Genomic DNA, 144,179 nt, shown 5'->3' on the forward strand with positions numbered 1-144,179 from the left:
TAAGAGTGAAAAAAATCTAAAAGTAGTCATTAGAGGTCTGGCAGAAACCACATCATCTGAAGAAATAGCTACTGACCTCACATCACAAGGCCTAGAGCCAATTAAGATCTCGCGCATGTACCGAGCAGACAAGCACCCCATGCCTCTGGTCTTAGCCGAGATCAGTAAAGACCATAGAGATATTTACGACCTTAAGATAGTCTGCAGCTTGGTCATCAAGACCGAACCGCTCAGAAGATGGCATCTGCCAGCCAATGCCTCGCTGCCAAAAATATGGGCATGCACAAAAATTATGTAAAGCAGATTACAAGTGCGGTGACAACCATCCCTCGCACACTTGCGTCAAGCCACGGACCACACCTACTAAGTGTGCAAACTGTGGCAACCCACATCCAGCCAACTACAAGGGATGTTTACTCCACCCATCAAAACTACAGAATACTAGAGAGGCACTACCCCCGCCCACTCAGAAGCGAGCCACACAACCTGCACCAGAAATCAAAGCGCGGGCTGTTATTCCCGAGAACTCATACGCTTCTGCGGTCTCTACACGTAGCAAACTGGCATCTTGCAACCAAAACTCCGCAGAATCCTAGCTGCCTCTAGGAGAGATGTTAACGGCCTTTAGCAAAACAACTCCCAGTCAGGCCGATACCAACAAATTCCTCAAGAACACACGTCATCTTCTCCATGATTAATGGATAACTCGGTTACAACAACTGACTCTATAGAGATCGCATTCTGGAATGCTAACGGCCTAAATAATCTTCTAGATTTAGAAGAATTTGCTGTACGATATAGAATAGACATCCTTTTAATCAACGAGACGCACCTTCGTCCTTGCGATAACCACAAACTAAGGGTACACACCACTTAGGAACAACAGGCTCACCGCCAGAAAGGGCGGCACGGCTATCTTTGTCAAAAAAGACATAAGATACAATGAGATCAAGAAAAGAACAACTACAAACCTAGAAGAAACTGGAATTGAGAAACACACCAACAATGCAGATATTCAAACTATATTCAGTCTACAACCTTCCAGGCAAACCACTCCTAGCATCGAACATCTCCCAGCTCCTCGACACCGAAGCAACAATAGTGGCAGGAGACCTAAACGCAAAACATCCCGCGTGGAAGAGTAGAAACTCCAACAATAATGGGAAGAGCCTGCACAAATTCGCTATGACAAGAAACATCACCATAACATGTCCTGCCGAACCAACACACTACTGTCCGCTGGGCAAACCTGATCTGCTGGACATAGCCATCTTCAGGAACACCTCGCACCGATTCCAGTTACAGGTTGTTAATGATCTTAGCTCCGACCACAACCAGGTTTTGCTAAGCCTAGGCGGGGAAACAGAAATCATCTCCAGGCAGTCCTACACAAATTTCAAAAAGCTCAACGCAACTCTCTACAATCTCACCCAAAGAAGTAGACATGGCAATCAATAAATTGGAAAGCACAATCCAAGCTGGCCTAGCAACAGCCTCCACAGTTACCGCTCCCGCTGTAGGCAACATGCTCCCAGAAGATATCCTAAAGCTTATCCGCAACAAAAACAGGATCAGACGTCGTTACCATGCAACCATGCAACACTATCACCCCCCACGATAAACATGAGCTAAACAGGGAAACAAACCTTGTCCGATATGCGATCAAAACCATAAGCATCAGCTATGGGAGAGGAAACTAAGCACCTTAAACACCAAAGACAACTCATTATGGAAAACGTCTAAAGTCATTCGCAGCGACCGTCCAACATACAATCAATCCATGGAGAAAGAGGCATAGTCTACGAGACGATGAGAAAGCAGAAGTCTTTGCAGCTCCCTGGAGTTGCAATTTCGTCCAAACTACATTTTCGTCCAAACTCATGCGGACTTGCACTTCATCGAAAAAATCCACAGGTAAGTACGCTGTGAACTTCATCATCCTGCCAGCCGTGGCAATGCAAGCTATACTATGCCAAAGGAAATATATCAAATCATCAAGAACCTTAACTACAGAATAGCACCAGGTCCTTATCAGATTTCAAACAAAATCATAAAAGCACTCCCGCACATAACAATAATGCATCTAGTGGCTATCATCAACGCGATGCTAAGACTCAACAATTTCCCCACTCGCTGGAAGCAGACGGGTAGACAATCTCTATCCACAAGCCAAGGAAAACACCTTAGGTCCCCCAGAATTACAGACCTATTAGCCTCTTCTCAGGCCTGGGGAAAATTGCAGAAAAAGTAATATTAAAACGACTACAAGACGAAACGGACAAACTAGACCTAATCCCAAAAGAACAATTTGGATTTCGCACAGGTCACTGCACAACTCAGCAGGTTCACAGACTTATAGAATACATAACTACCAGATTCAATTGGAAACAACATATAAGTGCAATCTTCCTGGAGGTGGCGAAAGCCTTCGATAAAGTGTGGCACAAAGGCCTCATCCACAAACTAATAACTGCAAAATACTCACTAAACCTCATCAAAATCATAGAATCTTATCTGAAAGACCGAAAGTTTCAAGTTAAAATGTATGGCCTCAGATCCTCTGCAAGAAGGATCACAGCAGGTCTTCTGCAAGGCTCCCTTCTATCACCATTACTCCTCAATATTTTCATCTCAGACGTTCATACACTCCATCAACTTTCATGGCTTACTATGCAGATGACATGGCGATACTAGCCAGATCACTCAGGCCACACCTAGCCAAACGACTACAAAATGCAGCAACAAATCTCGAAAAATGGTTTCAAAAATGGAGGATAGACGTCAACGCAGACTAGAGCACGGCCATACTCTTTACAAAAAAAGAAAGCAACCCACTACGGAGCAGTCACTGTGTTCACCACTGATATCCCATGGCAAAAAGTAAAATACCTGGGAATCAAACTAGATAATCGGCTCAGCTTCAACCCCCACATCTTATATACCTGCAACAAAGCCAACTCAGCAATAGCCCAAATTTACACTCTACTTAACCAAAGAAGCAAAGTCAGTACAGAAAACAAACTAAGAATATACAAAGCAATCATCAGACCATACTAACGTACGGATCACCGGCATGGAGCCACATCTCCCCCAGCAACATCAAAAGGCTACAGTTAATCCAAAATATAAATGCCTCAGAATGATCTTCGACACCCCATGGTTTGTAAGGAACACTCTCCTACACCAAGACGGAAACTTGCCAGGCATACCTACGTTTCTCATCCAGACAACTACCAAGTACTTTACTCACTCATCACTCCATCCCAACCAACTCATTCAAGAATCATCAAATTATGATGAAAACGACAGATGGAAACACAAACGCCCGAAGGCAGTTCTGATCATCGATTCAAACAATTCTACATAGCCCTAATTCGGGCGAGCTAGGCGCTCAAAAATTTCTCTCTATAAATAATCAAAATCTAGCGAAAAAGGGATAAAAGTCCTAGGGATTGACGTCCATCTTGCCATAGAAGTCAACAGTCATAGTAGAGTTAAAACAGATTAGTCAGGGGACGCTGGAATTACAGAGAGTCGAGAATCGTTTAAAGGATCGCAGGAAGGAGAAGAAAATTAAGTAGCAAAAACAACCAAGCACAGGGTAAGGTAAGTCACTATGTAACGAATATCAGTCAGATAAAGTTGTTCGTAAAAAGAAGGATATTATTTGGGACGAAAAGGATCATAAAAATGGCATTGATGGCCGGGTAATAGTTTCAAGTTTTCCTAGGGCAAAAGTTAAATATATAGGATCAAAAAAAAAAAATCAGCTGTCTTTTATTCCCTTAGAGGGAGTAGGCGAAGCCTTTATATCCTATCTAGCTTTTGGAGACTGAGTGGGCAGTTCAATCTCCACCGGTAGCCAATCAGAGATGACTGGCCCATGTCTTTCACTATTCATAGCAGCCACCGATGAAGAGGATGGCAAACAAGTGCTGCCATCTCTTAGTACCTAACCCTAACATGATATGTCACTGTCTGAAATAATGTGGGTACTACGGTCGATTTTCTTGTGTTTACGGGATGAAAAACCCGCTTGCCCTTGCCAGAGATCGACTCACTTGGGAACCGGTCGAAGAAAGGCTTAGAAAAAGTTCCTCCAGTCGGCGACTAGACTTGAACTTAAGTCAAACTTCGAACGACCTAGCACAGAGGACGCAAGCGCCACTTCCAGTGAGCTACACAGGCAAAATAGATTGTAATTCTAGCAGGTACGAATGATTTAATTAGCGATAAGTTCAATGTCAGACTGGATATGAAAGGAATGTTGGAAGAAGCAAGAGTGAGAAAGTGAAAATATAAAAATTAAGAAGAGCTATGATGGCAAACGATTTGACAAATAGGCTGTGTAGAAGGAATGAATGCGAGTTTTTCGATGTGTGGAGTGAGTTTGAGGGGGGGAATGGATTTGTATGAGTGGGTGGACCTATACTTAAATGCGTTTGGCGTCAGGAGCATTGACAAATTATTAACTAGAGGAACGTTTTCTAAGCCGATTCCAAAAATTCAGTCAGTAAACACAGTGTTAGGATTAATGACCACGAGGTGGCGGCACATGTCACCCTTCTCTTTTCACTGGATGCCGTGTATCATTAGTGATAGTCTTGGGTCATCTAGCTCTGATTGTTTACTGTTGGAGATTGACCTGCCCACTCAGTCACCAAAAGTTACATAGGAGTAAAATGGCCTCACCTCCCTATCATGGAATAAACAGCATTTGATTTTTTTATCCACCTAAACTGCAAGATTGCTAGCCTAGTCAATTTCTTGTAACATCATCCTTTTGAGATAACATGTTGTTGGCAATCTCATCCCTCCAAAGTACACTTACTTACATTAACTTTACACTTACTCACATTAAACTGATATCCATTATAATTTTCCCAAATTTTCAGCCTATTCGAATCATTTTGTAAATGCTGGGTAATAGCATCCCTGATTGCCCAACTATCTTTACCTCATCAATAAACAATTGAACTAGTTAAGGACTTATCCCTAGGACATGCCATTGATCATCTTAAATCTGGCAGATTCACAACCACTTTTTGATAGCTATATCAACAGTCTCTCATCTCGTATCCTATCAGATGCCTTAGCAAAATCCAACAGAATCAGTGTATCCAGTCCCTTCATCCAACCCAACCATAACAGTTATAAAGCATGAACAAAACTCATTTAGTAAAGCCATCCTATTCCTTGCAGAATAGAGGTTGCCAGTCAACCCATTTGTGTATGAATTCCTACCTATTTCTCTGACATCTTCACCATTCCAGATACTGATAGGTCGGTTGGTAGACAAATCGGCTTTTGCATTACTTGTACAACTGAAATATACATTATCATTCTAAGACTTCATAGCGTCACAATTATCTAGAAGGTTGCTTTGTTATACACACATCTCATCATACAATTTCTTAAATATATTCAAATTCTCTGCAGACAATGTATTCCCATCATTTACAAACACTCTCAGGCAATGTATTCCAATCATTTATATGTCTCTATGGAAGAAACCTGCTTCTCACTCCATTCTTCACTCTCCTTATACAGCTTTCAGGGATGACACCTTGTTATATCCCAATCTCCCACCATTTTATGAAAATCCTATGACACCCCCCCCCCCCCTTACCAACTTGTCTCTCTTTCATATCATCCCTTTTCCTCATATCCACTAGAATGCAAATAATCGCATCATCTCAACGTTTCTTGATATTCAACATTCCCAAGATCAGAAACTATTTTGATCAATCACCTCTTGAAAACCAGGTGACCAAATCTGTACAGTAGTCCATATGTAGCTTAATTAGAACTAGAATCTCCTCATTCCTAAATCGGTGTCCTCCACATCATTCCCAGAATTCATAATGTTGTCCTCACAATTTTAGTAATAATATATCCTCTAAATTTCAGATCTTATCCATCATCCCAAGATCTATTTCCTCCACAATATCCGAACCAAGAGTCGTCTGTATATCCCAGTTTTGATTTCCAAATTTTAAAATCTTAAATAACTGACATCTCCATTCCCAATCACTGTCTATCCAAGTATTATTGTAAGGCCACATCTGCACTACTCCTCATACTTCATCTTGACTTTCTTTGCATCGTTCAATGCTAGTCACTTTATATTGTAATAAGTATTACTAAAATATGGCTTTCATTTAGCAAATCCCTGCTACCCATCACAGATGGACTTTCTAAATGGAGTCATGTTTTGGATTCTGATTCTAACCAACTTTTCCAACACTTTAACCACAACACACAGATTGGCTTATAATTTGATGCTTGAATTCTCTTGCCTTCTTTATGAAGCAGTACAATCTTGCTTTCCTTCCACTCCGGAACTTAACCCAATGTAAGACATTAAATTAAATAAATGTCAAGGCAGATGTCAACTCCCTGGCACATTCCTTCAAACGTGTGATATGTCAAGCCCCACAGCCTTATTAATTTCAAGTTTGCTATATACGTGGGCTGCTCAATAAGTAATAAGACTAATTTTACTGTGGCGAAACCACTCATCACAATATTAATTTCTGTGGAATAAAGAAATGTTGCTGTATGTATTAACAAAAGAAGTTGATAGATGGCGTATACGGGCTGATGTGCCAGCGTCACGTGATTAAACGCAAGTGCTCATCGGCATGCCTACGAGGTGCGACCAGTCTTCGAAATGGAAGCATCCTTGGAACAGCGTTATGTGATTAAATTTTGTGTGCGTTTGCAAAAATCGGCATCGGACACTTTTAACATGATACGCAAAGCTTTCCATGATGAAGCAATGTCGAGGGCAAGTGTTTTTCGCTGGCATAAAACTTTTAAGAAAGAAAGGCAAAATAGGGAAGATCTTGAACGTGAGGGAAGACCTTCAACGTCCATCACAGAGACAATGATCAACACAGCAGCGATTATCATCAAGCACGTCAAAAGGAAGCGTCCATTGCTGAAGAATGGTTTCTTATTGCACCACGATAATGCAAGGCCACATATTGCTGGTTGTGTAGTGGACGTTTGGCAGAAGAACAACACAGATATCCTACCATTCTCCATACCGTCCTGATCTCGCACCGTGAGATTTCTGGCTGTTTCCTCAGCTCAAGAAACCACTAAGAGGCCGCCATTTTGAAAGCAACAAAGCATGTGTAAAAGCTGCGGAGGCGGTTTTGAAAAAACTCTCAAAAACGGACTCTCACATGTGTTTAAGAAGTGGACGCAACGTTTGGGACAAATGCATCGCGTCTCACGGTAATTACTTCGAAAAAGACCATGTAAATGATGACGACTAAAGGTAATCTGTTTTCTGTATAAATATAGTCTTATTACTTATTGAACAGCCTACGTATATATATATACAGGGTGTTCGGGATAAATTTGACAGTTTCGTAAGGAAAAAGAAAATCTTCTTTGTATCTATTAAATTTAATGAATTGACAAAAAAACATTACAGGCAGAGTTAATTACAATACTATCAACAAGATTTACTCAAAATAACCACCATTAGCATCGATCACAGCTTCAATTCTGCTTCGGAACCTCGAACAAGCTGATGCTACAGTCTCCCTGGGAAGGGCCGCAAAAACTGTTTTAATTTTATCCATTAACTGGGCTTTTGTATTACTGGAAGTGCGATTGGTGTCTTTTTCAACTGCGCCCCATACAAAATAATCCATGGGGTTAAGGTCTGGGGAGTTTGGAGGCCAAACATTTGGACTGGTGAAGTCGTAGAAATTTTCAGACAACCATTTTTGACTTTTCCCAGAGGTGTGGCAAGGGGCCGAATCCTGCTGCCATACATACGGCCTACCATTGGCTACCCTTGTTATCCAGGGCTTGACTACAGTTAGCAACTCCACGAACAAAGCCCGAATTCCAATGCCAGGCACCTGTTCCTGCAGATTTGCGAGGAATTCTGCTGTACGAACGCAATCAGATCGTCTGCTAGGGATCTTTCTTCTTGCTACATCCTCGTAGTCACCATTGCAAGTCTCTAGTTCATGCCTGATTGTTTTTACTGTATTCAGGGAGCATTGGGCAGCAGTCGTAATATCCTTATTTTGATGGCGGGCACGAATCATCATGATACAAGTTATTCTCTTCCATGATTCAGGTGGGTTCCAGCTATCCGAGAGAACGAGGGGTCATCCCTGGAGATTGTGTAAGAGTGTGGTTAACAAGGGTGTTAGGACTAGATTTTTTACTTGGAGGGTTGTGAATGGGTGGAATGCTTTGCCAGAACTGGTTGTGAATGCTTCAACTGTGAATGAATTTAAGGAGAGGTATGACAGGTATTGTGTAAATAATGGTTAGTGTGTCAATGTCGGGTCTCCCGCGATGAGTCTTTTGACTCCATGGAGACACCGTTAAAATAATAATAATAATAATAATAATAATCCATCCTTTCTGACATCTTGTATATGAATGAAGAAGGGTCCAAACTTTTAAATGAAGAGAAGTGTGTGTTAATACATGTAACTTACGGAAAAATATAATTAATTATAAATATGTCAAATTTATCCCGAACACCCTGTATATTCCCCATATAGCTCTTCCTCGCTCATCTTCACTTCTTCATCCACTGCTCTCAAACTCTCTGTCACATTCACAAGGATGAAAAACCCTTATGAACTGCTTATTAAATATGTTCTTATAACATTTTTTATAATGGTATCATACCATAATCATTCTTTTTTCCCCCTCTGGCTACATATCGAGCAAAGTCCCTAGGAATATTTTGGCTTCATTAGATAATTGCTACTCATACTGAACTTTTACTACAATTATTAATACTCTGATTTCCTGTTATTGGTATTCCTCGTGGAATTGATTATCACCACTCTTATCTTGCCTCCAATACTGACATTTTTCTCTGTGTTGCGTGATTAATGTCTTCATTCATTCATTTCGTACCTAACGTCATCTAACCTTCGGATTACATTTAGACGTAGCTTCCAATAGGTCGTCCTTGAATATCACCCATCACCCAAGCAGCATTAATTTCCTTTCCACCTAACTCGTCATTCCATGTTACAGCTGTCTCCTCAGTTTCTCATAATCAACAGCCTTGTAGTTCCACCATACCCTTTCCTCACATGGCTGACAACCATGCAGGTAATTGCTTCCTGGTCACTCTCACGAACTTGTAGAGAGATCCAACACCATAACATCCTCTGAGATGATCAACTCCCAGACCCTCACGTACTCTGTTACATACTGCATGAGGTAGTTGTCCCTCAAAACTCAAACCCAGTTTATTTATTTCCAGTTGCTATCTCATCATCTCAATCTATATTGTCATAATTAAAATAATAATGATCAACCCTTTCCTATTTGCTTATATATTTCATGGTCACTACTTTCCCCATTACTGGGTGTATAGCAACATCCCACGAAGTATTTCATTCGATTCACATCTGTCTCATACCATACTGCCTCAAAACACTAGCACTATTTCCCCCTTGTATCTCTACCTTGAATGGACATAATTCCTCTTGTATCAATAGCAATCTGCCTCTCATTTTACTCTATCTTCACGAAATACATCATACTCTTCCATCTCTATTTTTGTCAGAATGCTATCCTCATCCATGTCTCACTTATTCCAAAAACTTCTGAGTGATTGAACTCAATGAACCATTTCATTTCCCTTGTTTTTGATATTTCTAGCATTCCTATACAAACGTTAACAGATCATTCCTGAATCTATAACATTTACAGATACCACATTAGGTGTAACTTCTCCAGTTTTCTTGCGCCATTTCTTTCCCTCCTTACTCATCCCAGAACCTTCTTCAAATCCAACTGTTTTTCCCTACATCCCATCACTTCCCTTTATGTTTGCATATGCATTCCCATCCTCTTGGAGCATCAACTATTCTCATGCTGTTCCCATCCACCCCAAGCCTCCCCATTTGTTTTGCACTTGCTCTCATTCTCCACTCATGCTACCTACTTCTTTATTCATAAGCACAGCTTCAATAACTACCTTACTCTTCCACATCTTTCCTGTGCTTCCATAACTGCTCCTACTCTTATTCTGAAGACTTTCCTTCCATATCATTTCCTTATGGATTTCTTGCTTATTAAGGTTGTGTATTTATTTCACTCTCAATCTGTTATTTGCTCTTCAAAGTCTCAGATACTTCCTGATTTAAGCACTTTTTCAACGATTTCCATGCACTCCTGATACATTCCCATCCAGTAACTGATACCATGGAACAAATGAAAGTATTCCCCTGAGTTGGTCATAATAGCCACGTTTGTAGTTCAGCCTGTTCCTAATTGGATCATCTATATAATTAGATACTTCCCAAGAAAGTTTGGTAGGATCCCCACCACCAATTGATGGTAAAATATTCACATTACTGAGACCACCTTTCTGATGCTATGATCAAATCTAACACTTTTTACCACATTCCGAGGTATCCAGAAAGTTCACCGAAAACAATTAATCGAAAGGAAGTTCCTTAAAAAAGCAATTCATCAAAAACGCAATTTACCGAAAGGCAATTCGTCGAAAACCAACAGTTCGCCGAAAAATGAATCATAAGGCATATTAAGCGAAGTGTATTTATCAAAAAGAACTGCAGTTTTATTGGATTAACTTGTGATGCTGTTGAAGCTTAGCTTGTTATTCCCTTGATACGCTGCATGGAAATAGGTTAACAGAGACCATAGCATGAGGAATATACAGCACATATGGGCAACCCTCGGCCCTCTACTTCTTTTGATCTAGCCCTAATCTATTTCAGCAAAGTTTGTCTGATTCATGGTGGGAGACGTGTTCTTCATCACCGCCAATCTAAGGAGTATTTGGCAGACCTATTTTCGGATTATGAAGTTAGGTAGTTGAGTAAAGGTAAAATGTTAAAACGATTTTATGATCTGAGACAAGACATTGCAGATTTTATGGACATAAAAGGAAACACAATTAACCAAGTAAAAGATGAGTGGGTGTGTGATTTAGCATTCCTTGTAGATGTCACCGGATACCTAAACGAACTGAATCTTAAATTGCAAAAACAATGACAATTGGTTCATGAACTGCATGGACATGTCAAAGCATTTTTTTTAAAATAAGATTGTTGGAAAGTCAGATAAGAGCTAAAAATTGTCATCATTTTCCTACTCTAGCAACTCATAAAAATATCCCTTAATTGTTATGGAGATGAAGGCACTAATAGAGCAATTTGATACAAGGTTTGCCAACTTCAAAAACAAAGCCTCCACATTCGCTATATTTGCTTGTCCGATGGATGCTGACGTAAATAACGTGCCAGAAAACTTACAGATGGAACTTATTGAGCTTCAGGCGGAATTAGTGCTAAAATCACAATTTAACAACATTGCTTTGACGGATTTTTATAAATTTTATTTGGTGGAAGAAAAATATACAAATTTACGCGCCTTTTCAAGAAAAATACTTTGTTTTCGGCAGCACATATGTGTGAACAGTTTTTTTCGAGGATGAAATACAATAAATCAAAAATTCGGACGAAAATCTCGAAAATTCTATGCAATTATCCTTAAGTAATATTAACGTTAATATTGATAGTCTGGTAGTTGAAGTACAAGGCCAATCTTCACATTAAATTATGCCGTTCATTATATTATAAAATTTATGTAGAGCTTTATACCAAAGCATTACAGAAATAAATGAAATATGAAGTAGCAACTTGTTTTAATTCATTTAACATTAATTAATTTATTTATTTTTTAAATTAAGGGGATATTAATTCCCACATAGTTTTAAAACCGAATAAGAAACTCAAAGATAGGAATCAGAGTTTCTTGCCGAATATAGTATTGTGGGAATTAATATCCCCTTAATTTAAGTAATGTTTTCATTGCCGAAATGAAGCTTATTAGCTCTTTATACTTAAGTTAATTTATTTTATTTAATAATTTGGTCCTGCCCTTGATGCGGAGACAGAATGATAATTTGGCGCCCCCGAACTAGGAAAGGTTGTCCATGCCTGATATACAGCCACGAAGCTGATATACAGCCTATTTGCTCCCGTGCCTACTCCCTATACGGGAGCAAATAGGCGTTAGCTGTTTTTTTTTTTTTTTTTGATTCCTTTTGCTACAACGACTGCAGCAATCATAAGGGACACTTTTCACAAGTGTACGATAGCAATACAGGTATTTTAGACCATTCATCCTATAGGCATGATGCACACTGACATCATCAGTTGAAAAGAACTATGAAGAGTACAATGGATGGTGTAGCCTTGAAAGTGTACCTGTACCTGAATAGACTCTCTGACTGGGGTCAGTTCAACATAGCAAAGTGTAAGGCTTTTTTTTTTTGGAAGAACAGATAGAATGCAGAGAATAAGATTTGGGGGCAATATCTTAGATCTTAGAGATGGTGGAGTTGCAGAACCTGGGATGTTGGTTGATATGACCTGAAATTTTGGAGACATTCTTCTAAAATTGTAAGGACAACACTGTTACGATTTCTTTATATAAAGGGTCTGATTAGACTATGTGCACAGATTTGGTCACTGGGTTTTCAAAAGAATCAACAGGTGTTGGAAATGGTTCAGAGGCAATGGACTAAAGTGGTTTTTGGTCTCTGGAATGCAGAGTATCAAGAGGGTTAAGAGAATGCAAATTGAAGTCAATTGAATAGAAGGATGAGTGTGTGTGTGGGGGGGAGGGGGCACATGATTGAGACATAAGTTAGTAAGGGGTTATTACCAGATTAGTGTGGATCAAATTTTTCATAGATGGGGTGGCAACCAGGAGGGTGAGGGGACAAGAAGCCATTCCTGGAAGCTGTATAAAAATGGCATGAGCAAATGGGTGAGGAGTAGAGTTTTGCATGGAGATTTGTGGGTGGTCAGAACAAGTTGCCCAGAAGTGTAGAGACAGTGAATACACTGAAGTTATATTATGATGAACTGTGTGTGTGTGGACACCCCATGATGAGTGGACTCCAGTGATGTATAATAATTCATATGTGCGTGTAAAGCATTAATTTACGTGTTACACAAAAGAATGGCATTAACCTAAAACATGTTTCTGTTTCTCCATTTCGTCATGAGATTGTCACGTTTATGGATAACTGTAGTATTTACTATTTATCACTTTACCTTTGTTATTAACAACTATAACAACACTGAAGTGAAGTAAGTTTAGCCTGGGCCTCTCACTGTTTAATGTGTCTTCGTCACTAAATTTAATAATTTCAATCTTAGTATGTGATGTAACAGATTTATGCATCTTCTTTTTACTGGAAGCAAATTTTGAATTCTATCAGCCATTATTAACAATAAAATAAAACAACAGTTATAAACAATATAAAAATTTATTGTTTATAGCACTAAAACACAAATAGATGTAGCAAGCAATGAGCAGCATAAACAGTCACAAAAACTGCACATCAGTTGACATGGGAATGTCTTGTTGCTAAGGATGTTTGTGTGAGTAAATGCAGTACTGTATATACAGACAACGGTCATAACTGAAAAGTTGTATAAGCAGATTGTCATACATGAAGCGTCGTAGGCAGGTATTACTGGATAGGAAGAAGAATATAATAATAACTTGAAGGAACTCTCCGTACATTGCTGAGAAGATCTAGATCTAGTCTTGGGCCAATATCACTAAATCTTTTTTGGTTACATCAATTTAAAAAAAAAAGCAGTAAATAACATTTTTGGCATAATGGCTTTCTCACAAACAAACAGAAGTTAGCTGTTAGAAGAAATGCACTTCCTTTCAACCAAATGGAGAATACCAACTACTCTCCTATCCAAAATAAAAACGTCTATTTTGTAGTTTCCAAAATAATAATTATTAATACTTTTTTTTTTTCAAAATGCATTTCAAATTTCAGTGCAACTCAAAATGGCCATAATTAAAAAAAAATTAGTAAGCAGATAACCTGCCCACTGTATGAAAATTTTACGTAACTCCTTTGTTAGCTTCTAAAGAGTTAGAGGAGAAAGTAATAAAAGATTGCCAATAATTTTACAGGTATCTAATGATAAATGATGGACAATGAATCGCAGGACTACTGGCAATTACTGTTACAGCTGTGCAGCTTCTTGTTCACTTTATGTATCAAGCAATTAGTTGTGGTTTTTTTTCTTTTCGCTCTCCTCCCAGTAACAGTAATCGCAGGACTACTGGCAATTACTGTTACAGCTGTGCAGCTTCTTGTTCACTTTATGTATCAAGCAATTAGTTGTGGTTTTTTTTCTTTTCGCTCTCCTCCCCAAGCTCTCAGTTTAACCAAAGTTTTTTTGTTTTTTTTTGAGAATTCTACTTTTATAAGATCACCGTGTCACTTCATAATATCTGATAATGTTGGAATCTTGACACGATTCATTTGGAGGAAAATTGCTGATAGGAAGTTAGTAATGATGTAAGTTTTTCATGTAGTACTATCATAATATCCTGTATTTCCCCCCCTACCTTGAGGGTACATATCAGGAATTTGACGATGATGATGATGATGATGGAAATGGAGTAAGAGCCTATCATTCATCTGGTTAATGAAAAATAATCATACCATTTGTGTATAATAAGATAATGGATGAAAACTGAGTTCATAGGATAAACAATGAACTCAGTTCATAGTTTATCCTAAACCTGCTACCTCTATTTGAGACTGCTTAGATGACCACCAGTTTGAAAGTTCTTATAAAGGTTGTTCGAGCACCAAATGGAATTCGATCTAGATATTTCCAATGAAAGGGCATTTTCTATGATACACACACACACTATTTTCACAAAAGTACTTGAACACCATACATGCCATGGAAATTTTGGATCCTATCATATGCAAATATTCATAGCATGTATGGTGTCCAAACATTTTTGTCAACATATGCATTATTTCCTTCTCATATTAGCAATACTGAAAATAACATCTGTTTTAAATTCATTCAAGTATGCAATTATATAAATGTTTAATGGAGTACATTTGCTTGGAACTCAAGTAATATATGTGTGTGTGTGTGTGGAGAGAGAGAGAGATTAGAAAATGGTTATTCACATGAACCAATGCTATACTATGGAGTACTTTCCTTTGCACATACAAACAATAAGACTCACCTACCAAACAAAATTGAAAGTCTCTGATTTTATTGGTTTGAAGCCCACTAAATAAATATCAAGGTGGATTTGTTGTGTGCTATTCCACTTATTGACCTTTGAACTTGCTCTTTGTATTAAAGATTAAAATGAAATATTGCCATATTAATGAATACCCAACTTTCGTATAATTTCCCCAAATTTAACCTGACTTCAGTTGTGTATGAATATTGCAGCTGTTTCTAATAGTCACAGAATGCTATCAAATATTAGGCACGATATCTTTCTAAAGTTTTAACTGATTGAGAATTCTCTGATTTCTTAGAGCTGTCTCCAGGGCAAATCACATACTGATTTTTGTTGTCATTTCACTATGATCATTATGTACTGTTTCGCTACTCTCCACTCTTATGCAGTACTAAACTATAGCTTCAGAGTTATTAGGACAACTTGGATGTTGTGTATTTGTTTCCAATTTAAAAACTCGTAGGGAGAAAATGCCACTGTTGGTAATTGAAAAGACAAAACATGCTACACTGTACAGAAGTTTACAAGGTTTCGTATTTCTAATTTTTCAAAATATATTCTCATTCAAAGATTACACTAAGTACTTGCATAATATTTAAGATGAATTTATCAAGTCATGATGAAGAATAACTATCCATATGGTCAGGCAATAAAACAGTGAATTTTAAGTACACCATAATTTTTTAAGTGATGAATTTGCTACTTTTGGTAAGATCTTTTCAATATGTTCTCTTAATTTTTCATACAGTTCGTCTGCTTGACTGTTTGCATTAATGATCTGGAAAAGAGAGAAAAAAGCATATTAAAATAAACATGACACTTATTCTGGATTATTTGTGAAGTATTCATTAAGTTATACTGTAGTCTTGGAACTGATCACTTGAGTGATCTGAATTGGGTAAAATGACCTGTACAAGCTATTGTTTAAAACAGAAGCTTAAGAGTAACTTCATCATCCCCCCCCCCCAATCTTTTTTTAGCATGGATTATTTTGACATTAATGGTGGATTACATATGAAGTCAGCATGTGTTACTATTTTTTTAAGAATCTCATAAATAATATTATTATCTACACACATTTGAACCATAACTTGTCATATGATTTGGAAATATAAAATCAGAGTGAAATGAGAAAAGAAGTGTTTTATGTATTTACAGCATTTAGTTTAAAAAAACAGATTTTAGCAATGGTACTTTCAATCATTCTTGTCAACAGTTAAAGAGACATGACTGTATGAATTATGCAAAGAGATGCCATATACTTGTTAGGTAGAGATATAAATAACATATTAATATTATTATGATCAAGCAGCACCATTAAGGATTCTTCAAGGGAGGGCACTGTATTCCATGCAACCCACCACATACACTACTCAATCCTCCATCTACACACAATGCCACCATCTACTGCATAATAGTACCTTTTTTGCTTATAAATTGCATGTGTTCCTTGGCTGAAGTGACTGTATGCCAGGAGGAACCCTGCTACTTCCATATGAGATCAGCTAACTCATGTTCAAATGAAAAAGATTACTCTCCTCATAACAAAAACTGAACTCAGGTGCCTTTTCCCCCACCCCCTCTTCCCACTCCATTTGAAAAGTGCAATGTCCTGTCATTCTTCCGATTGTGCTATGAAAGTGCTAGATAACATTTAAATCACATGATTAAGAATGTGGAATATATCTAGTTACTGTTACAGTGAGATTGCAAAAGTTTGAAAACCATTTTCATGGATACTTAACAAAAAAGAACGATTTCAAGGTAAAGCTGAAGTCCATTCCCAACTATATCTCAAACTCCATAAAGTTGAAATAATTATCAATTACTATAGTAAAATATTCATTATTATATTCACACACAAAATCAATTTTGTCATTAAGTATCATAAGTATCCAGAGACGAGTGACTAAGATGATAGCAGGTCTATGGAATGAACCATATGAGAACAGGTTGAAGATTTGTGGGTTGCAGAAACTAGTTGATAGGCGGAAAAGGGGAGATATGATTGAGACATTCAAATTGCTAAAAGGATTCTATAGGATTAATTCAGATGATATTTTTGAGATCAGGACTGGTGGTGGGAGAACTAGGGGACACCCATGGAAGCTGGGCAAGAGCGTGGTTAGCAGGGGTGTTAGAGCTGGGTTCTTTACTTTTAGAGTGGTAAATGAGTGGAATAAGCTGCCAGAGTCTGTTGTGGGTGCTATGACAGTGAGCGAGTTCAAGGCAAGGTATGATAGATACTGTGAGAATGTTGAACAGCTGTGTGAACATGATGTTTAGGGCCTCCCTCGATGAGTCTAAGGACTCCTGGAGTAGCCCGTGGTAATAATAATAATAATAAGTAACAGGACTTTTTTTTTTTTTTTTTTTTTTTTTTTACACTATTTACATAAATGTTAATGATTGTTTGCTTTCCTCTGACAGAATTTCTATTCATGCTAATATTAACAGACTTGATCTCAGGATGATGACATCATAATCGCTTTTTCTGTTCTAAAATTAAGCATGTTATATGCTTGCTAAAAGAAAGTCAGACTTAATTTCGGCAATGTAAAATTACATAGGCAAAGTAAATATTAGATACAACATTATTTCAAAGCCGAATATTTGCAGAAACTATGAAAGTTTCGCAAGTTGACCAGCAAGATTACAAGAATACAATCCTCAGCACCCATGAGTTGCCTTAGCTTGCACTATTTTAGACAAATAACAAACTCTACAAGTGTTATAAATAACTATTTTAATTTCCCAAAGTTTCGACCTTCATATTAGGGTCATCATCTGGAGTATACACACAGTATGCTAAAGAGACAATGATATGATTAACAGTTATTCTACTGGCATGACCTCTAGTGAAAACAGAATATTAAAAAAAACTACATCAAAGCTATATTCTATTTAAGATAACATCAGAGAAACATTCTTTCATATAGAAGGTTTTCTTACAGTAAAAATGATTTACTAATTTGGCATGACAATTGTTATATTAGATTTAAGATTCTGGATTACCTATGGTCCTATTTACAGTTAACTCTTAGGGAGAAAGGATAAGTGGATAAAATATGCGCCTTCCATATGCTTAGGATTTTTAGAAAATCATTATTGTTAAGATTAGGTTGGTTGATAAGAATCTCACAAGCTTCCTTAAATTTAAGATCATACCATGTTTTAATGTGATGTAAAAAGCTGGTGGTTTTCCCGTCAATTTTATGTGAAGTGGTCAGGGCATGATCAGAAGGGCCAGCTTCACATAGTTATTATATTTAATGTGTCGTTTATGTTCCTTTTATCTGAGAGGAATTGTACGACCTGTTTCCCCTATATAGGGTAGATTACAGGTGCAATAAATAGTGTAATCCAGGGTGGGCCAGCAGAGAGAGTGGGTCTTTAGATGGGATGAGTAAGCTCTTTAAAAATACTTGTAGATAGGCTTATACGTTGGTAACACATGACTATCCAATTATTTAAGGAATTTACAATGTATACTGGAATATTAATTAAAAGAAACTTTAATAAATACCTCCTATATTTCAGCATTGCCACATTGCCATCTTAATGGGAAGATAACTGATACCTGCACGTAGGCACTACAAAAAGCAAATGAGGCAGAAGAGAGTAAACTACTATTGTTCCTAGAGCTAAAGGTGCCCCCTAGCAGGATATATTGGGTTGTCTTGGCTGTTGGGCTGAAATTCTCAAGATGCAGGCTTCCCAAATTAGGAGCAGTCTCATGCACCCAAATTTGTTGAGATTTGGAAAGTTTTTAGAGCTGAGGCTGATTTCATGAACAGTCTTTCATATTTAAATTTGCTGCGTCTTTTTTCCAACGAATTCTGTGGCGGGTATCCAGAGTATGGTCTGCAAGCCCAGAATGGCTGTACCGGTGAAACTGGATGTGTTCCAAAATCCTGACATTTGCTGTCCTGCCTGTTTGGCCAAAGTAGGATAGTTTACAGCTGCAAGGGACCTGATATACCCCAGTTAGGTCTAAGGGAAGTGATTGGTCTTTGGTGGAGCAGATAAGGGATGCTAATTTTTTATATGGTTTGTAACAAGAAGTCAGGTCATATATTTTTAAGATTTTGGTTAACTTTTCAGAGGTGCCCCAGATATAGGGAATGGTAATGAATTTAGTGTAATCTTTATTATGAAGGGTGGAGGGGGGGGTTGTGGTTAACTGGTTTTGATATGTTATATGTTTTGGATTTTTTTGGGGGGTTGTAGCCAATGGCTAAGAAAGTGTTAAGGATGTGGTTTAGTTCAGGGGTTAGGGTACTGTCATCTGAACAGATTAATTTTGCCCTGTTATATAGTTTTTATAACCACATATTGTTGTGAAGGGGGGGGGGTGCTGGGTGCTGGTGAATGTATCTACCTTTATGGGTGGGTTTTCTGTAAACAGAGAAAACCAAGGATCCATCACGCTGGAGAGTGATTAGAGTGTCTAGGAAAAGGAGACTGTTGTTTTCCTCTTTTTCCAAGGTGAACTGGATTCTGGGGTGTTGGTTGTTTTAAAGGAGTGGAGTGTATCTGAGCCATGTAGCAAAATAGCAAACACATCATCAACGTATCAAAGCCAAATTGTGGGGCTGAGTTCAAGGCTTTCTCTTCTAAAGTCTCCATAAAGAAGTTGGCCAGGGGTGGAAGAGTAGTGAACCCATGGCTGTCCCCTCTATCTGTCTGTAGAATTTTCCTTGCCAAACAAAATAGCCTGAGTTCATTGTGAACTGAAATAGGGCTGAGATATCAGGAGGAAATTTGGCTTGGATGAGATCTAAGGTTTCCTTGAGTGGGACATTTGTGAAGAGGGAGTAGACATCAAAACTGACCATTAAGTCAGTATGTTGGAATGAGATGTTTTCTATACTGGCTTTGAATGGGCTGAGTTTTTTTTTTTTTATATGTGATGGTGTGTTGCCAGTGTAGAGTATGAGCACTTCGTCTAAATGTTTGGGTAATTTGTATGTGGGGGAAATCAGTACCATTCACTATGGGATGTAATGGCATGTTTTTTTATGTATTTTTGGAAGTACATATATTCAGGGGGGGGGAGTTAATTAAAAGGTTTTAGTTTGTAACTTCCACAGGCCAAGAAGTGACCTTCTTAAGGAACCTTTGGAGCATTCTGATTTGGGAGCTGGTGGGATTATACTCAATAGGGAGGTAGCACGATCTAAGAAAGCATTAAGCTTACCTGTGTAGTCGGTTTGGTTGAGAACCACCATTTCCTTTATCTGCTTTGGTGATTACTATTTCTTTGTTTTTCTTCATTTCTTGTAGAGCTTTATATTCTCCTTTGGATAGGTTGCTTTTTGTTGGTCTTGCTTTGGTAAGAACACCGGCTACATCCAGTCTGATGTTGTTGGCGATATGGTTTGGAAGGTTGCAGATACCACTTTCTATCTGAATCATTATTTCTTTGGAGCTATGGTGAAATTGTGGCCACGTGCCAGTGGTTGAGTGTCTCAGGCTTCAAAGTAATGGAAGAAAGGTTAATTACAGTATCGAGTGGTTGTTGAGGTTCGGAAGTAGAGTCCTTTTTCAAGTTTTCAAATTTCTCGATGTGCTGAATTTGTATCGTTTCAAATTCTTTTGCTGCTGAAGTGCACGAGATGTCGTAGAGAATCATCCAAAGGTCATCGTTCAATGTGCTGGAAAGCTCCTCCTCTAGCGGTCACAATTTCACCATAACTCCTAAGAAGACTCCGACTAAAGAAATAATGATTCAGATAGAACGTGGTATCCGCAACCTTCCAAACCATATCGCCAACAACATCAGACTGGATATAGCCAGTGTTCTCACCAAAGCGAGACCACCAAAAATCAACCTTTTCAAAGGAGAATATAAATCTCTGCAAGAAATGAAGAAAAAACAAAGAAATAGTAATCACCAAAGCAGATAAAGGAAATGCCACTGTTGTTTTCAACCAAACCGACTACACAGGTAAGCTTAATGCTTTATTGTTAGATCAGGCTACCTACCTCCCTATTGAGTATAATCCCACCAGTTCCCAAATTAGAACACTCCAAAAGCTCCTTAAGAAGGTCACTTCTTGAACCGTGGAAGTTACAAACAAACTAAAACCTTTTAACACCCCCCACCCCCCGAATATATGGACTTCCAAAAATACATAAATAAAATATGCCATTACGTCCCATAGTGGATGATACTGATTCCTCGACATACAAATTATCCAAACATTTAGACAAATTGCTCATACACTATACTGGCAACACACCATCACACATAAAAAAAACTCAGCCCATTCAAAGACATATAGAAAACCTCTCATTCCAACATACTGACTTAATGGTCAGTTTTAATGTCTCCTCCCTATTCCCAAATGTCCCAATCAAGGAAACCTTAGAGCTCATCCAAGCCAAATTTCCTCCTGATATCTCAGCCCTATTTCAGTTCACAATGAACTCAGGCTATTTTGTTTAGCAAGGAAAATTCTACAAACAGATAGAGGGGACAGCCATGGGTTCACCACTCTCCCCAACTTCTTTATGGAGACTTTTGAAGAGAAAGCCTTGAACTCAGCCCCACAAAACCTCACAATTTGGCTTTGATACGTTGATGATGTGTTTGCTATTTGGCTACATGGCTCAGATACACTCCACTCCTTAACACACTTAAACAACCAACACCCCAGAATCCAGGTTCACCTTGGAAAAAGAGGAAAACAACAGTCTCCCTTTCCTAGACACTCTAATCACTCACCAGCCTGATGGATCCTTGGTTTTTTCTGTATACAGAAAACCCACCCATACAAGCAGATACATTCACCAGCAATCCCAGCAACCTCCCCCCCTCTTCACAACAACATGGGATTATAAAATCTATATAATATGGCAAAATTAATCTGTTCAGATGACAGTGCCCTAACCACTGAACTAAATCATATCCTTAACACTTTCTTAGCCAATGCTACAACCCCCAAAAAATCCAAAAAATATTAGAACCAGTTAACCCCCCCACCTCATAACAAAGATTACACTAAATTCATCACCATTCCCTATATCTTGGGGGCACCTCTGAAAAGTTAACCAAAATCTTAAAAAAATATGACCAGACTTCTTGTTACAAACCATATAAAAAATTGGCATCCCTTATCTGCTCCACCAAAGAACAACCACTTCCCTTAGACCTACCTGGGGTATACCAGGTCCCTTGCAACTGTAAACTATTTTACTTTGGCCAAACAGGCAGGACAGAAAAATGTCAGGGTTTCGGAACAGAAAGACTACATCCAGTTTCACCAGTACAGCCACTCTGGGCTTGCAGACCATGCTCTGGATAACTGCCACAGAATACGTTGGAAAAAAGTCAAGTTAATACACCGCAGCAATAACTACCCAACTGGCTAGGACGTATATATACGTCCACGTTACCATGGATGCAAAGTGCATATTAAAACTGTAATACCATTGATATTACATTGAAATATGTGATGGATACTTAAGTGTGTGTGTGGGGGGGGATGTATTTTATCCATATTGACAGCGACGTGGTTAAATATGAAAGACTGTTCATGGAATCAGCCTTAGTTCTAAAAAAACTATTCAAACTTCAACAAATTTGGGAAGCCTGCATCTTCAGAACTTCAGCCCAACAGCCAAGACAACCCAATATAGCCTGATGGGGGGGCACCTTTAGGACTCTAGGAACAACAGTAGTTTTCTCTCTTCTGTCTCATTTGCTTTTTTGTAGTGCTTGTGTGCATGTCATAGTTATCTTCCCATGAAGATGGCAATGTGACTGCTGAAATACAGGAGGTATTTATTAAAGTTTATTTTAATTAATATTCCAATATACATTGTAAATTCCTTAAATAATTTAATAGTCAATATTGACTATTATAATATTGACACCTCCACAGAGTCCAAAGACTTATCGAGGGAGAGTGTGTGAACAGTATCGAACGATTGGTTCCCTTTCAACTACTAACCACACTCAGACTTGCTTAACTTTTTTGCATGAACCATTAGTAGCAGAGGCTCTACCAATCGACCAACCTTTGCTAGTATTCTGTTTATTTTATCTAATGTCCCTTTAATGTATGGAATGGAAAGGATTAGCTTGCACTACTTAAAAGACACGAGCATTGCCAAAGTGTCCAAATATTCACCTTTTATTAGTGCATTCATAATGGTTTCACTGGCCTGACAGTTGTTTCGAACTGGTTGGTTGGTTCTCTTCAGACTAGGCAGAAACCTTAAAGAGAGCAAAAACTCTTGTTCAGTACTAAGGAAATTGAAATGTCAGAGAAATGTATTTTCGTAAGTGAACTCTTGGTTGGTTACTTTCATAGTTTCTACAAACTCTACATACATTCATATTTGAAATAATGTTGGATCTAATATTCACTTTGCCTATGTAATTTTACATTGTTGAAGTGAAGTCTTATGGCTCTTTCTTTTAGTAATTACGCACCAACCAAGAGTTCACTTATGAAAAATACATTTCTCTGACATTTCAAGTTCCTTAGTATTGAATGAGAGTTTTTGCTTTAAGGTTTCTTTTGTCTGGTCTCTAAATCAGTTCAAAACAGATGTCAGACCAGTGAAACCCTTATCAATGCACTAATAAAAGGCGAATATCTGGATGCTTAGGCAGTGCTCATGTCTTTTAAGTAGCAAGCTAAGGCAACTCAAGGATGCTGAGGATTGTATTCTCATAAGCTCTCAGGTCAAAATATGAAGCTTTCATAGTTTCTACAATGCCATATGCTTCATTTTTCATTTCAGTACATAAACTGTCTGTAATAGTTCTGTTAAATTCAGAAAGAATACTGAAAAATTTTAGAGCAGAATCTGAAAGGGAATTAAATATTTAAGTCCATAAGGTGTACTGTAAGCGGTTATTAAATGAATGAAAACGTGTGTGTGTGTGTGTGTGTGTGTGTGAATGAGTGAGTGATAAGAGGAGGCACAGTAATTAAAACAAGAGAGAAATATAGAGAAAGATAATAAAAGCATATTTCTGTGCTTTATGGCCTGTGTAGCTCAGTGAAAGGGATGCTAGGCCACCTGAAGATAGACTTAAGTTCAAGTCTAGTCACTGACTGGAGAAACTTTTTCTAAGCCTGTCTTTAACCGGTTTCCGAGTTAATTGATCTCTGAGATAGGCATGGGTTTTTTTTTCTCCCGGAAACTTGAATTTCTCATCCCGTAAACAAGAAAATCGACCATAGGATCCACATTATTTCAGACAAGAATATATCTTGTTAGAGTTAGATACCAAAAGATGGCAGCACTTTTTGCTAGTTTCTTCATTGGTTGTCGCTTATGATAGTCCTGAGCCAACTATCTCTGATTGGTTAACAGCAAAGATTAAACTGCCGACTCAGTCTCCAAAAGTTATGGAAGTGTTCAAACTACAAAGTATCAAGAGAAGGGACAAATTTGCTGCTATAGGTGTAATAAATGTCAGAAATTGTGAATTAAATAATGGTTAGTGCATGCAGAAAATTATAATTTACAAACTCCTCTATATTTCTTCCATGTTACAAGGACATTATCAGGGGGGAGAGAGAGATAGAGAAGAAAAGACTGATAACATTTAAAACTGACACAAGTCATGTAGTATGTTTACTTATTTGTGTTACAGTTGAGTAAGTGGGTTACATAAATTATTAAAGCCATGAATAGTTAATTGTGATTACTTCTGAAAACTTTGAGATAGCTATGCAGTCAGAATAGTTGAGATTTGGATAATGGCATTGTATTTCACAAGTTTCAAGGTACAGGTAGTGAAATTTAAATCTGAATGCAGAATCTTGGTTCGATTCCAAAGAACTGTGTCGATGGCATGATAAGTAAATGCAGACTTATCAAATTCCAGGAATTTGATGTAGTTCTGCTATTCCTGGATTCTGATCTCATCAGAATAGCTCAAATGCAAGAAAAAACAAACTTGGCAAGAACAGGATATGTGGTTTACCGCAAACCGACACATACTAGCCAATATATACATGCTAACTCATATCACCACCCATCGCAAAAATATGGAATCATTAACACCCTTAAAAACAGAGCTATAACAATTTGTTCTAATCAACAAGCTCTTAAACCAGAATTAAAAATTATTAGTAACACATTTATAAATAATGGCTATAACAAAAATACTATTAATAGAGTTCTTCATAAAACTTCATCAAAAAATAATATAGATGACAGTAAAACCACAGTCATCCCATACATTAGAGTTATCAAAAAAAATCAATAGAATCCTACACCATTATAATCTCAATGCCACTTTTAAACCATCTATAAAATTAAAAAACATATTCAACTCCTGTAAAGATCCTCTCCTCCCATTGGCACATCCTGGAGTTTATTGCATCTACTGCACCTGTAACTTACCTTATACTGGTGAAACTGGACGTACAATCCCTATACGTAAAAAAAGAACACATAAGACACATTAAACATAACAATTTTGGTGAAGCAGGCCTCTCAGATCATGCTCTCAACACCATACACCAAATTGATTGGAAAAGTACCTGCTCTTTACATCATACAAAAACCTGGTATGAAAGAAGTTGTTGTTGTAATAGTTGGTCAGTAACTTTAGTAAACCATGTAGATTGTAGTGCAGCTTGTTTCTGTGTGTGCGCACTCCAGAAGATGATCTTGATATGAAGGTCGAAACGTCGAGTGTTCATTTTGGTTTAAATTAAACTAAAGTTTTGCTCAACACGGTAGTTGTCTCCATAATTTTCCAAAATGTAACAGGATATGTTGTGAGCACCGGCCAAAGAAAGATGTAATTTTTTTTGGAAATTGTCCTCTTTCCTACTATTCACCAAGGATAAATTACCACCTCTATCTTTGCCTGGTATTTACTAAGTATCTGTTCTTGTTGACATGTTATTTCAGACAAGCTGTGCTGCTGAGAACAATCCACAAACATCAGGACTACATAAAATTCTTGGAATCTTATAAATCTGGCCTTTAACATACTACCTCACACTAAAGACATGGTTCTTTTGAATCAAACAGATTTAAATGTGATCACCTCTTCCTTAAAAACTTGAAACCTGATGCCACCCAAATCTCAACCATTATAATTATCTTTATCTCAAAATTTTTGGATTTTTTTATTTTTTGAATGACTTATGTAACTCTAGTGTTTGAATTATAAAACACTAACTACTGTTTCCTTTGAGGTTTAATACCGTGTTCTGTTAATGACTCATATCAGTTTTGAATGTTGTCAATCAATTTTTGTCTTTGACAACGTCCTTGTAACAGGGAAGATTTCTTCCTTGTAGAAGAATTATAGAATTTATTAACTCCTATACATATAAATAGGAGTTAATAAATATAATTTTTTACATGTGCTAACTATTGTTTAATTAATAGTGATTTCTACTATACATGTTCCTTAAAATATCTGAATGTCACAAATTAATCACTTTTAATTACAGAAATTTTCATTTTAATCTCTATCTGAAGAGCAAAATTATTCTTAATGTCTAAAAAGAACTGATGATTTAACAGATGGGAGCTGGTACCATGAATGATGAGAAAGTTGTATAGTGAAACTACTCCAACTGGACAGCTATGCATATTCTCTCAGCTGCCAGAAAAAAACAGTTAAAAAAAAAATCTTTTCATTTAATAATCTGTTAAACATGCCTCCATCAAACATTCTAATTTGGTATAGATTAAAAATCTTATTAAGATGAAGAACCTAAATGAAATTATAATTATAAATTATACACAATAAGAAATTGTGTTCTGTTTTTACAGTTGATACTCACATTCGCAACCTCACAGGAATCACAGAAATAGTTTGTGATAACAGATAGTTTGCTATTGTGAATTTCCTTGAATTTCTTTGCTTAGAAAGGCACTGTGCAAGTGCAGAAAGCCACCACTGTGATGAACCACATGTTTCCATGGCTAAATCATCGGCTTGTACATAGCACAGAAACCAGCTCTACTCTTGGGATAAGCACTTTCAAAAACTTTTTAAAAAAGTGTGGAATCGGTGAAATTTAGACCCAGGAGATGTTACGCATTAAACTTTCTCTTTTCACCAATGAGACCTTAATAAAGGTCAAAACTTGTCTGGGTTGGGACCCTTCTCATATTGCATGGCAGTACAGATGTTCAAAAAGAAAGTGATGTGAAGTCTGTCTTCATATATAAGTAGTCTAGATATGAAGTTATTTCACATACAAACTTTCCTTTTTCCCCACAGGTAAAGGATAAAAACAAGAATTTGTCACTTTTAATTTAGCTGCATTACCAAGATAAGAGTTTGTATAATAATTTCATTAAGGTACAGGAGCCTCCAAAGGTTAGTCGGTATCAACAATGCACTTTGGTTGGAAAGATCTGGCTTTGAAGCCAGTGACATATGGAGGGTGGGGGATTCTCTCTCGCCATTTATTCGGTCCCAAGCCCGGATAAATGGAGAGGGTTGACATCAGGAAGGGCATCTGGTTGTAAAACTTCATTGCGAGCTCTATCTATGATCATATGAGTCAAAAAAAGTGATACAAGAGCTAGGGCTTACTCCTTAAGCAACATGCAGCCACACTGCCCTACAGCTTCGAGAAGTGGACGAGGGCTACTGCATCAAGGGTAGGAGCAGTTAAAGAAGTGAGCCCAGCAAGTGGAGAGAATGTTGCGAGTGGGAACATTGAATGTTGGAAGCATGACTTGAATGGGAAGAGAGGTGGCAGACATGATGAGGAAGTTGGAAATTTTATGCATGCAGAAGACAAGGTGGAAGGGGGGAAAAGGCGAAAGAACTAGGAGATGGGTATAAATTGTTCTACTCTGGAGCATATAAAAAGGGAAGAAATGGTGTCAGAATTGTGGTATGTGGCAGAATGAGGGGCAAAGTACTGGAAGTGGGTAGGAGGAATGACAGGATCATGTGAATGAATCTGGGTCATGGAGAAGAGCAACTGGTCATCTTATGTGTATATGCCCCACAAGTTGATGTACAGCAGAAGAGAAAGATGAATTCTGGAATGTGCTAGATGAAGAAATGAGGGAATTGGAAGAAAATGAGATGGTGATTGTCGGAGGAGACTTGAACGGACACATAGGGAGACAGAATAAGGATTGTGAAAAGGTGCATGGTGGCCATAGAGTGGGAATAATGAACCAAGAAGGAGAGAGGATTTTGGATTTTGCAGTGCCGTTTGATCTGCACTGCAAAATTGATAACATTTAGAAGTAGCAACAACAGTTCACAGATTGACTACATTTTGACTAGAAGAAAACATCCTAAGGCAGTAACAAATTGTAAGGTAATCACAACAGATCAAATGGTGCAGCAACACCGGCTGATGTGCTCAGACTTTAAAATAAGGTCGAAGATAAGAACCATGGGAGAAACAATCAAGTGGTTTCGCTTAAAAGAAGAGAGTGTGAGGAACCATTTTAGGGAGAAGGTTTAGAGAGGATTTCGGATAGACTAGAAAGTGTACAAGATTGGTGGAGACATAATGTAAAAGCAATTCTAAGCTGTGCAATTGAGGTGCTTAGTGAAACATCCAGAAAGATTAGAGAGCAGGAGGGTTGATGATGGAATAATGATGTACAAGAAGCAATGAAGGCTAAGAGGAAGGCAAAGCAGAAGAGGAAAGCAAGTCAAGATTGGAAGAAGACAGACAGGAGTACAGAGAGAAAAAGTGAGAAGCCAAGAAAGTTGTTGCACAGGCAATGGCCATGACATATCAAGACCTTTATGATCAATTAGAAACAAAGGAAGGACAGAGAAAAATTTACCAACTAGCGAAATGTAGAAATAAGGCATCAAAGGACATCGTACATGTGAGGCAGATCAAAGACTCTGGAGGAGGGGTATTAAAGAGGGATGTGGATATAAGAAACAGATGGAGAATATACTTAAGGGCTTTTGAATGAAGAAAATGCAAGGACTCACAGAGAAGATGGGGAGTCTTATGAGGGGGTGGTGCAGAACATTAGTAGAGTGAAAGTGAAGGAGACCATAGACAGAATGAAGAATGGAAAATCGGTGGGCCAGTGGAGGCATGGAAGAGGGAATTGACCTGCTGTGGGACCTGTTAATAAAAGTTTGTCAACAGGAAAATATACCCGAGAATGGAGGGAAAGTACTCTTGTCCCAATCTACAAGAGTAAAGGAGATGCACAAGAGTAAGAATTACAGAGGAATAAAGTTGATGTACCACACAACGAAAATCCTAGAGAAGGTTCTTGATTCAAAGGAGCAATTCGGCTTTATGCCTGGTCGATCGACGACAGATGCTATCTTTGGGTTACGGCAGATGATGGAAAAGTTTCGAAAGAAGCAATGGAAGCTACATCTGGTCTTTATTCATCTGGAGAAAGCGTATGATAGAGTGTCAAGGCAAGAAGTCTGGAGGTGTCTGAGGGAGAAGAAGATACTGGAAAAATATGTCAGGGTGGTGCAGGAGATGTACAGAAATGTGAAGACAAGAGTTCAGACCTTCCTGGGAGAGAAAAGTTTCCAGTGACAGTTGGCTTGCATCAAGGGTCAGCATTAAGTCCATTCCTGTTTATTATTGTCATAGAGGTGGTGAGAGGAGACACACCTTGGACTATGTTGTATGCAGAATCAAGAGAAGAAGTGGCAGCTAAACTGGAAAGATGGAGGAAAGTACTGGAAGAGAGAGAGGTATGAGACTGAGCAGAAGTAAGACAGAGTATATGTGTTGCAAAGTGGATGGCAGCCAGGAGACAGATCAGGAGCTGGAAGGAAATGTCATCAGGAAGGTCAGTGACTTTAGATACTTAGGTTCAACAATGAAAGAGGATGGTGAAGCTGAGAAGGAAATGGATGCAGGATACAAGCAGGATGGAGAAACTGGAGAAAGAGATGGCTGGAGTGCTATGCGATAAGAGGGTGCCCATCAATCTAAAAGGCAAAATCTACAGGATGCTATGGAAACTGTGGCCCTGAGGAAAAATAACATCAGCAGGATGGAGGTAGCAGAGATGAGAATGCTTAGGTGGATGTGTGGTGTGACCAGAAAGGATCCGAGAAATGACTATGTAAAGGGGAACGGTGAACGTTACGAACTTAGGAGCAAAGATACAGGAGGCAAGGTTGAGATGGTTTGGTCATGTGATGAGGAGGGGGAAAGAATATGTGGGAAGAAAGGTCATGCAGATGGATGTGCAGGGGAGGATGAAGTGCAGGTGGCCAAAGAAGAGATGGTGGAGGAGGACTCGAGAATGAAGACCTTGGATGTGGCTACAGCCCAAGACAGGAGGTGGTGGAGAAGGCTCATTAAAAACAGTGACCCTACTTAAGTGGAACAAGCTGCAGAAGAAGAACTGCCTTGTCATAAGCCATAATAAGGCCTCCAGGAATCCAAGTTACTTGGCCATGAACGGTCCTCAGGCTTAACACAAATTATTGAAGTTTGTTTAGGCATCATTATAGCAGTTTTAATGCTAAATGAAAAGAAAGAGAAAAAAAAAAAAAATGCATAACTACTTTAATTTGTTATAAGTTAGAATTCAAAGAAAGGGATAATCTGATTTGTCAAATGCATTTAAATTATAACACAAACCTCCCAATTATCCTCTTGAAGAAGGAAAAAGTTCCTTCTCACTTTTTCCTGAAATAATTCATTTTCATATCTTTCATTTCCAAATCCATTTCTTTTTGTTACAACATCAATGGGAAGATCCAAATAAAGAACTAAATCTGGTCGTGGTAAACCAACATCTGGCTGTTTGCACCAAGATATTTCCAGTTCCTAAATATATTGGAAATCATAATTAACAATGAATAAAATGCAAACATATTAAGTTATTTTTATATGCAGTTAACACTAACATGGGTTGATATATATATACCACACGAAGCAAAAAAAAAAGGTAACAAACAGCAACTGGGCATGTTCTTATGAACATTCCTGGATAACTTATAAGATCATAATGCTAATTACGGATATAGGCCATATTGGTTTGTTCCAATCTCATTAACCATCTAATATCCTCTTTTGAGGTCTACTCGACCTTCTCTTTCCAACTGGTTTATATTTTATTAATTGTTCAGAATTTTGCTTGTGATTTAGCTTTTTTTTTATTTTATTTTTAGTTCCTTCAAAATATCTTTGTTCCTTTTTTTGGTCCAATAATGTGTATTTTGCAGTTCATCACATGAATCTCGTTTCACTTGTTTTTATTCTCTTTATCTTGTTTATTGTCCAAATTTTGCTGCCATATAATAATGTAGGCACTGCTAAAGTACTGTATATTTTCAATCATATTTATTTTTGTACATATTTGGATTGAGTGTTCTATTTATCAGGCCTATAATCTGTAAAAATTCATGACTTATTTTTCACGGTATTAACAACACCACAAACACTTTTTTTCAACAAAGATGTTTTATTAACGCTTATATTTAGCTGATTTTCAACTCAGCATCATCAGAGCACAACACACAAGTAAACGCAACAGTGAGTGAGTGAAACAATATAATTGCAAAAGACAAAAGATCTAAAGTCCTACTTTTGGCACCCTCTAATGGGGAAAAAAAAAAAAAAAAAAAAAAAAAAACAGCAGTTATCCAGGAGTTTTTTTTTTTTTTAGGATAACAGTCTCCCAAATTTTTGGCAAATTAATGCAACCATATTTGTTAAGGTTGGGAGAATTCTTCAAAGCCATTGCTGACTCAAAAAATAATCTTTCAGATCTATAACGACTCCTAAATAGCACATTCGTTTTCCTCCATCTAATCCTGTGTGAAGGAGTGTCCAAAGCGTGGTCTGCCAGTCCCGACTTGCCATAGTAATAGTAGCGAATGTATCTTTCATGTTCTTCCAGGCGGATGTTCACTGATCTTCCTGTTTGCCCATAATAGGCCAAGTCACAGTCACATGGAACTTCATACACTCCTGGGTGTGCTAAAGGGTGAAGTTTATCCTTAGGCGAGCGGATCAGAGTTGCCAGCTTGACATGAGGTTTGAAGGTGGAGCGAAGGCCATGTTTCAACAATACTTTGGCTATCTTTTCCGATGTACCTCTGATATAGGGAATAGAAATGGTCATGTTGTATTCTTGTGTATTAGGGGAGGGCAGAGTAATGGGCCTATGTAGTATTTTATCTATTTTGTAGGGATTGTAGCCGTTGGCTAAGAACGTATGGTGCAGGTACTGGAGTTCAGTGGCCAGAGCTGTATCATTAGAACAAATGGCTCTGGCTCTGTGTGTCAGTGTTTTTAAAATGCTGTACTGTTGGACTGGATGATGATGTGATTGTTTATGTAGGTATCTTCCTGTGTGTGTGTAGGCTTTCTTTAAATAGAAAAAGATAGTGATCCATTTAAATGGCGGGTGACTAATGTGTCAAGAAATGGTAAACAGTTATTTGATTCTTTTACTACTGTGAAGTGAATTTTGGGGTGTTGGCTGTTTAGGTAGGTGACAAAAGCATCCAAAGTGTCTTGTCCATGGGGCCAGATGGCAAACACATCATCTACATAGCGCAACCACACTTGTGGCTTGTATGTAGATGTGGTAAGTACTTTGTTTTCAAAATGTTCCATGTAAAAATTTGCTAACGGGGTAGAGAGGGGGGGAACCCACAGCAGTGCCATTAATCTGTTTGTAGAATTCCCTCCCCCCCCTTGTAAAGTAACCTGCATTCATGGTAAACTGAAATAATTCAAAAATATCTGGGGGAAATTTAGACTTGATTAAATCAAGAGTGTCTATAAGTGGTACATTGGTAAATAAGGAGGTGACATCGAAACTAACCATTATGTCTAAATCTTTTAGGATTAGATTTTTAACCAGTGTTTTGAAATGGATTGAATTTTTTTTTACAAAAGTAGAGGAGTTGCCAGTAAGAGGTGCAAGCGACTTAGCTAAATGCCGGGCCAGTTTATATGTGGGACTATCTATGCTATCAACTATGGGGTGTAGGGGAATATTAGTTTTGTGGATTTTTGGTAATCCATAAATACGGGGTGTTTTAACATGAGTTGGTTTTATTTTCCTGATGATTTCTTTGGGCCATGATGTCACTTTTTTCAGTAATTTTCGGACTTTTTTCTTTTGCGACATCGTAGGGTCTCAATGTATAATTTGATATGTGGAACTGTCACATATGAGATCTTGCATTTTTCTGTTATACTCTTCTTTATTCATGATGACTGTTGCATTTCCTTTATCGGCTTTTGTAATAATAATATTTTTATTATTATATAACTTTTTTAGGGCAGTTATTTGCTTACGTGGTATATTTCGTTTTTGGAGGCTTAGCCTTGTTTATAATACTTGCTATATCTAGTCGCACGTTATTGGCCATTGCTGGTGGAAGATCGTGGATACCCCGTTCTACTTTCATCATAATTTCTAGCTTAGGAATTTGTCCGAAAAAAGTCCGAAAATTACTGAAAAAAGTGACATCATGGCCCAAAGCAATAGTCAGGAAAATAAAACCAATTCATGTTAAAACACTCCGTATTTATGGATTACCAAAAATCCACAAAACTAATATTCCCCTACGCCCCATCGTTGATAGCATAGATAGTCCCACATATAAACTGGCCCAGTATTTAGCTAAGTCGCTTGCCCCTCTCACTGGCAACTCCTCTACTTTTGTAAAAAATTCAATCCATTTCAAAACACTGGTTAAAAATCTAATCCTAAAAGATTCAGACATAATGGTTAGTTTCGATGTCACCTCCTTATTTACCAATGTGCCACTTATAGACACTCTTGATTTAATCAAGTCTAAATTTCCCCCAGATATTTTTGAATTATTTCAATTTACCATGAATGCAGGTTACTTTACATGGGGAGGGGAATTCTACAAACAGATTAATGGCACTGCTGTGGGTTCCCCCCTCTCTCCCCCGTTAGCAAATTTTTACATGGAACATTTTGAAAACAAAGTACTTACCACAGCTACATACAAGCCACGAGTGTGGTTGCGCTATGTAGATGATGTGTTTGCCATCTGGCCCCATGGACAAGACACTTTGGATGCTTTTGTCACCTACCTAAACAGCCAACACCCCAAAATTCACTTCACAGTAGAAAAAGAATCAAATAACTGTTTACCATTTCTTGACACATTAGTCACCCGCCTTTCAGATGGATCACTATCTTTTTCTATTTACAGAAAGCCTACACACACAGGAAGATACCTACATAAACAATCACATCATCATCCAGTCCAACAGTACGGCATTTTAAAAACACTGACACACAGAGCCAGAGCCATTTGTTCTAACGATACAGCTCTGGCCACTGAACTCCAGTACCTGCACCATACGTTCTTAGCCAACGGCTACAATCCCTACAAAATAGATAAAATACTACATAGGCCCATTACTCTGCCCTCCCCTAATACACAAGAATACAACATGACCATTTCTATTCCCTATATCAGAGGTACATCGGAAAAGATAGCCAAAGTATTGTTGAAACATGGCCTTCGCTCCACCTTCAAACCTCATGTCAAGCTGGCAACTCTGATCCGCTCGCCTAAGGATAAACTTCACCCTTTAGCACACCCAGGAGTGTATGAAGTTCCATGTGACTGTGACTTGGCCTATTATGGGCAAACAGGAAGATCAGTGAACATCCGCCTGGAAGAACATGAAAGATACATTCGCTACTATTACTATGGCAAGTCGGGACTGGCAGACCATGCTTTGGACACTCCTTCACACAGGATTAGATGGAGGAAAAAGAATGTGCTATTTAGGAGTCGTTATAGATCTGAAAGATTATTTTTTGAGTCAGCAATGGCTTTGAAGAATTCTCCCAACCTTAACAAATATGGTTGCATTAATTTGCCAAAAATTTGGGAGACGGTTATCCTAAAAAAAAAACTCCTGGATAACTGCTGTTTTTTTTTTTTTTTTTTCCCCCCCCCCCCCCGTTAGAGGGTGCCAAAATAGGACTTTAGATCTTTTGTGTTTTGCAATTATATTGTTTCACTCACTCACTGTCACGTTTACTTGTGTGTTGTGCTCTGATGATGCTGAGTTGAAAATCAGCTAAATATAAGCGTAAATAAAACATCTTTGTTGAAAAAAAGTGTTTGTTGCGTTGTTAATACTGTGAAAAATAAGTCATGAATAACCATCAACACCTAAGCTTATCTGTTAGAATCTGTAAAAATTTTTAAATACTATTTTTTTTTCTCCATATGATATTTTACATCCAAGATAAATGAAATGATTTATTCTATTATTTTATTATAAATAACTGTTTTACTTCTAATTGGAGTTTGTTCACAAAATGACATTGTTTTAGTTTTGTCTATGGATATCTTCATTCCAAACTGTTCTACCATAATCTTTAATTATATATTGATCTTCGTAAATTGTCTTATCTGATATTATTACCTGATCATCTGCAAATAACAGTGTATTTATTTTGTTATGCCTGGAAATTTCTATACCTGAATTGTTTAAGGTGTTTCAGTGTATTAATATTTCATTAATATAAATATTAAAGTGTTGGAGACAGAGGGCATCCATGTCTTAGATTGTTTTTCTGGCTTTTTTTTTTTTCCATTTATTTTTATTTCATTATCTGGTGTATATTCAATATTGCATGTAGAAAATATTAGGTATACTTATTCTCTGTAATATATCAATATACATCTTTGTACCTTGTCAAATGATTTTTCATAATTTTTAATTTATAACAAGAAAAGTAAAATAAATCAATCATGATAAGACCTTGCAAAAGAAGCAAGTTAAAAGTTATTCATCAATACGCAGTGAGAAGGTAAAGTCATACATACATTTTTGGCTGTAAAAGACTTGACTTCAAATTTCATTGTGATTTCAGGAACCTTTACAAGTCTTTTTTAAAATAATGTTAGAGGCAAACTAGCAATGAATACATACAGGGTGGTTCAAAATTCCACAAACTTTGAGGGGAGGTAGAGAACATCAAAATCAACCATATTCACATAGGAAAGCATGACCGGAAACGCCACCCAAAAGTGATAGGTGGCACTGTTCACCAGCACTCCAAGTGAGTAACTGGGGCTTCCTCATTCAAGCTTTCAATGTCATACGAAGAACATGCGTTATTTTACAAACACTGAGATGGCAGACATGCACCAACCACTATTGAACTGTTCAGTTATGCCTAATAAAGTTTTTTACACTACTTACTGCCTTGTGTTATTTCTGTATATTTGTGTCCCTGTTAGTACCTTCCAGTGGCATTTCCAGTCATGTTTTCCTATGTGAATATGGTTGATTTTGATGTTCTCTACCCCCCCCCCTTCAAAGTTTGTACATGGAATTTTGAACCACCCTGTACATGCACGATTCACAGACAACACTTCATTTGGAGAAAACCAAATCATTAATCATAAAACTCCCAAATTAGGTTAAAAAAAATTGTGTATGCCATAAAACAATTGTGTATACCAGTTCACAAAAAAACTGACAACAGCTAACCAGGCATTTGGACAATAAGGCTTTTAGGCTTGATGACCAACAAATTGAACTTCCAGATCAAAAACTTAGACATAATCTGAATATTTTATAATTGCTTAATCTTTTTTTATCATATCTTTTGTGTGAAAGAAAATCTTAAACATGGACTTAACCTGGACAATTTTATAATAATTTCTTTTCATTAAAAGAATTTTATGTGTAACAGTTTTTTGAAACATGATCCTTACATGGGCAGTTAATACTGACCTAACTTTGGTCTAGTTGTTCTCCAGTAAACCTGTGGCTTATTTGTCAACAAACCATATACTATTTGAAACTGCATTTATATCATGAAACCATGTAAATGTGTTAGGTTTATTCTTGTAACAAGGAATATACTGCTTCAGAAAAATTGAGAGTTGAGATAGGAGGTTAATCATAGCTGTGCAGGCAATTTCTCCAGTACCTGGTGTTCAATGGCCAGTTGTCGGTCTTATGGGATGAAAACCTGAATTTCCAAGTTGAAAATCCCTACTACTTCCACATGACATCAGCTAACTCACCTTTGCCAAAAGTTCTTATAAAAGATTCTTCATATCTAAAGCAAGATTCAAACTAGCTTTTCTGCATAAAGATTTTTATTATTATCAACAGGTGTGGAGGCTCATAAGACATTTCAAGGAAAATATAAGATTAAGAAGGTGTGGTATACTTATGGTTTGATAGCCATTCCAATCATAAATCACCAGAGACCAAATTCTGCTACCACCTAAATACACAATGAACTGAGAATAAATTGTGCAGTTTCAAAGACTTTAGGTTCATCATTTCTAAAAACTTAATAAAATTTTCCAATTATTTTTTTTTTCAAACTCAGTTTTTGTCTCTTTCTTCATTTTCTTCTTCTTCTTTACCATCACCTTGTTTCTGGTATTGTGCTGATATATCATTCACTAATTCAATAAACTCTTTAGTTTGTGCAGCAGAAGCTTTATCATCATGTAATATTCATTGGTCAATTAAATGTCTTTATTTTGTTTGACTAACTTTTTAATTCTTCCAAATCAAATATTGCTAATGTAGAATTTCTGATCCAACTTTAATGTAGAGCATATTATATTCTCTAGAAATTTGTCAAGAAATGTTCAGAGTATCTCCTCATCAAACTCTACAATTTCTTAAATATTTTTTCTACAAAAATGTTTCAAGATTAATGATATCTTCTCTTCTCCCTTCCACGTGTTAGGCCTACTGGCCAGTTACAGAACTAACTTAAGTCCTTCTAGGTCATACCCATCCCAAGGATAAGGTGACTAACCCTCTGCCTCCCAGTATATCCCGTGGCTGTAACTTGTGTGTTCACAGGGCCAGTATGCCTTCTTGCAGGAGGAAAAAGCCCTGCTGTCCATGCCCAAGACTGGCTAACTTGGCTGTGTCTGAGAAAGATCCTTAAGCTCCTCATGTCGGTGACAAGAATCGAACCCAGGACACTCCCTTCCCAAGCATATGGTTGTGAAGCGCATAGCCACCACGCTAACCATGCAGACAATTAACAATATCTTGACAGATTAACTGCAATAAATTTTGGAGGCTAACAAGTAACATAAGCATGACTATTAGCCATAGCATGGCTAACAATATGATTACAGTAGCATTAGCTAGAATTTTAATCCTTTCATTGTGTCTTTGCTTCTAGTACAAAATAATTATTGAAGCATTTCTGATTTTGTTGCATTCTTTTCCAGATAAACCTGGTTTTCACCTAGGGGAAAAAAAAAAAAAAGCATAACAAAATACAGTACAGTAATACCCCAATTAATGTTCAGGATCATTGCTAGAAGATAAAGCACTAAATGGGGTAATTTTAACACATAGTAAATAGGGATAGAGGAAACACGCAACCAAGAATAAACAAGTTTTCCTTTAATTTTAAGTTATTTTTATATTAACTTGCAAAATATACATAACACATATACACAAGTACACAAAGTTTATTTCTGTGCTGTGGAAGGTTCTGGTACTGAAATTCTTAATTTTTTAGTGATGAAGCCATCTAGTGTCATTTGTTTTCTTTTTTTCTCATTAAGCAATTGTCAGTAGCAAGATATTGCACCTGAAACGCCTTATCATGCTTTTGTACTTCTTTCAAAATCTGGATCATTCGCTACAAATTGATCAACGATTTCGGTTATCGTCACCAAACTTTTACTGAGGAAATCTGTACCAAGTTTTTTGAGTTCTTCGTTTTCAGAATCACTATTTTCAAGTTCTGCATGAATCTCTTGTTCTGCTGTTCTTGAAGGTCATTGTTCTGTTGATTTCCTTGGTCAATAATAGCGCTAATTATAATGCATAAATAACGTTTTATGCAGCACTCAAAATCGTATTGATAGCATAAACACTGTTTCACTGCCAATGAACAAATACACAATGTACAGGGAAAACAAAAGCATGGGACAAACATAGATTTAGGGGAATTACAGCGATATAACAAATCACCACCTTTTGCTGATTGGTTCAGGAATAATTGTATTACATTATATAGGAATCAAGGGAAATGCAGCGATAAATTGAATCAGCATAAATTTAGTGCTTTTTTAGGCTTCAAGTAGAACTGCGTTATACCAAATCATGGAATATTTAGTGCTTTTTTTAGGCTTAGGGAGAAAAAAAGCTTTATATCAAATCAGCGTTAATTAGGATAGCATTAATCAGGGGTCTTACTGTATATGTTATCTTTCAAAGCACATTCCATGTTTGAAAGATGATATATACTGCATTTTTTTTTTTTTTTTTGAAATTCAAATTCCGTTTTGTAGAGATTACGAAAAAATTGTAGTTTGATGTTTCCAACAGAATGCAAATAGCAGTATTAAGAAACTGGATGTACATCTATGCCTTAATTACAATAATTTGTTCGATTATTTAAGACATACAAGACAGGAGGTAAATTACAATAATTTGTTCGATTATTTAAGACACACAAGACAGGAGGTATAAATATGAATACATTTAGTCAAATAACGGCAATCGAAAGTTTGTACTAGAAACATTTCATCCTATACCAAAGATGTCAAGAATAGTCCTTATATGTAAATATATATGTAAATATATTTAATTTCTGTAATTACAAATTGACACACAATGAACGACAGCATTCCTTAGCTAAGTAATGATAAACAAAGTTGTTCTATAATACAATCAAATTCTAAAAGCAGAAAATGATGGACAATCAAGTTCAGTTATACTGGCAAAGTTATGGCATTTTCCTCTTAGAGAAAATTTCTACACCAAATTTATTGCTGATTTTAACAGTAAATGTTTCTAAACTTGATGCTGTATTTGCCTCGAGAAAATTAAAAAAAAAAGTATTCTTCTTTACATTAAATTTCTGGTGCAACATTTAAACAATATCCTTGAAATACAAAAAACAAATGCTGAAAAAAATCTTTCCCATAAAAAACTAAAAGTGCAAAAACACCTTTTAAAGCAAGTTGCATTTATTTCTTGTAACTGCTCCACTTTTCTAAAGCAAATTCACTCACTTTAACAACTAAAAAGTTCAAAAGATCCATAGGTACATACTGCTATAGCAAAAAAACATTCATTCTAGCAACAACTCACTATTCCTGTAGTCCCTACATTCCTGTAAATGCCATTTCTAAAATTTGAGTGGTTCATTATGATTACTTTTGTTGACTCCTGCTGGCTAGAGGCTGCAAAACTTAGATCATACCGGTATCTCATGTGAACACAATGGCACGTATGGTCATCTCTCCTACACCATCCAATATTAAAAAAAAAAAAAAAAAAACCTGTGATTCCTAGAAGTCTTTTACATGGCAAGTCGTACTTAAAGAAATAAAATCTCCTAACAGCTTTTTATTTTTGCCCAAGTTTTTATTTATTTTTATTATTTTATGTGAATCCCACCCAAGAAAGGATATAAACCTAATATTAGTACTGTGAGCAGCTGTTAGATATCCAAAAACCCTGTTCTAGAAACTAAATATGAAAACTGTTCCAGCCATTTATCTCACACTGGGCAATGAAATTCACCTACCATCAAAAAATGTACCTCTTTTAAGCGACACTACCGCTTTGAAATTGTTAGGTACCCAGTTTCCATCTTGCACCATCAAAGAGATGTAGTGGATTTCTGCAATATACTAGATATGTTCTTTAATCCTAACTAGTATTTATTTGCATACACTTGTGTGTGTTCTATGGAAATATTTTGCTGAGTTATTGGAGTGAAACTTGGTATTTTTTCTGGGAGAAAACCACCTGATTGCCCCAAATTTATTAACACCCATAATAATCTTTCCTGTGCAGAAATAATGCCATGAAAGTTACAAGAATACACAGAGGTGGCTGATAACTTTAACAATGAAAAACAGAAATAGAAATAAAACCAAGTTAACCTGATGCTACTGCTAAATGCCAACCAGCGAAACTTTCAAATTATTTTTCACTTTTCAGGCATTTCATTTCTCAATTCATCTGTTTAAATTTTTATCCAATTTTTTTTTTATGTTTCAGATTCTATAGTTTTTGATATGTGGGAGTGATTTGAGTTCTTTTGCTATATGGAAAGTAAAAGAAGGAATGTTATTGAATGATGACTTCAAAAAGTACTGATAGTAGAGAGGTAACAGAATCAAACTAAATCGTCGAATTACAGTGAGCATTTTGCAGGGTGTACCATCTAGGTGGTGATGTAATTCCAAGATGTGACACTGAGTGATGGGAAAAAAAAAGAGGTTGCAGCTATGGGATTAGATGATTTACCAACCTGTGTATTATCAGAGTTATCAGATCCTCTAACCAAGCTGTTTAATTTAAGCCTCAGTACTGGGAAAAGCCAATAATGTGGAAAAAGGGCAAAATAATCCCACTGCATAAAGAAGGCTCAAAAAAGACAGAAGTAGCAAATTATAGACCAAGCAGCATCTTAATAGTGGTGGTTAAGGCATTAGAGAAATTTAGTGAAAGACAGAATTCAGGACTGGGTGGATAGGAATATGATACTATATAAGGAACAGTATGGTTTTTATGAAGGATAGGTCTTGCCTTAGTAATTTACTTATTTTATAATAAAGTGACAATGGAGTTGGATAAGGGAAATGGCTACTCAGTGATACTGCTAGATGTCTCAAAGGCTTACAAAATTCCACACAGAACTCTATTGCATAAACTGGACCAAATAAGATGGATATGAATCTGATTTAGATTAGAGGGTAGCTGATATCAAAGAGTGGTTTATGTTGAGTTGAGAAGGCAAGTGACCAGGCATACCCCCAGGGCTCAGTATTTGGTCATCTGTTGTTTAATTTGTATTTGGGGGGGGGGGAGACAGGCTGAAAAGTTCTGATAAACTAGAACAAAAACGATTGGTTTGTGCAACAAAGGAAGGGAAAGACTTTTTTTTTTTTTTTATTGCAAATGATGCAACAGCATTGTAACTAGTATATAACACTTATGGGGAATATGTAGAATGATGTTTAAGTTACATGGGTTGTACCTCAATTCCTTCATAGTGATTATCACAACTTTTCAGCATACACTTATATATCAATGATATAGGAAATGATTTGATAGGAAACATTCAGTTTTTTGCTGATGAAGATAAACTTGGAAGAGCAATGGTAAATGAAGTGATGTAGAGATCCTGCAGGATGACTTAAAGAGACTAGCAGTATGGGCACAGGTAAATAGATGCCAGTTTAATATGGCCAAGTGTAAGGTGATGAACTTTAGGAAGAAGACATCACAAACTGTGTACTAGACTGATGGAACTGAACTGTACGAAACTTATGAAGCAAGGGAGAGATTTGGAAGTGACTGTGGACAGAGAATTGAAGTTTAGAGGGCATACTGCAAATGTAACTAAATAGCACATCAAATTAGGGTTGTTGAAAACACTAACAAGAAGGGTTAGCAAGGTTACTGTTCACTTATATAAAGCTTTAATAAAGTCACATCTGGACTACTGTGCACAGATCTAGAGACTCAGATGCCATGGGATAAAGAAGTGGAGGGTATCCAGAGATGAGTGACAAAGAATGTGGCAGGTCTATGGAACAGTCACCATAGATTGACAGTCTGCAGTCTTCAAAAACTAGCTGACAGATGAAAAAGAGGAGACATGATAGAAATATATGAGTTATTAAAGGGGTTTTATAGGATTGACAGCAAAGACCTTTTTCAGTACATGGCAGGAAGGGAGAGCAGAAACGGTCATTAGTGGAAATTGTAAGAGTGTGGTGAGTGGGTTGTCAGAAGTGGTCGTGAGTGCTTCATCAATGAATGAGTTTAAGGAGAGGTGTAATATTGTGTGAATAATGGATCTCTTGCAACTAGTTTTCTGATTCCATTGAGATTCTTGTATAATGATAAGTTTACATACCATTATTACCAGCTTCCTATCAAAAATTTCCTTCCAAATTAATGTGTGATTTGTCACATCCTAGAAATAGTTCTTACATTTCTGTTTTCTAAGACATTACTTATTGCATTAATCCATCCAAATGCTGGTTCTCATGCTCACAGATTTTTTAAAGATATTTATACTTATTTTTACCACTGGTAGTATCTATTTTATTCATAACCCAGCTCTCAAGAGCCATTATGTCAACAAATGATATGAGCATTGTCTTGTATACTTTTGCTTTAGTGTTCTGGAAAATTTCTGCATATATTCAGTTTGCACTAGAGATCAACCAATTCTGAAAAAATAAAAATCCTCTATCTGATAACCATAACATTTTTGTCAGCTTTGATGTGAAAAGTGATTAATCCTGTGATTTGAGTTTTGTCAGGGAAATTCCTGAATTTTTAAATTATTGCACCAACAAGCACTACTAGCTGTGTGCTTCAGCCAGTAGTGCTGCAATCTAGCTGTAACATCAGAAATAGCCTAGCAAAATATTTTGCTTAGTTATTGTACTATGTCTGTTTGTGTCAACACATGTTCAGTGTGTCTGGCAATTTTTTGTTTAAAATGAGCGATTTTCATGATCAACAAATATTATCAATATTTACCAATTTGATGCAAGTTTTGCATCAAATTGGTAAAATCTTTCATGGAGACATTTGAAATGTTAGAAACAGCATTTGGGAATGACTTACAAATGGTGGAAATGTTTCAAAGATGGCTGAACTTCAGTTGTCAATGATCCTCGTTTGACTGTCAACATCGAAAATTGAAGAAAATGACGCAAAAGTTTGTGAAGTCATCTTCACAAACATTTAACTGGGTTCTGACATTTAACTGTTCGTGAGGTAGCTGAAGAGCTAAACATTTTAAAAACGGTCTGTCACAAGATTCTTATGCAAAATTCAGGCATTCATCGCACTACAGCCAAAATTGTGACTCGCCTTTTGATGGACGATCAAAAACAAATTCGAGTTGATGTGAGCCAAGAGCTTTTCAGTCGAACTTACAGAATGAAAATTGTTTAAAAAAAAACAAAAAAAAAAACATCATTACCGGGCATGAAATGCAGGTTTATGGCTATGACATCAAAACAAAACCTCACTCACCACAACCCAAAAAAGTGAGACAAGTGCAGTCAAACATCAAAGTGATGATGATAGTTTTTTTTTTCAATTCTGAGGACACTGTTCACATGAATTTCTTCCACAAGGCAAGACAGTGAACAAGGAGTATTATTTTAAGGTATTGTTTGCCCACCATTTCTAGATCCCTTGTTGGATTTGTGCCAAGAATAGTCGATTCATGCTGAAGGGGAGAAAGAAATGAAGGATGTACGAATTGGTCGCCAACATGCGAAATCACGTGCTTTCTTGTCTGTCGCTGTACTAGTACTAGCTTGATTTTTGTTGTTCTCTTTTTGCATTATTTTTTTATTATTAATTTGTATGATGGCTCCAGTACAGTCAACAAGTTCTATTGTTACACGTTTCAGTAGCTCTTGCAAAAGAATATTGAATAATGTGCTGACATTCTGCGAAAAACAATCGTCAGAAGGCCGTCTTCTTGTTCCCCTTTCTCAAGTCATAAAACGTGCAAGTGCAACTGCGGACGTATCGGGGTCGACTGTTAAAAGAATTCGTAGGGAATCAAAAGGTGAAGGTAAGCCAAAATTTAAATCTCCTAAAAAAAAAAAAAAAAAAAAAAAAAAAAAAAAAAGCCCCAGAGTAAAACCATCGAACCGTAGCTTTGAATGATTTTGATGTAGACGTTATAAGAAGAGCTATTCACGAATTTTACGTATTCGAGAAAAAGTGCCAACTGTTCCGAAATTGATTCCTGTGCTTAAAGAAAAAATTAATTTTCCTTGGAAAAGAGAAACTTTAAGGAAAATACTTCATGAAATCGGATTTTGTTTTAAAAAGTCCCAGAATAAAAGGAAACTTATCATGGAGCGAAGTGACATTGTTTTATGTAGAACGTAGTATTTGCACGTATTAACACTCTACGTACATTTTTCCAACTGTTATACAAGCAAAATAGTTACACTTTAAAAACAACAATGTTCGTAAAAGAAAAGCTAAATTTTCCGACCTGTAATAATAAACAAACTCAGTTTGTTTATTATTACCTCCCAGAAGACAGACTGATTACCCTATTATCGGAATGGATTCTCCTTTTTCTGACATGCGCAGTAGTTTCGAGGGACCTCAAATCGGTGGGCGAACTATAATGCAACTTTCGTGAGGCTATCAGAAAATAGAGGCCTAATGCTTCGAGGGAAATTGATGGATGCTTCATCATGATAATGCACCCAGACATGAATTACTAATTCATAAATTTTTGGCAAAACACAAAACAGTGGTTGTTCCATTTCACAGCCTGCCTACTCGTCTGTCCCTGCACCAGCAGACTTTTCTTAAACTGTCAGAATTGTCGGGAAAGACAACATATACTATAATATTAATTAAAAAAAACTTTAATACTTCCTATATTTTGGTAATGTTACATTACCATCTTCAGGGAACATAAAACTAATGATATGTGCACGCAGGCACTAACACTGAAATATGGCAAGACAACTGAAGTTGGTCCTAGAGTCCTAAAAGGTGCCACCTAGTGGGCTAAATTGGGTAATAGTCTTAGCTGTTGAGTTCATGTTCTAAGAATGCAAGCTTCCCATATTTTGGGCAGCCTCATGCATCCAAATTTGTTGAGGTTTGGGGAATTTTTTTTTTTTTTTTTTTTTTTTTTTTAAGAGATGAGGCAGATTCCAGGAATAATCTCTCACATCTATACTTGCTGTGTTGTAGTAAAGTGTCTTTCTTCCAGTGTATTTTGGCAGGTGTCCAAAGTCTAGGGGAAGAGTGGCTGGTCCTTGGGGGAGGGGCGGATAAGAGATGCCACTTTTTTTTATATGGTTTGAACAAGTTGTCAAGTGATATTTTTTTTAGGATTTTTGTTAGCTTTTCAGAAGTACCCCAAATATAAGGAATGGTGATAGATTCAGAGTAGTTTCAGTGTATTTTGGCAGGTGTCCAAAGTCTAGGAGAAGTGGCTGGTCCTTGGGGGAGGGGCAGATAAGAGATGTAAATTTTTTTTATATGGTTTGAACAAGTTGTCAAGTGATATTTTTTTTAGGATTTTTGTTAGCTTTTCAGAAGTACCCCAAATATAAGGAATGGTGATAGATTCAGAGTAGTTTCAGTGTATTTTGGCAGGTGTCCAAAGTCTAGGAGAAGTGGCTGGTCCTTGGGGGAGGGGCAGATAAGAGATGTAAATTTTTTTTATATGGTTTGAACAAGTTGTCAAGTGATATTTTTTAAGGATTTTTGTTAGCTTTTCAGAAGTACCCCAAATATAAGGAATGGTGATAGATTCAGAGTAGTTTCAGTGTATTTTGGCAGGTGTCCAAAGTCTAGGAGAAGTGGCTGGTCCTTGGGGGAGGGGCAGATAAGAGATGTAAATTTTTTTTATATGGTTTGAACAAGTTGTCAAGTGATATTTTTTAAGGATTTTTGTTAGCTTTTTAGAAGCACCCCAAATATAAGGAATGGTGATAGATTCAGAGAAGTCCCTGTTATGGAGGGGGTGGGGTTGGTCCTAGAGTCCTAAAAGGACTCTAGGACCAACTTCAGTTATTGTCTTCAGCCATATTTGTTCAGTGTTAGTGCCTGTATGCACATATCATTAGTTTTATGTTCCCTGAATGTAATGTAACATTACCAAAATATAGCAAGTATTAATTACATTTTTTAAAATTAATATTATAGTATACGTTGTCTTTCCCTAAAAATTTGACAGTTATGTATAACCAACTTATAAGTTTATCTACAAGAAAGACTTCTTTATTCCCCAAATTGAAATTGACATTGAAAGGCCAACATTTTGAGTCGAATGACTCGATAAAGAAAAAAAAAATCACTAGCAGAACTGTGCAGTATCTTGCAAGAAGTATTCCAGAAATATTTCAAAGGATGAAAGACATGCTATCAGAAGAATACATACAAAGTGGAGGAGAGTAATTTGAAGATGACAAGGCTGAAAAGCTTCTAAGTTAGACAGAAAAATTTTTATTTAAAAAGTTTGGGAATTTTCAGACAAACTGCTTACACACACATACACATATTAGATGTGGGTTTATACTAAACAGATCTGGGACAAACATTTTTTTAGATGGCATTTCTGAAGATAAATGATTAAAAAAAATGGTAAATGCAAAAAATATGGTTATCACTCAATTATTCAACCACAGCACGAGAGCAATTTTTTATTTTTAATTATATGCTGATTCTGTACACAAGATGTCAAAAGCGATGAGACAATGCATCTATGAGTCAAACTGCTCCCCCTCTGGATAGCATCAAATTTTTAGGGAGATTTTAGGTGCACCACCCAAGAATAAGCAGGTGGGTGGGTGAGTATAAAATAGTATCTTGAGCAGAAGAGAGGCTTAGTTTTTTGAATGCTGAGGAAACTAATAATGTAATGTGTTTATGCCAGAAGAAGCCAAAGTTAGATGTTATCCAAGCAGAGAGGTCTGATCCTGTTTGGTGATTTGTATATCACTGAGGATGAAGATAGATCAGCTGAGATCCCTTTTGTGAGAGAAAAAGTGCATTTTGGTGGCATTGAAATTGGCCTCATTGTCCTTGTCCTGATCTGCATGCATGCTTGAGGGATGCATGCAGATCAATGTTTAAGGTAGTGGTCATAGATGATCTTTACAAAACATGAATGACGTAGTTTTGTCAAATGAGCAGGATGAGGAGTATTATCACCTGCAAATAGGATTAGTGGTGAATGAGAGTAGGTAACATCTACCATAACATGCATTGAACAACTAGAGACAAATTTAGCTACCCCAGTTATATTTGCAGAGGTTAGCAGGTAGACCACAAAGAATAATTTAGCAGGCCTCAAATGCCAGATGCAGCCAGAAAAGCTCTGGAAATGTCAAGTGACAGCACATTTCTCCAAACCTTTCCTTGTCACATGTCCAATGGTTAGTGATGAGGGCTAAGAGGTAAATTGTGAATCATAAATGGCAGAATCCATACTGTCAGTCATTGATTAATGGGTGGGCCTTTAAGTAGTGAAGAAGTGGACTATTAATGACTTTCTCCATTAATTTGAAGAGAACTGAGGTGGTGAATGGTTGGTAGTTTGACAGTAGGCTTTTACGAATAGGATGGATATATGATTACTTTCATGCATTGGATAAGTGACAGCACTGGAACACAATGCTTGAATAAGAATGGAGAGATACCATGAGGAATACTATTATACTCTGAATGAAAGGAAAAGTCAAAACCTTTACCTTCATTCAGATTTAACACGGTTTATCAATTCCGGAGCCAGTATTAATATATCAAGAGAAAAATAACCAATTGTAATTTATCAGTTATGTTAATATTTAAGAAAGTTTTACCTAATGCATCATATTGAAAATAATTAAGTGTTTTGTGAAGTTTAAACTATGTGTAATCTATTTAAGTACTATTACAATATTGAAGGCAAAGGACAATCCGATTATACAGCAATGGCCTGAAGTCATACATGTGCACCTAATAGAATGCGCACGCGGATGTCCTCTGAAGAGCACGCTAGGGGAGAGATTGGCGCTAGGTGCTGAAAGGAGTGACACACCGTGAGGAAAGGGAGAAATCCGGATGACGTAGGCAAGAAACACAGGGTGTGCATTTTAAAAGGTGCTGCAGTGCCAGCTCATGGCTTTTTTCTCGTGCCCTGTACTGGAGTGGTCATCGGCAGAGAAGTCCATTGTGAGGTCATCACAGCAAGCGGCAGTGTCCATGGGCAGTTCAAGGTATGGAATGACCTGACACAGTAAAGTTCCAGATCACGCTGGAGATCAAAGACCTATGCCCAGCCAATTGATGAGCGAGCAGGGAGCTAGAATTGCTTCCGCCGTCAGCGATGTGTCATGTCCGAATTCAACTGATGTGTAGAAAAGCCGAGGTAAATCAGGAAAATAATCTGGAAATTGAAGGTGCTGTAGGGATACACGAGGGCCTAGTGCGTTCCCAACTACTGGTAATGTAGACTCTTATTTGTTATGTAAAATTGTGTAGGGGACAATAATTAGATATAGGTAAAATCTTCAACTCAGGACTGAGCCCTCATTGAAAGAACTTTAGGAGTTATGCTGATGAAACTTAGGAACTCCATACTTTAATTGGAATAATAGTGTGAAGATAATTGTGAATGTATGTGAATTATAGAAAGAATAGCCTTTAATGGTGTCATATATAGATGAGAGCTAGATCTTTGTTAGAATTAATGGTATGAAATTATGATCTAAAGTTAAAGGAGATTTAGCAATCATAAGTGAAACTACTCACTTCCCAATATTATCAAGATTAATTTTATGTCAGTAAAAATTTCTTATAACATGTATTGTCTATTCAGTGAATTAAATGTTAATTTCTTTTGAAATGAATAGGAAGACTTGCCTGATTTCCATTTTACTGAACCGTTCATAAAAGTTCAAGCCAAGGCGGCAGGAAAGAATAACAAACATAAAATAGGGGACTACGACTGCGAGATAAATTCTAACAGTGAGATTAATTGAGAATACTCTGCTAAGTGTTTAAGAATTACGAGACAGTGTGCTGATCTAGACTTTAGTTCCATGAATAAATATTCATCAAAAACATTTTAGGGTGGTGCAGTATAAATATAAATTTTTCCTAAAATTAAAAAAGAACCAGTACCAGAATTGAAACAAAGGAAAAGGAAAACAAACCAATTAACAACATTTCCTTTGTCTTCATAGCCCACGTGCACATCTTGTAAAATTGCTCATCGGCCTAGATTGATAGTTAAGACATGACTCACTGATGTTAGATTTAGAAATTACTAAAAGGGGCAAGTCAGAACAGAAGATAAATATAAAGATATATATATGAATACAAATATTAAATTAAAATTGGAACCCCAGTTTAACAATACTCAATAATTTTCTGATTCCTTTTTACCTAAAAACGTATATGGCGTTTGGATTCTGGTAATAACACAGGAGGCAATTTGCCTTGGTAATCTCTGCAGGGATTGGAGGAAAGAATGATGCTAGGTCAGCTTTATCTCTGGGTGACAATAGTGGTATGATCAGGATAAGAGACAGAGGGATGGGAATGCAGGTGAGCAAAAGTTGCTTCCAATGGCTTCAAACAAAGGACCAGAAGGCATGACTTCATTTGGACAGGAGACATTTCTTGTGTTGGCCTTTGTGAAATCAGATTTAGGCTGATGACTGTTTTGTATGCTTCAGCATAGGCACAGTATGAAGTTGGAATTTTTGATACGAGCCACCAGCAGTAAGCTGCACTTTTCCCTTCAACTGCTTTGTTACGCTTTCTGTTGATCTAGGGCTTGAAGAATGGATGAGGATTTTGATTATGGGTAATGAAGGCCTTTGTGCCAGTGAGGATAATTTCTGTGACTTGCTTGGAGCATGTGTTTGGGTCAAAGGAGTGGAACCAATAGTCAGACCATGGAAAGGAGAAGTAGAAATTCTATAGGTTTCTCCCACTTGCCACCAATGTAGTGCCAAAGGATATGAGGCTGGGAGTTGCAAGGACAATCTGTGTAAGAGAGGAGACACAAGATTATGGTTGGAGTTATTGAGAGGGGAGGTGACCTCTAATGTGTATCTGGAAGGAGAACTGGTTAAAAAGAGATTAAGAGTGAAGTGGATTATCAGGATTTCAGGAAGGTAGATGTACCATTTGTATTAGGTCACTGCTCATAGCAAAGACTTATGCATCTCATCTAGCATGGTTGGCCATGTTGGAAAAGTGGATATTAAGGCTGCTAAGAAGATGACCTCACCATTTGGACACTAGATTGGAGATGGTCAAGCTGCATGGAGAAGAAAGTGAAGAAGTCTGACTGGTAACCAGAGTTTGGAGATTGGTGAAGGCAGTAAATGACTTACTAAATGGGACCAAGAAACCTTGAGCCAGAGGAAATCAAACGCAGGGAATTCTCAAGAGTAAGGCAGCGGTCTGGATGACTAAGTGGTGAATGTTACTGATGTTGATATTAGACCTCCAAATAAGATGGGTAGTTTCAGAGGACAATGAAGGTCACCTACCACCACCACTAGGTGGTAGATGGTTTCCTACCTAGTGAGACTAGTTGACATTTCCTCCAACTAAGAAGGCATCCTTCTGTAGTGGAAATACTCAATGGGATAAGTGAAGGTACAATTAAATGGTGCACCAGCATAAGACAGTTGGCAAGTGAATTCATTCAAAGGCTTGTCAAATGACAGTTCATTCATTTTAAGATCACATAATTAAGAAATTACTGTATAATATTTACACACACACACACACACACACACACACACACACACACACACACACACACACACACACACACACGGAGTATATCATCAACCATTCTCGACCCACTGCTGGATGAAGGTCTTTCCAAGATTTATGCTAAATAATAACTAAGATAAAGAGGAAAGAGTAGTTATAACATTCAGCATTAAACACAAAAGATAAACTTCTTAAATGGCAGGCATTTTCAAGCAGCATCATGTGGACAAATTTCAAAATGGGAAATTGGGCAATGAGACTTACTTGTGCAAGGCAGCTAACATAAAGAAAGAAAGATGAAAAATGATTCTTATTAGTGATCTAAATTGCACAGTAAAAATGAAAACCAGATTTAAATGTTTTAGGGAAAATTTGGAAGAAAAAGTGCAAAGCTAATAATAAGTACCTGCTAGATTTCTCTTCAGGGTATAACTATACATTACCAGCACCATGTTCCAACATATAGATATGCAAAACTTCAAATGGTGAAGAAATAGAAACAAGAAAGGCTTATTGACTATGTTATTGTTGATAGTGATTTGATCATTCCAGTTCAGCATACAACAGTATTTAGGAATTTGAAATCTGAAGCAATCGCCAATTTAGTTTAAGCAGGGTATAAATGAACTGATGCCTGGAACAATTATTTAAAAAAAATGCTAACTGAAAGTGACAAAAAATCGAAGAACAGTGCTGAAAATATTCAAGAAGAGGAACGAATGCGATTTTTTGATGGTTTTTTCTCAAGTACATCAGTACTTGAGAAAAGACCATCAAAAAACAGAAGTGTGGAAAAGCAGCCATAGTGGATGACATTTGTCCAGAAATGCTCAAATATGAAGGTATAAAACTATAGTGGCAGCCCTGCATAATTTGGAAGGCATTCTCAGAAGGTCAAATTTCATTTCAGAGGAATTTCTCTACTGAGCATTCTCGGTAAGATCCTACATGTTCATCTCACTACTTGAGAAGAAGCTAAGAAAAATTGTGGAAGCAAAACTGAAAAAAATACACAATGGTTCAGGTTGAATAGGAGTTGTAAGGATCAGATTTTTACTTCAAGACAAATTAAGAAATCATGGGATTCCTGTTTGTCTGTTCCATTCATAAAATTGTAAAGTTTTGATGTTATTATTTCTCAGACTGCAACCAACCAATTTAAAGAAAATCTTGCTCGCCTTATATTTAATCTTCCACGCTGGATCAACCGTGCGGTCTCACAAAGCTTATCTATATTACGATGTTATTTTCTTCTATCTTAATTTGCATCCCCCCTTTTCTTCCTGCTCTTGCCCTTTGTTCCTATCACACATGTAGCAGACTTTAAATATAGTTTTCACTGGCTACACAATTGTGGCTTATTCATTTTCTCAATCTTTTCTGCAAATTTATTTATTTTACGACTGCTCCAGTCAGACTGAACAATAGAGAGTGAGGAATCGAAAAATGGATTAAAGGCAATATCTAATTAATATACATGTTCATAATTTTTTTTAAGATAGTGCATTGGCAATGATCAGAACATAATGTTGTTCAACAAAACATTTATTCTAACTAGAAAATTGTAATTATACACTAGACAAGCAAAGGATTCCAGCTTAACTAACTTCCAAAAAATACACTGCACAATAAAACATACATTTCTGCCTACACACCACTCTAACACACTACTCAGCATTTTACAGAATTAGGACAGACTCTTGCTTAGCACACACACATACAGTTATACCTATTTACAATCCAAGAACATCAATATGATGTGCTTACTCACAGTTTTTACTTTATAAACAGTCACTACGAACAAAGTTTCCATCAGAACATCTTGTGTCTTTGCCTTGATCTGAATACTTCTTTCTTTAACTTGGACGTTTCAGTACGCTATATACTGTTGCGATTGTCCTGGTCCAAGTAGTAAATGACATCCTTCTTTCCTTCCTTCTTCCTTAATTGAAGGCTGCCTATTGTTTACACCAGTAGGTAGCTGGGGAGACTATGATTTCGCCTTCGATGTACGTCCATCGGATCCCGGTCCGTTGTGTTGGAGACCATGGGGAACATGGCAAGCTATACTGCAGGATACATCGATGGACGTGCCTTGGAAAAACGGAAAGAGGACCATCGATGAAACTCCAATAATAAACCATGAGTATGCTCTCAGGATCACGATGTCTGAGCTACAAAGCTTCCAGCCCAGAACTTCCAGTCACCTCCCCCCCCCCTTTACTTGCTCATTAGCCAATTAAAAATCCTTCTTGTTCTTTGTTTCGACTCCCAAAGTGTCCATGATCATCCTCCAACGTGATGACATCACACATGTTCTCTTTTGCCAAAAGTCTTTGTTTTAGGTGCCTAAATGTTCGCAAGTTGTTGCAAACCTTTCCTTTTCGATATGCTTATCTTATTTCTTCTGTAATCTGGCCAGCTTAATATATTTTTTTTTTCTTTTGCTGACTCACTATACTAATAAGGCATAATCTCTTTCCGCTGTTTTTAAACACTATAGTTACATATATAACATCGAATACATTACACAAAATAGTTAATTCATTTTTTTCTTTTTAGTTAACTTATCGATAAGTTAACTAAATTAACTTATCGTGTGATATTTTACAAATCTCTCAAGTTTTGTAGTTCTGAAAAAGACATGACAGCAGCACTGAAAAAGACATCACCCTCCAGCGCGATGATGTGTGACGTCATCGCACTGGAGGGGGTGATCACGGACATTTCTTCAAAATGCTAAAATTATATGTGCAAATAGGACGTTATATATACAGCAATATATAGTTTAAATGTAAGTTGTTAGGTGAGCAGCTAGTATTGAAGAAGATACAGGAAGAATGGTTTGATATAAAATTAGGCTAAGACAAGTGTGCTCACTATCGCATTGCTCTTCATCACCTATATGGATCACATTATGAAGGAAAATAGCATTAAACATGATACAGTCAACCCTCCTATAACGCGATTAATTCATACCGCGTTATATGGAAACTGTGCTAAAAGAAACTCAGATTTAACGTGCAAACCAGGTTAATTCGTGCCGCGTTATATGGAAACCGCGCTATAAGAAACTCAGAATTAGTACGAATCAAATTGATTTGTACCGCGTTATATGGGAACCAACCTTTAAACGATTTAAAATTTGGATTTTGTCCTCAAGAGATATAAACTTTCTTTTTAACTGTTTTCTTGTTTCTTTTGTGTCTGACATTATGCAAACCTGGGGTTAACAATTATTTTATTATTATTATATTATAACAAATAAAAAATATTACCTACAGTATGGTGTAATGTTGTCCAATTACGATAACACAAATTAAGCGAGCAAAAGGCACTTTATTGAACACTAATCGTGATATGTACTTCTGCACAGATTTACAGACAGTTTCCTACTAAGTTGCACTTAAAATTGATGACAAAGTGGGTGGTTGCAACAGCGAAAGTTCGGCAGTGCTATTGGATAAAAAAATTGACGCAAATATGCAACAGCCAATCATACGGTCTATTTTAAGCATTAAAACAGAGCACTGTGAACAATCTCGCATCGTTTCTTCGCTTATAGGGGAATTCCATGATAACTGAAATTGGAAAATAGTGATGTACCTTCACCAAAAAGAAGGGAATTCCCCGTTAATTTCAACTGTAAAAATTTAACACGTAGATAAATTCATGCTATAGAGAATCTTCTTAAACCAATTAAGTTGATGGAATGTTGTTGAACGGAAACCGCGTTATAGGAGGGTTGACTGTATATAAAAATAGAAATACTAATTTCTGCATTTTTTTACTCTTATGCTACTCAATAAATTCAGCACAAATCTTCTGGATTCCTTAACCATACTGAATAACTGTTTAAAAAATTTGGTATGTAAATCAGAAATAATATTAAGGTCCTCGATGAGTCCTTGACTCCCTGGAGGTCTCAGATAATAATAATAATATGGGAAACAACTGCATTCTCAATGGAGAACCTATAGAACACAAATATATTTCTTATTTTTAGCGTCAGTTTTTAGTGAAGATGACAAATTAAATATGGAAATAGACAACAGATTAAGCAAAGCTAGTATTGTGGGGAGTCAACTAGATTTTTAATAAGTTTATATGGAATAAAAGGAAATTAGAAAAATTAAACACTGAAAATTAAAATTTATGTGAAATAAATTTAATACTTCTAAAATTTTAGCCTATGTATCATAAGCATCCTCAGTACACTGAAAATGGAACATAATATAAAATTACAATTAAAGAATCATTTTTAAAAAGTACTGCTATAGCATTAATAGGTCAATAACTGGTCAGTAAAATTTCTAATTTTACACACACACACACACACACACACACACACACACACACACGCGCGTATGTATATACAGGGTGTTCGGGATAAATTTGACATATTTATAATTAATTATATTTTTCCGTAAGTTACATGTATTAACACACACTTCTCTTCATTTAAAAGTTTGGACCCTTCTTCATTCATATACAAGATGTCAGAAAGGATGGATAGCTGGAACCCACCTGAATCATGGAAGAGAATAACTTGTATCATGATGATTCGTGCCCGCCATCAAAATAAGGATATTACGACTGCTGCCCAATGCTCCCTGAATACAGTAAAAACAATCAGGCATGAACTAGAGACTTGCAATGGTGACTACGAGGATGTAGCAAGAAGAAAGATCCCTAGCAGACGATCTGATTGCGTTCGTACAGCAGAATTCCTCGCAAATCTGCAGGAACAGGTGCCTGGCATTGGAATTCGGGCTTTGTTCGTGGAGTTGCTAACTGTAGTCAAGCCCTGGATAACAAGGGTAGCCAATGGTAGGCCGTATGTATGGCAGCAGGATTCGGCCCCTTGCCACACCTCTGGGAAAAGTCTAAAATGGTTGTCTGAAAATTTCTACGACTTCACCAGTCCAAATGTTTGGCCTCCAAACTCCCCAGACCTTAACCCCATGGATTATTTTGTATGGGGCGCAGTTGAAAAAGACACCAATCGCACTTCCAGTAATACAAAAGCCCAGTTAATGGATAAAATTAAAACAGTTTTTGCGGCCCTTCCCAGGGAGACTGTAGCATCAGCTTATTCGAGGTTCCGAAGCAGAATTGAAGCTGTGATCGATGCTAATGGTGGTTATTTTGAGTAAATCTTGTTGATAGTATTGTAATTAACTCTGCCTGTAATGTTTTTTTGTCAATTCATTAAATTTAATAGATACAAAGAAGATTTTCTTTTTCCTTACGAAACTGTCAAATTTATCCCGAACACCCTGTATATCATCTCATTTTCTTTTTTCCCTCTTTTACTTGCAGTGTCAAGGATTTATTAATCATTGGACCGCACCCGTTCACGGGATAAGGTGGTCAGCCCTACGCCCCGGTGTATCCTATGTCCGTAGTGCTGAGTTCTCAAGGCCAGTTTGCCTGCTTTGCCGGATGAAAAAACCCCAGGATAAACTGGGGAAAAAACCCTACTGTCCACACCCAAGACAGGCTAACTTGGCTATATCTGAGGAAGATCTTTCAGCTCCTGATGTCACCCGACGGGAATCGAAACTAGGACACTCCTTCCCCAGGCATATGGTTGCGAAGCACACAGCCACTAGGCTAACCAAGTGGCTGTATGCTTTACAACCATACATATATACAGGTAGTCCTCGACTTATGACAGGGTTCCTTTCTGTCTCCATCATAAGTTGATTCTCACGCAAGTCGAGGACTTTTTTTAATTCTTGATTTGTTCGATTTCTGTCATAATATTTTCATAAGTTAGGTTTCTATTTAACTTAAAACGGTTAAAAATGTATAAATTTACATAAACATTTATAAATTATTTATTATGCACATATGTATATAAATAAATAAATGCAAGATTAAGAAAAAATTCATAAACACATCAAAAATAGTGCACTTACTTTATTTTGAAATTCCTTTAAATATTAGTTAACATAAACATAACCCAAAACCTTATTAACGGTGTCTTTAATTAAACAGGTAAGTAACTGTCACTCATTTGGACGATATTGTTATTTCTTGCGATCGGGAGTAGCTTTTTTAATCAGAAAATTGGTTAATATTGTTTGTTGGGTTTTTCTTTTTTTCTTCATACATTTCACGATAGCATCCGACTGCTTCTCGACTTTGGCAAAGTGATCAGTGTCTTGATTCATATTTTCGAGTAGCTGAATTCCTTGACTTAGTTTAGAAAATACTTCTGCTAATCGTTTTACAGTACATTTTTTTAACGATTTCTCTTCTTCATCTTCCTCATTATTCCTTTCTTCTCCTATAACTCTTTCATTTTGGAAAATCAAGTCTTGATCAGTCAGTTCACCCTCTTCGTAATCTTCTAATTCTTCTATATCGGTAATATTGATTTCTAGATCCAGTTTTCTTGCAATTTCAATGATTTCTTCACCAATTTGTTCTAACATACTATGCTCAATGTACTCTTCGAGTGTCTCCTGCAGTAGTAACTTCTTCCAAATTCCTCGCATACAGTGTATCTACTATCTAAATATGTATCTACTATCTTCATTTACTGGAAAATTGCTTTTCAAATTTCATTAACATCACTACTGTTTTGAACTGATCATGATGCATCTACTCTCGAACAGAATCTTCAATCACTATTGTTATTTTAATATTGATACAGTAGTAGTAAAGTTATTAATTTCAATCACATACACTCACACCCACAGTAAGATTCAAACCTGCAGCTTGCTGGTCAGAGAGCAGATGCACACCCCACTCACTCAGTCAAGGTAATATTGCATGATGTGTTTGTCATCTTCTTTAACAGTTTAATGGACCATTTACTGACTGCTGCCATTTGTCTGTATTCGTTACCATATCCATCCATTCAACTTGTAAGGTTTCCTGCAAGTATTTTCTTATGTTTTTTGGTGAGTAATGATTTCAATTGATTATCTGCCCTCCTGATATAGCCACTTGAAGACAATTACATACATCTATGCACACAGCAGGATTCAAACATCTGAGCCCATTACTTAAAAAAAAAAAAAAAACAGGCACGATACGGCATGATTTTCTCTTCAACATATTCACTTGATCAGTTCATGTTTCTCAGTTTGCAAAAGTATTCCTCCAGTTCTTAGGTCTTCAGCTATTTTATTTTACCTGTCTTTTTTTTGATAACACTCTTAACTTCCATCTGAAACAGTACTTCAGTCATAGGTTCTACAGTTCTAAACATCAGACCTAATGTAAATGCCTCAGGTGGGGATCTATTAAAAATATCTCCAAGTATCGTTTAATTTCCTGAATAATTTCTTTTTCATGGGTAATTAAAGCTCTTTGGTAATAATATAGCATTATAGATTGTGGCCTATATCCTCTTATATTATCTTATTACAGCCTCTGATGAGTTATTTGTATTTTCTTTAATTCCCCCCTTTTTCTTGGCATAATATTCTTCTTTTAAAGTTCTCCTTTGGAGGCCTTTAAAAGAAGACTATTATGCCAAGAAGAATTTGGAGGTTCGTGATCATGGTATGCCAGTGTTTGTTATCTGCCATCCTTTTGATCTCGTAATAGCTTGTTATCCATCCATCCATTTCTTTACATCATCAACCCAAAAAGTTTTTGGTCTAGTAAGAGATCATTCCTCTAATTTTCCCAGATATGTTTTCCTTGCTGATCCTCTTAATAAGTGTCCTACCACTTTCCATTTTCTCTTTATAAGGTCTTCCATGTGTTCTCTCTTTTGGTTCCCATTAACTTCAATACTTCTTAATTTTTTTCTCCTTCTAAGAAATCTTCAGTGTTCTCCTATAGCACCACATCTCAAAGGCCTGCAATTTCCTGATTATGGATTTTGTATAATTCCACACCTCACATCTATAATTCAATGTGGACCATATATAGGATTTTGAATAGTATAATAGCCAGAATGTGTCAAAAGAGAGACTTGGAATACATGGATGCTTGGAGGGCATTTGAGGACAGAAAGAAAAACTGCATGTCAGACAGCTTGAATTTGAATGAGGAAGGACATAGGTATCTGGAGAGAATGCTATTCTCTGAACGAGTCAGTGTGTCAATGTAGGGAAACTAGAATTATCAGGGTGGATGGTAGCAGGGGGGATGGCCTCTTGGGAGAAGGTGGGGGGTGGGGAATACATCGGGTAATGCTGGAATCCAGTGGAGTCTGGAGGAGATAATGACAGGTATAGAAACAGACAGTGCCTTGATTCTGTATACTAATGCCAGGAGTATCCAAAATAAAGGAGATGAACTGGTGGAATTGACAGCATCAGCCTGTCCAAAGATTATTGGGATCTATGAAACATGGCTGACAGAAGATGATATACTAACAGGAATAGAAGCAGCGGGATACAGCATTTTTCGATAGGAGTGGAAGGGAAAATGCGATGGTGGAGCACTAATTATATAACGAGTGATGACTTGTGTCACTCTCAAAGTGGAGGATTTGGAGGGCAATGGCACTAATGGTTTTGAAAGCATATGGTGTGAGATAGAGGTGGGCAAGACAGAATATTTAGTAGGGTGTTGCCACTAGCCAAGGAGCAGGAGATGTTTAGGCAGTTCAGCTTGTCAAGTGCAAAAATGATTGTTATGAGAGATTTTAACTATAGCAGTATAAATTGAAAATAGGAATCTGCATGTAGTAATAAGAGAATGGAATTTCTAGAATTCTTGAGAGACAAAAGTCTTAAGCAACATGTAGTAGAAGGAACATGAGGTTCAAGAGTTTTGGATTTGGTCATAGCATCAAAAGAGCTGTTATAACTGAGATGGCATTCCCCCCCCCCCCCCCCAGTTGGAGAGAGTGACCATGTGGTTTTGGACTTGGAAGATAAATAGATATGCAGTAGTATCAAAGAGAAAGGAATGTATTTGGAATTATAAAGCAGGTGATTATAATAGTCTCAGATATCAAATTGGGGCAGTTCTATGGAGAGAGAGAGAAAGAGAGAAGAATTGGAAGGGTGAGATATCATTAGTGCTTGGTAACTTGTGAAGGAATATTTATTGGCAGCAACAGCAAGCTGTATACCACAAGTGAAGAAGAGAGTACAATTTGGTATAAAGTGGATGACAAACATTATCAAACAGGAACTGTAGGTAAAAAAGAGGTTATGGAAGAGATATAAGGAGGGGTGTAGAGAGCAGATACATGAAGAATATAACTCAAGCCAGGAGAGCGACTAGTATGATAAGGAAGGCAAAACTGGAATATGAGAAAAGATTGGTCCTGAGATCCAAAGAAAATCCTAAGGAATTTTTTTGCTATGGGTTCAGAGCTAAGTTTAATATCTCTGATTCTAATATCAAGTTTAATGCCACTTTTCATAATGCAATCCATATAGATGAAAAATAAGAGTGGAAATGGTTTGTCCTTGTCTTAATCTGATTTTACACCAAACCATGTTCCTGTAATCCCTTAAATTCTCACTGCCAAGTTAAATATACTCTAAAATACAAACTTATTTAATACTGACCATTTACAAACAAACTTACATTATAGCCTACCAGTTTAATTATAAAACGACCAAATATGTTTAGTTTAAATATACTCTGTCTAAATGTTCCATTCATCCCTTATAATTGTAGTGCATTTTTCTGTGCACCTTGTCATATGCCTTTTCCAGATCTACAAAACTTAAATACTGATCCTTGTTATATTACCACAACTTCTCAACTATTTATCGTAAAGGTGAAGAATTGATCTTGACAACCTCTATTTGGCTCAAATCTAGGTTGTCCTACAAGTTTCTCTTCCACAATTTTTCTTAGCTTCTTAAGTATGCTTGCATAATTCACATTCAAGCTTTGTTTTTTTTTTTTATAAATAGTACCATAAGATCAGGTGGAATTCAACCTCCCGACCCCCTGAATTATGCAGCATAGCCAGTGCAAAACTTTTATATCTCCATGTTTGAGCACTGCTGATCAAACATTCTCTCTTCCAGATGCCTTTCCACATTTCGGGCTTTTCATAGCTTTTTCTATCTCAAGTACTGATATGTACTTCCTGTTTGCATTCCTCTAGAATATATTTTGCTCCAGTCTTGTCATTGTTTCATTTAAATCTTTCAAAGTAATTACTTTGGACATACAGATTATCCTTATCTGGTTTTTCATGTGTGATGTAATTCCTTTTAGAGCACTCTTTCTCTTCCGTTTCTAAGCCTTTTCAATAGCCTTCAGAACAATTTGATTTTAGTTTCTTAAAACTAAGTGATGATCACTTCTAATTTCAAATCCCTGTATGCTCTTGAATTCTAAACAAGAATGAAGATATCACCATAGAAAATAACAGCCAATGAGACTTTTCTTATTTCTCATGTCTTCTCTACATGAACTTGTACACACTTTTATGATGATGGAACATGGTGTTAATAATGACTAGTTCATATCCTAAGCAGAAATCCAGCAGGTACTTACAATTACTATTAGTCCTGCCCTGCCTGGGATTCATTTCATTCTCTGCTGTTTAGATCTTATCAGGGCCACTTTTTCATTTTCTTTATGTCAGTTACTGGTGCAGACATAAAGACATAATTTTCTTTATGTCTGCACTAATGGCTCAAACAATTTCCCCACTTCTTCCTTAGGAGAGCCTTCTGTGGGATCATAAGCAAAAATATGTTTCATTGCCCATTTCCCTATTTTGAAATTTGCTCGCATAACTACTTGAAATTACTTTCCAATCAAGAAGTTTATCTTCAGGTTTGATGCTGAAGCTACTACGTCCTTTCCTTGATCATTATTTTCCAAACATCTTATACTTATTTAGTAGGACCTCACCCGTTTTTGTAACATTAATGAGAATATTAGAGTGTTTTATGGTGGTATGTTTATTATTATTAAAAAAAATTAAAAAAATCTATTCTTACTTTTTTGGCAGCTGAGAATGCAACTCCAGAATATGCATACCTATCAACAATTAGAGTAGTTCCACTGTACAACTTTCTCATCATGCTTGGCCTATAAGATTTAAGTAAGAGTAAGTAAATCTATATATGTATTGATAAATGTTACCCCCCCCCCTATATATTTTGTTATATAACAAAGAATGGGAACAATCATTTCATATACTTTTAAAATTTAATCAGTGGCAGGTTCAAGTGTTTTACAATATTATTATCCTAAGATCCTATGGAGCCAAAGACTCATCTGGGTGGTCCCTTTGTCATACACACAGCTCATCACACCTTGCCTTTCTCTGCAAATACCACACTCTCAGGCAAAGCATTCCAATCATTCACAATTCTGCATGCAAAAAACCTGCTTCTCATTCCCTTGTTCACACCCTCCTTCAGGGATGTGAACAAGGAAGAGAACAAGAGGTCATCCACCTCTTGTTCTTCCCGATTTCCCACCATTTTATGGAAAACAACCTCTTCAACATTGACCCTATAACAACTCCTTATAGCTATAAAAACCTTTTTCACTTGAAACTTGCTTTAGTTTTGTGTGAAAACAACTATTCAAGTAAGCAGATGGAAACATAACATTACAATTTACCTACAGAGGCCGTTACATTAATGTATATGTATAGTATGTACTATATAATCTAAGCCATATTTAACAAATATAACAGTATAATAGTGGTCTAAATGTATATTTGTATACATTATTCAATGAGATAATCCATAATTTTTGTGAGAAACTCTGAGATCTTTTCTCTTGTCAATACAAAATAACTTAATATTATGTGTACAAAATGGATAGACAAGTATTCCTCCCACTCACTTTTTACTCGAACCACTATCAGTCTCATATTTCTGCAACTTTCTTTGGTTTTGTTTGTATCAACAAAGTTTGAACCCCAATGCCATATTTTTTTGTAAGCTTTTGTCTTGCAGGTTTTCCACCTTTTCATATTTTTCAATTAACTGAATCTTGTTTTATAGTGGACACAACTTTCTTCCATTTTCAGCATTTGCCTTGGGTAGACATGTTGAAAAATTACAATCACAATCTGATATCAAAATTGGCTATATTAATCTTAGTTCTTTACTTTATATAGATGTTATATTTCAGAATAAATCCAGTACAAGTCTGCAAGATTATCTGACTAAATTGAATAATTGTTGTTATAAATATGGTATGAAAATCAGCAATAAAAACATTGCTGATTATGGTGAACCTATAGAACAAGTAAAACATTTCAGCTATTTACCTACAATTTTTAGTGAAGTTGGTAAATTAAATATGGAAATAAACAGAATTAGTAAAGATGGTATGGTAGGAAGTCAGCTGAATAAATTTACATGGAATAAGAAAGGAATTAGTCAAAACATGCTAAATTAGGTGTATACAAGACAGTGCAAAAACCAATTTTAATTTATGGGTCTGAGAGTTGGGTTAGAAATAAAACACTTGATCAAAAACTGGAGACCACAGATATGAGAGTTATGAGAAAGATTAGTGGAATGAACAGACAGCACCAATGGCAGTATCACATTAAAAATGTGGATATTAGGAAAGAAGTTGCCATTGGTGGCATTCAGGAATGTGTTAGCAGAGCTAATCTCAGATGATATGGTCAGTTAAACAGAATGGGAGAGGAAAGATTAGCAAAATGAGAAACAAGTGTTGTTTTCCAGATTGACAAGAAAGAGACCCAGAGGAACATCAAGATATAAGACCTGATAATGTTGGAGTCTTGAAAGATAAACTGAATTTGGAGGAACCTGTTGATTGAAAGTTAGTAATGGTTTTACTTTATCCTGTGCATCAGGAGATGCATAGGATGTTATGATAGTACTATCATAATATACTGTACATTCCCCTCAGGATACATATTAGGAATTTGATAATGATGACGATGAGAACTAATAATTACTCCTTTAGCTAGAAAGATCAAGAAAAGTGCCCTTTCCATCCTTGTACTTTCACACTTCCACAAGATGAGTCACACAGACATATCTGCTTTTATGAGTCAAACATGCTGTGTATGTATTTACATCATCATCATCATCAAATTCCTGCCATGTACCCTCAAGGGGTGTACAGGATATGACAGTACTACATGAAAAAATTACATCATTACTAACTTCCTATCTACAATTTTCCTCCAAATCAGTCTGTTACTTGTCAAGACTCCAACATTATCAGATCTTATATTTCTATCGTCTAAGGCACTTTGTACCGTATCAATCCACCTATATCTTGGTCTTCCTCTGGGTCGTTTTCCTGCCAACCTGGCAGAGAACACTTGTTTTGCTAATCTTTCCTCTCCCATTCTATTTAAGTGACCATACCATCTGAGATTAGCTCTGCTAACGCATTCCTGGATGCTGACAATGTCAAGTTCTTTCCTAATATCCTCGTTTTTAATATGAAATTGCCATTGATGCCATCTGTTCACGCCTCTAATCTTTCTCAGGACTCTCATATCTGCGGTCTCTACTCTTTGGTCAAGTGTTTTACTTCTGACCCAGCTCTCAGATCCATAAGTTAAAATTGGTTTGAACACTGTCTTGTATACAGCTAATTTAGTGTTCTGACTAATTTCTTTCTTATTCCATATGAATTTATTCAATTGACTTCCCACCATACCAGCTTTGCTGATTCTGTTGTCTATTTCTATATTTAGTTTACCATCTTCAGTAAAAATTGTGCCTAAGTAGCTGAAATGTTTTACTTGTTCCACAGGTTCTCCATTCACAACACAGTTGACATTTTCAATGATTCTGCCTATTTTCATTGTCTTTGTCTTTTTATTGCTGACCTTCATACCATATCTATTACAACAGCTATTCAATTTAGTCAGAGAATCTTGCAGACTTGTAGCGGATTTATTTAGAAGTATAACATCATCCGCATAAAGCAAAGAGCTGACATTAACATCTCCAATTTTGATATCAGGTTTAATACCACATTCCTTCATAATGTGATCCATATAGATAATGAATAACAGAGGGGATAATGTACATCCTTGTCTCACACCAGATTTAACATTAAACCATCTTCCTCTACTTCCTTCAATTCTAACTGCTGACTCACAACTCAAATAAAGACTAAGTATCGCTTGATATAATGCCCCATTGACACCATATAACTGCAGCGTATTGAATAGCTTCTCTCTTGGCACCTTGTCATATGCCTTTTCCAAATCGACAAAACTTAAATACAGATCTGTGTTATATTCCCATGCTTTCTCGACTATTTGTCGTAAAGTGAAGATCTGATCCTGACAGCCTCTATTTGGCCTGAATCCAGCTTGTTCTTCACCAAGCTTTTCTTCCACAATTCTTCTCAACCGTTTCTCAAGTATACTTGCATAGATCTTGCCAGGAACACTCAGTAGGGAAATACCTCTGTAATTCTCACATTCAGTTTTATTTCCCTTTTTATATATGGGTACTATGAGAGCTCTACTCCAATCATCGGGAATTCGTCCCTCTGTCCAGGCTTTCTGAACTATGCAGTGCAGCCACTGTAAGACTCTTATACCACCATACTTCAGCATTTCTGGTCGAATATCATCTACTCCTGCTGCCTTTCCACATTTCAAGCCTTTGATGGCTTTTTCTACTTCAAGTATGGATATGTATTCCTGACTGCATGCCTGGTCAGTGTTTTTTATGACTGTGCTGTCATCACTGCTTGTTTCATTTAGCAGTTTTTCAAAGTAATTACACCATACTTCAAGGATATCTTTTTCTCCTGTTTTCATTTCACCTTTATCATCTCTAATTCCTTTTACAGCACTCTTTCCTCCATTTCTAAGCTTCTTCAACAACCTCCAGAATATTTTGCCACCTTCTTGATATTTATTTTCTATATTCTTGCCAAAGTCCTCCCATGACTTTTGTTTAGCAAGTTTTACACACTGTTTAGCTTTCTTACATTTGTCTCTGTATTCTGTAAGAGTAAAAGCTGACTTATTTGCCAGGAACTTTTGATATGCTTTCTTCTTTTCCTTCACTGCCTCTTTAACTTCCTGTGTCCACCAGGGAGTTCTGATTTTTTTATCCTTGCACACAACCTCACCACATGCCTCTCTGGCAGAATCAATCAATGTTTCCTTCAGAGTTTGCCACTGAATCTCCAAGGTTTGATTCCTGTTCTCAAACTCTTTCATTTTCTTTTCAATAATATTTCTGTATTTTAGTCTACAGTTCACATCTGAGAGCTGCTCAACTTTTATTCGCTTTAAAACTTTCTTACATGTTATTCTTTTCAATATGAAATTCAATTTTATCCTGCTCAAGACTAAATAGTGATCACTTCCAATTTCAAATCCTCTGTACACTCTGGTGTCCTGCACCAGGGAGAAAACATCACTATCAACAATAACATATTCAATGAGACTTTTCTTATTCCTAGCCTCTTCTCTCCATGTGAATTTGTGCACATTTTTATGTTGGAACATGGTGTTAGTAATAACCAGTCCATGTCCTGAGCAGAAATCCAACAGATATTTGCCATTATTATTAGCTTTGCTCTTTTCTCCAAATTTTCCCAAAATATTTTTGTATGTCTCACAATCATTTCCTACTCTGCTATTTAGATCCCCAACAAGGACCAACTTTTCCTTTTTCATTGTGTCAGTTGCTTTTTCTAAAGCCTCAAAAAATTTCTTCACTTCTACCTTAGTAGAACCTTCTGTGGGACCATAGGCACAAATAAGTCTCATTGTCCAGTTCCCCATTCTCATATTTGCCCACATTACTCTACTTGAGACTGACTGCCATTCAAGAAGATTAGCCTCGTATTTTGTGTTGAATACTATGGCTACTCCTTCTTTTCCTTGATTGTCATTGCCTGAATATAACATTTTGTATTTATTGCTCAGAAAGATCTCACCAGTTTTGGTCTTTTTTGTTTCAGTCACCCCTATTATGTCGATCTGGTACTTATCTAATTCCTCAGCTAGCTCCATTTCTTTGCCATTCAGGCTTCTTACGTTGATAGTACCGATCTTTAACTCTGGTGATGTTGAGTTGGGGTTTGTTTTCAGATTTGTTCCAGTAGCTGACTTTTCGCTGTTCGCCCTGGTTCCCTGGCGAAAACAACGGGGGCCTTGTTTAACCGGGCGACGCCCCAGCCGGCATGAAATTTTGTCATGTTGTACCATCATTTTTTATTTTGGTTTAACCAATAAGAATACAATTTGGTCGGCTAAATCCCAAATTGCCAGCCCATCCTCGTTCGTTCAGTATCAAAGTAGATACCCAACAGGGTGCACCACGAGAAGGTGAGGATTGGACATTAGGTCAGAAGCCCTGGTCGGTTCTCCGCATTCCTTTAAAGGCTATGTGGAGGTCTCCTCTCAGTTATACAGCTTTGACCCTTAAGCACCCCTATGTATTTACAGTACATAATTTTATGAATGAAATACTTTACCAAAAGAAATTCACTATAGTAAATGACCCACTATAACAAACTGCAAACAATAAATTAGAATTGGTTTTTGCACTGTCTACCCAGTAAATGTTTACCCAAGGCTGGTGCCTACAAGTATCCTACAGTGAGAACTAACTATTTTTTGTCTAAATTACAGTAAACTGAAGCAGAAAATCATAATAAATGATGACTATTTAACAAACAGATCTGAAAAATGAAAAATACAAAGGGCAACAATTCAGGAAATGAACAAAGAGGAAGGAGAATAGCAGAGCAGTCAACAGATTTTAGAACAGTGGTCTGGCAATGTGACTTTTCTTGATAGATGTAACTGTAAATAACTGGTGGTCAGTTGCTGCACATTTGTGAGGTGTGGAAACAATTATTGATGCCAATTCTGATGAAGAGTGACTACGAAAATATATGGAAAGGGAATGCAGGTGTGTGAATAAGAGTTAAGTGAATCAGTAGAGAACGTGATTAATCAAGCTAACTGCTATCTGTTATACTAACTAAAGAATTTTTATGAGTATCATCCCAGATATCATAAGAATGCTATAACTGGAATGAAAGGGGAAAAACTGATTTTAAAATCTCCATCCATCAAACAAAACTAGGGTTTCTGAGTTTTGGCTATTTTTCTGTCATTACAATTCTGTTCATGAAAAATTTTTTTAAACAAAAATTATTATTACGGGCAACTGCAAGGAGTCCTCAGACTCATCGAGGGAGGCTCTAAACATGATGTCAAGAACTATCCAACATTTGCGCAGTAGCCATCATACTTTGTTTTGAACTCATTCACAGTCATGGCATCCACAAGAGACTCTGACAACCTATTCCACCTATTCACTACTCTCCAAGCAAAAAAACCTAGCCTAACACCCTTGCTAACTATGCTCTTACTCAGTTTCCATGGATGGCCTTTAGTTCTCCAACCACCAGACCCGTTCTCAAAAATTCCCTCTGAATTAATCTTGTAAAACCCTTTCAGTAATTTGTATGTCTAAATCATATCACCCCTTTTCTGCCTATCAACCAGTTTCTGTTTTTTACTCTTGAGAGATACTTGTGACATTATAATTAGGAATTATATACACGTTAACACAAGAATATTTTAATATTTGCCAAATATTTCAGTCTGAAATTAACAGACTATCTTCTGTGGCTACATAGGAACAGTTTATACAAAGTGGAATACACACAATTGATCATTTAAAAGTAGAACGCGGTATGTGATGTTACATTGCTGAGCATTAAAAAGAGGAAAATTTCATCAGAGTGATGATTAAATTATAGGTATTAATTTACTATATCATATAATAATCTTAATTTATAAATAACATTAGACTAACGTAGGAATTAAAGGTCTCAATTAAAAAAAAAAAATTAGTGTTATCCAGATAAAACTTTCCCATATTTTTGATAAGGATATACAGTCATTTCGATTCAAGCTAGGTCGTTGCAGTAAGGCCTCAGCACTCTCTGTGAATAGGCGCTCGAATTTATAGCGCCATCTGTGTAGAAGGCGAGTCTTGGATCAGAGGATGTTGTGGTTTGTCTCTATCCCATGTTGAGCTAATCCAGATTTATCGGATTCGTTGTGTAGAATGCGAGATTGATGTGCTTGTATTCTGTTTTCTATAAGCGTCCACTTTGTCTTAAGTAGGAAAGATTGCAGTTACAAGGAACTTGATACACACCAGACAGAGACATAGTTGAGCGTTTATCTTTACAAGAGGGGAAGTACATGGATATTTTGTTGATAGGTATATACATGGCTGTTAAATCATATTTCTTCAGAATTCTTGAAACTGGTTCTGAAATCCCTGAAATATAAGGAATTGGAAATCGATATATTGATTCTTTGTTGTTCTGGATTGTAGGAATCGAATAGATGTTGAGTACTTTTTTCAGAGAAGCCATTAACTTTCATGTGAATGTTTGATAGTTGAAAGTTCCTCTGTAATTCATGAGGAGTTGAACAATTAGTTCTAGCTGGTCCTATTAAATATTTTATGATTCTTGTCTTTTGAGAGGGATGATGGGCATATTGAGAATATAATGTCCAGCGAAAGTGGGTTTTCTGTAAACTGTTGTTGTTAGAATACCTAAAGGTGAACAGATGTCTAAAAAGGATAACTTGTTGTCTTTTTCAATCTCCATGGTAAACTTAATATGAGGATGTAAGGAATTGATTCTGGATAAAAAAGAAGGTAAGGAATCTCTGTTATAGAAAAAATAATACAAGAACATCAATCTTACATTCTACACAACAAATCCGATAAATTTGGATTAGCTCAACATGGGATAGAGACAAACCACAAAATCCGCTGGTCGAAGACTCGCCTTTTACACAGATGTCGCTATAAATTCGAAAGCCTATTCAAAGAGAGTGCTGAGGCCTTACTGCAATGACCTAACTTGAATCGAAATGACTGTATATCCTTATCAAAAATATGGGAAAGTTTTATCTGGATAACACAGTAATTTTTTTTTTTTTTTAATTGAGACCTTTAATGCTTACGTTAGTCTAATGTTATTTATAAATTAAGATTATTATATGATATAGTAAATTAATACCTATAATTTAATCATCACTCTGATGAGATTTTCCTCTTTTTAATGCTAAGCAATTTAACATCACGTACCGCGTTCCACTTTTAAATGATCAATTGTGTGTATTCCACTTTGTATAAACTGTTCCTATGTAGCCACAGAAGATAGTCTGTTAATTTCAGACTGAAATATTTGGCAAATATTAAAATATTCTTGTGTTAACATGTATATAACTCCTAAACAGTTTCCATAACCCACAAATCTTCAACCTGTTCTCATAAAGTTCATTCCATAGATCTGCTACCATCTTGGTCACTCACCTCTGGATCCTCTCCACTCAAATTGATGAAACCAGAGACTTGGGAGTGTTAGCAGATAGGAAGTTAAAGTTTGAGGGGCAGATAGAAAAAGTGGCTAAAGCAGCTCATCAGATCACTTGGTTACTGAAGAATACTTAGATGAGCAGACAAAAGCAGGTTATTGTTCTTCTTTATTAAGCTTTGATAAGACCCCATTTTGACTAAACCAAGTGATCTGATGAGTGATGAGCTGCTTTAGCCACTTTTTCTATCTGCCCCCCCCCCCCCCCCAAACTTTAACTTCCTATCCACTAACACTCCCAAGTCTCTGGCTTTGTCAATTTGAGTACAGTTCCACCAATGTGATATACAGCTGGCAATCTCTTCACCCCAAAATGCATAACAACCAGTTTCTCTAACCCACAAATCTTCAACCTGTTCTTTGCCACATTAAATGGACATCAATTCTCCTTTACACAGTCTGTTAATCTATACAAATCATCCTGCAAAATTTTAGCATCTTGGGTAGAGCAATAGTTAATAGTCTGTATTAACTATTGCTCTACCCAACTTTGCACCATCAGCAAATAACTGAACAGTTCCAATATTGTTAATGAACAAATTAAACAGTAACAATCTAAGAACAGAACCCTGTGGCATGCCATTAGTCACAGGCCTTCTTTTTGACTCTACTCCTGAATAAACTACTCTCTGATATCTCTCCATCAAACACCCTTCTATCCATCTCACCAACCCTATTCATGTGCTGCAGTTTACTGATTAGAATTCCATGTGGTATCCTGTCAAAATTCACATTATATTCCAATACATTTAATTACCATTAATATTTATGCAAGGAATAAAATACAAGTTTGAAATGAAAATAAGTTTCATAATAACATCTTTTATTTTGAATTAATGTATGCAAATAAAAAAAAAAATTAGAGCACAAGTAAGCAAAAACAGTAAAAAAAAAAGCAGAATATTTTGAAAATTAACATATCAGATGCAAATAAAATTAAATTTCAAGATATGTAACAATAAAAAAATTCTGAATGAAAAAACAAAAAAGAGCATATAACATTTTCATTTGCAAAATAAATTTTTAAAAATATTACAGCATTTACTCCAACAAATTTATATTTTAATGAAAATTACCTGCCACAAAAATATTCTATCACATTCTTCTACTGGGTTTAATTGTCAATAATGCTTTGTATAACAAGTTCTAAATTATTTGTTCATTTTTCCAGTTGATTCTAAGATACTGACTTCTGTTTTGATTATTTTATATTCATTTCTTGGGATAGTTTGATGTTGCATATTTAATACAGCAATATTAAGTTCAACAGACATAAATAATATTTCATTTTCTGACACACCAGCTTCATTATCTTCATTCAAATGTTTTACATGAAATGTTATAATTTTTAGCAAAAGATGGCAATGCTGACAGGAAAAAAAAACATCACTTTGTATTTCAAAATTATGTAAATATTAATTTTTTTTTTCCCCTCTGTCTTCTCCAATTCTCATTAAGTGCCTTAATGAGAATCCAATTCTGTTAATTCTATAATTTTTTGATATCTACTATTCTTTTTTTTTATGTCCATAAAAGTTCAATATTAACCAAGATATTTGACTGGTTCTTTGATAATACATAATTCTGCTTTGAAACTGATTTGCATATAAAAACAACTGGAAATTGTTTAAGGAAAAGAAAATTAAGTGCAATTATATCTAGATTGGCTGCTAGGATTCCATTTTCAGCAGCCAATCTAGATACAATCTCACTTAATTTTCTAGTTTTACAAATGTTTACAGTTGACTAAGTCTTAATTTTTTTTTCCCCACGTGAAGATTCTATATTTTCCTCAGCAATTTAAAATGTGATTCATGCACACATTCTAAATACTGTCTGAAGCAGATTGACTTATTTTCATTTTGAAGATAAAGCAAAAATATTTTAAAATTAAGAAAAATTAAAATTATAAAATAATTTTTATCTAATCCACCTAACAAATTATCAGATATGATCCAATTTAAAAATAAAAATGTAATAACTTCACCACATTACACAAAAGTCCAATGGCTACTGATAGTGATATTTTGTTTAGCTAACAAATCACCTGATAAGGGATAATTCTTTGACCAAATTGACTCAGAATGGGCAGTGTAATAAAAATGTCTATTATACATGGCAGTTTCACTGCAATTAATTTATAGCCATATTAGTAATATAATGTTATTGTATTATATTTAAAACAAAACACAAAGTGATGTATAAAGTAATGAATAATATATTTTCTGCAGTTGTTAAATGGTTTCATTAATTTGTAATTGCATGATACAATATTCATTTTACTAAAATTAAAAATTATAACAACTTTTACACTTTTTTGTTTCAGAGTGTAAATTTCTGACAGTCTCATGTATTTTTCATCCACTTTTGAATTTCTCAAATTGTGGCTTTAGGAATTATTTTTTCTGAGTAGTCCACTTCTTTTCTGCAACAGATAATCAATTTTGACATGGCAGGTATCATTTTTGTTTACTACAAAAAACATGAAGCATGAATTTCATTAATTCACAAATTTATGCATGCCATCATAATGATGGAGACCTGATAGCAGCTATGCACTAAAGACCAATTTTATAAACAACTGGAACAGATATCATGCTTTACCCAGGCACTGAATAAAATTAATTATAGGCTATTTTAAGAAAAGAGACAAGATACAGAACAGTCAAGTGATGAAAAGAGCTGTGTTTGTCAAGACTGCTGTGAAAACATGTTTAAATTTTAAACTTGTGTGTTGAAATGGCAATATGTTATTTAAATATTGTGTATGATGGTCATGATTGGTAGATGGTATTTTGTGTAGTCAAAGTTCTATAACTATTAAATTTGTGTTTCTTGTGTGTAGCTTTGAGTGTGACTAAAATGGCAGTGAGACATAGATCAGTGCAAAAGACAAATGCAAGTGGCATAGATTTTTTGAAAATGGTGATGTGCCATGAATGCAACATGTATGCATAAGGAGAGATTGAAGTTATTTATGTAGAGAGAATTAATAGGAGAGATGAAAGGAGTTTGTGAGCAAGAAGTGTAGCATGCTTACGGATTATGAGATATCAGTGAATGCGAGCAGTAGCGAGCAAAGGATCATAGATGTAGATATGGCAGCAAGTGGAGTTCATGGTTTGGTTGAGTGCTTGAATGGTAACAATAAGACAGTGGGTGAAAGTGGCAGTGAGTTAGTGATGTTGACTGGCAAGGAAGCATGCATAGATGGCATACAGTGAGCAGTAAGACAGCAAACATGCACAGCAGTGAAAATGTGAGTGGCGTAAATAGCAGCGAGAAAGTAATGAATGAGTTGAATGGAGTTGGTAAAGATGAGACAAGAGATTAAATGCATGAGGAATGAACTGAAGAGAATTATGGATTTGCATGGAAATTTGAGGAAGAATGAGAAGTAACATTTGAAAGAAATATTGAATGATTTGAGTAGCAATGTATGAGAATTCAATGAGTAGAGATGTACAAAGTGAAAAGGTGCACAAGGTTTGTTTTTCATGAGGTGGAATGAGAAGGGTGATTGAAGCATTGGATAAGGGTATTCAAGCAAAAGAGTTGATAAGCATGCAGGTTGCTACCAGTAAAATGATTTGACTGGTAAAACCTAAGGATGGATGTCATTAGAAGGAGATTGAAAGTTAATGGTTGGTAAGGTAGTAAAGCATGTTGCCCAGGTATGATAATGATAAATTGAGAAGTCAAGCAAATATTATGAATGGTCTGCTAGCAGATTTGTCTAAGAAAGGAGTTAATTTTAATGTGCAGTATGAATACTGCACATTAAATATTATGAAATCAAATCGCCAATGTGAGATGGATAATAGAAAGAGCACAGGAATATCACAAGAATGTCTACCTTTGTTTCCTTGACTATAGCAAGGCTTTTGACTGTAGATCATGTGAAACTGGAATGTGTTAAGAACAATGGGAGTCCCAGAGCATTTCATTATCCTTCTGAGGTATCTTTATTATGAACAAGAAGCTACTATCCGAACAGATATTGGAGAAACTGAGTATTTCACAATAGGTAAAGGGGTGCAACAAGGATGTATTTTATCTCTGTACCTGTTTAACTTGTACAGCGAATGCATTTTAAGAATGGCGGGGCTGGAGGAGTCTCCAGTTGGAATTAAAATTGGCGGAAAAAATATTAATAATTTGAGGTATGCAGATGATACCACCTTGCTAGCAGAATGCAAAGAAGATTTGAAGGAACTTATTATGAAAGTTAAAGAAGAAAGTACTAAATATGGTCTTAAACTTAACCTCAAAAAGACAAAAGTCATGGCAACATGTGAACTTAATGATTTTGAAGTAGATGGGGAGAAAATGGAAGCAGTTAACAATTTTGTGTTCCTAGGATCCCGAATTGATAAAGATGGTTATCGTACCGAAGAAGTTAGAAGAAGATTATTACTCGGAAAAAAAGCAATGACAAATTTAAGCAAGCTCTTTAAAGATAAAGATATTAGCCTCACAACAAAAATCAGAATTGTGAAAGCAATGGTATTCCCTGTGGTGCTGTATGGATGTGAAAGTTGGACCCTGAGAAAGATTGAAAGAAGGAAGATAGATGCATTCGAATTATGGATTTGGAGATGCTTACTAAGAATATCATGGACTGCAAAGCAAACCAATAAATCAGTGATAGAGAGAATAAAGCCAGATTGCTCCCTTGAAGCAATGATTATCAAGCAAAAATTGTCATACTTCGGACATATTATGTGAGCAAATGACAGTCTGGAGAAGACGATGATGCTTGCTAAAGTTGATGGAAGCAGGAGAAGAGGAAGACCAAGAATTAGATGGATGGGTGGATGGAGTTAAAGAAGCAACTGGAGTGCACTTGGAGGTTCTGAAAGACATGGTCAGGGACAGATCGGAATGGAGAGTGTGTGTTCGTGGAGTCGCCAGGAACAACACATGAATATTGAGGGGCAAATAGAGCTGTATAAAAACAATGGGCTACATTTAAATGGATTTAGTGCGAGTCATTTGGAGAAACTATTGCTACAGGAGAAAATAACAACTGAAAGTGAATGAAAGGCATGAGGAAGCAAGGTGTTGTGGAAGAGAGGAGACTAAGGTAGGCAAGTTTGCAAATGGACAGGTGAGTGGGGTAGGAGTTAAAAGAATGTGTGCACAAGAATTAAGATACTCAAGGATGTAGGTGTGACATTTATGTCTGGGGAGGGTGTAATGTCAGTGATGATAGGGAGGAATGAACGGTGGGGGGGGGGTCATATCTGAGAAGCAAGAGCATCGGGACTTGTTATAGAAATGAGATAGTGTGTGTCTTTATACATGCTGGAAGTATTCGAAAAAAAAAATGGGAATGATATTGTAGCATTAATAGAGTTCATTCAACCAACATAAGTGAGAAATGGTTGAAGGATGACTTCTGACGGGAATGCCGATGATAAGGGATATGTAGCCTTTCACGAAGACAAAGCAAAAAGGGGGGAGAAGTGTTACTGATGATGGCAGAGGAGTTGTGCCTATCTAGGGTGGAAATGCCAGCAAATACTGACAGTGGTTTTTAAGCAGTATGGTGTGAAATGGAGGCAGACAGGATGAAATGTTTAGTAGGATGTTGCTATAGACCTGGTAATGTGGTAGGCAGTGAGAAGGAAATGTTTAGGCAAACTGGTCTGGCTAATAAGAAAATTATAGACTGCAACGAGGAGAAAGTGACAGCATCTGGAGCCAAAGAAGAGTTTTTGAGGGCCAACTTAAGCAGTACACAACAGAGGCTACACATGGGTCAAGGGTCTTGGATTTGTATCAGAAGATATCATTTTAAATGAAGTGTCTCATCTTCCTCCAGTTGGTGAAAGTAACCATGAAGTGATCACTTGGGTGTTGGCGAGCCATATCAGGACATTTGTGAGAAAGTTATATGTGGAAGTATAAGGAAGGTGGTTATGACAAACTCAGGAGGTGACTTGCAGCAATAGCATGGAATGAGGAATTGGATGAACAGGAAATCAGTGCTATTTGTTCTCTACTCAGGAACTATCTGGCAGAGGTAATGAGTGTACTTCAAAGGTCAGGAGATTAAATAAGGTAGGCATCAAATGGATGACTGACTGAAGAGGTGCAGCATGCAATCTGGAAGAAAAAAAGCAATATGGAGGCAGCATAAGATGAATGGAAATAATCAGTTACATGAAGAATACAAAGAGTAAGCAAGGAAGACGACTCACTTGGTAAGGGCAGCAAAAGTGCAGAATGAGCAGCAGTTAGCAAATGAGGCTAAAAAATATTACGGAGTTTTCAATATATGGCCAGTAGAAAGAAGAATGATTAAGGGAGGACGATGTTGGTAACTGATAATGGGAGAATGATAAACACTGAGGACAAGGTAGAAGTGTTAAATGAGCAGTTCATTAAAGTATTCCATCCTTATGATTGTAACATAATGCAGAACTTGAGAGTAGCAGGAGTGGGGAAGGAACCACGGATGCTGAATGAGCAGGAAATATGAGGAATTGAGTAAACTTTAGGTCAAGGATGTAGACATTGAAAATGTAAGCTAAAGTTGTTAACTCCTTGAACATTCCCTCAAGACAGCAGTGATATATCATCAAGAGTCTCAGATTGGCTCTCCAAAGGATGGAAAGAGGACAAAACTGTTCTGTTCATGAAGATGGTGATAAAACTAAGGCTTTGAATTATAGGCCAATCTGCTTGTCTGTCTGCAGTTGCGGTCAAGATGTTGGGTAGTGAGGACAAGAATTCAGAACTGGGTTAACAACAGCAGGATTCTCTTTAATGGATAGCATGGGTTTATGAAGGAAGATCATGTTTTATCTGCTTGCTAACTTATAACAAGGTGACAAATACATTGGACAAGTGGGATGTATATATATATAGCAGTATATTTAAATTTTGCAAAGGCCTTTGATAGACTGCAACATGACAAGCTAGCAGTTAAACTGGAACAGATGGGGGTGCATTGATTGGAGATTGGCTGTTTGATAGGTATGAGCAGGTTGCATATGGTAGAGTGATATCCCAGAAGAATAAAGTCACTAGTAGTGTGCCCCAGGAGTCTGTTTTGGGGCCACTGTTAAACGTTTAATTTGTGTGTAAATAACACTGGAAAGGGCTTAAATACTGATATACAAATGTTTGCAGATGATACAAAGTTGGGGAAAGTTATGAGAAGTAGAGCATGTAGCCTTGCAATTGGACTTGAATAGGCTGTCTGAATGGGCAAGTGTGTGTGTGTGTGGAGATGTCAGTTTTTAATGTAGCAAAGTGTAATGTTTTAAAATTTGGTAAACAAAGATGGGATGCAGAGCAAAGGAGTGATGGTGATATATTAGAAGAGATGAAAGATATGGGGATGATGGCAGATAAGGACTTTAAATTTTGTGAGTATTTTGTTAAAACTGAGGATCAAAGGTCGCTCGATTGGTAGCATCTCTGTAACTAATGGATCACAAAAAATTAAGTTTGAGCGCAGTTAGTAGTTGGAAGGAGACCAATCGTTCGATGCTGTTGGCACACTCTCCCTTGATGAGTGTTTGGACTCCCTGGAGGTGTCACATAATACTAATAATAGCGCAGCAAATTATGGGAATGATGCAGAGAACACTGACATGACATAGAAGTAAAGATTTCATGGCTCCATTGTACAAGCTTTTGATCAGACTGCATATGGACTACTGTGCAGAGATTTGGTTGTCTTGTTTTTCAAAAGTATGATGATCGCTGGAGATTGTTCAAAGATGATTCATTCAGAAGGTTTCTGGTCTGTAATGTGGAGTATTAAGAGAGATTGAGAGAATGCAAACTGCAGAGCATAGGGATAGAAGGAAGAGGAGGAGACATATAATCTAGTAAGGGTTCAATTACCAGATCAATGTGGTAATTACCACATTGATCTGGTAATTACCAAATCAATGTGGACGAGATTTTTCATAAAATGTCCAAAGCCATGGGGAGAGCAAGAGGCCATATCTAGAAAGGGTGTGAGGAGTATGAAGAATGGTGAGTGCAGAGACAGTGAATGCATTTAAGTTGAGGTATGATGAGCTATATGTGTGAGTGGAACCTCTTGTGACATCATCATCAAATTCCTGCCATATACCCTCAAGGGATGTACAGGATATGATAGTGCTACATAAAAAATTTACATCATTACTAACTTCCTATCTACAATTTTCCTCCAAATCAGTCTGTTACTTGTCAAGAGTCCAACATTACTAGATGTTATATTTCTATTGTCTAAGGCACTTTTTACCGTATCAATCCACCTATATCTTGGTCTTCCTCTGGGTCATTTTCCTGCCAACCTAGTAGAGAACACGTGTTTTGCTAATCTTTCCTCACCCATTCTGTTTAAGTGACCACATCACCTGAGATTAGCTCTGCTAACGCATTCCTGGATGCTGAAAATGTCAAGTTCTTTCCTAATATCCTTGTTTTTAATATGATATTGCCATTGATGCCATCTGTTCACACCTCTAATCTTTCTCAGGACTCTCATATCAGTGGTCTCTAGTCTTTGGTCAAGTATTTTACTTCTGTTTCAGGTCTTAGATCCATAAGTTAAAACTGGTTTGAACACTGACTTGTATACTACTAATTAGTGTTCCGACTAATTTCTCTCTTATTCCATGTGCATTTATTCAATTGACTTCCTACCATAACAGCTTTGTTGATTCTGTTGTCTATTTCCATATATAATTTACCATCAACATCAACAAATTCCTGACATGTACCCTCAAGGGATGTACAGGATATGATAGTACTACATGGAAAATTTACATCATTACTAACTTCCTATCTACAATTTTCCACCAAATCAGTCTGTTACTTATCAAGACTCCAACATTATCAGATCTTATATTTCTATCATCTAAGGCACTTAGGTACCATATCACTCCACCTATATCTTGATCTTCCTCTGGGTCATTTTCCTGCCAACCTGACAGAGAACACTTGTTTTCCTAATCTTTCCTCTCCCATTCTGTTTAAATGACCATACCACCTGAGATTAGCTCTGCTAACGCATTCCAGGATGCTGACAATGTCAAGTTCTTTCCTAATATCCTCATTTTTAATATGATATTGCCATTGATGCCATCTGTTCACACCTTTAATCTTTCTCAGGACTCTCATATCTGCGGTCTCTAGTCTTTGGTCAAGCGTTTTACTTCTGACCCAGCTCTCAGATCCATAAGTTAAAACTGGTTTGAACACTGTCTTGTATAGATAATTTAGTTTCTGACTACTTTCTCTCTTATTCCATATGAATTTATTCAGTTGACTTCCTACCATACCAGCTTTGTTGATTCTGATGTCTATTTCAATATTTAATTTACCATCTTCAGTAAAAATCGTGGCTAAGTAGCTGATAATTCTATCTATTTTCATTGTCTTTTTAATGTTGACCTTCATGCCATATCTATTACAACAGCTATTCAATTTAGTCAGAGAATCTTGCAGACTTGTTGCGGATTTATTTAGAAGTATAACATCATCCGCATAAAGCAAAGAGCTGACATTAACATCTCCAATTCTGATATCATGTTTAATACCACTTTCCTTCATAATGTGATCCATATAGATAATGAATAACAGAGGGAATAATGTACATCTTTGTCTCATACCAGATTTAACATTAAACCATCTTCCTGTACTTCCTTCAATGCTAACTGCTGACTTACAACTCAAATAAAGACTAAGTATTGCTTCATATAATGTCCCATTGACACCATATAACTGTAGCATATTGAATTGCTTCTCTCTTGGCACCTTGTCATATGCCTTTTCCAGATCGACAAAACTTAAATATAGATCTTTGCTATATTCCTATGCTTTCTCAACTATTTGTCGTAAAGTGAAGATCTGATCCTGACAGCCTCTATTTGGCCTGAATCCAGCTTGTTCTTCACAAAGCTTCTCTTCCACAATCCTTCTCAACCGTTTCTCAAGTATACTTGCATATATCTTACCAGGAACGCTCAGCAGGGAAATACCTCTGTAATTCTCACATTCAGTTTTATTTCCCTTTTTATATATATGGGTACTATGAGAGCTCTACTCAAATCATCAGGAATTCATCCCTCTGTCCAGGCCTTCTGAACTATGCAGTGCAGCCACTGTAAGACTTTTATACCACCATACTTAAGATTGGATGATATTCTGGTCGAATATCATCCAATCCTGCTGCCTTTCCACATTTCAAGCCTTTGATGGCTTTTTCTACTTCAACTATTTCTACTTGATTCTACTTGACTCAACAGGCATACAGTCAATATTCCTGACTGTATGCCTGTTGAGTGTTTTTTTTTTTTTTTTTTACCACTGTGCTATCACTGCTCGTTTCATTTAGCAATTTTTCAAAGTAATTACTCCATACTTCAAGGATATCTTTTTCTCCTGTTTTCATGTCACCTTTGTCATCTCCAACTCCTTTTACAGCACTCTTTCCTCCATTCCTAAGCTTCTTCAAGAACCTCCAGAATATCTTACCACCTTCTTGATATTTATTTTCTATGTTCTTGCCAAAGTCCTCCCATGACTTATGTTTAGCTACTTTTACACAGTGTTTCGCTGTCTTACATTCATCTCTATATTCTCTAAGAGCAAAAGCTGACTTATTTGCTCATTATATTAATGTCCCATTGACACCATATAACTGTAGCATATTGAATTGCTTCTCTCTTGGCACCTTGTCATATGCCTTTTCCAGATCGACAAAACTTAAATACAGATCTTTGTTATATTCCCATGCTTTCTCAACTATTTGTCGTAAAGTGAAGATCTGATCCTGACAGCCTCTATTTGGCCTGAATCCAGCTTGTTCTTCACCAAGCTTCTTTTCCACAATCCTTCTCAACCATTTCTCAAGTATACTTGCATATATCTTACCAGGAACACTCAGCAGGGAATCCTGTGACAAGGCTCTAAATTCCATGGAGGACTGATGATAATAATGAGCAGGATTAGAGCTAGAGTTAACTCACAACAGCAATCATCATTATAAAAAATTTACTCAATGTAAAAAAACTATTGAGTCCCAAAGCTCTTGGAATACAACAAATATACTGAACGAAATTCACTATAACAAACAAATTAATATAAAAAATTTACTCAATGTAAAAAAACTATTGAGTCCCAAAGCTCTTGGAATACAACAATATACTGAACGAAATTCACTATAACAAACAAATTAATTATAATGAGAGTAGATATAAAACTTGTCTTCTAAACAAGCATTACAGTTAGTAACATGTATGTTCTCAGCAGAAACTCATAAAAAAAAGTTATTCAGACTTAACATTAAAATACATAGATTAAGAAGGTAAGTATACAAAAAAGGTGAAGTGGAAGATACAATACCCACCTCCTATGAAAGTACAGTATAAAAGACGTATACATATAGAATATGATCAAAAATATTATCTGTTGTGCAGAAGAGGTGCTGAAATTCACAAAGAGAGAAGGAAATCATTTAATGATGCATATGAATAAGCTATAAGGAAACATTAAGAAATTTAACTAGTAAGAATACTATTACTCAGACCTAGTGAGCAGAAATGGTAACCCAAGGACCCTGATGCTGGAACATACTATATTTTAAATAACAGAAACCTTATGGAAAAGAATTACAACAACGGAGGAAAATTCACATGAAATAATTCATTAGAGTAGAATTTTTGCCCAAGTATCATAAGCATCACCAGTACAATATCACAGAATGGCAATTAAACATTAATAAACAAATCTAAAAAGCACCACTTAAGTAGCTCATAAAAGGTCATCAATTTCCTAACTTATTATTAAAAACACACACACACATATATATATATATATATATATATATAATAGAGAACAAATTAATCCGAAAAATGTATGGCTCCTCTGTTCCTAATAAGTTCATTAATTTGCTTAGGCATGGATTCTACCAAAGTAGAACACATTTTTCTTATTTTTGCATCTCAAAATGATATTTTTATAATGAATTGTATGAAGTTATCCTGTCTATTACAATTTAATTTTCCAAGTCTCCTTTTCACTATGGCCCACAGATTTTCTATTGGATTGAGTTACCTGGCCACTAAATGTTGTGACTTTTGAGGAACTCTTTCATTTTTTTATTAAGTGTGGCACGGAATAAGATGCTGTTGGAAAACGAGTTCTTCGTCCTTATAGATCTATGGGACCAATGAATACTTTCTTTCAACATCCAAAGCGCAGACTGTATACTTGGACAAACCCAGATAACTCTATAACAAATAGACTTCATAATGATAAATAATAGATACAAAAATAACCAACATAAAAACATACCCAGGTGCTGATATAGGTTCAGACCCTGTTGAGTCCACTTTAAAAATTAAGCTAAAAAACATTTCTAAAAACAATCATACTGAAAGACTTGACTCCATAGCTCTGAATGTATCTGACAACATAATGGTGTTTAACTCAGAAATTAGGAAGAAATTAGATCATGTAGGATATAAAACAGAAGACAATATACTTTGTAATACAGAGGAAATTGAAAACAGGTGGTCAAATTTTAGAAGTGCAATATATAAGACAGCTAACGAGGTTATCCCAAAAATTAAATACAATAAGAAAAAACCCAGGATGACTGAATCAATACTAGAACTTATGAATGAAAGACGAAAAAAGAAAAATACACAAGAGTATAGAATACGCAGTAAAATTATAAAAAATGAATGCAGAAAGGCTAAAGACAAGTGGCTAAATGAAAAATGTAAAGAAATAGAGGAACTGGACAAGAAACACAATAGTAAAGAAATGCATAAATCAATCCAAGCCCTGACAAATAAAAAGAAAATTTTCAATCAATCCTTGTATAAAAGATCAAAATGGAAAAATGCTACTAGAGACACAAGATATCATAAAAAGATGGAAAGAATATGGAAAAGAACTGTTTGACTCTGATCGCACAGACGAACCAGATATACAAAATATGGATGGTGAACCAATTATATATGAAGAAACTGAATACACTCTAAATCAAATGAAAACAGTTAAAACACCAGGCCCTGATCAGATCCCTATTGAATTGCTAAAGAAAGTAAATGAAAACACACTTAATGACCTAAAGGCTATTTTTAATAACATTTATGATAGAAGATACATCCCTGATGATCTTAGTAAATCCATCTTTGTCACTATTCCCAAAATTCCAAGAACTTTTGAATGTACAGAATATAGACTAATAAGTTTAACAAGCCATGTTACAAAATTACTACTGAGAATAATCCTAGAAAGAATAAAAGGCACTTTGTCAGTAGAAATAGAAGACACTCAATCAGGTTTTCAAAAAAGACAAAAGGTACAAGAGAAGGAATCTTCAATTTGAAAACATTATGTGAAAGAAGCCTTGACAAGCAGAAAAGCATATATCTTTGTTTTATTGATTACACCAAAGCATTTGATTCAATAGATCACAAGAAATGAATACATATCCTACAGAATAATGGGTTAAAAGGAAAAAGATCTACATATAATTACAAATATATACTGGAATCAAATGGCCTCAATAAGATATAAAAATACATATTCTGGCAACTTTGAAATCAAAAAGGAGTAAGGCAAGGATGTGTCTTATTACCCTTACTGTACAATATATATAGTGAGCAAGTTTGTAAAAATATTTCAGAACCGAAGGGTGTAAAAGTCGGAGGTAGGAACTTCAACAACTTCAGGTATGCAGATAACACAGTTCTTATAGCTGAATCTGAAGATGATCTTCAAAACTTAATCACAGAAATTTACAACAGAAGCTTAGACATGGGACTAATTATTAACCTAAAGAAAACAAAGTGCATGGTTATATCAAAAGAACCAATAAATAAGAAACTGAACATAACTGTTAACAAAAAGAAAATTGAACAGGTTCAGTCTTGTATATATTTGGGACAAATGTTTACAGACAGAGGAAATTTCCTTAAAGAAATAAAAAGAAGAATAGAGATAGCAAGAAAAGCCTTTACTGATATGAAAACTGTTCTAACATCCAGAGACATTAATATAGACATAAGAAAAAGATTAATAAAATGCTATATCTGGTCAAGCCTTCTCTACAACAGTGAAACCTGGACTCTAAATAAAGAAGCAGAGAAAAAAATTAGAAGCTTTCAAAATGTGGCCCATCAGAAGAATGTTGAAAATACCATGGACAGATAAAATGAAAAATGAAGATGTTTTAAAGAAAGCAAAAATGAAAAGAACATTAATGAAAATAATTAAAGAGCGAAAACTTAAATATTTTGGACATCTAACTAGACAAGAAGGCATTCAGAAATTAATATTAGAAGGGAAATTGGATGGAAAAAGAGGGAGAGGTAGACCCAGGAGAATGTGGTTTGAAGACATTAAGGACTGGACTGGCTTGAATTACCATAAATGTTCCAGAGCAGCAAAAGAAAGAAAAAGGTTCCTTGACATGGTTGCCAACCTCCTTCTAGGGGATGACACTTGAAGAAGACAACAAGCACAAGTGATCCTGGACCATCATGTCTAAAACAATCCCAGAACATTTTTTTTAGCAGGATGTTTAGGAGCTTGTTGAGGGTGGGCAGGAGAAGTCTTCTCAGCTGCTGATTTGAACACATAGGATACTCACTCTCCTTGGACAAAGAAATGGCCCTCATCTGAGAATACCTTCTTCCACTTCTCAATAGTCAGGTCCAGTCTTTGTACACTTTCACCCACTGAAACCTCTTTCTCTGCATAGCCTTCATTGACGGTTGTTTCTTTTTTGGTCTGTGGACAGTCGTCTCTGCTTCCAACAATCTCTGACAGACTATCATGTCAGAAACATTAATCCCACTAGCTAGCAAGTTTCTATTTAAGTCTACAGCAGACAATCTTGAATTCGCTTTGCTTTTCCTAACTAGTAAATGATCTTGAGTAAGTGTAGTTTTCCTTTTTGCCCACATTTTCCTTTTCTCTCACGGGAAAAGTAAAGGATGACAGAAAAAATTTAAGCAAAGTTGTAGTTCAGTGGCTTTACTATCATTGACAGTGCTCCATCAGTACAAACACTGATGAGTTTACTAGAATCTATTTGTAGATTTTCTAGGCATGATTTCACTTTCTCAAATATGTCTGATCTTCTTGTTTTTCCATGAAGCAATTCAAGACTGATAAGTTCTTCAAAAACGTTAAAATTATCAATTCCTCTTATAGAAATGCTTAACTGGGTACATCACATGTCAGCAGATACATCCAAAGCTAAAGAAAAGAAAGTATAAGCATAGACAAGGTGTTTCAGTTGCTCAAATACATCACGAGAGCTCTTTGGTGTGTCTTGTAACTGTTTGCTTTGACTGAGTAATTTCATCTACTTTCCTTTTGATATTTTTATCAGAGAAAGACTTCTGTTTTTTGGCCAATGCTAAAACAATTTTATAGGATGCTTTGCTTTTGTCATCGCCAAAATTTCATAACTTCTTTTAAAAAACATATTTCATCTTCTTTTGATTTCTCCCTTTTTCTTAATAACATATTCTCTCCATAACTCAGACCCAAGCACTAGCTTCAGTTTTCCTTCTACTTCAGTCTGATGTTGTGTTTTATAGTGTCTATTAAGATCATACAATTTGTTTTTACAACTAAATGTAAAAACAAGGCTTAATTTTCAAAAAAAGAAAGATAAAATAATAATAATAAAATACAAAACTGCAAATGTTCACAAAGGACAAACAAAGCACAATTCTGTAGCACCCTAGTATCAGTTGTAAACCGAATGACATAACCCTGCAACACACCGCTTCTGCTAATGCTTGGAGCCTCAGAATAAAACAAATGAATGTGCATGAAACTATAAAATTGCTAAAAATAATTACTAAGTTTTACCTTTTTTTTTCTTCTACAAATTGGTTTTTAATTAATACTTTTTGCATAAATAGGCTTACTTTTTGTATTCAAGATACCAAGTAATTTTATATAAACTTGGTTTTTAATCCTATTTTCCAAGTGAGCAAACAGATCAATAAGTCAAGTTTGCGCCTGCACATTGTACAAGTCTGAGGCAACTCATGGTAAAGGTGGATTAAGATCTGATCACTTTCCTTAGTATTTTTCTCTTAATGTAAAACACATCCCCTTGCGGAGATGTATGATGCTATGCATTAAAGGAAATGGTCACTACCCATACTGGTTTCGACCTTTATTGAGGTCTCATTAGTGGGAGCCAGACCAGACAATGCTAAGGTTGAAGTAATGTTGTCATTTCAAAAGCCAATACACACTTGGAGAACACACTTATTTTTAATGCAAGTGAGATTCCGCCCCCCCCCCCTTTATTTTCTTTAACTAAAAGCAAACTTCAGTTAATTTTAATGAGGTAATTTTTTTTCTTTTTTTCTGTTAAATTAAAAATTAGACTAAAAATACCTTAAATAAATCATTATCATATTCTTACAAGATAGGCTCAATAGAATACTTTCATAGGGCAGCTAATTCTATCTGCAGACTACTGTCTGTTAGCTGCATGTATTCTGACTAACCTAACTCGCCTCCAACTGAAAAGTCCTTATAAAAAGGTTGTTCACACCCTAGATGGGATTCAAACTAAGGTCTTTCTGAAAAGGAATTGTCTATATATTGAATGAACCACAGTTTTCTGCAATTAAGCACTATAACAATCATTATCACCAGTGACAAAAATCAAGGATTGGCCTAAGTGTATGTGCTTGCGCACCTGCGTATGACTTCAATAATTAATAGCTTTAATGAAACATGTGCACTACACATTCTTAAATAACTTTAACGGCTTACACAAGTAACAAAAATTATATCGAATTTATTCAAAAAACCCAATATATTTCATCCAACATTAAGTGGACATCATCAGGGAGATAGACCATTAACTACATTCAAAATGTGTATATTAGCTTGTGTCTTGGTTGCAATTGAAGTATATGATATTATACTATTAGAGTTCAAAGGAACGATTGTGGTAAGTTGTGTAAATAAAAAAATATTTAAAATAATTATTAATTAAAAAAAAATTATGAACAATTAATAGCGATCACTTCCGAAAACTGGATATTGGCATACAGTCTGATCAGTTTTGGTTTGGACGATTTCATAGCATTTCAATGTTTCAAGAAAAAGACAATCATATTTGAACTTGCAGGAATGAAGAAGTTTTGTCTGGTTCTAAAGTATAATCATAAAATTAATATCTTATTAAGAGATCAACCTACAGTGTTATCAGCAAGGACCCAACAAAAAGTCAAATCAATAAATTAAATTATTAGACAATGTACAATTGTGGGATGCCATTACTGTTGAGAAGTTACAAATTCATCTCCTTGTCTCTATGGGCTTCCTAAAATACATAAGTATGATAACCCACTATGACTAACAATGGAGTGTATTGGCTCTCCAACTTACCTTATAATTATTTTACTGAGCATCTAGAAAAAAGAACTGAACACTATATTCGCTCAGCCTCTACATGGTTACATTTTATTGATGATATATTTGCAGTTGGGTCCCACACTGAGTCAGAATTACTACAGTTCCTAGAGAAAATAAAACTCCTTATACTTCCATATCATGTTCACTATTGAATGTGAATCTAATAACCTACTTTTTTTTGGATACCTTAATAATTCGAAACCCTACAGGTCATATGAAATTTCAGTTTATCGGAAGCCAAACTTTATGGGCAGATGCATTTTTTACTCATCTCCCCAAAATAGTTCGGCACAAAAAATAGGTATTATCAAGGATCTTGTTAATAGCGCTCATGCGATCTGCTCTTCTGATTGATTTTGTTAGATGAACTGAATAAAATTAAAATAAATCTGATGTGTAATGGATACAACAAAACTACCATTAAAACAATTATTGATAATTATCATCCTTCTACCAGGCTACAATCTGATGTGAAAAGAATTTCACTACTCTACCTTAAAGGAACAAATAGCAAGGATTCTTCATAAATTCAATCTATATGCTTTTCCTTCCTGCCATCAACAAAGGATACATTATTGCCTGTTTCCTTAGTGGGTGTCTATCAAGTATCCTGTACATGCCATCTTTCCTATTTTGGACAGACTGGTAGTTCTGCCTTGATTATAATTGAAGAACATCAATACTATATATTGTATTTTTGAAATCTGAGAAGTCTGGCATTGTTTCTCATGCTATTGACACCAGGCACAGAGTTCTCTAGAACCAGATAAAACTTCTCCATTCCAGCAAGTTCAAATTTGACCATCTCTTCCTTGAAACACATGAAACCCTCCAAAAAAATCTGAATCTAAACCATTCAGACTGTATGCCAATATCCAAGTTTTGGGAAGTGATCACTATTAATTATTCATAAGTTTTTTTGGGATTTTATTAATTAATAATTATTTTAAATATTTTATCTATGCAATTTACCACAATTGTTTCTTTGTACTCATGTAATATCATACTTCAGCTGCAACTGAGACACGAACTAACACATGCATGTTTTGAATGTAGTTAATGGTCTGTCTCCCTGACAATGTCTACATAATATTTTCATTTATTTAAAAATTGGTATTTTTAAGTAAATTCTATATAATTTCTTACATGTGTAAACCATAAAAGTTATTTAAATAAGCACTTCAGTACTCATAATTTGCTTTTAATTTGAGCATAATTTAAATCAAGTGAAATAATAAACATACACCAACTCCCATCTGTTTGCAGAAAACAACAAATGGACTGCATGATCATCAAGCTCCTCTTTGTACTGTAGGTACTTACTAATCAATTCCCCTACAGGTGTACTGCGATCTGCAAGTAAAATATGCACTCATGAGCAAGTTGTACGAAAACAGAATAATATAAATTTTTTGCTTAAAAATCAGTCAATAAAACATGGAATATGAAATATAATCAACACATGTCCTAATAACAAAATAAATAAGGATGTTCTACTGAATGTAGTAGTTTCAATTAAACTATAGGAGCACAAGCAATTCCCCCCACCCCACAATTATTATTTTATGAGTGTTATGCTAAGCTCAATAACTTATTTTTTTATGAAATGTAATGCCATAATAGGATAGATGATCCTGACCACATCATTTGATGTCCAATGGTATATATTCTGGTGGATTTGTCTGTTTTGCAAGGTGAAAAAAAAAAAAAAATTTAATGCAAAGAAAATCTTTTCACCTCTGTATGCAACTTAATAACAAAATTCAAATTTAAAACGATCAGACTTGATTATTTATAATTGAACATTTTTCTCTCTCACCTTTGACTGCAAAATTAATATTAAGTCCCCTGTATCCCACTATCCCTTGCAAGTTAGGCTCAAGGGTCAGGGCCAAGCTACTTGGCTTATTTGAAACCTAATTAATGTTCTGATAGGGCAGTTAATCTTATCTGCATGGTGTATTATGGATGTCAATTCCGTGTATTTTTCTGGCCGGTTTGTCTGTATGAAAATGTAAGGTCTTGAGGTTTGGGAAACATCGATGGGATGCTGCATACTCTATGGGAGGAGTTATACTGGAGGAAGTAGGGGAGACAAGAGATCTGGGGTTGATGATTGATAGAAACCTGAAGTTTAGGGGACATATTGCAAAGGTGGTGAAGGTAACACAGAGGATTGCTGCTATTATGAGAAGGACACTGATCTGCAGAGATAAGAGGGTTATCATTCCGTTGTATAAGTCTCTGATCAGACCACACTTGGACTATTGTTCTCAGATTTGGTCCCCAGGATTTGAAGGGGATAAATTAACTGTGGAAAGGATACAAAGACGGATGACAAAGATGGTTTCAGGACTGTACAAGGATAGTTATGAGGATCGGCTGAGAGAATGTGGACTGCAGAGTTTGGTGGATAGAAGGAGGAGAGGTGATATGATTGAGACTTTTAAACTGTTGAGAGGTGGTTACAGGGTTGACACTGGGGAGTTCTTTCGCTTGGTTGATCAGCGGGAAGGAGTGATGACAAGAGGCCATCCCTGGAAGTTACGAAAGGAAACTGTGAGCAAGAGGGTAAGGAGTGGTTTCTTTGTGTGGAGGGTGGTTGAGCCGTGGAATGCATTGCCTGATGGAGTGGTGGGAGCGAGAACGGTCAGTGGGTTTAAGGAGTGGTATGATAAACTTTGTGTTTCTCAGGGGGGGACCTCCCCTCGATGAGTCTTGACAGACTTTGTCTTAGAAAGGACCTCCCTCGATGAGTCTTTTGACTCCTTGGAGGCCTGAATAATAATAAAAAAAATAATAATAATAATAAAAAAATCATTCCACCTCCTTATGAGACAGGCTAGCACACCAACTGAAAAGTCCCAATAAAGGTTCTTTGCATTCTATGTGGGATTCACACTAAAATCTTTCTAACCAAAGAGCATATGAAACCGAATGAGCTAGAGACAAATTCCTTTCATTCTGGAAGGAATTATAACCAAGATCTTTTCCAAAGAGCACTGCCACTATTGACTGAGTTACAATACAGCTTTATTAATTTTAATAAAAATCAATAATCATTTAATAAAAAATAAATAAACATCTGCATTTTTTAATCCATTTTCTTAGCATAATGAGACCAACAGCTTGAACAAATAAGGAAATAACTTCAAAGAAACACAGGTGAAGAACCCCTACAAACAAGAAAATTTATATTACAGTTTTGTTAGTGTAGAAGACAATGAATGGTAAACTAGCATGAAATATTACCTATGATAAACAATTTCAAATTAATAAGCAATTTGGGATACACAATTCCAAGGTGATAATTTCTTTATTCTTATTAGTAGCTATTAAAAATAAAGGAAAATACAAAAGTCTAAGCACTTGCTGATAGGAAACTAAAGTATTTCACATTAAAAGTAATTTATCATTATTATTAACATCTGACATCCATGGATCAAACTCATGGAAAGTGCACACTATCGCACATAAAGCTCATCCAACTGTGCCTTAAACTGATTCAATATATCTACATTCACAACAAGCAGTGCATTCAACTCCCCAACCACTCTCCATTTAAAGAACCTGCTCCTCACACCCTCCTTCTAGAATTTCCAGGGATGGCCCTCTTGTTCTACCCCCCCCCCCAATGCTATGAAAAATCTCTTCCCTCTCAACCTGATAACAATCCCTAACTTATGTGTCTCAATCATATCATATCATATCCCATGGGCAAAGCCTTGTACTCCACATTCCAAAGGCCGCTGACCACCTTTGCGAATCTTCTATGGACCCTCTTACATATCCTCGTCACCATGAAAAGAATTTGTTGTTCTGTTTTGTACATGTATATAAACACAAGGTGTCTCCACGTGCCTGGTTATCAACTGGGCACATGAAGACATTCTGTATCTGCTATTATAAAATTCACTAGAGATCTTACATTTTGTAAGCAGTAAATTTTGGAACTGAAAACAATTTATTTCTATTGTAAGGAGTGGACTTACTGTGAAATCATCACCATTCTTTTAAACTTAACCAGTCAGCATTTTTTTTTAAGATAATGTAATGTAGAACTTTCATCCAGACAATTAAACAGCTAGTCATGGAACTGTTTATTTAGTTTATTCCTTCAGCAGTGGTACAGTAAATAATCATGAGCCTCCCATAAGTGGCATTCAGACGGTCCTTGTATGCCAACAGCATCATCACAGTCCGTCTAGATACAGACTTAAGTTTTAGGAATATAGTCATTTTTTTTTAATTAACAAATCCCATATACAATATCTAGAAAATATTAATATCATAAATACATTTTCACATTATATACAAATGACTGCAGTCACACAATTACATATATCAAGAATAGTTTAGGATTAAACATTTTTTCATCACATGCTTAATTGCACGTTACGAAAAATGTTTAATCTGAAACCAATCTTGTTTCAAAAAGGGGTATGCTTATTATTACTATTATTACGGGCAACTCCAGGGAGTCATTAGACTCATCGAGGGAGGCCCCAAATCATATTCATCACAACTATTCGACATTCATACAGTATCTATCATACCTCGTCTTAAACTCATTCACTGTCACAGCATCCACCACAGACTCAGGGAGCACATTCCACTCATTCACTACTCTAAAAGTAAAGAACCCAGCTCTAACACCTTTACTAACCACACTTTTGCCCAGTTTCCATGGATGTCCCCTAGTCCTCCCACAACCAGCCCTGTTCTCAAAAATATCTTCTGAATTAATTTTATAGAAACCCTTCAGTAATTTGAATGTCTCAATCATATCTCCGCTCCTCTGCCTATCAACCAATTTTTGCAACCCACAAATCCTCAACCTGTTCTCATACGGTTCATTCCACAGACCTGCTATCATCTTGGTCACTCGCCTCTGGATCCTCTCCACCTCCTCCCCATCAAGAAGAAACCTAGGTGACCAAATCTGAGCACAGTAGTCGAGATGGGGATCTTATCAAGGCTCGATACAGAGGAACAATAACCTGCTTGTCTTTGCTTGTCAACGTATTCTTCAGCAACCAAGTGATTTGATGAGCTGATTTGGCCACTTTTGCAATGTGTCCCCTAAATTTCAATTCCTTATCCACCAACACTCCTAAATCTTGTGCCTCATCAATTTCCTGGAGCACGGTTCCACCAATGCAGTAAACTGCTGACAATCTTTTCACCCCAAAATGCATAACCTTACATTTTGCCACATTAAATTGACATCCATTCTCCTTAGCCCAGACCTCCAATCTATCCAAATCATCCTGTAAAATTTTTACGTCATCTGCATTCACTATTGCCCTACCCAACTTCGCATCATCCACAAACAAATGAACTGTTCCTCTCAGATCCTTTCCTATATCATTTATGAACAAATTAAACAGCAGTGGTCCAAGAACAGATCCTTGTGGCACACCACTAGTCACAGGCCGTCTTGTGGACTCTACTCCTGAGTAAACCACTCTCTGATAACTCTCCGTCAACCACCCTCCTATCCATCTCACCAACCCTATGTCCATTCCCATATGCTGCAATTTACTGATTAGAATTCCATGTGGTATCCTGTCAAAGGCCTTAGCAAGGTCCAGTAGAATCACTGTAAACCCATTACCCTTATCCAGTTCAGCCGTCACTGTGTTATAATACGTGAGCAAGTTACTGAGGCATGACCTACCCTTCACAAAACCATGCTGTCCCCGATACAGTATCCCATTTTCTTCTATCCAATCTTGTATTTTCCTCTTGACTATTTTCTCTAAGACCTTGATAATGATTCCTGTTATGCTGATTGGCCGGTAATTTTCAACAGCAGCCTTGGAACCACCTTTGTGCAGTGGAACTATTTTCCCCTCTTTCCACCCCCTTGGGACTGACCCTGTCCTGAGGCTCAAATTAAACAAAATGGTCAAGGGCATTGACAATTCTTTGACCGCTTCATGTACAACATGAGCTGGTATACCATCCAATCCCACAGATGTATTGACATTGAGGCTCTGTAATAGACTAGTTACCTCTACTTCATTCATCACAATTCCAGTATAAGCTGTTTGTTCTTCCATTCCTGCAAAGTCACCACCTGGATGATATACTCTTGCAAAGTGCTCGCTCAGTAATACCACAATATCGACTGATTCGGTTACCTCCCCACCCTCAGCATTTTTTAAGATCATTCTACCATGAGCATTTTTCCTTTTACTTGCAACATATTGAAAAAACTGTTTGGGATTCTCTTTAGTCTGCGTGGCTAATTTCCTTTTGTAATCTGCTTTTGCTTTTCTTACCACCCTTGTTACCATCCTGGCCTGAGCTTTATACTGTTCCTGCGCCTGATGGTCACCCTTCTCCTTAAATTCCCTCCACAATTGTTTCTTTTTTTGCAGCTCAAGCTTAATAGTGTTATTCATCCATTTAACCCCTACTTGATTTATTATTCGGACTCTTGGTATACAGTCAACCATTGCCTCCTGCAAACAGTTCTTAACCACCTCCCATGCACTATCAACATCCAACCTTTGCAGTTTTACATGCCATGGCATTGAGCCAAGCACACACCTAAGCTTGTCATACTTACCAGCCCGGTAATTCCACATGTATCCTGTCTTAATTGTAAATTCGACTCCTTTAGCCACCTCCCAAGTCATGACCTTATGGTCACTCTCACCAATTGGTGGCACCATGTTCGTTACAGCCACATTCTCAGTTGCAATTACTAGGTCCAGCACTCTCTTCCCCCTGGTATTTTCCAATACATGTTGCCGTAGATAGTTGTCCCTTAATAACCGCATAAAATCCAATTCCTTCCTCCCATGTGCCCTCTCCTCTTTCCAGTCAATGTTACCATAATTGAAATCACCCATAATAATTACCCTCCTTCCACTCATTTCTTCTATTTGCTTATGCATACTATCCCCACCATCCACTCCATCACCCGGTCTATAGCAGCACCCAATTGTATATTTTGTTCTGCTAGATTCTATCTCACACCAAACAGCCTCAAATGTGCTTTTTTCCCCATCCTGCAGTTCAACTTCTATACTCCTTGGCTGAAGCTCATCAGCTATCATCAATATCACTCCCCCCCCCTGTTTATTCACCCTGTCACCTTCTGAACACGCTATACCCGTCGCATTCAATCCCACTAGCTTTATCATCTTCTGTCAGCCATGTTTCACTAATACCGACAACCTGTGGCCTGGAAGTGCCAACTATGGTCAAAAACTCTTCCTTCTTGTTCCTAATACTCCTGGCATTAGTGTACATGAATCGCAGAAGCCCATTTGTCCCATCCCTACTTTGATGCCTTATACTAACTACCCCATTCTGATTTGTTGTCCGTTGTACTAGCTCGGGCATAATATACTCATTCATACACTTAACTGCCCCCTAAAGTCTGCATATCTACTCCCCCCCCCCCTTAATAAATCTAGTTTCCCTGAGTCTTTACATCCACTTCCACATCATGCATTTCAAGTCTCCGTACACCAACTCCATTCAAATGTAACCCATCCATCTTATATAAGTCCTTTCGCCCATCAAACTCATTCCACACCACTCTCCATGCATAACCCACGCATAAAGTCATTGGCAATTATGGTCCTCCTTCTAAACACTTCGCTGTCATACCGCGGCAAGATACTCACCATCCTAACTCTCTCACTCTTCTCTTTTGCTACCTCAAACAACTCCCTCACATCCTCTATCATTTCCATTTTGTCCTCTTTCAAATCATTCGTTCCTGCCACGATTATCATCTCTTTCATCCTCTGTTTTTGCAGTCGAATAGATTCGCTGACGTCCTTTATGTTCGCACTCGGCTGGTACGACTTCGTTAAACTCTCAATTATTACGCCTCTTAATAGCGAATCCCCATACAGCACTCGCTCCTTCATTTTATTGACGTTTACGAACATTCTATTATTTGCCGCCACAGACTTCCGCCGGTTATTTGTTGGTACATTCAACACACATTTTTCCATATGCTCCAGTTGTCTTTTAGCTCTGTGTATCGCACCATTCAAACAGGCAATTTCGCTACTCGCATTTATCTCACCATTTTCATTATCGATCAAATCATCCATTCTTTCTGTGTTTCTACCTTCATTTACACTTTCAGCGACGCTCGCACACCTATCCGGCATTACTACGCAATTCTCTAGCACACCACCATTTTCTACATTCTGACTATCGTTAACGATATGACACACGAAACACGCTTGAAGTCCTCATTCTCTTTACACTTTCTACACATGTTAACTCCACTATCACTTTCTAACCAGACTCCTACCGCTCTTCGCAAGGCATACATCTCACAGACAGCACATTGCATAAATTTGTTTATATCAACTCTTAAACAAACATGGCGACCTAGCCGCCATTTTTTTTCTTTATCGGTGCCATGTGTACGCTATCTTTTCTTAAAAATAATAATTAAAATAACAGAAAACACGCAAAAATTGCACAGACACACCAAGAAACAAAAAGCAAACAATATTACTTAAAATTCTAGTAAAATATCTAATGTTAACACAAAATACTACTAATCTTTTCAGGAGCTCTCGACAAGCCGACGATCTAATCAGTGCGACACCTGATGCCTAATTATTAATATTCTTAACTTTAAGCTTAAGAACACTGCTTTAGATAATTTTTTTTTTTTTTTCATCTTTATTTACCTGTTTATCTTTAGAACTGAATTTCATAAAGTTTCGCATTTAGTTATAAGTATCGAATTTATATTAGGGGAATACCCTTTAGCACTCATGTATGTCAATTGTTTACCATATAAAGTGTTTATGGTTGAAAACTGTCTTCATTTTCTACCAGGAAAGCGCATTAAAATTATAAGTGTGTTAATCTCAAGCTGACCACTTTATTTTCTGGTGAGTCACAATATGTAATGCTTTTTTTTATGTAAAAATTTTATTTTTATAATAATGGCCATTTAGAGGACTTTTGCGATATGGTTGAAAACGAAATTAGTGAATAAATTGATGGAGAAATAGATTTAAATTAGGAGGAAGTGGTAAAAATAATAGATGACGTAAAACCAAATGGCAGGGAAAGTTCTGCTGAAGATTCTGATTATGATGAATCTATTAAAGAATTCGGTTTAAAGAAATTAGCAGAAGGATGGACTTGGCAAGAAAGTTAGAAAGTTATTTTACGGATCCCTCAATGGAGTTCTCTGAAAAATTCACGAGACAATTGGATATTTGTTTAGCTCCATATTATGAACTTAATAAAAAATTGCAGCATAGTGGTAAGCAAGGTCTGATTACTGACTTTTTGATAGCTAAACCAGCCAAAGTATGCAAATGATGTCCAAGAGATATCAAGTGATGACGTCCGACCACTCATAAATAAAAAACATCTATGAATGTTCGTTCCAAAGACAGTGATGACGAAAATATGCACTTTATTTTATTTTGCCTAAAACATTTATGCATTACGTGCAATGAAGTTTACACAAAATTTGTAATTTTTATAATTTTATGCTATGTATTTGTTTCATAGTTTATATGTTTTCTAAACTTATATGAATTACCTGAATTAAATAAAATATATTTTGTTAAGTTTCTCATTACTGTTTATATAATTAAAAAAAATAACTGATTTCGGAACATAACCCTACTTTTTCTATGTGATCTAAGTCTCGCATAACGTGATTTATATAATGCGGCATTTCTATGAAACCTAACATCTGTGTTATACGAGGGTTACCTGTATAACACAGATGTACTAGCTCTTCAAACAGCTACTAAACCCTTAAGTTTCTAACTCACATGATACAAAGATGCAAATTTAATGCAAAAAATGAGTATTAGAGATTAGAGTGGAAAATTGTAGATATTTCAATCTAGAGAATAAAACAGGATTAATTTCAAAACAATGCAGTGAACTGCATGCTGTTGAATTAGTAATAATGAAGAGTAATTTTCTGCCTCCTCTTCTTTTATATGAATTCTACTTCAAAAACTTGGAAACTTACAGTACATTAGTACTGTTAGAGATTAAACCTGAAAACATGGAAAAATTTCAAGTCACTTCAGGTCCCCAAGTAGTTGTCTGTCTCTCTCTCCTTAGGAAATGAAATTCACCTCCCACCTAGATATTCACAAACATCCTCCATGTCCACAGGAGAATTTGAACCCACATTTGAAGGGTGGATAAGCTATCCATTCAGCTAACAGCTAGTCAAGTAACTGTTGCAGTTTGTTTCTTGATATCAGAACTTGAAAGGGAACATATAAGAAAATGACTACAAATTAACATGCTATTATTATGAATGCTGCACTCAAATTTAACTATTTTCAGTCCGATACTTAAAATATACTCAATTAGTATCAAAGTTAAAAAAAATAAAAAATTTACACTTTTTTTTTTTAAAACTTCCATTACAACTATGTGAAATGAAATGATTTTCTGGTAAGAATGAACTATATTTGATTACCTCATGGGATGCATAAAATTAATTAAGACTGATTCAGTTAGAGTGAGAATATTTAATGACAGCAAAACGTTTATCATTTCAAGGACAGAGCTGATGCTATAATTAAAGAGAAAACAGAATAATAACTGAAAATTATAGCACATGTTATAATACATGATGTTAAATGTAGAAGGATAGAGAAGAGAAAGAGCTTCATCTGCAACTAGTGAAATTCAGTGTAAGTGATACAGCAGTGAAGAGTATTAAGTAGGGTAACTTCCTAAAACTGTTAAAGTTTAGGCAATAATTCCTATTTAAGTTAGGGTGCTGAATATGAGCTTATGGTTTTCTTTTTATAATCTTTCTGATAAAGAATCGCTTGTAATATAATACTATACGAAGTGCGTGACTAAGGGGACCTTCTGATTCTAATTTTATCAGAATCACAGAACTGAATGTATTCCTGGTGCCAGAGGCGTAGTGAGGCTATGGCCAATGTGGTCCCGGCCATAGGCGCTAATTTTACATAGGTGCAAAAATTTAGATTTTTAAAGTTTTTTTTTTTTTTTTTTTTTTTAGAACAACGCAATTTTCTTTCCTGGCCATAAGCCAAAATTCCTCACGACGTCTCTGCCTGGTGCTATTAAAAATTACTTGCACAGATCTAACCTGTCTACCTACAATATGAGAGACTGCATGAACAATGAACTCTGTAAACTGCTGGATAGGAAGAGGAAATTTATCCTTCTGAGAATGCAACAATGAGATCAATTTTATGAACCAGATGGAAGGAGATGAAGGTTTATTTATTTGATGTAGAAATTTGGTGACAAATCTTTGACACAAAGAAGAAAGATTGGAAATTTCATCTTGAGAAGAACTAGGATGAAGGCCACATTGTCTATTTTTGATATCAGAGTTGTAACCATTAATGATGCAAGTAGTTTCAACCACTTAAAGCCATAAGAATGAAATATAGTCATATCCTGCAGCTAGCCACCATCAGTTCTATAGGGGGTGCTATAACTCAAAAATGTTCATCAATCAAAGAAATGTGTTGAATTTTGAAGACAGTGTGGTTATGACTGATATAAAAAGCATAATGGTAAAAACTGGTTTATTAAATGAGTTTATATGCTGCAGTGCCATCTGTTGTTGGTCGGGCATAGTGCACGAATCTACAGATATGTATCTTTTATATTTGATGAGATCAAGTTAATGTTGATGGTGGAGATAGATTTTCAGTAGATGTTTGTTTTTAATCACAGTTTAACAGAAGTGCAAGGAAAGTTGTAGTTTTTGGCCTATCTCAGGTTTAATATTCATGCATTCACAGAGTGCAACAGAACATGTGACAGCACACTGATAATAGCAAGATAATGACACCTTTTATCATTATTATTATCCTAAGACCCCCATGGAGTCAAAATCTCATCTAGTTTTTGCATGATACCATTAAGGTGATAAAGAACCGTAACGCTGAAGCAAATGATGCAACTTTGGAGTAAGCAGCAATTCAAAAATGTCCATAAGTGCAAATAATGTTAATTTGGGGTATTCCTGTATATAAAATAATTGATGCTTCATGTTATTTCAATTATATCCAGATGCTATTTAATTTCAATGGACACTTCACATCCATATATTTATTGACATGCAAATACAGTAGTTAAGCAAGTTCTGTTTTCAGAGGAGAATATGTGGAGCATAAGATATATGCATGATGCATTAACATTTTGATAATGCCTGATTTCTGAAGTGGATGATGAAAAGATCTATGTACCTCTCCTGTGAAAGCATCATTCACAGGAGAGGTACTGTGAAAAACTGAAGAACTTACTATCAGATTGTCTTTGGATAAGAATGTCCAGGAAAGGAGGGCTCTAATTGTCTTAATTTACTCAATTTATTTTATTTAATAATGAGCATCGTTTCTGAATTACAACTTCATCGCAGGTGTCTGCCTTTGTTTTCTTTTGCTTAACTGTTAAAAAAATTATTTTTTTTTTATCCTTATTGGATGAAGTATTACAATTTATAAATATCAAATAATTAAAACCATAGCATGGTATGACTATAGCAGTCATTTCAAAAAAATACCGGTTCTGGATTATTAAAGAACTTATTTTACAATATAAGATAACATTAAGCCACTTCTTACCAGGAAAATGCAAAAGTTCTGCTTCATAACCATCTGCCTTCAAGCTCTCCGCTAATCGTTGGCATTGTGTTGTTTTGCCTACTTTATCACATCCTTCAAGAACAATGAGAGCACCTCTGGAACCAATTCTATTCATCTTATGAACAAACTGAAGAGGATTTTCTATTCAAAAAAAAATACTACAATTTCTGTACTTGTACATCTATAAGCTGCTTAATCTATAATTTATAGTAATTGTTCATAAATTATACAATAGTCCCATAAACAACAAAATAAGCAGCTCCAAATGCAATGTTTTCATGAATGGTAGTGCAGGAAGAGTATATTTTTTTACATGTGTTTTTTTATTCAACTTAATTTTTTTTTGTTATCCTTTTACTCATTACCAAAATCATATAAAACATTTCCTACAAATGTAAATAATAAATGGAGACTGAACACAAGTAAACACATGAACCAGGCAGAAGCATTAGCAGGTATAGGTAGAGATGACCTGCTAATGCTTCTGCCTGGTATCTCCACTTGGGCCTGGCTCCACTGAAGAGACCTCAATAAAGGTCGAAACTAGTCTGGGTAGTGGCCCTTCCCTTAATGCATAACATTAAACATATCTGCAAGGAGATGTGTTTTGCATTATAGGAGATACTGAGATAGGCATGTTAGTAGCTTGCTCCACCTTTGCAACGAGTTGCCCTGGTGTTGTACCACCTTACCCCAGTCCCGAAGATACTTTCAGGCGCAAACTTTGTTTGCTCACACTTGGATAAAGGATTAAACTAATTTTAGTATTTTTTTTTGTCTGTAAATTGCATGTTCTGAAGGCTGATTTGTGTGTAAGTGAGATGAAAAACCTGAGTTTCTGGGAGAAAAAAACCTGCTACATCCATTCAAGATTAGCTAACTCACCTTCAATTGAAAACAAAAAACCATATTATGATTCCTCCCATCATGATGAGAATTGAACTTGTGCATTTTCCAGTTGAAGGATGCAAATGTACTGTCGTTCTTCCGAATGCACTATGAGGACGCTATCAGAATAACATACCATCAATGATAATTAAGTGGAGCTCTCAGAGGAATTACAGAAATTTTACATAAATGGCATTAGCAAGATGAAGATGAAAACAGACAAAATACTTTTAAATAACTAAGACGATTTTTTTTATACAACAGTGATCAAAGAAAGAAATGAGTAACTGTAGTAATCCATACAAACATAAAAATAAACTTTATAAATGGCTAGCAATTTCAAGCAGAATGATGTAGGCAAATTTCAAAATAAGTCACATTTCGCAATTTTGCTACCTGTGGTCATGGTCCCAATGAAGATCACAATAGTGAAACTGATTTCTTGTAGTCATTAGAGAAGGCAGCCAGATGACAAAGAAAAAGTTGGTTTTCCAGAAGGAGATCCAAACAGCAAAGCAGGAAATGGAATGCAAGAAAGGTTCTAAGAAAATTTTGAACCTAAAGGATAAAAATGTAAGCACCTGCTGGATTACTAACACTTTATATAAACCTAATTTATGATTTGATAGGGCATTTAATCCTATATGCATAGTCTGTTATGTCTGTCCCAAAAATTCTTATGCTAGTTTGTTCACTTATCAGGGTGAAAAACCTGAATTTTTTGGGGGGAGAAAAAAGCACTTCCAGCACTGAATGAGATCAGTACCTTCATTTAAAAGAACTTATAAACATTTATGTATCAAACAGGATTCAATTAACCAAAAAAGCATCACTGTTACCAACTGTGCTACAGAGCCTCTGTAGTTTATTTGGTAACTACAGAGCAGAAGTTCTTCAAACAAAAGTTATATAAAATTATATGTAATGATAATATAATTCTCATAATTATTAAAATAAGCAGTCATATACATAAGTTTAATTCTGTGAGACAATATGCTATACAGTTTGTTAATAATTAATATTCATTAAGATTTAAACTCCATATTATGTATTAATAATGGTTATCCATGTAAAGAGATCAGAATTTATTAGTTCCTAATATTTCTTCCTTGTAATAGAAAAGAAATATACAGGAATGCTGCCGGCTGATCTCCCCTCTATGATGTCTTGTTACAAGGACATCATCTGAAAAAGATGAGTTGGCAACACTCGAAACAGACCCATGATTCATACTATGTGCTTTCTTACATTTTTTCCCTCCCTAATGACCCTTGTAACAAGGAAAAATATATAGGAGCTAATGTTATCTATCCTCTACATGTGTTAACCATTATTAACTATATAATATGGTTGTCTACTACACATTCCTTTCAAACATCCACAAACCGACTCCAATTTAAAAATTATTCTTAACATTTTAAAATGACAAGAAGAGAAAAATCTTGTTTATGGAAATGAAATGCCTCAGCCTAGAAAGTATACAATGGATACATAACATTCACACACATTATACATATGACAGTATTTTATGTCAATAATTTTGTTACCCCTCATGACAAGATTCTGAAGTTTCTGCACACATCATATAACCCTTTGAGCAGCAAAGCAGTGTGTATTATTATTATATGACACCTCCAGGGAGTCCAAAGACTCATCGAGGGAGGGCACCTACTCTACAACTCTGTCTCCATCAACTGGAACTACTAATCATCGACACTAACGCCATCTGCTGCCCATCACTGCCACTAGATTTTCACCAACAATCACAAACATCTATGCCCATGGCAGGATTCGAAAGTGCAGCTTTTTGGCTGGAGAGCGGATACGCTAACCACTCAGCGAACCAAGCTAACATAGCATTATGCTTCTATTCCATAAACAGTATCAACATATAAATACATTGATCAAATTTTATCCAAGGTACAGCTGTAAATTTAAGTCCACTTTTGACCATTTTGCAGGAACATGATGCATTTTTTTTTTTTTTTTTTTTGTAGGTATACACTATAAAAAGGTGAGATATGCATTTTTAATTCACCACCCAAAGGGTTATGAACAGATGCTAATACAGTCATGTGACAAGTTTGTAAGTAATGTCATAGCAGAACGTTTTCTTTTCTTTAAAGTTTATTATTATTATTATTATTTTTTTATTTTTTATTTTTTTACACATTTTAACATATAAACTTCAATAAGACAGTTTACTGGCTCGTCACCTTTCCTATTAATATTTTCAGTTTGTATTATGATACAAACTTTCCATATTATGGTTTTCATTAAGAACAATAAATGTAATTGTTTTCATTTCATTCAACACTCTTGGTCATTTCATTTAAGTATACCTTTTAATCATATGTCTAGAACACCATTAAAAGCACATCATTTTAAAGTTGAAATTTCAGTTTAGTTCTGAACATTATCAGTCACAATACGGTAACCTCCATTAATCTATTGTCACTGAATAGCATTGTTCTATTAGACCAATATTCTGACATTTTATGTTGAATGACATAATCCTGCATGGAATTATTATTGTTACAATTCTCCTGAAGTCAAAGACACTGAGCAAGAAGTTTCTACAAGAAAAAGAATCCTACAATAATGCAACAACAACAAAAACAAAAAACTCATAATGGTAAACCTATTCTGCCTGCGATTATAATATCTTAAAATTCATCCGCACTGTTAGCAAATAACACATTCAGGTAATAAATTCCATCGCTCATTCACTGCTCTCCATGGTAAAATACAACAATAAAAAAAAAAAAAAAAACAATGTCCTTGTGCAATTTTCAGGAATGGCCCCTAGAATACAGGCAAATTATCAGTGAAAACACATGCAATTTACAGACAAAAATACTGTTGGTGGTGGAGATAGGCAGTAGATAGAGTTGTGTGTTGATAGTAGCTGAGTCATTGTGAAGTTGGAAGATTAAGTAGAGACAGTTGTGTAGTAGTGTGGCCTTCCACAATGAGTCCTTGAAGGTGTCACATAATAATAATTTTTTGTTAACCACCTTTCTGCTCTCACACTCAAAGTTTCTTCAACCTTTCCAAATCCTGGTGACCAGATCTGAACACACTGATCCAAATGTAGTCTGATTGGGCCCTCATACAATGGAGCCACTGCCATTTTATCTTGCTGATCAATGTACTTCTTAGCATAGCAGCAATCCTTTACCCCTTTGCATTAAGTACCTTGAATTTCAAATTTCTATCCACCATCCATAGCTCCTCCACTTGTTCTTGTATAGTTCCACCAATAGATATGCAGCTCCCCATGTATGGAATCCAAAGTTTTTATGCAAGTATACTTGAGAAATGGTTAAGAAGAATTGTGGAAGGAATGCTTGGTGAAGATTAACTGGCATCCCTATTCAACTGTCTATCTTTCCCGTTCATTCAGCTCTTCCTGAAGAGCCACTACTACATCAGCATCACAAATAATATTCTTCTCTAGCTTGATTAATATTTCTTCGGTCATCCATCATCTGCAAACTGAGTATCTCAATGAAATCCAGTAACAGTTACCACTGACATAAAGGTCCCAGTACTGAGTCCTATGGAAATTAAACTTTTTGTTTCTAATGCTGCACCTCAAATCTTTGATATCTGTCAGACAACCAAATGACAATTCACTCTATTAATCAGATATTTATTATAAAAAGCAAATAGATTACTGAAACAAGAGCATCACTTAATTCATCTCCTCAAGCCTATAACCAAGTTCCTACTAGTTTCTCTCAATTCATAACCACAGAAATAATACAAATTGGTTTATAATTTGGACATTGCCAAGGCCTTTGACAGGATTCCACATGGAATTCTAATCAGTAAATTGCAGCATATGGGAATGGACATAGGGTTGGCGAGATGGATAGGAGGGTGGTTGACGGAGAGTTATCAGAGAGTGGTTTACTCGGGAGTAGAGTCCACAAGACGGCCTGTGACTAGTGGTGTGCCACAAGGATCTGTTCTTGGACAACTGCTGTTTAATTTATTCATAAATGATATAGGAAATGATCTGAGAGGAACAGTTCATTTGTTTGCGGATGATGAGAAGTTGGGTAGGGCAATAGTGAATGCAGATGACGTCAAAATTTTGCAGGATGATTTGGATAGATTGGAGGTCTGGGCTAAGGAGAATGGATGTCAGTTTAATGTGGCAAAATGTAAGGTTATGCATTTTGGGGTGAAAAGATTGGCGGCAGTTTACTGCATTGGTGGAACCATGCTCCAGGAAATTGATGAGGCACAAGATTTAGGAGTGTTGGTAGATAAGGAATTGAAATTTAGGGGACACATTGCAAAAGTGACCAAAACAGCTCATCAAATCACTTGGTTGCTGAAGAATACGTTGACAAGCAGAGACAAGCAGGTTATTGTTCCTCTGTATCGAGCCTTGATAAGACCCCATCTAGACTACTGTGCTCAGATTTGGTCACCTAGGTTTCTTCTTGATGGGGAGGAGGTGGAGAGGATCCAGAGGCGAGTGACCAAGATGATAGCAGGTCTGTGGAATAAACCGTATGAGAACAGGTTGAGGATTTGTGGGTTGCAAAAATTGGTTGATAGGCGGAGAAGGGGAGATATGATTGAGACATTCAAATTACTGAAGGGTTTCTATAAAATTAATTCAGAAGATATTTTTGAGAACAGGACTGGTTGTGGGAGGACTAGGGGACATCCATGGAAACTGGGCAAAAGTGTGGTTAGTAAAGGTGTTAGAGCTGGGTTCTTTACTTTTAGAGTAGTGAATGAGTGGAATGCGCTCCCTGAGTCTGTGGTGGATGCTGTGACAGTGAATGAGTTTAAGGCGAGGTATGATAGATACTGTATGAATGTCAAATAGTTGTGATGAATATGATTTGGGGCCTCCCTCGATGAGTCTAATGACTCCCTGGAGTTGCCCGTAAAAATAGTGATAGTAATAAATAATAGTAATGCTCCATCTGCTACGGGATTTATCCAGTTACAAGATTATTAAACAGCAAATTCATGATACCAGTAGCTTCTTAGAATGCTCGCAACATCTGATCCAATCCCACTACCTTAGTGATATATTCAGATTATCTAACATTCTAAATGCATCATCCACTTCACTCACTTCTAATCTTTCCAAATTTGCTTTAAATTTTTTAATTTTTATTCGGCGTATCCGGCCTTGTTTATTTTAATATTGATCATTCTAAGAATTTTTTGTTTTTATGATAAAAATTTTGTTTCTTAAAAATGAACTTATGAACCGTTCCCCGCGGTGGTGCCCCCTTCGTAGCGGCGCCCGAATGCACCACATGCTCGCTTCCATCGGCCCTGCTCATATGCATTTAAATAGAAGACTTTGTTCCTAAAATTATAGTCAACGAAACTTACAGGTGGTACCAGCGGCGATTGCTATTATTTTAAGTACCATCACTGATCACAAACACTTTTTGCAGGATTTGGAAGAAATCCTGCAAATAAATTAGACGTTTCTCATAAATATTTTCATTAAAACCAAGTCATTTCAATATCTCAAAAGAAGCTCCGCGACCCAGGATATAGGGCAAACATCTATTCAACAATGCTACCAATTTTCAAACTTTTTTTGAACATTTACTGTTATAGCAATAAAGTATTGTGGCTACTTCTTGATTTCAATTTCGCTGGCAGGGTAACTTGAAAAGGAACTCAGTTTATGCATTTTATACCCCCCCTCCCACCTTTTGAAATATGCTTCTCAACAATCAGAAACCCGTATTTTGTTCACATTCTCTGAAAAAAAAAAACTTTCATTTCATTTGTTTTATGAGGTTAAAATTCAATTATTCCGCGTATTAACATTTTTGTTAAATAATTCTGAAAACAAATAACATTAAAACTGTTTTATATCCAAAACTTGCCTAATTCAAATTCAAAAATAAATACTTTTCTAAGTTAATTTGCAGTCATCATCAAACTATTCCAAATCAATCTTTTCCCATTACCACAGCCAACATCATAACTCGCAAAAAAAGCGCGCAACACTGCCATAGGTTGCGATTGTTAATAGTACAGTAGCAATAACTTGAATCGGTAGAGGGCCATTTGTGCTACTGAATTAAAAACTTAAAAAAATGTACGGTATTTTTAAACGAAATGTTGTTATCATTATTACTCTCGTAACTACATGATTCATCGTAGTCCCATACTAACTATCGCAGTAACTCATCAATTTCTGCGTTTTCATCAGTGAGTAGCTGAATAGCTACTCACTGATGAAGCCTCAAAAAAGGCTGAAACCGGTCTGGGTAGTGACCTCCCACCATAATGTAATAACAACATACATATCCTAGGAAATGTGTTTTTACATTATGGAAAATACCTAAGAATAGCGATCTGAACTTTCCCCATCTTTGCAACGAGTTGCCCGAGATTGTACTACGTACTAGGACTACTTGCATTAGCTCACGCTAGTAATTCGCCGATACTTTATACTTTACTATATTCGGCATGAAACTCTCTGATTCCAACCTTGGAGTTTCTTATTTCTCATTAAATCCCACATTGTTTTAAAACAATGTGGGATTTAATATCCCCTTAATTTGAATAATGTCTATATCGCCGAAATGAAGCCTATTGGCTCTTTATATTTAAATAACTAGAAGAGTCTTTATAAGAACTCTTTCGTGCGATTTTCATCAGACAGTGAGGACTGTTTTTAGGTTATATGCCACTCCTAGGCAAGCACTACTGTATTTTGTCGCCCCTACAATCAATAATATATATATAAAATTAAACACACACACACACACACACACACACACACACACACACACACACACACACACACACACACACACACACACACACACACACACACACACACACACACACACACACACACACACACACACACACACACACACACACACACACACACACACACACACACACACAACATTTTTATGGTTGAAGTCCAATTTTGCCGTATACTCCAAATTTGCAGCCCCTAGACATTGCATTAGTTGCTCAGTGAATTACGACGGCCCTGGAGGTGAATTATCAAGTCTCATGTCAACAAGGGATTATCCTCGCTGAAATTTTAGGTTTTTAATTGACAAAACAGGCAGGGTTGGGTTGGTCAGAATCACAGCCTAAGTTCATGTCACAAGCATATAACGTCTGTTACATGCATGTTCTTGCCGGCTTGGTTGGCTGAGTGGTTAGCGTATCCGCTGATAGGCTGCGAGTTCGAGTCCTGCTGTGGGCATTACTTTTAGAGTAGGTACCCTCCCTCGATGAGTCTTAGGACTCTCTGGAGGTATCAAATAATAATAATAATTATTATTATTACAACAAGTATTTTCTGGAGCGTTTGTGTATTTTGAGGAATTTATTTCTACGGTGGAAAAAAAACGTCCACCTTTGTACGAGATTGGCCAATTCATTTGCAAGTGAAACATATTATAGTGGTCATCGCTATTTAGACGAGATTATTATACCTGCAAGAAAAAGTACGGTTAATGAGATTGCACTAGCTATAAAATAACACGTATGCCTCACACACTTATGTATTATGTATCATAAGACATCATCAGTACAATTAACGAGCAACAGGAATTGAATTAAAAAAAACAGTAGTGAGCATGATTAAATTGGAATCCCTCTAAGTATTACAGTTGCATATTCATGGATTAAAAATTACTGGACTGAAATTAAAATTACTTAAACTTCATTAAAATATAGCAGATAAATTATTGAATACAACTGAGGATAACAATTTCCCAAACATTTGGAATAGTGAGACAATCATTTCGATTAAGATTACATCTATGAAGTAAGGCTTCAGTACTTACTTTATTATTATTATTATTATTATTATTATTATTATTATTATTATTATTATTATTATTATTATTATTATTATTATACTGGGCAACTCCAAGGAGTCGACAGACTCATCGAGGGAGGCCCTAACATCATGTCAAGAACAACTATTCGACATTGACACAGTATCTATTATACCTTGCCTTGAACTCATTCACGGTCGTAGCACCCACAACAGACTCTGAAAGCTTATTCCACTCATTCACCACTCTCCAAGTAAAAAAACCTAGCTCTAACACCCTTGTCAACCACATTCTTGCCCAGCTTCTATGCATGGCCCCTATTCCTCCTCCCACCAGTCCTATTTTCAAAAATATCTTCTGGATTAATCTTATAGAAACCCTTCAGTAATTTTAATGTCTCAACCATATCACCCCTCTTCTGCTTATCGACCAATTTCTGTAACCCACCAATCTTCAACCTATTCTCATAAGGTTCATTTCCACAGACCTGCTATCATCTTGGTCACTCGTCTCTGGATCCTCTCCACTTCCTCCCCATCACGAAGAAACCCTGGTGCGCATAATTGGGCACAGTAGTCCAGATGGGGTCTTATCAAGGCTCGATACAGAGGAACAACAACTTGTTTGTCTCTGCATGTTAAAGTATTTTTCAGAAGCCAAGTGATTTGATGAGCTGATTTAAGTCACTTTTGCAACTGGCCCCCCCCTAAACTTCAATTCCCTATCCACCAACACTCCCAAATCCGTGTCCTCATCAATTTCCTGGAGTACGGTTCCACCAATGTGATATACTGCTGCTATTCTTTTCACCCCAAAGTGCATAACCTTACACTTTGCCACATTAAATTGACATCCATTTTTCCTAGCCCAGTCCTCCAAACTATCCAAATCAACCTCTAAAATTTTGACATCCTGTGCACTCACAATTGCTCTACCCACCTTTGCATTATCAGCAAACAAGTGAACACTTCCTTTCAGATCCTTACCTATATCATTGATGAACAAACTGAAAAGCAGTTGTTCAAGAACAGAGCCCTCTGGCACACCACTAGTCACAAGCCGTCTTTTAGACTCCACTCCTGAATAAACCACTCTCTAGTATCTCTCCATCAACCACCCTCCTATCCATCCCCATCTGCTCCAGTTTACTGATTAGGGTTCCATGTGGTATCTTGTCAAAGGCCTTGGCAAGTTCCAGTAGAATCACTGTAAACCCATTACCCTTATCCAGTTCAGCCGTCACTGTGCTATAAAACGTGAGTAAGTTACTGAGGCATGATCTACCCTTCACAAAACCATGTTGTACCCCATACAATATCCCATTTTCATCTATCCAATCCTGTATTCTTTCCTTGACTAATTTCTCTAAAACCTTGACAATGATTCCTGATATGCTAATCGGTCGGTAAATTACAACAGCAGGCTTGGAACCTCCTTTATGCAGTGGAACTATTTTCCCCTCTTTCCACCGCCTCAGGACTAACCCAGACCCGAGACTCAAATTAAACAAAATGGTCAAGAGTACTAACAATTCTTTATCCGCTTCTCGTGCGACACGAGCTGGTATACCATCCAATCCCACAGATGTATTGACATTGAGGTTATGCAATAGACTACTCATCTCCACTTCATTCACCACAACTCCGGTATAATCTACTGGTTCATTCGTTTCTGCAATGTCACCACCTGGATGATATATTCTTGCAAAGTGCTCACTCAGTAACTCAACTATATCAACTGATTCAATTACCTCCCTATTCACTGTCATACCGTCATATGTCATATCCCATTTCACTGTCATACCGTGGCAAAAGACTAATCATTCTAACTCTCTCACTCTTTTCTTTTGCTACCTCAAATAATTCATTCAGGTCCTCTATCATTTCCATTTTATCTCCTTTCAAATCATTCGTACCTGCCACAACAATCATTTCTTTCACCCTTTCCTTTTGCTCTCTAATAGACTCAGTTACATCCTTTATGGTCGCACCAGGTTGGTACGATTTTGTCAAATCCTCTACTAACGAGTCTCCATACAGCACTCTATCCTTCATTTTGTTCATGTTCACACTCATATGCTTATTTTCCCTATCATACTTTTTATTGTTGGCTGGTTCATTCAGTCGACTTTTGTTCATACGCTCTAGCTGCTGTTTTGCCCTTTGTATCGCACCGCTCAACAACGTGACCTCACTCATTGCATCTATCTCATCTTTTTTTATTCTCTGTAAAACCATTAATATGCTCTGAATTAATACTATCATTCACACCCTCACAGTTCTCTGGTACAACCTCGCCATTTCTTGTCATATCACTATTTTCTTCATTCTGAAGTTTGACAAAAATATCACACTCACGACCCGAAATACACTTTAATTCGTCATTCTCCCTAAATTTTCTACACATATTCACTTCTTTATTATCATCTAACCACATTCCGCAAACCGTACATCTTGCAGATAACACACTGAATCATCTCCTTTATATTGCCGTTCTTGAATAAAGATGGCGAACCATCATTACTGGCCGCCATTTTCCAGCGTACAAGAGCGGTACGAGGTGTGTGTTTTATGTGTATTTTATCAAATTATAAAATGAAATACCAAAAACACACCAACAGCCGCACTAAGATACGCAAGGCAAACAAAACTACGTAATATTCAAGTAATTTATCAACGATAACTTAAAATAATACTTATCTTATCAGAAGCTTTCAACACACATATACGACTACAAATCCCTCTAGCGGGCGATCGATATGACTGTTCATGTAACCGCTCATGTTCATATGGATCTATGTAGTAACTTAGCGTTTTACCATTGGATCTTGTGGTTAGCATTTTCAATTCAATGTTGTACAAGGCCAGATTTATGAGATTTGATAAGGCTGATGGTCTTGATGTTCAGAGATACGGTTATTTATAAATAGGCTGACCATATTTCCTTGAGACAAACCGGGACATTAGGATGGCTAAAACGGGACGGGGGAAATGTAGTTTTTTTGTATTCATGAAAAAGTAAGGTGATAAAAAAGTTTTATTATATAAACATATTGCGCTTACCATTATCTTCGGCGACAGAACCCATACAAAAATTTAGGTAGATGTAGAGGGAGGGAATCTATTTCACCACGATCGTACCATGAATATTTCTACGATGAAGTGATCTTACAACGCAAATTTCGGTCTTTAACACCTTATCATAAAACTTCTCACACTCTATGACACAATTTTGTCTTACAACTAACATAGTCCTCATTGTCTCAACACTTACTCTAGATTTCTCCTTTGACCACGTACCGTTCATAACAGAAAATCTTCTCTCAACAGTTCCTGTACTTCCTGGAAGACAAAAAATCAACTCTACAATATGGAATGTGCTCCATATTATCAATAGACGTGCAAATGCGTTAATTGATTGTGTTGAGTCATATTCAGAAATATGACACTGATATATCATATTTCCTTGTTAGACAGAAGTAGCACTTCCATAAGGCTAGATCACTAGGAGACGGTTATAGATTCAATTCTAGTGACCCTAACTAGAAGGACTTAGTTTCATTCCTTCTATTAGCAATTCTCAAATTAATATCCCTGCACAAGGAAACTGGGGTTGTCTCCTCTTGAAACTTGAATTTCTAAACAGGAAATCTGAGAAAATATAGCTATTTCAGGCAACAGTGGATGTTATTAGGAACACGAGAATGAAGTAGTCGTCTGCTTTAGTTTCGAATTTGGAGACTAGAAATCATCGATTATCATTAATTGTTAGTTACTTACAAATGACTGTGATTAACTTTAAAAAATCTGATCTACTATTGAGAATTTGGATTTGTCAGATAAGGAAAATGTGCGATACAAATATTCCACAGTGGTGTATTACTAGAAAGCATTTTACCTGCACTTGTAGGGCGCACACTTTCAACATACTATGATCTGTAGATATTGCCCATCTCCATTACAATCAAATCTAGCTAGCACTTCCAAATTGTTTTTCAGCTAATTATTTTCATATTCATACTGAGTTATCCTTGAAGTTCTTCACTTACCATCATCTAGTTCTTTTTTTTCCTCTTCAACGAAGACAATCGCCCATGAACACAATCAAAGCGGCTGAGAGTGATGACTGACTGCACACTGATTCAACAAGTTAGGACTAAAATGTTCTACCTATTCTATTTAGGCAATAAAAGGCATTGTTATGATTTAGCGTTTATATTTCCCACCCGATTTTGTTGAACAAAGGAATGTGCAAGGATTTTCTGTTAAGTCCACTTCCTATCATCATGATACTCAAATATTTTAAGTTGACCGACTGCTGCAGAAAGGTAGAGGAAATTCCTTTGTCACCATTAGCATTCAAAGAGATTGCACAGAAATAATAACTGAAGACAGCAGAAAATACTTCTTTCATCAGCTGTGTCATTTTGGAGCTATTAGAGATAGTTGATGAAAACCCTGACGAAACATGGTCGATAATTATCTGGTATTGGTATGTAAGCAATTTTCCCTTAAGACTTGTCCCTCGGAGGAGTGTCTTTTTTGCACCCTGTAAATTAAGGATAAGCGAGCTAATATGGAAAAAAGAAGCAGCGCTGAAAGAATGCAAGATACCATTCCTCAATGTATTCCTTTTCGGTTTGGACTATAATCTAAAATCCTTTGAGTTCTTTTGGAATGACTACAAGCAGAAAGTAAAACTACGACACCACTTATTTCCTAAATCACGAAGCGATTTGATTTCTCTCTCCAAAACATAACCACATATCGGTTGACACCAAATTATGTCTCACAATTCAGCAAGGCAGCAACAAGATGAAATACTGAGTGAAATGTTTTAAAAATATTCCCTTGTCTAGGGAACTATAAAGGGAACTACTGAGAAGCAGTTCTAACTTGCCATTAGAACTTTTATTGCCTTATTAGACATGCATCTCATAAAGCTATTTATCAGTCACTAATATCTAACCAGATATGTACAGAAGTTAAATTATACAACCATCGAGCTACAAAGCTGAGTGGGGATATTGTCTTTGTTGCCAATCTAAATAAGATACCATGCTATCCATTAAGACAGGTTCCTTCTTGGATCCAGTTTGGTAATAATCTGTCACTTAAATGGATAAGCTATAGCGAACTGCAGTGTGATGAATTCATTTACTTGGTCTCTGTAGATGTTTAGTAACTTAATTATTTTTATATATAATAAGGAAATGTAAATCCAGTAACATCTTTTATTTCCCATAGAGAGTAGATAAGGCCGATTAGCACTAAATGATCCAAGGTTCTCAGTGATTTTAATAGGCATACGAGGAGGCGAGTACTGCAAACAACTAATGCTATCTCGTAGTCACTAACCCTAGCATTGAACATTATTGTTTGAAATAACGAATTCTGCTGTCGATTTTCTTGAGATGAGGAATTAAAAATCCAAGTTGCTTGAAGATTTTTTGTCGGTTAACTCAATGAATGTGGTGTTACACTTTCCTGGGTACACATAGGAAGATGTTGGTCTATGCGTTCCTATATGTCCCAGTAGAAAAAACAACACTATTTTTGCTCCATCAATCACAGATAAGACTAATATATTGCATTCATCACAGAATTAAAATTGCACATATGCAACATAGGCCTGTGCAGTTCATTGGAAGTGAGTTGCATTCCGTGTGCTTAAGTTCTTAAGCGCACAGGATGAAACCGACTGGAGGAAATTTTCTATGCCTTTCTTCATAGGTTTTTCCGAATTAGTCGATCTCTTTCATGGGCAACTGGGTTTTTCGTCCCGTAAACTCAAGAAAATCGACCTTTGAACTCACATTATTTCAGATAGTAACACATCCTGTTAAGGTTAGGCAAAAGAGTTGGTAGCACTTGTTTACTATCACTTCATTGATTTCTGCCTATAATTAGTGATACTCATGGGATAGTTATTTCTGATTAGCCACTGGTGGAGATTGATCCACCCACACAGTCTTCAAAAGCTAGATAAGGGTAAAAGGTCTTCTCTACTCTCTGTGAAGGGATGAAAGGCGTTAGCTGATAGTCATTATTTAATTTTAATATATGAAAGATGCTTTTCCTCAAAATTCACATGATATGCTTCGTGCCATGGTAATCAGGGAGATTTACAATTACTTCCTTCCAAAAATAATTTTAGTGAACAATAATTTGTGAGTCTCTAGCACTCGAAACCATTTTTTGGTGCAATTTATGTGATGCACATACGTTTAGAAAATGAAATCCATCTTTGCTCTAGCATTTTTTTAAAAATGTCTTTATTATATCCTATGGAATCCCATAGACTTTGGACAATAAAAATTGAAGAGGATTTCCACAAGGTAACGACTCGTACACCATCTTACAATCAGAATATGGCCTACATCATAAAGAGAACTAGATTAAAAACAATTAAAATAAAATGAAAAAAGTAGTTTAAGAAACCCATGGGATAATGAATAAGCTGCTTCTCAGGACAATCTCTGTGATTTAAACCTGGATCTATGTAGTAGCTTTGCGTTTTTCCACCTCATGAAATAGTCGTCATCTAAAGCGTACTGGGCTGGTTTCCTTCTTGATTATTTATAAAATATTTTTATGTTCTTTTCTTCTGGTAATGATTTTCTATCCTGATTGTGTAAATTACAGGATCCCACATTGAGAGGTCATACTGTAGACACCTGGGAAAAAGAGAGAGACTAGCCTAGTGGTCCTTAATTTGTCTGAGGAAATTTTAGACTGTCAAGATAATTGCAAACTATTCTATTATTTAATTTGCCAAATATTTCAGTCTGAAAATAACAGACCATCTTCAGTGGCTACAGAGGAACAGTTTTAAAAACAAGGTGGAACACTAACAATTGATCATTCACAATAGAAGGAGCCACATGATGTCATATCGCTAAGTATTAAAAGAGGAAATATTTTTATCAGAGTAATGATTAAATTAAAGATATTTATTCACAAATTCATATAATAATCTTAAATAAAATTAGACTAATATAAGAATTAAAAAAAATAATGTGTTATCCTGTTTAGACTTTCCCAAATTTTTGATACAGATATACAGTCATTACGATTCAAGTTAGGGCAATGAAGTAAGACCTCCCCACTTTCTTTAAATAAATGTTCAAATTTATAGCGACACCATGTAGGAGGCGAGTCTTGGACCAAAGGATGTTGTGGTTTGTCTCTATTCAAGCTGAGCTAATCCAGACTTCTCGGATTTGTTGTGTTGAATGGATGATTGATGCTCTTGAATTCTTTTTTCTATAGAGCATCCATTTGTCCAAAGTAGCAAAGATTGCAGTTACAAGGAATTTTGATACACACCAGGTAGAGACATACTTGAGCGCTTATCTTTAGAAGATGGAAATGTTCCATCTTGGAAAGTTCCAATTATCTGGAACTTTCCAAGTTCCAGATAATTGGATCGTCAACGTATCCAGTCGCCCTTTAACTAGTAGTAAAACACTCATCCTCTCAAAAGGACATGAATTCTCTATAGTCCCTAAAAAGATTCCATATCTAGATTTCCTGGTTAACATCGAACGGAACCGTAGTCATATTTCAAGTGAAAAAGCTAATGCTCTCCGCCTAGAAGTTGCTTCTTCGCTACTTAAAGCCAAGCTTCCACCTGCGAATATATCTCCTTCTGAAAAGAAAGCTCTACATTCCTTAAGAAGAAGCAACAGTCACCTTATCACCACTAAAGCTGACAATGGGAAAGCGACAGTAATTATGGACTCTTCAAACTATAGAAGAAAACGTTCTCTTTTACTTCGAGATCGCTCAACATACCAAGAACTCAACCACGATCCAACCAACAGACAACTGAAGAAATTAAACTCCCTTCTAGATGAGGTCATAAGTTTGAATGTAGACACAATTAAAAGGCAAAAAACGCATTTTGCAAGGCCTCCTAGGTTTTATGGTCTACCTAAAATACACAAGACAGACATTTCTCTTCGTCCCATAGTGGATTGTATTGATTCACTTACTTATCGCATAGTCAAATGTGTAGCGAAATTATTGAAATCACATATAGGCAACTCTAGCTCCTTATTAAAAAAACTCTTTTGATTTCCTAAATAAATTGAAAAATAGCGCATTACAACCTACAGATCTTATGGTAAGCTTTGATATAGAATCTTTATATACTAATGTACCTCTCAAAGAGACTTTAGAATTACATGCTGACATCTTCCCAGAAGATATTTTAAAATTATTTGATTTTGTCATGCACTCTGGATATTTCTTATGTCAAAACAAATTCTACAACCAAGTGGAAGGAACAGCCATGGGAAGTCCACTTTCACCTGTTCTAGCCAAGGTTTATTTGGAACACATAGAAGAAGTTTTGTTCTCATTTATATTCCCTCGACCATCCTTTTGGGTAAGATATGTAGACGACCTCTTTGCAGTGTGGCCTCATAACAGAGACTCCTCACCTGCTCTTTTAAGCAGAATCAATTCCTTACATCCTCGTATAAAGTTTGCCACGGTGATTGAAAACGACAACGAGTTATCCTTCTGAGACGTCCTCTTCATCCGTTCACCTTTAGGTATTCTTACAACAACAGTCTACAGAAAACCCACTTTCGCAGGTCGTTATATTCTCAAAGAATCTACCCATCATCCTTGTCAAAAAAACAGGAATCATAAAATGGTTAATCCGACGGGCCAAAACTAATTGTTCAACTTCTGATTTATTAACACAAAGAACTTTCGACTATCAAACATCACATGAAATTAAATGGCTTCTCCGAAAAGGGTACACAACATTTTTCGATTCTTACAATCCAACCCAAAACAGCCAAGATTCAATACGTAGAGTTCCAATTCCTTACATTTCCGGGATTTCAGAACCAATTTTAAGAATTCTGAAGAAATATGATTTAACAGCCACTTATATACCTATTAATAAATTATTCACCTATTTTCCATCTTATAAAGATAAACGCTCAGCTATTTCTATACCTGATGTGTATCAAGTTCCTACTGAAATCTTTCCTACTTTGGACAAACTGGACGCTCAATAGAAAAAAGAATTCGAGCATCAATCATCCATTCAACACAACAAATCCGAGAAGTCTGGATTAACTCAGCATGAAATAAAGACAAACCACAACATCCTTTGGTCCACGACTCGCCTCTTACACAGGTGTCACTATAAATTTGAACGTTTATTTAAAGAAAGTGTGGAGGCCTTCATCGCCCTAACTTGAATCGTAATGACTATATATCTGTATCAAAAATTTGGGAAAGTCTAATCAGGATAACACATTATTTATTTATTTATTTTAAAATTCCTATATTAGTCTAATGATATTTAAGATTATTATATGAATTTGTGAATTAATATCTTAAATTTAATCATTACTCTGATAAAAAATGTTTACTCCTATGTAATTAATACATAGCGATATAACATCACGCGGCTCGTTCTATTGTGAATGATCAGTTGTTAGTATTCCACCTTGTTTTTAAAACTATTCCTATATAGCCATTGGAGATGATCTGTTATTTTCAGACTGAAATATATGGCAAATTAAATAACATTCTTGTGTAAACGTGTCTCATCATAATCATCATCATAATCATCAAATTCCTGCCATGTACCCACACGGGGTGTACAGGATATGATAGTACTACATGAAAAAAATTATATCATTACTAACTTCCTATCTACAATTTTCCTCCAAATCAGTCTGTTACTTGTCAAGACTCCAACATTATCAGATCTTATAATTGTATCGTTTAAGGCATTTTCTACCGTATCACTCCACCTATATCTTGATCTTCCTCTGGGTCATTTTCCTGTCAACCTGACAGAGAACACTTGTTTTCCTAATCTTTCCTCTCCCATTCTGTTTAAATGACCATACCACCTGAGATTAGCTCTGCTAACGTATTCCAGGATGCTGACAATGTCAAGTTCTTTCCTAATATCCTCATTTTTAATATGATATTGCCATTGATGCCATCTGTTCACACCTTTAATCTTTCTCAGGACTCTCATATCTGCGGTCTCTAGTCTTTGGTCAAGCGTTTTACTTCTGACCCAGCTCTCAGATATATAAGATAAAATTGGTTTGAACACTGTCTTGTATAGCTAACTTAGTTTCCGACTACTTTCTCTCTTATTCCATATGAATTTATTCAGTTGACTTCCTACCATACCAGCTTTGTTGATTCTGATGTCTATTTCAATATTTAATTTACCACCTTCAGTAAAAATCATACTTGTTCCACAGTTTCTCCATTCGCAACACGGATGACATTTTCAATGATTCTGCCTATTTTCATTGTCTTTGTCTTTTTATTGCTCACCTTCATACCATATCTATTACAACAGCTATTCAATTTAGTCAGAGAATCTTGCAGACTTGTAGCGGATTTATTTAGAAGTATAACATCATCGCATAAAGCAAAGAGCTGACATTAACATCTCCAATTTTGATATCATATTTAATATCACTTTCCTTCATAATGTGATCCATATAGATAATGAATAACAGAGGGGATAATGTACATCCTTGTCTCACACCAGATTTAACATTAAACCATCTTCCTCTACTTCCTTCAATTCTAACTGCTGACTTACAACTCAAATAAAGACCAAGTATTGCTTGATATAATGCCTCATTGACACCACATAACTGTAGCGTATTGAATAGCTTCTCTCTTGGCACCTTATCATATGCCTTTTCCAAATCGACAAAACTTAAATACAAATCTTTGTTATATTCTCACGCTTTCTCGACTATTTGTCGTAAAGTGAAGATCTGATCCTGACAGCCTCTGTTTAGCCTGAATCCAGCTTATTCTTCACCAAGCTTTTCTTCCACAATTCTTCTCAACCGTTTCTCAAGTATACTTGCATAAATTTTACCAGGAACACTCAGTAGGGAAATACCTCTGTAATCCTCACATTCAGTTTTGTTTCCCTTTTTATATATGGGTACTATGAGAGCTCTACTTCAATCATCGGGAATTCGTACCTCTGTCCAGGCTTTCTGAACTATGCAGTGCATCCACTGTATGACTCTTATACCACCATACTTCAGCATTTCTGGTCGAATATCATCTACTCCTGCTGCCTTTCCACATTTCAAGCCTTTGATGGCTTTTTCTACTTCAAGTATGGATATGTATTCCTGCCTGTATGCCTGGTCAGTGTTTTTTATCACTGTGCTGTCATCACTGCTTGTTTCATTTAGCAGTTTTTCAAAGTAATTACTCCATGCTTCAAGGATATCTTTTTCTCCTGTTTTCATGTCGCCTTTATCATCTCTAATTCCTTTCACAGCACTCTCTCCTCCAATCCTAAGCTTCTTCAACAACCTCCAGAATATTTTGCCACCTTCTTGATATTTATTTTCTATATCCTTCCAAAGTCCTCCCATGACTTTTGTTTAGCTAGTTTTACACAGTGTTTAGCATTCTTGCATTTGCTCTATATTTTCTAAGAGCACAAACTGACTTATTTGCCAGGAACTTTTATTATGCTTTCTTCTTTTCCTTCACTGCCTCTTTAACTTGCTATGTCCACCAGGGAGTTCTGATTTTTTTATCCTTGCAGACAACCTGACCACATGCCTCTCTGGCAGAATCAATCAATGTTTTCTTCAGAGTTTGCCACTGATTCTCCAAGGTTTGATTCCTGTTCTCAAACTCTTTCATTTTTTCTTCAATAATCTTTGTGTATTTTAGTCTACAGTTCACATCTGAGAGCTGCTCAACTTTTATTCGCTTTAAAACTTTCTTACATGTTATTCTTTTCAATGTGAAATTCAATTTCATCATGCTCTAGACTAAATAGTGATCACTTCCAATTTCAAATCCTCTGTACACTCTGGCATCCTGCACCCAGGAGAAAACATCACTATCAAGAATAACATATTCAATGAGACTTTTCTTATTCGTAGCCTCTTCTCTCCGTGTGAATTTGTGCACATTTTTATGTTGGAACATGGTGTTAGTAATAACCAGTCCATGTCCTGAGCAGAAATCCAACAAATATTTGCCATTATTATTAGCTTTGCTCTTTTCTCCAAATTTTCCCAAAATATTTTTGTATATCTCACAATCATTTCCTACTCTGCTATTTAGATCCCCAACAAGAACCAACTTTTCCTTTTTCATTGTGTCATTTGCTTTTCTAAAGCCTCAAAAAATTCCTCCACTTCTACCTTAGTAAAACCTTCTGTGGGACCATTGGCACAAATAAATCTCATTGTCCAGTTCCTCATTCTCATATTTGCCCACTTTACTCTACTTGAGAGTGACTGCCATTCAAGAAGATTAGCCTCGTATTTTGTGTTGAATACTATGGCTGTTCCTTCTTTTCCTTGAATGTCATTGCCTGAATATAACATTTTGTATTTATTGCTCAGAAAGATCTCACCAGTTTTGGTCTTTTTTGTTTCAGTCACCTCTATTATGTCGATCTGGAATTTATCTAATTCCTCAGCTAGCTCCATTTCTTTGCCATTCAGCCTTCTTATGTTGATAGTACCGATCTTTAATTCTGATGATGTTGAGTTGGGGTTTGTTTTCAGATTTGTTCCAGTAGCTGACTTTTCGCTGTTCGCCCTGGTTCCCTGGCGAAAACAACGGGGGCCTTGTTTAACCGGGCGACGCCCCAGCCGGCATGAAATTTTGTCATGTTGTACCTTCATTTTTTATTTTGGTTTAACCAATAAGAATACAATTTGGTCGGCTAAATCCCAAATTGTCAGCCCATCCTCGTTCGTTCAGTATCCAAGTAGATACCCAACAGGGTGCACCACGAGAAGGTGAGAATTGGACATTAGTGCAGAAGCCCTGGTCGGTTCTCCGCATTCCTTTAAAGGCTATGTGGAAGTTTCCTCTCAGTTATACAGCTTTGATTCTTAAACATCCCGTAAACGTGTCTATATATTATAATTCTAATGTCACAAGTGTCTTTAAAGAATCATAAGTTTATTGAGTGTTTTGTTGTAAAATTCTGTTTTAAAAAATTATATAATAGAGGCTCTTGTTCCAGATGTGCACTGCCGGTTTTGGGGACGAAATTCGATCTCTCCTGGACAGGGGAGGTTCGTGCATAGGCACTACGGAATTGCAGCACCCCCAATTTTTCTCGATATATAAATATATTTATTAATTTATTTATATTTGCTTGTAATATTTAATTTATCATCAACAATCCTATACAATTTTCTTATTTTGTATAAAAAATAATAAAAATCCATCTTGTAGCACTTAGAAGGGCGAAGGACGCTAGCAGCACTGTGTTTACCACAGTGCCATATTGCTACGCGCGGAAGCATATTCATCTCATAGTGAGATGCGAGCTATTAGCGTAATGCGGCACTGTCCGTCGCGCTGTTCCGCTATTCTTTATATGTAGTTTGCGCCAGTAGTAGAGTTCGTAGTTCTTATCGTGTTAATCCGTCTCTTTAAATATTTGGACATTTCAATTAAAGACATAACATTTGTTAGTTTTTATTTTAAAACATTATTGGGGTTATGATAATGGATTTTATTTTTAAGTAATTTTGAATTATACTAAACTGTATAATTTTATCAATAATAAACAATATTTTTTTCATTAAAGAAAACAAGAAGAATATATTTTATTTTTAATGAATTTTGAATTATATCAAACTGTATAATTTTATCGATAACAAACAATATTGTTTCATGTTTAATTTTTTTTTAAATTTTTACCATAACTTGGATATTTTATCCAAACACGTATACACTGTACTTACAGTGTGTATGTATGATATCTTTATGTTAGTTCTAACAGAAATATTCGCTATTAATAAATTATTAATAGCGAGTATTTCTGTTAGAACTAACATAAAGATATCATCAGTATAATTCTACTCATAAACCTTAATTTAAGCCGAATTGTCGAACACCCGTGATGTATATGCATCAGTGGCGCAATCAGGATTTAATCTTGGAGGGCGCTGAGCACTCAAGATATTTAATCTTGGGGGAAGGAAGGGCGAGCACTCATGATTTAATTTTGGGATGCGAGTTGAGTAGACGATTTGACAATACACACTACGCATTGCATTCGATCTATGACTGAGCATCTGCAGTGATCGCCAATACATGATACCCGTGATCTCCTCATGCTCGGCTCGGTCAAACGAAGTAGCGGCCGAGCACTCATGATTTAATTTTGGGATGCGAGTTGAGTATTGCATTGCTTTTTGAGAGAGTCAAGAATATAATTGTGGTTGTGTGGTACATTTTTTCAACTTTCCTTTTCATCGATTTAAAAAAGGGCTTAAGATAAAGTGTTTGTGATCGGTGATGGTAATTGAAATAATAGCAATAGCCGCTGGTACACCTGTAAGTTTCGTTGACTATAATTTTAGGAACAAAGTCTTATATCTAAATGCATATGAGCAGGGCCGGTGGAAGCAGGCAAGCAGAGCATGCGGTATATTCGGGCATCGTTACGAAGGGGTCGCCGCCGCCGGGGAACGATTCATAAGTTCATTTTTAAGAAACAAAATTTTTATCATAAAAACAAAAAATTCTTAGAATGATCAATATTAAAATAAATAAGGCCGGATACACCGAATAAAAATTAAAAAAAATGGTATATTGCCGCCTCTTTGATCAGCCTGCTGTTTACAATTTTGCAGCGAGAGCAGGCTAAATGCTTGCCTGCAGATGTTGTGTCTACTGCAGTCTATCTAAAGTGAAACTGTGAACGGTTTTTATGCGCAGAAACGAATTTTCCTACAAAACATTTCTTGCTAGTTAACCAGTCATATGGTACGCATCTCAGTGGGCGACTGACAGTAGCGCAGTGCGGACTATTATTTCGTCTCTGTGTCGTGTTGTGGAATAATTTGTTGTGCGTATAAAATAGAAATGAAATCAAAAATTTAAAAAAAAAAGTTATCCGGTGCAATTTTGTAAGCATCATGCTGCAAAAGAAGCAGATATTAAGAAACAAACTGAGGCTCTTAATAAATTTGTTAAAATATTAAAATATTCTGATGCAGATTGTAACCAACTCGATACATCAGAAATCAGAGTTGAAGAACCGTGTTTGCATGAAAGTACTATTGCAACTATTGAACAAGATAACAAGACGCATCATTTAAGTGAAAAACAGTTAGGAGAAGATTTAGTTGTATTTGACTACGAAACTAACACATTGTTAGTCTCTGTGAATTTAGACGATCCAGGTGAATAGGGAAATATTGATGAAAAATTACGAGATGTTTTAATTGAAATGGGGCCTGTTCAAAAGAAAAATATAATATATCCCAGAGATACATATGGTCGTAAATTTGGCGACACGTATTATAATAGAAGAATGGAAAACGGGGAACTCGAGCCAAGAACATGGCTCATTTATTCCGAAACTTTAAATTCGGTTTTTTGCTTTTGTTGAAAACTTGTCGCACCTACTAAATCAACTGAATCACCTACTGAGTCTTGTAGAAGGTTATAACGATTGGAGAAATGTAAGTACAACTTTACATAGACATGCGGCTAGTTTAACTCACATGAAAAATTTCTTTAAATGGAAGGAACTTGATAAAAATTTAAAAAACAAACCTCTATTGATTTCCAGACTCAAAGCATGTATGAAATGAAAAAAAAAAAAACATTGGACGAGTGTTTTAAAACGCTTGATTGAAATTATAAAATTCCTTGGTAGTCGAAATTTAGCTTTTCGCGGATCATCTGATAAATTATATGAAAGGAGTAACGGCAATTTTTTAAAATTAGTCGAACTGTTTGCTATGTTTGATCCCGTTATGGAAGCTCATGTTGAAAGGGCCCTACAACGAATACATTAGGGTACATTGTTTGAGTAAAGAACGTCAAAATGAAATATTGGAAACTTTAAGTAACGCAATCAGGATACAATTTTATTATAAATTCGAAAATCTAAATATTATTCCATAATTTTAGACTGCACACCTGATGCAAGTAAAACAGAACAAATGATCATTATTATTCGCTTTGTTGCCTGTGACAATGGAATTGTCAAGATCAGGGAAAACGTTTTAGATTTTGCAGATATATCAGATTCCACAGGACGTGGTTTATGTGCAACAATAATGGAACAACTGGAAAAATGGAACATTCCCATTGAAGACATGCGAGGTCAAGGGTATGAAAATGGGGCAAATACGGAAGGAAAAAATATTAGCTCCAAAATTTGCTTTTGAACAAAAATCCTCGATTGTTTTACGTGCCATGTGCTGCTCATACTCTAAATTTAATCATTAACGATATGCAGCCAAAGTGAATGCAGATACAATTAGTTTCTATGCAATTATTCAAGAAATATAAAATTTCTTTTTATTCTCTTACAAACGTTTGGCAATCCTTTTAAAGTTTGTAAAAAAACTAACATTGAAACAGCCATCAGAAACGCGATGGGAAAGTAAAATTAATGCAATCAGCCCTATACGATATCAGTTAGGAGAAATTTATGATGCACTTTTTGAAATTTTAAATAATGAAAATTTTAATAAAGAAACTCAGCATGAAGCACTAACATTATGTGCTAAAATAAAGGACTACAAATTTATTTGCTCTCTTATAACTTGGCATGATTTACTTAACAGAATAAACCCTGTGAGTAAAATGCTTCAAGACAAAAATATGAACATTACACTTGCTGAGTTTGGAATCTATCGAAAACTTAAAAATATTCTTACAAGAGTATCGATCAGATACAAATTTTAAAGAAGTTCTAAAAACGGCAAAAGAACTGAGTGAAGAGGTGGATGGAGAACAAGAATTTAAAATTGGTACGGAAGTTCGACGACGAAAGATGAAAGACACGACAATTTGACTACGAGCATCATGACGAAACGCCACAATCGCCAGAAGATAAATTTAGAGTGAATATGTTTTATACACTTATAGACCTTGCAATGTGTTTGTTAACAGAACATTTTGAACAACTAAAAACATACTATGATAATTTCAATTCTTGTATAGATTACTACAAATTAATAACGATTTACGAAAAAATTGTGACGATTTAGAGATTCTCTAGAAGGACTGCGACAATAGAGATGTAAATGCCTTAGAACTATATGACGAGTTATGTGCTTTCCGGGATATTTTTCGGAAGGATAATTTAAATATTCAAAAACCCTTTCGATATTCTTAATTTTATTGTGTCCAATAAATTATCTTTCCCCAAGTTTTCAATTGCTTTAACACTTTCATTGCCAAGCTGAAAATTGGAATTTCGTGTGGTGGCCAAATTTTTTTATATTTTTTTATTTAGTTAGCGACGTCCACGCGATAACGCGTGATCGGCCGTTTGGTGAGAGCTCGCATCACGCGTATCGTTTATTGCCAAGCTGAAAATTGGAATTTCGTGTGGTGGCCAAATTTTTTTTATTTTTTTATTTAGTTAGCGACGTCCACGCAATATCGCGTGATTGGCAATGAACATGTTAAGAATACTATTAACCTTACCTGTTAGTGTAGCGAGCGGTGAACGTTCCTTTCCCAAGTTGAAATTGATTAAAACCTACTTAAGAACAAGAATGTCACATAAAAAGGCTTGTTAGTTTGGCGTTAATAGCTATTAAAAATGATATATGTACGGAATTAGACGTCAACACCATTATTTCTTGCAAATTTTGTGAATATGAAATTAAAAACCTTGAAATTTTAATAAAAAAAAATTCAAGTATATTTATGTAATTTAATTTATTTTCTGTTATTCTGTAAAGATGTTATTTTTCGAATACTGTACTTATATCAAATGTTTTAATTATCTCTGAATTCTTTTCTTATTTTCTCATCTATCTTGAGTTTCTTTTATTTTCCTAAAAGATAGATCCACTTATAAAAATTATTAAAACATTTTTATAAGTTACTAAGAATTTAATGACTTGTAAAATGCGAGAATTTTTTAAACTTTAGTTCAAATAAATTTTAACTTTAATCATCATCATCATCAAATTCCTGCCATGTACCCTCAAGGGGTGTACAGGATATGACAGTACTACATGAAAAAATTACATCATTACTAACTTCCTATCTACAATTTTCCTCCAAATCAGTCTGTTACTTGTCAAGACTCCAACATTATCAGATCTTATATTTCTATCGTCTAAGGCACTTTGTACCGTATCAATCCACCTATATCTTGGTCTTCCTCTGGGTCGTTTTCCTGCCAACCTGGCAGAGAACACTTGTTTTGCTAATCTTTCCTCTCCCATTCTATTTAAGTGACCATACCATCTGAGATTAGCTCTGCTAACGCATTCCTGGATGCTGACAATGTCAAGTTCTTTCCTAATATCCTCATTTTTAATATGATATTGCCATTGATGCCATCTGTTCACGCCTCTAATCTTTCTCAGGACTCTCATATCTGCGGTCTCTAGTCTTTGGTCAAGTGTTTTACTTCTGACCCAGCTCTCAGATCCATAAGTTAAAATTGGTTTGAACACAGTCTTGTATACAGCTAATTTAGTGTTCCGACTAATTTCTTTCTTATTCCATATGAATTTATTCAATTGACTTCCCACGATACCAGCTTTGCTGATTCTGTTGTCTATTTCTATATTTAGTTTACCATCTTCAGTAAAAATTGTGCCTAAGTAGCTGAAATGTTTTACTTGTTCCACAGGTTCTCCATTCACAACACAGTTGACATTTTCAATGATTCTGCCTATTTTCATTGTCTTTGTCTTTTTATTGCTGACCTTCATACCATATCTATTACAACAGCTATTCAATTTAGTCAGAGAATCTTGCAGACTTGTAGCGGATTTATTTAGAAGTATAACATCATCCGCATAAAGCAAAGAGCTGACATTAACATCTCCAATTTTGATATCAGGTTTAATACCACATTCCTTCATAATGTGATCCATATAGATAATGAATAACAGAGGGGATAATGTACATCCTTATCTCACACCAGATTTAACATTAAACCATCTTCCTGTACTTCCTTCAATTCTAACTGCTGACTCACAACTCAAATAAAGACTAAGTATTGCTTGATATAATGCCCCATTGACACCATATAACTGCAGCGTATTGAATAGCTTCTCTCTTGGCACCTTGTCATATGCCTTTTCCAAATCGACAAAACTTAAATACAGATCTTTGTTATATTCCCATGCTTTCTCGACTATTTGTCGTAAAGTGAAGATCTGATCCTGACAGCCTCTATTTGGCCTGAATCCAGCTTGTTCTTCACCAAGCTTTTCTTCCACAATTCTTCTCAACCGTTTCTCAAGTATACTTGCATAGATCTTGCCAGGAACACTCAGTAGGGAAATACCTCTGTAATTCTCACATTTAGTTTTATTTCCCTTTTTATATATGGGTACTACTATGAGAGCTCTACACCAATCATCGGGAATTCGTCCCTCTGTCCAGGCTTTCTGAACTATGCAGTGCAGCCACTGTAAGACTCTTATACCACCATACTTCAGCATTTCTGGTCGAATATCATCTACTCCTGCTGCCTTTCCACATTTCAAGCCTTTGATGGCTTTTTCTACTTCAAGTATAGATATGTATTCCTGACTGCATGCCTGGTCAGTGTTTTTTATCACTGTGCTGTCATCACTGCTTGTTTCATTTAGCAGTTTTTCAAAGTAATTACTCCATACTTCAAGGATATCTTTTTCTCCTGTTTTCATTTCACCTTTATCATCTCTAATTCCTTTTACAGCACTCTTTCCTCCATTCCTAAGCTTCTTCAACAACCTCCAGAATATTTTGCCACCTTCTTGATATTTATTTTCTATATTCTTGCCAAAGTCCTCCCATGACTTTTGTTTAGCTAGTTTTACACACTGTTTAGCTTTCTTACATTTGTCTCTGTATTCTGTAAGAGTAAAAGCTGACTTATTTGCCAGGAACTTTTGATATGCTTTCTTCTTTTCCTTCACTGCCTCTTTAACTTCCTGTGTCCACCAGGGAGTTCTGATTTTTTTATCTTTGCACACAACCTCACCACATGCCTCTCTGGCAGAATCAATCAATGTTTCCTTCAGAGTTTGCCACTGAATCTCCAAGGTTTGATTCCTGTTCTCAAACTCTTTCATTTTCTTTTCAATAAAATTTCTGTATTTTAGTCTACAGTTTACATCTGAGAGCTGCTCAACTTTTATTCGCTTTAAAACTTTCTTGCATGTTATTCTTTTCAATATGAAATTCAATTTTATCCTGCTCAAGACTAAATAGTGATCACTTCCAATTTCAAATCCTCTGTACACTCTGGTGTCCTGCACCAGGGAGAAAACATCACTATCAACAATAACATAGTCAATGAGACTTTTCTTATTCCTAGCCTCTTCTCTCCATGTGAATTTGTGCACATTTTTATGTTGGAACATGGTGTTAGTAATAACCAGTCCATGTCCTGAGCAGAAATCCAACAGATATTTGCCATTATTATTAGCTTTGCTCTTTTCTCCAAATTTTCCCAAAATATTTTTGTATGTCTCACAATCATTTCCTACTCTACTATTTAGATCCCCAACAAGGACCAACTTTTCCTTTTTCATTGTGTCAGTTGCTTTTTCTAAAGCCTCAAAAAATTCCTCCACTTCTACCTTAGTAGAACCTTCTGTGGGACCATAGGCACAAATAAGTCTCATTGTCCAGTTCCCCATTCTCATATTTGCCCACATTACTCTACTTGAGACTGACTGCCATTCAAGAAGATTAGCCTCGTATTTTGTGTTGAATACTATGGCTACTCCTTCTTTTCCTTGATTGTTATTGCCTGAATATAACATTTTGTATTTATTGCTCAGAAAGATCTCACCAGTTTTGGTCTTTTTTGTTTCAGTCACCCCTATTATGTCGATCTGGTACTTATCTAATTCCTCAGCTAGCTCCATTTCTTTGCCATTCAGGCTTCTTACGTTGATAGTACCGATCTTTAACTCTGGTGATGTTGAGTTGGGGTTTGTTTTCAGATTTGTTCCAGTAGCTGACTTTTCGCTGTTCGCCCTGGTTCCCTGGCGAAAACAACGGGGGCCTTGTTTAACCGGGCGACGCCCCAGCCGGCATGAAATTTTGTCATGTTGTACCATCATTTTTTATTTTGGTTTAACCAATAAGAATACAATTTGGTCGGCTAAATCCAAAAATTGCCAGCCCATCCTCGTTCGTTCAGTATCAAAGTAGATACCCAACAGGGTGCACCACGAGAAGGTGAGGATTGGACATTAGGTCAGAAGCCCTGGTCGGTTCTCCGCATTCCTTTAAAGGCTATGTGGAGGTCTCCTCTCAGTTATACAGCTTTGACCCTTAAGCACCCGTTTAACTTTAATTAAAATTTATTTTAATTTTGTTAGCGATTCGGGTCGGTGAGAAGGCTATAATCCCCGTATCATTATATTCAACGATTAAAGTGAAGCGGCTTTATCAAAATTTGCTTTAACTTTTGAGAATTTTTTGAATATACGGGTTTTTGATGATTATCCTGCCTAGTCAACACCCTCGGTTTGTTACATTTAGCGAACCAACGTGTGGCTGTTCTCTCAAAATTTATTTAAGAAATTTCAAATAATTTAAATTTTTATTATTGTAAAAGAAGCACACATGCCCGGATCGTTACAGGGGCGCTTAGATAGAAATTGCATACGGGCGGCGAAGACCCTAGCGCCGGTTCTACATATGAGTATGTCCTCTAGTCAGTTTAGAAGGACAAAAAGATTCCTAGTTTCGACCATGAATACTTAAGTACTCTCATAAAAGACCAGCTATCTCACCTTCAGCTGAAACATTTAAGAAACATATCTTGAATAAAATAGTTGAAGAAATGTGTAAACTGCGATACGCCATAAAGAGCCTTAAGGTTATGCTTTGAAAATAAAATAAAATAAAATAATAAATAAATAAATAAATAAAACTCAAACCAACAGACCTAAAGGACGACATGAGTTCTGACATTCCAGTTCAGTGACGTCACAATTTATTTTCTGCTTATTTTATGAAATAGTGGATATTAAATACCTAATATTATTTCCATGCCGAATGTCTGTAGAAACTTTGAAAGTTTAGAAATTTTGTCCAAAGAGCTTATTAGAATATAATCCTTGGCATCAAAATTGCCTTAGCTTGCACTACTTGAAAGACATGAGCGCTCTACACGCACCCGTATATTCGACTTTTTATTAACGCATTTTGATAAAGGATGAAATGACCTGTGATCCGTTTCCAACTGGCTGATTCTCCTCAGAAACCTTAAGAGGGCAACAACATTAAGAAAGCAAGTTGTTTCTCCCTTGTTCTCATAAGCTACCTGTCCAAAATGTCGAAATCTTCGATGTTTGTACAGACAATCGGCTTCGAAATAATGTTGGATCTTTGATATCCACTATTGTTGTATAATTTTCGTCTCCTAAATTAAGATGTGGGCTCTTTTGTGATCATTTCTATTATGCACCTACCGAGAGTTCACTTATAAAAAATACAACATTCTGAAAGCAAGCACCTCACCATCTTCCAGAAAGAGATTTTATCTTGAAACCCAATCCATAGTAACAGCTCTCTATAATGTTTAAAAAATTCAAACTGAATTCCCCCATGATAACAGCATGGCATGGCTTAACAAGTAAAATTCTAGAGCTGCAAGAATTTGCAAAGAGATACAATCCAGACATAATCTTGATCAGTGAATCCCACCTCAGACCTTCAAACAACCCAAGACTAAGAGGTTAAATTCTATATATGACACAGACTAAACTCTAGTGGAGGCGGCACAGCTATCTTTATTAAAAATTATTTGAGTCACAACGCATTGACCATTCCCCCAAACTTTAAACCTTGAAGTGACAGGTGTAGATGTGCACACAAACAACGCAGGCAAACTCAAAATCTATACAGCGTACAATCCTCCCGGCATTCCACTATTGACAGCAGACTTAGACTCCATCCTCGGCTCCAGAAGGAGACCTCAACTCCAGACATACAGCTTGGTTCAGTTCGTCAATCAACTCCAAAGGCCGTACCTTATTCCCCTATAAGTCACTCAACTCATCAATAGTAGCTGGACCCACTGAGCCAACACACTACAGCCCATCAGGAAGTTCTGATTTATGAGACATAGTTATTCTCAGGAACATCAGATATCAATACCAGCTGGAGGCATTAGAAGAGCTTAACTCAGATCATAATCCCATCCTGCTCAAGCTAGGACTCCAGGATCAGCTCTCTCCCCATCATTCTTTCTTAACATGGGACAAGCTCTCTAAGGTTCTCCCAGTCCACATCGGCCCATCCCCTGTCATTCGCAAAAAAGAAGACATACACCTAGCTGTAAGCAATTTAACTAGGCAAATCAGCACAAGGCCGTAGCATCAGTCACTCAAACCTCTGTCTTCCACGCATACAACTGGATCCCAGAAGAGATAATGGACCTGATTAGGGCCAAAAACAAAGTCAGAAAGCGATATCACAACACTAGAGCCTCGCAGGACAAAACAACCTTAAATAACCTGAACAGACAGGTTCGAGAAGCCCTCCAGATACACAGGAATTCCAAATGGGAATCCAAACTCATGGAAATCAACCCAGAAGATTACTCCATGTGGAAATTTGTAAAATCTCTTCGTACTAAAAGACCGACGGCTATTCTTCTCTCAACTGATCATAGCTAACACAACTGCCCCCAGAAGGCGAGGTTAATTGCTCATAAATCTCTCTCTCCCAAACAGCTCTCATTACAGATAAAGGGGAATATGAAAAGCACTTCTGCTTCACCCATCCTGATAGTAACGTTAATGGTTAATGGTAATGCTTTGGTTCTGAATGAGAGATCTTGTTGTCTTAAACTATTGCGGACGGATTCGGTGTAGTGGCCTCTTTCGGAGCCGCTTTGGCGGATGCTTTTCAATGCGATAAGAGCGGATCCGCTCGGTAGTATGGTTAGTCTGTCGTTAGGAAAAACCACAGCAGAAGTGAGTAACTTTAAGTGATATAGAATTAATGAGTTAAAATGTCCGCGCCGTTAGCCTAGAAGCTATGCTCTTCGCAACCGTATGCCTTGGGAAGGAGTGTTCCTGGGTTCGATTCCCGTCGCCGACACGAGGAGCTTAAGGATCTTTCTCAGCCATAGCCAAGTTAGCCGGTCTTGGGCGTGAACAGCTGGCTTTTTCATCCCGCAAGCAGTCAAACCGGCCCCCCACACACTTCCGATGAGAATGCCAGATGCCAAAAGTATGCACATCCTCAGAGAGCGTTATATAAATGCTACTGCACCAGTTTAAAGGGAAAACTTAAGAAAAACGGAATATAATATTGACATCAAATGATGCTGAATGACTTACGCGTCTTATATAAACTGAGCATACAGAGGATCTTTTAAAGACATACAAAGTGAAACAAAACTTTAATGATGGATTGCAAAGAGGCTTGAAGACTATACGGGGAACATTAGGGTTGAGTTGTACAAGATAAGTTGGAATGAGAAAATTACTAGTTACAGCAGTAACCAGGCTTCCCCGTCGGTAAGAGGCGCCTTTGTTGAAAGTTATATTTCAGCATTCTCATAAAATAAATTTGCAAATCAAAATGAAATCTTAAATGAAATAGGGCCCCTCCTGATCAGGTGCCTTTGTGCGGAGCACAAAGGCACCTGATCAGGAGTTTGTGCAGATGCGGGTGTGCAGATTCCAGTAATATAAAAATGATAAAGTTGTACGAATATCATGGCATGAAGAGGAGAAACGTAGACTAAAGCAGTTGATGGCGAGTAGTGGCACAGGAACCTTTGGCACTAGGACAGTTGCCAACGGAGTCAGTGTTTGAAGGGTTCCAATTATCGAAACCGTTACACTATAAAAATCGATTAGCTATGAATCTTCCAAGGGCGTTTAAAATGTTAGATACTCCCGATGGCCGGTTTGGCTATCATATTGTCGATCTTGCAATAATCAAGCAATGCCACCTTTCTAATATGATTTCTAATAGGAACGTGTATCAAAAAATACATTTCGAGAACCCTATTATTTACTTCTGTTTATTTCTGCACTTTTGAAAATGCTGAGGCTCATATTAAATGCATTTTGACCCACTATCCGTCATTATGCGAATAATTACAGGCGTTGGGAAGGATGAAGTTCATTGAAATTTCGTATTTGATTATTTCATTATCGTCGAATATCCTGAAGCCATTCTAAAAATTAAGATTTTAGTTGGATTCTTGTGGGGACACAAAGTGAGAAAGTGGGTTGAAATTGATTATGACTATACTGCCATTTTGAGAGTAAGACAAAATTGATTGAATGAATAAGATTTTTGGTTTCAGGAGAGCATGTTCATGTGGATTTCAATTTGGATTTCACTCGGTCATTTTTATTGGCAACAAATCCAAATCCTTGCCTAGATGGAATTCAATGAATTTAGTATTTATTATCTCTTAAAATTCCTCTAATGTTTCACCTTTGGTTAGAAAGAGATTTTTTTTTTTTTTGAAAAATTAGGTAAAACAAACTTATACGTCTATAGAGTTTCAAATTAAAGTACCCTTATTCAGGGCAATCTCGAGAGAGAGAGAGAGAGAGAGAGAGAGAGCCAGTAGACAAAATATCCCAAAACAGATCCGATCATGGTGAAGAGATTTGACAATAAAAATAATTAGTTCAAAAAAGGCCGAAAGGGGAAGTATTGCGCTGTGAGTGGAAGAAAATTACATTAATGTAAATCGGAGATATGTGACCGTGAAATGCTCAGAATCAATGACATATGAAACTATTAGATGATGTTTATTGCTCATTTCATAAAATAAGGTGATACAAAAACAGTGAGTTGACATTCTGCAAGGGGCAGTTAAGGAAATATGGATGATCAATGGAGGTGACATTCAATGTGTTGGCTTTTGCAGGATCAATTGCTGATGCTGCCATACAGCGGAATGCAACTGATCCGTGGAAAAGTTTTTCCCCATGATGTGCGGTTTTGTCTTGCAAATCTTCCAAGGGAAGAACTTTCCCTGATACACCATGATTTGGGGGTAACACCCAAGCCAAAAATCACAGGGGTTAAAGTCTGTTGAAAGTGGTGACTATTTCATAGAAAATGGGTGACTGATTACTCTATCCTGTGTGAACTGCTGAAGCAATAATTTCTGAACTTCACGTTCTATGTGGGAAGGTTCTCCATCTTGCATTAACATGCCTTGATAACGTGCAGCCAGGACCGTACAGGTCCCAGCTCTGGTTCGATGGATTTCTTCGAAATAAAACGGAAACGGCAGAATAACGAACTTGTCCGTAAATTCTCTCCTTACTGTAACTTTCAGCGAATGTAAGGGAACATTTTTTTTTTTTTTTTGAAATGCACGGTGATTCTCTGTAGCCCAGGTGCTGCAATTTTGAGTGTTTACTGTTCCATAAACATGAAAATGTGCTTCATCACTCCATAGGATGTGAAAGCCAGAAATGTCAACGCAAATGTTTCTCGGATGATGGCGTCTTCCGCTTGCAAACTCTCGGCTGTGGCTGAGTTTATACGAGTAGCATTGCAACGCTTTACGCAAAGTTCTCCATCCTGTTGTGTATGGCAAATCTAATTGTCTTGCTACTGCACGTGCACTACATGAACCTACAGCATTTTCCGTTTGACCGCTCATCAACTACATTTGCAACATCTTCAGTCATTTGCGAAATTTCAGATTTACGCTCTCTTTCTAGTTGAATTGTCAAGTTGTCTAGCTCTTCAAATCGATGAACCACGTGTCTCACTTTTGGTATCATTGGACCTTTCCGCATACTCGCGCGAAGTATTGTTGCAGCATTTCCCTCATGCTTATAGAAACAGGCACATTCAAGCAAAGTGAGACCCATCGCACAAGTCAAATGACTATATAGTTAGTCTCGCTCGTTCGTTTACAACGCCTTGAGGTTCACGTGGTATTCAAAATTCACTATCTTTTATTAACATATGTTATATGCTAAAATCTCAATCTTTCATGGGTGGCATTAAAATAAAAATAAAATAAAAATAACAGTCTGCTTATTAAACTTGGTATTCTAATCCAGGCGTAACAAAATTTCATTTATGAAATAATCACACACAAACATTTTGCAATAGATGCTGTCTTAAGATCTTACATAGCAATTAAAGTTTGTGCTTCAATTCTCTGTGTTCTCAGATTGTATATTTTATTGCAGGAAAAAAATTGTCATAACAGGAAACCAGATAAATTCCCTTCATTTAAAAATCCCTCACAAAATATTGTTTGCATCAAGTCTAGATACTTTAGATTTCAGGACACCAAGATGGTGTCCTGAAATCTGAAAGGACACTATATTGTGATAGGATGGTACAGAATTCATCTAGGTGGAACACAAGAGAGTTTAGATTCTATGACATGAAATATATTGCATATAAATAGTTTTTAAAGGCTAGAGGCCATCCAATGTAACTTTCCATTTTGGTCTAAAATTATGAGAACTCCCATAACAAGGAAGAACAAGTCTCCTTCGGTTCATTTGTACGAGTCTCGTTTGTGATGCAAACAATATTTTGTGAGGGATTTTAAAATGAAGAGAATTTATCTGGTTTCCTGTTATGACAATTTTTTCCTGCAATAAAATATACAATCTGGAGAACACAGAGAATTGAAACACAAACTTTAATATTGCTATGTAAGATCTTAAGACAGCATCTATCGCAAAATTTGTGTGTGTGTGTGTGTGTGTGTGTGTGTGTGTGTGTGTGTGTGTGTGTGTGTGTGTGTGTGTGTGTGTGTGTGTGTGTGTGTGTGTGTGTGTGTGTGTGTGTGTGTGCGCGCGTGTGTGTGTGTCTTCGCTCTCTCTCCATCCGCCTCATGACACGCATATATGGAGTTTTAAAGTATTTTGAGTGATATTTTGAACGGTTATATGTTGGTGAATCAATGCCTTCAACAATGGGACGAAGTGGGGTATTTTCCTTGTGGATCTTGCGAACTCCATATATGCGTGGCATGAGCGGATGGAGAGAGCGAAGAGAAAGGCGAATATTTCTAGACCGCTCAGAACGCGTTTTTAATAAATTGTTGGTACGATTTTGAAGTTTACGAGTGGGATCTCTCTCTCTCTCTCTCTCTCTCAAGAATTGAATAAGTGTCACTCTGTAGTAATTCAGGCATCTTATTTTTATAATCTTCAAAGTTAAGGACAACTGTGGCATTGCCTTTATATGCGGGGAGAATATGTATATTTCTGTTATTTTTTAACACTTTCATTGCCAAGCTGAAAATGGGAATTTCGTGTGGTGGGCAAATTTTTTTTATTTTTGATTTAGTTAGCGACGTCCACGCGATAACGCGTGATCGACCGTTCGGTGAGAACTCGCATCGCGCGATATCGCGTGATTGGCAATGAACGCGTGTTAAACTCTTAAGAGCCTGTCGTTCCGACGAAGAGATGTTATCTGTGGGTGGTTTAGCATTGTTAATGATAAAGATGGATTCAATACGGAGAAGTTTTGCATCTTCTAAAGGGAAGAAGGAAGCAGCCTTTTTATTCAATTCTTTTAATATAACGTATTTTAATATATTTAAACTTTTAATATAGTTTTACATAGTCCGGAAATCCTGCCCCTAGAGAACGGAAGATGAAATAAATATATTAGCGCGAGGTCATAAGATTGCTATTTTGCCTAAATGTATTCCACATCTAGATTTCATACACAACATTGGAAGGAAACATCGGCCATATGTGAAGCCAATAGACTTCATTTCTAAATAGCCAAAATAATCTATTTCCCATCATCAGAACTGCAAGCTCTTAACTCCTTAAAACGAAACAAAAACATAGTCATCACCAGAGCCGACAAGGGAAATACCATTGTTGTCTTAGATACCAATTCATATTACCGTAAAATGAATTTATTACTTCGAGATCGAAATACATTACGAAATACTCAACTTGATTATGATCATACAAAGAGGCAGCTCAAGAAACTCAACAAAATTACTCGATGAAACCACTTCCTTAGATCAAGAAATCTAAAAAAATCTCAGAACATACCATGCTAGGCCTCCTAGAATATATGGTTTACTTAAACTTCACAAGAACAAAGTTCCACTCAGACACATTGTGGATTCTATTAGCAGCTCGACTTATAAATTATCAAGATTTATTGTCTAGCCTTCTCCGTCCTCTTATAGGCTACTCTGCCTCTTCAATTAAAAATTCCACAGAGTTTCACACAAAAATAAAAGACATTCAACTGTCAGAATTCAACTTAGACATTGACTCCCTCTTCACTAATATTCCCCACAGGGAACCAATAGACTTGTCAATTCAAAAATTTCCATACGATATTGTGGAATTATTCAAATTTGTTATTACATCCGGATACTTGACATGGAAAGAAAAAAATTATAAGCAAGAGGAAGGAACAACAATGGATCTCCCTTATCACCAAACTTAGCCAACCTTTTTCTGGAACACCTTAAAGAAAAAAAAAATTCACGTTTGAACCTACACCAAAAATTTGGCTGCGATACGTTGCCATCTGGAGTCATTCTGAACAATAACTATACCTGTATCTAGATAAAATCAACATTCATCCTCGCATCAAATTCACACTAGAAAAAGAATCTTTACAAGGTTTCTCCTTTCTAGATTTACACATCCAAGGAAAAGAAGATGATTTTATCTCCACTTCTGTCTATCGTAAGCCGACGTTTTCAGGTCGTTACATTCAAAACTCATCTGCTCACCATTCATCTCAAAAATATGGCATCATTAAATCATTAGTAGCCAGAGCGCACAGAGTTTTCTCCTCCGAAGAATCTTTAAACCAAGAATTGGAAATCGTCAAAAATACATTCATACTAAATGGATACAATCCAAAAACAACTAAAAAATCATCAATCACTTCCCCACACACCAACCAAGACAAAAACAAGTCGTAAGATTCCTATACCGTATGTCAAAGGCATCTCCGAACGTCTGTTAAAAATTATGAAGAAATACGAACTTGCTGCTACCTACAAACCAATCAACCAGATCAATAATTTTTTAACTTCTCCTGAAGAAAAACTCTTACCTTTGAAGCTACCTGGCGAAGTTTCATGTTCCTGTAAGATGTCTTACTACGGATAAGCAGGAAGATCTATTAGTAAATGCATCTCTGAACACTAAGACCATATCCGTCTTATCAAACCGCACAAATCTAGCCTTGCACAACACGGAGTTGAAAAACCAAACCATGGGATCAAATGGAAAAACACCAAACCTCTACATAGATCCTTATATAAACATGAGCGTTTATATAAAGAAAATGCTGAAGCCATACGTCACAGACCCAATTTAAACTGTAATGACGTTCTTACTATCCCTAAAGTCTGGGAAATTGTCATCCTTAATTTTTTAAATAAATTTATGTATGTTATTTTATTTTAATTTAATCTAATTTTTTTATCAGATATATTTATTTTAATTTAATTCTATCTATAACACGCTACTGCACGCATATTGGAATTCCATTGTAATCATGCGCCCTAACTGTATGTTATTCCTAGTATTGTTTGAAATAATTGTACTGATGATGTACTAAGATACTTAGGAGGAAATATTTACTAATTAAAATTATTTAATTACTGTGGTTATATGTGTATGTTTAGTTATGAATACTCCACAGGTTTCAATATATAATAGAGACAAAACATGGAATTTTTCCATGCCACTTCACGTCTCCAGTTAGCGTGGAGGTGGTCTCGCACCTGGCGATGAAATTCATCTCCCACCTAAAAACATTCGATCAGCGACCTGTTCGTTGGAGAGCGGGTAAGCTAACCACCGTGCCAACCAGGCTGGCAAGTATAATGGGAGAGCCAAGTGCTTACTAAACAAACCCAATTTACATTTTTTTTCTTTCAGAAACAGATCTTCTTCTTCTTCTGCAGCTTGTCCCACTTAAGTGGGGTCACTGTTGGTGATGAGTCTCCTCCACATCCTCCTGTCTTGGGCTGTCACCACATCCAAGTTCTTCATCCTTAAGTGCTCTTCTTTCAGAAACAGATAAAGGGATAAAATTGTATCAAGCCAATCCGCCTAGTGATATAAATAATGTGGTGGTATATTCAATTTAAGGAATCCAGCAAAGTTGAGAAATTTAAACCTGCATGATAATTGCGACAGTTCCCTTGAAACAGCGATATTTGCAGAAAACTACAAGTATAGAAGCAATATTCCGCATTTCTGCGAATTTTTAGTTAATCTCACTGAATGTTTATAATTTGAAAGAGATTCCTTAGTAGAGGAATGATTTACTTACTAGAGGAAAGGAGTTTTTTTTTATTTTTTTATTGTGTCAGAAAATTAAGTTTTTGGATCTCAATGTCATTTTCCAGCTAAATGTGACATCCCCTCATTTTGAAATATTTAATATGTTGATGCAAGTTTTTTCGTTTTTTCACTTGGCTGTGCTACTAATTATATATTTGATTTAATCCTTTAACCAAGTGTAAGCAAACAAAGTTTGCGCCTAAAGTATTTTCAGGACTGGGGCAACTGGTGGTAAAGGTGGTATAACTTCTCATCACTTGCCTTAGTAGCACATCTCCTTGTGGACACGTATAATATAATTCTATGCACTAAGGGAAGGGTCACTACCCAGACGGGTTTCAACCTTTATTGAGGTCTCATCAGTGGGAGCCAGATCCAGAAGTGGTGATAGTAAGGTGGAAGTAATGGAGAAGTCATATTTCCATATACCAGTTGCCAAAAGGCGTCACACCTTATTAGTAAAATTCTCTGGATTAGAGATAAGTTGGTGGAAGTTTTTTCACTTGGCTATCACTTTGCCACGAGTTGCCCCAGTCCTGAAAATATTTCAAGCGCAAACCTTTTTGCTTACACTTGGATAAAGGATTAAACCCAAATATATAATATTAAAAGTAACAAACATATTTCATGATTATTTGTTAGTTGTCACATAACACATTTAGTTTATTTATTTTTAATTTTTAATAAGGTTACGTAAAGGGCGTGCAGATGAAAAATGACTTCATCACAAGAATGCTTATAACACAAAATTAAGGACACTGTAGCTACAGTCTGGGAATGAAGGAGTGCACATGACAAGAGTTTTGTTTCAGGTTGGGATTATGCAGGTCTATTCATGGAGCTGATGTTACTCTGCCCTCCAAAAAAAAAAAAAAAAAAAAAAACATTCAAACTGTCATTATAAGCACGCAGCTTGAAGAGAAGTCAACGGATCCCACCCCCCCCCTCCTCCCATGAGCAAGACATATCGCGACATGTAACGAGTCACGTGTTTTTAGCCGGTAGAAATTTTGGTGGAACATGTTGTTCACAAGTCAGTGCAACTTTGTTCCGGTAAAATTACTGTAGTAATTTTACCGGAACAAAGTAATTTTCACCGACTACAACGCTTATCTGCACAAAAACATTCAGGTCCGAGGCTCACGACATGGGTTTCCATGGTAGGACCACAATATGCAAGTCCCACATTACCTGAACCAATATGCAACATCGTCTTCAGTGGTGCAAAGAGCGTGTACAGTGGACGCGGAAGCATGGAAAGCTGTTTATTAAAATAAAGAGCCAAAAGGCTTCATTTCGGCGATGAAAATTATATAAATTAAGTGGATATTAAATCCAACATCATTTTACAGCCGAATACAGAAACTACAAACGTCATGCGAAAATTGACCAGAGAGCTTGCGGGAATACACTTTGAAACCTTATCAAAATGGACCAATAGGAGGCGAATATACGGACGCTTTGAACGTTCGTGTCTCCTATAAGGTTCGGCTAGGGCAACTCGTAGTATGGCGGCGAGTGTATTCCCGCAAACTCTATGGTCAATGTTCGCACGAAACTTGTATTGTTTCTGTATTCGGCTTTGAAATGATGTTGGATTTAATATCCACTTAATTTTTATAATGAAAAGCTGTGTTGTGGAGCGACAAATCACGCTACACCATCTACCGAGCAAATGGAGACAGTTATGGGAGTGGCAGATGCCCGGTGAACGTCTGTTATCAGAGTGCATAGTTCCAACTATGAAATTCGGAGGCAGCGTGATGACATGGTCCTGTTTTTCCTGGCTTACTTAGGACCTCTGTTTGTGGTGGCACTAACGTTGAACTCCGAGAGGTAACTGAACATTCTGAACAACGCAATGCTTCATTGGCGTTTCTACGGAACTGACATTGTCTCTTTCAGCAAGACAATGCATTGCGTCATAAGGCTGTTGCTGTAGCTACGTGGTTTGTGGAAAAAAACGTCACCAAACTTGATTGACCTCCACACAGCCCTGATCACAACCCTACTGAACATCTGTGGGATGAACTGGAGCGTCGGGTGAGGTAAAGGGATGTTCGCCCCACAAAAGTCCAGGTCCTTATTACATGCCTACAGGAAGAATGATCCAAAATTCATTGATTGGTATCATACACTTGTGGGAAGGATTGTTACAGTCATCGCAGCGAAAGGAGATCCAACACCTTATTAATGTGGGCGCCATGGCTATTTGTTCCTCAGACTATGATCCGTTGACTTCTTTACAAGCAGTGTATTTCTTGCTAATGTATTTCAAGTTTCTTTTTCTTTTCTTTCTTTTTTTATTATTTTTTAAATAATTGTTTGTTTTTAAAACACCAGCATTTTTTTTATCGAAACCATTATGTATCTTATATTCAAATTATTGAAAAACTCTGTGTTAACCTTTCGTAAATCCCACTTGCTATGCATTTTTATTTTGTACTTCTATATCTATTTCCATTGCGCGTGAAATCACTGCAGTCTAAGATTAAAGTATCGGTTTTCGTTTTACTTTTCAAAATCTGGTGGTTAGTCAAAGTAATTGCATTGTAGGGCTCCGGGCGTTGTTCAGCTTGATGTAAACAAACCTCGAAACGGGAAAGAGGTCACAAAGAAATATTTTATTTATTAATCGGAATCTCATTTAGTAAACGATGACGTAACAAGTCCTTTTTCTCCCTGTTTCTTATATAACAGCGGTCTTCGATATCTACCTGACATTACAATTTTAAGTAATATTCATAATTAATTACGAATATTAATTATGAAGAATTAATATTCCTAATTGACTATTCTGAAAAATGGCATCTGTAAGCACAGCGGTGATCCGCCTGAAGAAAGGCTGTTTTTATTATATTCTAGTTGCAGGATTAGGATGTAAAGAAATAGAAATCAGCCTCTAATAAGCCTCTCTTCTAGAGGTTTCCGAAGGAGTCGATCCCTAGCACGGGAAAAACGTGGTTCTTTTCCTGAAAACGTGGGTTTTTATTGCTTGAATTCAAGAAAATTTCGCGGCTTCACAATATTTCAGATGGTTATATACAGTCTTAGGAACAAGAAGCTAGTAACAGTTGTCAACCATACAATCTGAACTCGAATTCATGATTGAGAGTCTTGGTCACTGGATGCGTTATTAGCAAAGTTTGGAGTTTGGCTACCACCCATTTACCAAAGACTTGTTTAATCCTCTGGGATTAAGAAGCGTTAGCGGGCATAAGTAAAAACAATTAATGTTAATCATTTTAATATCTGTGGGATAGTGAGGTGTGGCTCTCTTTTCTTTTAAAGTACTGCTGCTCATTACAATATTCGAATGCGATTGGATCTCTGGCATTGAGATCTGCTCTATGGATTGTCTAATTTTGTAAAGAGTATATATATGGAGGCATATGTCTTAATGTATGCAAGTATATATATCGGGAAGGAGGAATTAGGTGTACTAGGTGTACCGGAGAGGGGTGGTTGGGAGGAAAGCAAAGACCGTTTACCAGTAGAGAAACAAGAGTTTCTTGTAATGAAATCAGTGCAGCAGAAAAACGTTTCGAAAGAGACAGTGGGTGGTGAGGAGTGGCTTTACGTCTTTCCTGCTTTATTATTTTTTAATAAT

The 144,179-nt window shown here is 36.3% G+C and overlaps 1 protein-coding gene across 3 annotated transcripts; it reads right to left on the minus strand.

Moving 5' to 3' along the window:
* Window positions 1-15,577: 15,577 nt before the first annotated feature.
* On the minus strand, window positions 15,578-107,511 carry LOC150109180 (thymidylate kinase). Of its 3 annotated transcripts, none has more exons than XM_090405993.1 (6): window positions 107,380-107,511; window positions 100,589-100,750; window positions 89,237-89,345; window positions 62,162-62,252; window positions 30,630-30,818; window positions 15,578-15,850 (listed from the first exon to the last, which is right to left on the minus strand). In XM_090405993.1, the coding sequence occupies exons 2-6, from the start codon at window positions 100,722-100,724 to the stop codon at window positions 15,737-15,739; spliced, it is 639 nt and encodes a 212-aa protein (XP_090262119.1). In that variant the 5' UTR covers window positions 100,725-100,750; window positions 107,380-107,511; the 3' UTR covers window positions 15,578-15,736. The 3 variants fall into 3 exon arrangements, with proteins under 3 accessions (XP_090262119.1, XP_090262129.1, XP_090262134.1); XM_090406003.1 differs by having other exon boundaries at window positions 107,405-107,497; XM_090406008.1 differs by having other exon boundaries at window positions 100,589-100,767; window positions 107,405-107,456.
* Window positions 107,512-144,179: the final 36,668 nt, after the last annotated feature.

This window comes from Typopeltis vanoorti, chromosome 2 (assembly GCF_054136105.1).
Source record: "Typopeltis vanoorti isolate ZY-2024b chromosome 2, IOZ_Tvanoo_1.0, whole genome shotgun sequence".
Classification (NCBI taxonomy): domain Eukaryota; kingdom Metazoa; phylum Arthropoda; class Arachnida; order Uropygi; family Thelyphonidae; genus Typopeltis; species Typopeltis vanoorti.

What these genes read in the sequence shown, in the direction of transcription:
- LOC150109180 (XM_090405993.1), bottom strand. Translation starts at nt 100,724, where the DNA reads ATGAATAGAATTGGTTCCAGAGGTGCTCTCATTGTTCTTGAAGGATGT. An exon ending in CATTCTCAGCTGCCAAAAAA is followed by an intron (nt 30,819 to 62,161) that starts GTAAGAATAGAT and finishes CAATATATTTAG; the next exon opens with GAACTGGAAATATCTTGGTG. An exon ending in TTCAAGAGGATAATTGGGAG is followed by an intron (nt 15,851 to 30,629) that starts GTTTGTGTTATA and finishes TCTCTTTTCCAG; the next exon opens with ATCATTAATGCAAACAGTCA.